At 38.5% G+C, this 130,158-nt stretch overlaps 2 protein-coding genes across 3 annotated transcripts; both read left to right on the top strand.

The window, feature by feature from the left end:
* Window positions 1–19,343: 19,343 nt before the first annotated feature.
* LOC129044127 (putative dimethylaniline monooxygenase [N-oxide-forming] 6) lies at window positions 19,344–44,441 on the top strand. The gene is given in 10 exon segments (XM_054501779.1): window positions 19,344–19,475; window positions 26,143–26,331; window positions 29,330–29,492; window positions 30,602–30,666; window positions 30,668–30,745; window positions 32,529–32,728; window positions 34,877–35,055; window positions 35,058–35,231; window positions 37,183–37,255; window positions 44,099–44,441. Coding segments are annotated over 10 exon segments (1,596 nt in total).
* A 26,064-nt stretch (window positions 44,442–70,505) lies between these two features.
* Window positions 70,506–96,264, top strand: FMO2 (flavin containing dimethylaniline monoxygenase 2). Of its 2 annotated transcripts, none has more exons than XM_054501699.2 (9): window positions 70,506–70,612; window positions 70,959–71,096; window positions 78,568–78,756; window positions 81,878–82,040; window positions 84,546–84,688; window positions 89,065–89,264; window positions 90,481–90,836; window positions 92,919–92,991; window positions 93,996–96,264. In XM_054501699.2, exons 2-9 carry the CDS (start codon window positions 70,965–70,967, stop codon window positions 94,345–94,347), a joined length of 1,608 nt encoding a protein of 535 aa, XP_054357674.1. In that variant the 5' UTR covers window positions 70,506–70,612; window positions 70,959–70,964; the 3' UTR covers window positions 94,348–96,264. The 2 variants fall into 2 exon arrangements, with proteins under 2 accessions (XP_054357674.1, XP_054357684.1); XM_054501709.2 differs by lacking the exon at window positions 70,506–70,612 and adding an exon at window positions 74,161–74,215 and having other exon boundaries at window positions 71,036–71,096.
* Window positions 96,265–130,158: the final 33,894 nt, after the last annotated feature.

The following is a 130,158-nucleotide window of genomic DNA, read 5'->3' as shown; positions in this document are numbered from 1 at the left end:
CTGTGCCCCATAAATTGTACAATTACTATGTGTCCATTCAAAATAATAAAGGCAATAAAAAGATATTATAGGTCAGTGGTTCTCAACACAACATAATTTGGTGCAATGCCCTCTTTTAATAGCTAGAATTTTGTAACACTTTATCTACAGTCCTGAAGTAAAATATACAAATGTGTTAAATGTGTATGTGTGTGTGTGTGTGTGTGTGTGTCACTGTAGCCCCACTTGTAATGTATAGAATATTTTCAAGTTGTGCAACTGTAAGTACACATCCAAGAGGGGCTTGTGTCAAATCATTTTGCAGGACTTCACAGAGCTTCTAATAACTAGAACTCCTCAATCATGCAACAACAAAAACTCACCCTGAAAATTCCAAAAATACCCTAGATCAAGTGAAGTACCCCTAATGAGATTCACTATAAAATGAATGAAAAATCTAAGTCTCAGAGATTATGATCCAAGAACACTAATCTAAAAAGGTTAGAGTTTGAACCCAAAGCCATATCTCATGATATGTAATCTAGTAAATTTGTTTAGAATGTCGCAACTGCCTCCTAATTTAGAGTGGTTTTTCAGGGTGACATTTAAACCTTTGTGTCTGTCCAACGTCTGTTGACTTTTAGAGACACAGAAATCATGCAGCACATAGTTCCATTCACTACAAAGTGATGGACAATCTAACTTGCTGACATTGATATATGATGCTAGCCCCATATAACCAGCCCTTTTGGTTGAAATCCAGAAGGGATTGAGAATAGATGACAGGGTTCAAATTTATTTATTTAAATTATCTGCATAAGAATTTATAAAATTTCCAGATTTGCACATACCATTGCCTCCTTGATATCTTTTCTTGCATGTGCATAGGCATCCCACACATAAACTACTACATTTACCTCTCAGTTTTCCCCACCACCAACATTCCCATATGGATCCCAAACATGTTCTTTCCTCAATCTTACTCATCCTGGTAATGAGACCTCTAAATACCTCATTTCTCAAGCCACAAAACTAGGCATAATCCTCAATTCCTTTAGCTGCCTCCTGTATTCATTAGCCAGGGATGCCATAAGAAAGTACCACAGACTGGGTGGCTTAAACAATAAAAATTTATTTTCTCACAATTCCTGAGTCTAGAAATCCAAGATCAGGGTGTCAACAATATTGGTTTCTTCTGAAGCCTCTCTCGTTGGTTTGTAGATAACTTCTTCTGTGTCTTCACACAGTCTTCTTCTGTACATGCCTGTGACCGAATCTCCTCTTCTCATGAAGAAACCTGTTATATTGGATTAGGGACCACCCTATGACCTCATTTTAACTTAATAGCCTTTTTAAGAATGTTGTCTTCAAATATAGTAACATTCTGAGGTACTAGGGGTTAGAACTTCAATATATAAATTTGAGGGTGACACAAGTCAGTCCATAACATCTCACCATTCCCCTACCTACAGCATCAGCAAATGTTCTCACTTCTGTCTACCTCCACAGCCTCCACTCAGGTCAAAGCCACCATTAACTCTTACCCATTATTCTAAGAGCCTCCTTCTTGATTCTATTCTTGCATCTTAACATTCCATTTTGTATGCAGCAGCAACAGTAAACTTTTTCAAACACAAATAGGATCTTGTCACCCTTCTTGCTATGTCATGTAAGGACATGCTTCCAATTCCTTGCATGCTGCTGGCTAATCTTAAGACATAGGAGGGAAGCACCCATAATCCAGAAACTCAGCTCTCTATTGACAGTTCTCTTGGGTTAAGATAATAGTATTTAACAAAAGAAGTTCTGTCCACCCTCTTATAATTCTGAGATGGTACCTACACTGCTTAAGCCTTTTCCTACAGATATTTATACCTGCTGTATTTAAAACTTCTTTTCATAGGCTTGGTTACCAGATTTAAGTATGAATAAATCCCTGAAAATAGAAAGCTTTCTAAGTTGGGAACATAAGTTTGTTAGGATAATTGCCCATCTCTGATTGCCAAAAGGATTAAGTTGTAATATTAGTCTCCACATGGAAATGTATAGCCTCTTGTTTGTTGTGTAATGGTGTAGTTATCCAACAAGTAGAAATTTCAATTCTCTCTGTTAAGTTCATGCCACAGGTTTGTAGAAAGGCACTTCCTGATGTTGGGAAAAACTATGGAGGCAATGAGATTTACTGTGAAGTTACCAGCTTTCCCTTTCTGCTTTTGTGCCCCTTAGAATATTTTCATGTCACTCAAATAGCCACTGCCTTCACATTTCTTCTGCTTTCACACTAATCTCATTGAAGGATCTGTAATTTGCTCCCACTAATAATGTTTTCCCGTTAAGAAAACAGCTGAAAATGTCACCTTTCTTGAAGGGAGTACATTTCAACATCTCATATAAGTGATTACTACTTTAATTATTGATGTATGAGAATCTGGTACCTCAACTGTAGGCCAGTGTGAAAAGGAACAAAGTCCAAAATCATGCATATCACAGGCTTATGCAACTTATCTGACCATGATAGAAAGGTGGAAAGTGGTCAAAATTCCAGTGTCCAATTTGATTCAATTTATAGCTGGCATCCAAGAGGACAAGATAGTGAGTTTCTTGGTTTCTCAGTCATAGCTACAATGAGGACAAGATGAGTTCCTCAATTGTAACAAGAGTCAAAATCTTACAAATGGTTCCAGAAGACCAATGTCATTCTAGATAGCCCACACATTGGTGGAATAAGACTCCAGCCAGAAGTAAATGACATGAAGAAAAGATTTAGCTCCTAATTACAGGTAAGGGATACTCCTAAGAACCAGACAGAATACCAGAGTCCCAATCAAGTGGCCTGGATATCAGAATAAGGCTCCAATAAGTCAAGTCATAGAGCATGGGTATATTCTCTAAGAACGGTCCTCCAAGGAGCATATGACAACATACGACTAAACATGCAAGGAATTGATCAGGAGAATACCTGTGAAAGATAATAGGAAAGGAGCTGGAAAAGACAGGGAGAGCTGTCAGACAGGGATGCAAGTATGACCCCAAGCAAAGAAGTGAGGAGAAGAGAGTTGGATGAAAACGTTCCAGACTGCCAAGCAGTCTAGGAATGGTTTGGCAAAGCTGTAGGGGAATGCCTGAACAAAGTTGGGCATCAGAAGAGCCCTGTGTCTATAAGGAAGAGGCCTGCCTAGGTATCTGTGCCATACTCAGTCATTGGCTGGGAATAGTCTGAACAAGTACAGCCTCAGTTCAAAGGCAGCATTCAATGAGCAGCTTGGGTCCATTAGTCAATTATGCTCCCTGTAGTTTGGGTCCATTGGTCAATTATGCTCCCTGTAGTTGGAGATCTGCAACTTCTCATGACCACCAGAAGGAGGCAGCCCAGTAGGATTTACCAAAGGATTGGTGAGGGAACAGGTGCAGAGTTTATACTAGATACCAATATTACCAAAGGAAAACTAATTCCAGGCCCTGCAGCTGACCATTGTTCACCTTCCACCTTGGTTTGGATTGGCTTAGTGATCAGGAACAGCAAACTCAGCAGACTGAAATTTCTCTGTGTTTAGGTGAAAATGTGCTTCTGTGTGAAGGCACAACTGGCAATTATTAAACCTCCTCTCAGAAGCTTGAGTAAATTAAAGAGGGGTTCTCAGCTATGAATTTCAGCTCAGAGCCTTCGAAGATAAATGTTAAACTTTTGAAAATTTTCCAGCAAGAAAATGGCAAATGGTTATCTAAATTTCACTGTGTCATTTGCATCCTGTCAGATAACACAACTCCTGTTAGTGTTTTATGTTGTTCCCCCGCCTTTTTTCAAGCAGTTTTCTTCCTGTGGAACATAAAACAGACAGATAATAGTGGGGGTCACATGATCTGCTTATTTTTAGACTGCTGCTCTACTGCAAATAGCTTTCCAGTGCCACTGTGTCTCAGCCCATACGTGCTGCCATAAAGGAATATCTGAGGCTGGATAATTTATAGAGAAAAAAAGGTTTGTTTGGCTCATGGTTCTGCAGGCTGTACAAAAGCATTGCACTAGCATCTGCTTCTGATGAGGGCCTCAGGCTGCTTCCACTCATGGTGGAAGGGAAAGGGGAACTGATGTGTGCAGAAATTATATGGTAAGGCAGGAAGCAGTAGAGAGAGGAGGAGGCATCAGACTCTTTTTAAGAACCAATTCTCACAGAACTAAGAGTGAGAACTCACTCCTGTTAGGATGACACCAAGTAGTTCATGAGAGGTCCACCCTCAAGATCCAAATACCTCCCACCAGGACCCACCTCCAACATTGGGATCAAATGTCAACCTGAGACTTGACAGGGCCAAGAAAAGTATATCCAAATCATAGCACGGTTTTTCAGCTCCAGAATAATTATCATGTTTTCCAGTGCAAAGGTTTCCATAAAAATGATAATAGTAAACGGCAAACAGAATTCATGCATTCTACCAACAGTTTTTGTACTAGTTATGTACTAGGGTATATTCTAGGACCTGGAGATTTAACAGGAAATTATATTAAAATAATCCCACTTTTAAAAAAGTCACATTCTATCAGGGGAGAATAGTCTATATAAAAATACACAGGCCAAACACAGTGGCTCACGCCTATAATCCCAGCACTTTGGGAGGCCGAGACAGGTGAATCACGAGGTCAAGAGAGCAAGACCATCTTGGCCAACATGGTGAAACCTTGTCTCTACTAAAAATACAAAAATTAGCCAAGTGTGGTGGCGGGCGCCCCTAGTCCCAGCTATTCGGTTGGCTGAGGCAGGAGAATTGCTTGAACACGGGAGGCAGAGGTTGCAGTGAGCTGAGATCATGCCACTGCACTCCAGCCTGGCAACAGAGCAAGACTCCATCTCAAAAAAAAAATTAAAATTAAAATTAATAGAGAAGAACATATCATGACATAGAATAATAGAAAACAAATGGCCTTAAAAGTTGTCTAGTCCAGTCCTCTAGTTGTAAACCAAAGCGACCCAGGAAACATGTGAGGCCAATGGTTACCAACTCCCTTTGAGTCCCAGGTATACTTTTTCTTAAGCTACTGAAACTATATTGCTTACAGTGTATCAGCCCCAAACCTGATGGATTTCTAGTCAATTTATCAATATTCTGAAGTTCTATATTTCCCTAATCTCTAGTGCAGAAATCCAGCTGCAATTCCTTCTATTTTATCCCAGTAAGATCTCATTCTAAATCAGCAGAATGCTCCTTTTTGGCATCTTCAATGCTTGTTCCCACCCCACTGTGCCTTCAACCAATTCATTTCATCATTTCTTGTCTCTCTCTCTCATTTTTATGCTATCCGTACCCAGACTCAATATTTCAGCCTCATTCTCTCTTCCCCTGGCTTGAATCCCCACTTGCAATCTAAGGATAGGTTCTATAAAGTCTACTTTCTACATGTCTTTTGCCTCTTTCCATCTTATAGTTCCCACTCTGGCAAATTAGATCTGGCTATCATTATTTTTTTTAATTTTGATATAGTATTATTTGTCTATTTTGCTTTTGCTGCCTGGTTTTTGTTTTTTTTTAAATTTTTTGTTCATGTTTTGTTTTGGTTTTTTTAAAGTCAGGTTTTTGTTACGTTGTCCGGGCTGGCCTGGAACTCCTGGGCTCAAGCAGTCCTCCCATCTGAGCCTCCCGAGTACATGGAACATACCACCCCACTCCCAGCTATCATAATTTCTTAGTCTGTTGGAATAGGCCTCTAACTGGCCAACTAGACTTCAGTTGCCCTGTCATAGTTTAGCCTGTATACTACTGCCAGAATCATCTTCCTGAAGTGAGCCTCTAAAACACGTTACACGTGCATACAATTCTTTACTGGTTCTTCTTTCTCCCCATTTAAATCTCATACAAGCGGCCTCCCAATATGACTAAAGCTACTTTTCCAGTCTTATTTGTATCTATGTTCCAGACAAACTATACTATTTAGAGTTTTCTCCCTGAATAAACCCACCTTCATGTATATATTTATGGTTATACATGAAATATATATATAATCATAGAAAAATGCCTGAAATCCAGGCATTTTTCAGACCCATCTTAAATCTAAATTCTTTCCTTTGGGGTCAGACTTTGTATCTGTTCCCAGGAGCATGCTGAGATCTAACTCTAGTCATGAATCTAATGGCAGCAAAGACTGGATTGGGGTACATCTTGAGAATAGCCATCCTTCTGCAAAGCAATTGCCACCAGTGAGGTTATTACAGGGTTTTTAAACATCCTCAGACTTGGGATGGTGGGCTGCTTCCACTAGAAAGAGAAGCTCAAAGTGATTCAAAGGTTTGAGATTCTCAGGTTCATTAAAAGACTTGCTGACGCTGGGTATTCAGCATAAGTTGTCATTCTGAAACCTGCAAAATTAAAATTTGTTCTGATTTTCAGACAAGTTGAACCTTTGTTGCAAGAAATAAAATATTATTTTAAATCCACCCAGGAGCACTCTGGCTGTCTGGCATGACTTGAGCCGAGAGTTGAAAAACCTGTGCCTGTCATCTTCTTTCTTAAGTGCTCAGTGCACTCAGAAGTTACCATCCCTACCCTTGATCTGTGGTCATTACTGCCATCATGCAGGTAAATGTAGCAGCCACTTGTCGTCTGCCCCACCCCCACCCTGCCCCACCAAGGGACTTGCTTCAGTAGGTACTTCCTCACAATCAAATAGAGGTGATAATGTGGTTAATTGTGATGCCATTGCTTGCATGGATTACTGTATCACAATTCTCAATTTTTGAGGTCAGCACTGCATTCAAGTCCAAGGACATGACCAAACCAATCCTAATATCTTGTTTTTAAGTGTCCATTTTCTTGGACCATTCCTGGCACCAACTTCTGTATCAGTTAGGGTGCTTTCAGGAAAGAGAAACCTTATCAACAGTTTCAACATAGAGAATATTGATATAGTTTTGGGGTGTCCCCACACAAATCTCATCTTGAATTCCCACGTGTTGTGGGCAGGACCCAGTGGGAGGTAATTGAATCATGGAAGCAGGTCTTTCCTGTGCTGTTCTCATGATAGCGAATAAGTCTCATGAGATCTGATGGTTTTAAAGAGGGGAGCTTCCCTGTACAAGCTCTCTTCTCTTGTCTGCTGCCATAAGAGATGTGCCTTTCACCTTCTGCCATGATTTTGAGGCCTTCCCAGACACGTGGAACTATAAGTCCAATAAACCTCTTTCTTTTGTAAATTGCCCAGTCTCTGGTATGTCTTTATCAGCAGTGTGAAAATGGACTAATACAAATATAATATTTAAAAGCATTAGCAAGGTATCAGAGAGTCTTAAAGGCAAAAAGAGAACTCAGAGTATCACACAGATAGTTTCTATAGAAGGAGTTGCCTCTCCTATGCCTGAAGAGAAAACAGAAACAAGTTGGAATTATTAAAACTTAGAGGCTTAGGAGGAACTTGCAGAGCTGGAATCTCATCTCTGAAGAGGGTGCCAGCTGGCTGGTGTTGCTCTCCCTGAAGTCACATGAAGAAACTTGTTCTAGGAGTTTGGGAACGACTATAAATCGGAACTAGCTACAGCACCAGCATGGCTGCAGAGGTGAAGACCTTTTTCTGCAACAATACTAACAGGAACAGGAAGCAACCAGGAAGGAGCGAAGTGGAATGAGGTTTGCAAAGTCCCAGCCCCAGCAACATAAAGCACAGCGTAAAAGAACATGTTTGCAAAAAACCAAACACCGCATGTTCTCACTCATAGGTGGGAATTGAACAGTGAGAACACATGGACACAGGAAGGGAAACATCACACTCTGGGGACTGTTGTGGGGTTGGGGGAGCGGGGAGGGATAGCAGTAGGAGATATACCTAATGCTAAATGGCGAGTTAATGGGTGCAGCACACCAGCATGGCACATGTATACATATGTGACTAACCTGCACAGTGTGCACATGTACCCTAAAACTTAAAGTATAATAAAAAAAAAAGAACACGTTTGAAGTTGAGAGAAAGTAACTTAATCAGGAAGCCTTCTTTAAACCCATCTCAAATGAGTTTAAATCCTCCTCCTTTGAGGCTTTCTTAATTTACTCTCTCTATATGTGTTTTTCTCTCTCCTTAGAATCTCTACAGCAACTTAGATGCTTTTTGGTGTCACTTATATTTTGCCCTGTGCTACAGTTATCCCTATAGCTGTCTTAATCTCTCCCCTCTTCATTGTCATTCTTCTCCATACACAAATACATACATATTAGAAAAAAAATCAATGAATGCTGGAACAGTGTTTCATTTATTTCCATATTGCCTGTGACTTCTCAATAGCTAGTTGTTGAACTTGTTCACTGCTGAATCCCCAGTGCTTAGAACTGGACCTAGAGTATAATACATCATGTATGTATGTGTGTGTGAAAATAAATGATTAGTTAGTGAATAAATGTAACTGAATTGAATGTCAGTCCAGGAAGTCAGACTTGAATGACAGTAGGGGATTCTGCATATGAGAATGCTTTGATTAAACAGTAATGCCATTTGAGGAAATACAATAAAATATCTTCTTTTTACGGTGATTAACCTAATCTCAAACTTGGAAAACTTCTCAGCATCTAATTCACTGCCTTCCTTCACTCCTCCCCTTGACCATGTCAAAAGAAAGACTTAAGTGGATCCAAACCTGAACCTGTTCCCATAACACAACAAATGCAGAGAATGTGTTTTGCAACCAGTAGTAATGACCAAAAAATGTATTTGACATAGTCTTGCTTGAAAAGATAAACATAGCATATTATATTCAGAACAAAGGAAGAATGGCTCTTAGCATTCCTGTGGTAAGAAATAAAGTCTGTTCCAAATCCCAAGGTACCAGAGAGCCTAAAATCCCCTGACAGATGAATTTAATCACTTTTCCGTGTTGTTAATAAGAAAACACTACAGAATATCAGCTGGTGGAATGGGAATTTTCAGTGCTCATTCTCTCACAGCAATATCAATTTTAATAACCATCCACAACAAAAATACCTGCACAAGACCTAAGGAATCCAGGTGAGAGATTACAGCACCTGAATGGGGCACAGAAATAGGAAAAAACACATAGAAGAGGATAGGAGGGACAGTTTCACACTACCTGCATCACCTCTCCCCCAAGCCTAGGCAACACAGTATGGAGACAGATGCCCTCCATTTAAGTAAGGAGAAGAAAATGAGTATGCAACTTTGCTCTGGACCCTATTACCAGGCCTGCCCTACTAAACCCCAGTGCCAGGTGAGTCCTCACAGACCCAGGCTGCAGGCTTAACCAGGTGTCAGGCCATATGAAATGGTCCCAGGCTGCAGGATAACTCCTGCGAACCCAGTTTTCCAGGCCTGCCTGAGATTTAAGGTCAGCAGCCCTCATGGCCCCAGACACCAGACTGACCACTGAGAACCCAGGTTTTAGGCCCACCCCAGTACCAGGCCAGCTCCTGTGGACTTGGGCCTAAGAACTGCCCCAATGCCAGGATAGCTCCTGTAGACATAAGCTTCAAACGCACCCCCATGGACAGTCACTAAGCCCACCCCAGTGGACCACAGAGCCACGCTGGCCCCTGTGGATGCAAGCACCAGGACTGTCCACATGGCTGCAGCTTCAGGCCAAGCCCGATGGACCCAGGCTCCAAGTCTTTCCCATGGACCTATGCATCAAGTTGACCTCTGTGAACCTAGGCATCAGACCTGTTCATCTGCTAACTTAGGCACCAAGCCAGCTCACCTGAGGACTTCAGTAGCAAACTTGTCATGGACCTTGCATGTCAGACTGCCAAGAATCTCTGCCCACTCTGACTGTAAAGGGATCTCCCTGTCAAAACCTGTCTCTAACAACTAGAAGAGGTCCCTACTTTTTAAAATCTGCAGACAGCAGTTCAAGACCACAAGATTACAAATAATCTGGGAAATGTGACACCACCAAAGGAACAGAACAAAGCACCAGTAAACCAACACTAAAGAAATGAAGATCTACAAACTTCCTGAAAAAGAACTGAAAACAATTGCCTTAAAGAAGTCCAGTGAGCTAAAATAGAACACAGACAGGCAACAAAATGAAATCAGGGGAAAAATACACAAACAAAACGATAAATTTAACAAAGAGATAGAAACCATTCAAAAAACACACAAAAAAATTCTGGAGCTGAAAAACACAATTACAGAACTGAAAGATTCAACAGAGAACTTCAACAGCAGACTTGATCAAGCAAAAAAAAATCAGCAAACTTTAAGACAGATCAGTTGAAATTACCCAGTGAGAGAAACAGAAAAAATAATGACAGATAGTAAAGAAAGTCTACAAGACAAATGGGAAACCATCAAGTCAACCAATATATGCATTATGGGAGCCCCACAAAGAACAAAGAAATAGAGGTAGAACGCTTATATAAAGAAATAATGATAGCAGACTTTCCAAATCTAGAAAGGGAGCTAAACATCCAAATCCATAAATCCCAAAGAATTCAGTTAGATTAAACATAAAGAGATCTTCACTGTGACACATAATCAAATTCATAAAAGTCAAAAGACAGAATTTTAAAGGCACCAAGAAAAAAGTGATTCATCACATACAAGAGAACACTTATAAAACGATCAGTACATTTCTCAGTAGAAACTTTGTAGGCAAAAATGGAATGATATACTCAACATGCTGAAAGAAAAATAAAATGCCAATCAAGAATACTATATGTGGTGTGTTAGTCTGTTCTTGCATTCCTATAAAGGAATACCTGATGCTGGGTGATTTATAAAGAAAAGAGGTTTTATTTTTCACTCACAGTTCTTCAGGTTGTATAGGAAGCATAGTGCCAGCATCTGCCTTTGGTAAGGGCCTTGGGAAACTTGCAATTACGGCAGAAACTGAAGGAAAGCAAGCATGTTACACGGCCAGAGGGGGAGCAAGAGAGAAAGAGAGGAGGTGCCACTCAGATCTTGAGTGAACTACCAGAGCAAGAACTTACTCATCACCAAGGGGATGGCAATAAGCCATTCTTGAGCAATATGGCCCCATGATCCAAACATCTCCCACCAGGCCCCACTTCCAATATTGGGGATTACATTTCAACATAAGATTTGGAGGGCACAAACACCCAAACTACATCATTCCACCCCTAGCCCCCAAATCTCATGTCTTTCTCACATTGCAAAATATAATTATCCCTTCCAATAGTCCCCAAAGTCTTAACTCATTCTAGTATTAACTTAAAAGTCCCAAGTTCCAAGTCTCAAGTCCAGCGTCTTATCTGGAAATGAATCCCTTTCACCTATGAGCCCACATTTGTCTCAAGTGCACATAGACTATTCTCCAGGATAGACAATATGTTTGGCCACAAAACAAGTCTTAACAAATTTAAGAATACTGAAATCATATCAAGCATCTTTACTGACCACGTGGTATTAAATCAGAAATCAATGACAGAAAGAATTTTGGAAAATTTACAAATACATGTAAATTAAATAATATTCTCCTGAACAATGACTGGGACAAAGAAGAAATCAAAAAGAACATTTTAAAATATCTTGAGAGAAAAAAAAGTACCAAAACTGAGGGATGCAGCAAAAGCAGTTCTAAGAGCAAAGCTTACAGAGATAAATGCCTACATTTTAAAATAAATGAAAGAAGAGACATTATAACAGATGCCTCAGAAACAAAAAAGATCATAGGGGACTATTATGAACAATTATATACCAACAAATTGAATAACCTAGAGGAAATATATGAATTCCTAGAAACATATAACAAACCAAAATTGAGTCAAGAAGAAATAAAAAGCCTGAACAGATAAACAAAAAAATTTAAGTAGTAATTTCAAATCTTCCAATAAAGAAAAGCCCAGGACCAGGCTGGACAAGGTGGCTCATGCCTGTAATCCCAGCACTTTGGGAGTCTGAGGTAGGTGGATTGCTTGAGCCCAGGAGTTTGAGACCAGCCTGGGAAACATGGTAAAACCCCATCTCTATAAAAAATACAAAATTAGCCAGGTGAGGTGCTGTGCACCAGTAGTCCCAGCTACTCAGGAGGCTGAGGTGGGAGGAATAGCTTGAGCCAGGGATGTGGAGGTTGTGGTGAGCAGAGATAGCCTCACTGCACTGCAGCCTAGGCAATAGAGCTAGACCCAGTCTCAAAAATAAAAAATAAATAAATAAAATAAAGAAAAAAAGCCCAGGAAAAGATGACTTCATAGCTAAATTCTAGAAAACATTCAAATAAATAATATCAATCCTTCTTAAACTCTTCCAAAAAATTGAACCAGAGGAAATCAAACTCATTTTATGAGGCCAGTGTTATCTTCAAAACAGAACCAGACAAGGATACTATAAGAAAAGAAAATTCTAGGCCAATATCCCTAATGAACATAGATGCAAAAATCCGCAACAAAATGCTAGCAAACTGAGTTTACAACACATTAAAATGATTATACATTATGACCAAGTGGGATTTATCCTTGGGATAGAAGGAAGGTTTAACATATGCAAATCAGTAAATGTGATACATCAAATTAACAAAAAGAAAGACAAAAAAGAAGATAATCTCAATCGATGCAGAGAAAGTGTTTGACAATTCAGCATCCTTTCAAGATGAAAATTCTCAACAATTACATATACAACAAATGTACCTCAATATAATAAGACCATATATGATAAGCTTACAGCTAACTTCATGCAAAATAGTAAAAAGCTGAAAGCTTTTCTAAGATCAGAAACAAAACAAGAAAGCTAACTCTCACCCCTTCTATTCAATGTAGAACTGAAAGTCCTAGCCAATCAAGCAAGAGAAAAAAAAATCAAATCAGAAATGAAAATGGTAAATTGCCTTTATTTGCAGTTGACATCATATTTTTATATAGAAAGCCCTAAAGACTTCACCAAAAACTTTTATAACGAATAAACACATTCAGTAAAGTTGCAGGATACAAAATCAACACTAAAAAATTGATTGCATTTCCATATACCAACAACAAACTATCTAAAAAAGAAATTAAGAAAGAAATTCCATTTACAATAGCATCAAAAAGAAAAAATACTTACGAATATAATTAGCCAATAAGGTGAAAAATCTGGACTTTTAAAACTATAGTCTTTAAGGAAATTGAGGAAGACACAAAAGAATGCAAAGATATTTTGTGTTCATTAATTGAATATTGTTAAAATGTCCATATAATCCAAAGCAATTTACATATTTAATGCAATCCCTTTCAAAATATAAATAGCATTTTTCACACAAATATGAAAAAACATTCCTAAAATTTATACGGAACCAAAAATATCCCAGATAGCCAAAGCAATCTTGAGCAAAAAGAACAAAGCTGGAATCATCAGACTACCTGATTTCAAAATATATTACAAAGCTATAGTATTCAAAACAGTAATGTACTGGCACCAAAACAGACACAGACCAATGAAACAGTACAGAGAGCCAAGTAATTACCCACACATATACAACCAACTAATCTTTGACAAAAGTGCCAAGGACACACAATGAGAAAAGGATAGTTTCTTCAATAAATGGTGTTGGAAAAAACTGGATATGCACATGCAAAAGAATGAAATTGGACCCTTAGCTCACACAATATGCAAAAATTAACTCAAAATATATTAAAGACTTAAACTGTTAAGTATAACATGTATATAAAACATGAAACTGTAAAACTACTGAAAAAAAAACATAGAGACAAAGCTTTTTGAGATTTGTCTGGGCAATGATTTTTTCAGCTATAACCCCAAAACCATAGGCAACAAAAGCAAAAAGAGACAAATGTGATTGCTTCAAAATAAAAGGCTTCTATACAGGAAAGGAAACAACATAGTGAAGAGACAACCTATGGAATGACAGAAAAGATTTGCAAACCATACATGTGATAAGGGGTTAATATCAAAATATATAAGAAATGTAAACATGTCAACAGCAAGAAAACAAACAACCTGATTTTAAAATGGGTAAAGGACCTGAATAAATATCTCAAAAAAAAATGGCCATATGAAAAAATGCCCAACATCACTAATCATCAGGAAAATGCTAATCAAAACAACGAGATATCACCTCACACCTATTAGGATGGCTATTATCAAAAAGATGAAAGATAACAAGTGTTGGTGAGGATGCGGAGTAAAGGGAATCCTTGAACGCTGTTGATGGGAATGTAAATTAGAATAGCCATTATGGGAAACAGTATGAAGGTTCCTCAAAAAAGTAGAATAGAACTACCATATGATTCTGCAATCCTACTTCTGGGTATATATCCACAGGACATGAAATCAGTTAAGTCAAAGACATGTCTGCACTCCTAGGTTCACTGCAAAATTATTCACAATGACCAAAATATAGAATCAACCTAAGCATTCATCAACAAATGGATAAAGAAAATGTGGCATGTAACTACAGTGGAATATTATTCAGGCTTAAAAATGGAAAACATCTTGTTGCAACAATATGGATGAACCTGACAGACATTTTGCTATGTGAAATTAACCTAGGCCCAGAAAGACAAATACTGATCATTCTCACTTACGTGCAGAATCTAAAAAAGATAAACTCACAGAAGCAAAGAGTAGTAGGGTGGTTGCCAGGGGCTTGAGGGTGGGGGAAATTGAGTAATCTTGGTCAAATGGTACAAAGTTTCAGTCATGCAGGATGAATATGTTCTGGAGATGTAATGTACAATATGCTGACTATGGTTAAAATACTGTATTGTATGCTTCAAATTTGCTAAAAGAGTAGATCTTAAATGTTCTCACTCAAAAATAATGGTAACTATGTGAGGTGATAAATATGTTAAATAGCTTATCATTTCACAATGAGGAGATAGATAGATAGATAGATAGATAGATAGATAGATAGATACACACCATGTTTTGTGCCTTAAATATATGCAATTTTTATTTGTCATACACCCCACCTCATGGTTTGCATTCTGCACTCTGCCCAACTCTCTGTGTGCACTCTCTTGGGTATGTGCTCTTGCTCCCACGGTCCCTGTAGCTGACAACACTTTCCCCCCATTTCAAACCACACATTTTTCTTCATTCTTCAAGTCCTTTCTCAAACACTGATGCAAATGCAAATCTTCCTCCAGTCCCCTCCCACAGAGTAAATTTCTCACTCTTCTAGGTTTAAATAGCCTCTTTTAAGCCTTTGTTACTATGTGAATCATGGTTAAAACTGTAGCATAGTTAACAATGTATGTGTCTTCCTCCCATCTATCTGGCCTAATTCTGTGACTGATACCTATTAAATATTTGGTACATAATAATTCCTTTTCCTTTTCTTTTCTTTCTCTTAAGGGGAGGCAGCACATCTTCATAGTCCTGCCACATCTTAGTTGTATAATTGTGCCAGGTTAACCTGCTAAGCCCCAGTCTTTCTTCAGAAAAATGGCCACAGTAATACTTGCCTTATAAGGTACTTTTGAAAACAAATAACATAATGTGTCTAAAGTGCTTAGTTTAGTGCCTGGCACCCAGTGAATGCACATTCTAAAGTGATTATTTTTAGTGGTATTTTCCCCCATCATTTCCTGACTGTGAGGCACAGTCTGAAGCATTTTATATACCATGTCCCAGAGTCTGCACTAGACCTTAGCTTCCTAGGAGACAGTACTCTGTCCTTTTTTGTTGTTGCTGTATCTGTAACATTGCAAACAATGCCCGGCATGCAGTAAATGCTTGATTAATACTTGTTGAATAACCCTCTGAAGGTTCCATACTCTCTAAAGTAAGAGTATTTTCTTCATACTCTAAAGTATGTCTTCTCACTATTCCTGTTTATAGGGTATTGGAAAAAACATAGCATCAAGTCATCAATTTTTGCTGGCTTAGCAAATTTGAACAGTTCAGTTTTTCGTTAGTATATTGAGGATAATAATACCTGCCTCACAAGGTTAATGGAAGAAAATAAATGAAAAGCACTTTTAAATACTTGTCAGCATTCTGAAGATGTTCATTAATTTCAATCTATTCTTAATCCTGTTCTTGGAGTGGCTAGTGTGAACCATTGGGGGCTGCAAGCCCAGTGGTATGATCTAGAGAGCCCTGAGCTATAAGGGAAAAGCGTGGAACTTTAAGTACAAGGAGACATGCAAAGGCCACAAAGAGGTAGATTCCCAGCCAAGGGGGAGGTAGAGGAGCTCTGGAAATGATCACCTTTATGCCTGGCCTTAACATATCTCTTCCTCCTGGGTCCTCCATAGTGCTCAGGGCCAGCCCGAAGATGGTTCACCAGTAGAGAACTGCTGGCACTGAGGAAGAAGAACAAGACACTGTGGACAATGTTCTCCCCTTGTTTCATGATCTTGCTCACTTTGGCCTATCAAATAACTCCAGGGACTTCATCTTTTAGTTGATTAAATACCTGGGATACCACCTTCTTATAGCTCTAAAGACACTGCCAAGCTATGAGAATGCAGGGGGAGGCAGGAGATCCACAAGGTCTGATTTTCTTGATCATTTTTGAGTAACAGGCCTTTCTGTGATCTCATTAAATCACAAACACAGTCTCAATCCAGAAAATAGATCCCATCATATGTGATAATCAAAACCTTGGACTTTACTTTCAGCTGTAATCTTTTCGGTATTACCTTCAGCTGAGCCTGCAGCTAGGGGAAGCCTGAGGTCCTGGAAGGCAAGCATGAGGCTTTTCTCCTTTATCGCCTTATGCTTCCACTCCTCCTCTCCATGATGCTGATGGAAAACTTTCTAACCCTTTCAGAAAATTATATCTTCTGTCTTTGAAAAGCTGACATTTTACAAATCTCTTAATTTCTTAATACACTGAGGTGTATGCAGGAAATTAAGAGATTTGTAAAATGCTGAAGGGATATTAGTGATTACTTAATCCAATTTGCTTATCTTACAGGGGAGGGATCTAAATTCCTGCAAGAATTATCCCAAAATATACAGCCAAATAGATGAATCACTGAGTTTTTAACTATAATATTAGATAATAGTATGAATATTTTTTAAATTTATAAGAAGGCAGAACTGGCTTTCATTTAATATCATATGTATTACAAGAATTGGAAAGCTAAAAACCACATTTTAAGACTTTCTTGCAGTTAGAGACTGGATGCAATTAGTTTTGCCAGTGAGATAGACATCTAGGCTCAGAAGGCAAAGGGAAGCAAAAGCTAAATTTTTGTGACAATGTTGATGGGCAAATGTATTCCAACAGGTGTGCTTACATCAGCTGAACTCCATGTTCCACCTTTTTTTTTTTTTTTTTTAATTTTAATTTTTATTTTTTTTTCTTTTATTATTATTATTATTATTATTATTATTATTATACTTTAGGTTTTATGGTACATGTTCCACCTTTTAGCCCCCCAATTTGTATGTTGGAGGCACCTGCAGTGATAGAAGCAGTTTCCTGCTCTCTGGATAGTAGCTCCAATGGTGTGACCTCCCCAATCCTGCAGCAACCTCCTAGTTCCTGCTCTTTCAGCTCTTTGACCTTTTGCAAGCACCGAATTCCCTGTATTATATACCTTTCTTCATGAAATATAGTGTTTTTTATCTCCTGCACTAAATCATGAGCATATGCATATAAATCATAATATGAAATTTTAAAAACAGAAGTACTTTTGCTGAGGCATTAAGCATATAATCAGTCAGCAGGTCCCCAAACATCTAATTCCTGAATATCTCATATACCCTGTCTCTATTATCCATTCCTCTAATGCTACTCTAATTTAAGTCCTCAGTCTCTCTGGCCTAGATTGTTGAAATAACATCCTGGGTTTTTGGTCTCCTTGATTCTAGTCACCATCTGCTCTAGCCTCCGTGTGAATCTGATCTTGTCTGATATTGTCACTTCCTTGTTCAAAATTCTCGAATGGACAACCGTAATCCAGTAGACAGTATCCAAACCTGTGATTGTGGCACTTCAGTATCCTTCATAACCTATGTCCTGCATGTTTAACCCATATTCTGTTATTCCCATCACTTACAGTCCAGCAAAACTGAACTAATTGTAGTTCCCCCGTCACGTGTTCTTACTTTTCTATGCATTTGCACATATTTCTCTCTGCCTGTTTTCTATTTCTTGTCCCTTATCTGACTGGAAAACATCTATTCTTCCTTCAAGACTCAGCTGTCTTCTCACACTCCCTGAAGCCTCTCTTTTTCTTCCTCCGAGTGGACCTAGATTTTTCTCCCTACATGCTAGCACTACACTGAACCATACTTCCACTGTGACATTTATCATCTCTCTCACCACAGACTTCATGGTTCCAGATGGAAAGCGCTGTGTCTTCTCACCTTTGAATCCCCAAAAGACTATTGTAATGCATGACATATAGTAGGTTGTCAGTACAGTGAAAGGAATGGCCAGAGGAAGGAAAGGAGGGAAACAGAAGCAGGAAGGACAGGTATAGAAGCTGGAGGGAGCCAGAGACAAGGTTCAGAGACCACAATTCTGTCTTTTGAGTTCACTAGTTTTACAAGCTCATCTACAAGGGTTAGTTCAGCAACTCAGATCAGGCCCTAAGTTTCCAGAAATTTGAGCTACTTTTCACTGTTGGCACAACAAAACGTTTCGTTATAGTCCAGGTGCATAGCCTTTGTTTATATATTCTATATTTCCAAAGCAAAAATAAATAAAAGAATCATTGTTCCCCTAATCTCCCAGGAGTTTCACCTTACAGCTCCAGTGGCCATGGCAGTCACTGTTCTATATTTTTTCTAACAAGAACCAGAGACTTCATTCTTGCCTTTTTCCTTCCCCTTTCTTTTTACTCCACCCACCCCTCCCCTGTTCTTCTCTTATCCCCACCACACTCAGTACTTCTCTTTCAGATTTTACTATGGCTCTATACCATTAAAAATACAAGAAAAAAAGGAATTTTTACTTTAAGAATAACTCCTCCCCCTTTCCCAATTTTTACATCAAAAGATATTGTTAAATGCCATTCTCTTCCACATTTCGAGAACTGCTGATTCTCTGGGGAGAGAAAGGTGATTGCTTAAGAGGTGAAGCCCCTTAGAGCATTCAAAATGAGGAGTGATTTTGTACAGAGGACATCATGCAGCAGGGCTGGATGTCTAGTTCCAATTCCTTTATTTGTTACCTCTGGGACCTTGAAGAAGTAGTTTCTAGTCTCGGCATACCAAAGCTTCATCTGCAAGTGACAGCATTGGACTGATGATCTTCAAGGTCCTTCCTCCTCTAACATTCACTGAATCTGCTATTTTTGACATATTGAATAATCAGAAGCAGCCAATTTTAGTATCTTATTATAGCAAAAGTGGTAAAAATAATGAGCATATACTATCAATGTGCATCTATGTCTTCTTATGTTTGAGTGAGGATCCTGATATATAAACCTTGGCTGATAATTTCTACTGAAAAAAATCATAAGTATTAAAGACACTCTACTGAAGATGTTCTCTCCAGACTCTCCTACAGGCAATCATGAGCAAGAGGGTTGGCATCATCGGAGCTGGAGTCAGTGGCTTGGCTGCCATACGGTGCTGTCTGGAGGAGGGGTTGGAGCCCACTTGCTTTGAAAGGAGCAATGATGTTGGAGGCCTGTGGAAATTCTTGGTGAGTGGCACATCATTAGAACACCAGTGAAGGAGATGGGTTCCAATGCAAATCAAATCTGATCAGTTCTAATTCAGATTTAGAAGGCAGATCACAAAAGCTCCAAATCTGGAAAGTAAAATCTTACCCTCCAATCATACTAATGCCCAAAAAACTATTTCACACCAGCAAAATTTGTCCTGAAAAGGACATTTTCAGCTCATTAAACATCATCACCTGCATGGTGAAATCCAGATCTCCAAGCTGTAAAGGGCACTAATGTTAGTAATTAGTCAAAAATATACTATGGCCTTCCCAGGTAACTGAAACAATTTTTTTTTTTTAATTATTATACTTTAGGTTTTAGGGTACATGTGTGCAACGTGCAGGTTAGTTACATATGTATACATGTGCCATGCTGGTGCACTGCACCCACTAACTCGTCATCTAGCATTAGGTATATCTCCCAATGCTATCCCTCCCCGCTCCCCCCACCCCACAACAGTCCCCAGAGTGTGATGTTCCCCTTCCTGTGTCCATGTGTTCTCATTGTTCAATTCCCACCTATGAGTGAGAATATGCGGTGTTTGGTTTTTTGTTCTTGCAATAGTTTACTGAGAATGATGATTTCCAATTTCATCCATGTCCCTACAAAGGACATGAACTCATCATTTTTTATGGCTGCATAGTATTCCATGGTGTATATGTGCCACATTTTCTTAATCCAGTCTATCATTGTTGGACATTTGGGTTGGTTCCAAGTCTTTGCTATTGTGAATAATGCCGCAATAAACATATGTGTGCATGTGTCTTTATAGCAGCATGATTTATATTCCTTTGGGTGTATACCTAGTAATGGGATGGCTGGGTCAAATGGTATTTCTAGTTCTAGATCCCTGAGGAATTGCCACACTGACTTCCACAATGGTTGAACTAATTTACAGTCCCACCAACAGTGTAAAAGTGTTCCTGTTTCTCCACATCCTCTCCAGCACCTGTTGTTTTCTGACTTTTTAATGATTTCCATTCTAACTGGTGTGAGATGCTATCTCATTGTGGTTTTGATTTGCATTTCTCTGATGGCCAGTGATGGTGAGCATTTTTTCATGTGTTTTTTGGCTGCATAAATGTCTTCTTTTGAGAAGTGTCTGTTCATGTCCTTTGCCCAATTTTTGATGGGGTTGTTTGTTTTTTCTTGTAAATTTGAGTTCATTGTAGATTCTGGATATTAGCCCTTTGTCAGATGAGTAGGTTGCAAAAATTTTCTCCCATTTTGTAGGTTGCCTGTTCACTCCGATGGCAGTTTCTTTTGCTGTGCAGAAGCTCTTTAGTTTAATTAGATCCCATTTGTCAATTTTGGCTTTTGTTGCCATTGCTTTTGGTGTTCTAGACATGAAGTCCTTGCCCATGCCTATGTCCTGAATGGTAATGCCTAGGTTTTCTTCTAGGGTTTTTATGGTTTTAGGTCTAACATTTAAGTCTTTAATCCATCTTGAATTAATTTTTTATAAGGAGTAAGGAAGGGATCCAGTTTCAGCTTTCTACATATGGCTAGCCAGTTTTCCCAGCACCATTTATTAAATAGGGAATCCTTTCCCCATTGCTTGTTTTTGTCAGGTTTGTCAAAGATCAGATAGTTGTAGATATGCAGCGTTATTTCTGAGGGCTCTATTCTGTTCCATTGATCTATATCTCTGTTTTGGAACCAGTACCATGCTGTTTTTGTTACTGTAGCCTTGTAGTATAGTTTGAAGTCAGGTAGTGTGATGCCTCCAGCTTTGTTCTTTTGGCTTAGGATTGACTTGGCAATGCGGGCTCTTTTTTGGTTCCATATGAACTTTGAAGTAGTTTTTTCCAATTCTGTGAAGAAAGTCATTGGTAGCTTGATGGGGATGGCATTGAATCTGTAAATTACCTTGGGCAATATGGCCATTTTCACGATATTGATTCTTCCTACCCATGAGCATGGAATGTTCTTCCATTTGTTTGTATCCTCTTTCATTTCCTCGAGCAGTGGTTTGTAGTTCTCCTTGAAGAGGTCCTTCACATCCCTTGTAAGTTGGATTCCAAGGTATTTGATTCTCTTTGAAGCAATTGTGAATGGGAGTTCACTCATGATTTGGCTCTCTGTTTGTCTGTTGTTGGTGTATAAGAATGCAATGAAACGATTCTATTCTTTATTGCTCTTAAATGCCAGGAACACGATTAAGAAAAGAGACAAACAAACCTGGACTGAGATCCTGAGGTCAGAAGTCCTGAGTTCTAATTTCAACTTGTAGGTTTTCTAGGCAGACAGATTTCAGGCCAGTTGCTTTTGTTTCCCTGGACCTCAAATGCTCATTTGTCAAATGCAGAGGCTATGATTCTATAATTAACTTATGTCTATTGGGCAGATAGAAATTATTATACATGATGATTGTGTGTGATGTGTGTGAGGCTGTTGAATAGCCTATCAGCTCCAAATCCAGAGAGAAAAATTATGGTCTTTGCATTTGGGCTCATTGTAGAAATAATATAATTGGGAAATAGTCCTTGTAAACACATTTTTTTTTAGTTTCAAAGCCAAGTTTGGAGAAACTTCTAGTTCTTCTGTCCTGAATTTCCCAGCCATTGTAATCAGTTGTCGATGATACATATTTGGCTTGAAAACATATTCACATCATTCATATTGTAACTACTTCCTGTCCTGGTCTCAGTTACTGCTCTGCCTGCACCAATAGCCTCCTCCAATAGAGTATATCAGTGCTAACTTAGAACACATTTTTATTCTCCTCCAAGATTTTTTTTTAAAAAATTTTGGTTTTGTAACTCTGAAAGCACTCCATGAGATATAAGGTCATTAATTTTTATTTCCCAGTAGGGGGTAATCAAGAGTTAATATTTTTCAAGAATTTAATTTTCCTTATTTACATTTGCTCAGGGAAATGTGGACAGCTTAGAGTAAATCATAAAATGGCTTTCTACCATCTCCCTAGTAACAATTAAATGATGCTTGAGCATCTATTCTGGTAGTTTGTGTTAAGTACCGGGATGACAAGTAGGGAATATAATCACTCTTTGTAAATGGTTCCATTTCATAAGATTAAGCAAGCCATAATATAATTCCACAATCCTTTGATAGCAAATGGGCAAAAACTCACTTGATAGCAGAACCTCTTCTGAAATCATAAGGTTAAATACCGTGAATTGGATCGACATGAAGCTAAAGCTCACTTTCTGTTGCACGGCAGAAATTTTATTGCATTTGACAGATTGCTGCCCCAGATCTCACTAGGAGTATTATGGAGCAAAATCCAAAAATGTACACATTCCAAAATATATCTGGCCCTAAGACTTTTAAATAAGAGATTATATAACTACAACAACAAGATAGACCTTGTCACCATCAATTCAATGGACGAGTGCCTCGAGCTTTTAGAAGAGGGTGGACTACAGAAATCTTAGTAGGTCAAAGAAAACCTACCACAGGGATGACACTTAGCCTTGAAGGATAACCCCAGACAAGCAAAATAGAGGACCACCTGTGACACAACTCCTAGAGAGTGCATTTCCCAACAAAGTCTGCGAATGGCACTCCATAGGTCTATGCAGTCATTGGCAGTGTGCCAGCACCAGGTTAAGAGAGACCAAAAATCCGTGAAAGGCACAGAAAAGGCAATGAACATGGTGTGTGCAGAGAGGGATCCATGAGTTAGCCAATATAGCCAGATCAGAAAGTTTACTTAAGGAAGCAATAATATGATACAAAGATCAGTAAGATTCAAAGTTGGATTCTGAGTTATCCACAAGAGGAAATTCTTCTTTTCCATAAGGTCATGTCTGTAAGCAAACTTCTACTCAAAGGCCTGGTGAGAATATGGACCCATACAAATACACAAAACTTTAGCCCCCTCCACATACCCTAACCCTTCCTTCTTTTCTTAGAAAAGTTGCTTGGCACAATATATAATCAGAGAGGGATTTTTTTTATGTGTTACATAAGACTTTATCTTGTAAGCCTTTTTTAGAAGGTGTTCTAGCAGACAGAAACCTGATAATTCTGAACTTTTCACTATTTGCTTTTTCTGAGAAATGAAAACCAAATGGGATTTAAATAGTAGCAGGCTGAATGTGAGTGTGTTTTAAGTTTCATCCATTCCTAAATAGGGCCTCATGTCCTCAAAAGATTTTATTACTGCTGTAATAAGAAGTTGCTTAACAGCCAGGTGTGGTGGCTCATGCCTATAATCCCAGCACTTTGGGAGGCCGAAGCGGGTGGATCACCAGAGGTCAGGAGTTCAAGATCAGCCTGGCCAACACAGAAAAACCCCGTCTCTACTAAAAACACAAAAATTAGCCAGGTGTAATGGTGGGTGCCTGTAATCCCAGCTACTCAGGAGGCTGAGGCAGGAGAATCTCTTGAACCCAGGAGGCAGAGGTTGCAGTGAGCTGAGATCATGCCACTGCACTCCAGCCTGGGCAATAGAGAAAGACTCCATTAAAAAAAAAAATGCTTAACAATAGATTAGTAGCATTTTGATTGCAAAAGCTGAAACCAGGACTATTTGAACTTTTTCCCACTCATTTATTCCTTCGTTCATTAAACAAACGCATACTGTGTACTTTATGTGTAAGGTACTATATTAAGCATAGCTGCAGATAAGAGGCCAGGCAGCACTTTAAAAGCAGTGAGAAAACAAGTATTAGAATAACTATAAGTGACTATATAATTAGGGCAATAAGGATAATAGGAGCTTAGTAAAGCTAAAGATGATTTGGCAATATCTGAGAGGGAAGGTAAAGAAAGGCATGAGAAAGTTGAAGGCAACTTTTGAGCATATTTCAAGGGCATATTTAGACAAGGAGATATGGGACTCATAAGCAGAGCTGGACTAGGAAAGAAGATCAAGGCAGACTGCTTAGATGCATGTACAACATTCTGAAATTAACCTCTGACTTTGCCCTCAAGTTACTTATGTTCTCGTGGGAAAGATGAGAGATGAACACAGTTATCATCCAAGACAGATGGTGCACACAGCTGCTTAGATCTCTGGTTCTAGGGTAAGCTCCCTCAGCTAGAGGCAGAGTTGAAGTTGAATTTCCTCCTTACTGGCTCAAACCACACCTCATATTGATATAATAAAAATGCATGCTCCCTGGAGCAACTGACTTGTTATATAATACATTCGCTTTTTGTGTTTGTTTGGAGAACAGTCTTTTAGGAAAAATTCCAAGGAGCTGTAGTGTACATACTCTTCTCTCCTTGTGTTATAATTGGCTGAGGTCAAGGGGCAAAAAAGCAGAGATTCATTCAAGATGGAAATATTCCAAGGCCTTAGCATCTGTTTCCCAGAACAGTCTTACATTCTTTAACCAGGCTCCATCCCACAGTTCAGCCCTGCCTCCTTTCAATAGGCAGCTGAAAAAACCTCCTTCCCACTTCTTCTTCTCACAACCATCAGTAGAAGGCACTAGCTGTGGGTGAAAGGGAAGCACTCAGCCTGCCAAACTGCTGGAAATGAGCCTTCACCCTTTTTCTGACCTCCACAAAAATTTTAAAAAGTTTAAATTCCTGTGCTTCCATGCTTATGACAAATACAGCAACCATGAATAGAGGAAGATTATGTTTTCAACTTGAGAAAAAATACTGAGGCTTTGGGCAGCCCCCCACTTCCCCACTGGGACACAATCCTCTCAACCCTTTCCAGCACTTTTTGTCTCCCTCTTCCAGAGGTCATCTGGTGTGAGAGGGAGATACACATCTTGAATCCAGCAGCAACGTGACATTCCATCTCTTTCCCCCATTGCACAAGAGTCCCTTCCGGACCTCGGGAAGCAGAAGCTGCCAGCTCTGAAATGTATTTTCAAGGCAGCACATTGTGTGCACTTTTACCCTACCATCACAACTGAGAGGAAATGTTTATTTTCAATTTAGCCTTTGACTGCTTCTAAAAAATAAGCCACTTTTCAATTACACAGAGGCTTTAAAATGAAGCGCCAAGATTTAACACATGTTCTAAGGGCTCTGGTTTCCTGTGTTTCTTTGGTGAGGAGTGAAGGCCAGCAACTGGTGAGCCAAAGAATAGGATTCATTTACAACAGAGCAGTGGTTCTCAAAGTGTGGTTCCTAAACCAGCCACATCAGCATCACCAGGAACTTGTTAGAAATGCAAACCACCCCAGACTCCACCCCAGACAGATTGAATCCGAAATTCTAAGAATAGGGCCCAAGAATCCACGGTCTAAGGAGCCTCCAGGTGATTCTCATTATGTCAAAGTTGGGAAACCACTTCAATATTGGGTTGTTGCCAGTGAAGTTTGCTAAACTCCAAAAGCAAATAAATAGGCTAGAAGTCAGAGCCTCCTCTAGACAGTATTGTTTTTTGTTTGTTTGTTTGTTTGTTTTTAATCTGAGTATAAGATCAGAACCAGTGGTGGCACAGGAGAAAGCAAAAACCACTAAGTGACTATAAAGACAGAGCTAACACTGAGGGTAATTACAGTAAGAGGATTCACGTGGAAAGAGCTCCAGTTCTGTGCCAGGTGCTACGCGAAGGGCTTTCCATTCCATATCTTACTGAGAGCTTTTAATTTTTGTTTACGCTTTTAAACATTAAAAGGGTTTTAGTCAACCAAGAATTGAACCACTGTGTTCACTGAAGGGAACACAATTCTTGGCTTTCTCTTTAAGCTTTCTTATTCTCCCTAGGACCACACAGAAGAAGGCAGAGCCAGCATTTACCAGTCTGTATTCACGAACTCTTTCAAAGAAATGATGTGCTTTCCAGACTTCCCTTACCCGGATGGTTACCCAAACTATATGCACCACAGCAAGCTCCAGGAATATATAAAGACATATGCTCAAAAGAAGGATCTTTTAAGATACATACAGTTTGAGGTAGGGGTCTCATAACTTGTACTGTTGAAATTAAGATATGTGTGGGTTAGAGAAAAAGGAGGCAGCAAACTATTATAAAAATTAGAGCCAAATGTTTGGGCACCTCAGTAATCAAATGTTGGCTCTGATTATAAAGCATTCATGCATTGATTTTTTTTCTCCTAGACTTATTAGTTCACTAGTCTCTGAGAGCTTTCAGACTACCTTAGAAAATGGAGGCAGCTAGCCCATCATTGTCCACTTTCCGCCCTCATGCTCTGATGTTTTGGAAATAATCGAAAATGCTTTAGTATATATTAGGAATTTTGTCAGTTCAATGCCAATGAGTTGTGGTTCAAAAAACCACAGCATTTGGTAGGGATTCTCCCATTACATTATGAAAAGGTTAACAACTTAAATGGGAAATATAGTCATTGCCCCCATCTTTACCCACTCAGTTCGTTAGGTTTTTTTTATTAAAAAGACTTGAGATTTCAGCATTGTTTCTGTGAGAATAATGTTTTACATTTATTTGGGACTCTTTATTGAGCATTTCTGTCTGTATGTTTGGAACTCTTAACCTCAATTAACTGCTGCTAAATGCAGAACACATGCATATAGTGGGAAAAACAATCAGCAAAATTACAAACCATGGTGATATTTACATCATTATTTTACCCGGAGTAGCCCCAAATGTATAGTTAAAATAAAATTTTCCAATAGTCATTTTATTCCATTCATTCATTACATTCATTTGCTTCCATTATGGCGTTAATATCAACAAACATTAATGAAGTTCCTATTGTGTGCTTGCATTGTGCTATGTGCTATATGTAAAAGAAAAAGAGGTCTAAGACTTAGCTCTCAAGAAGTTGTTTCAAAATAAATATATAAAGAGTAAGTAAAAAGATTCCAATAATAATTTCAATCAGAGAAAATTTTTAAAAGCTATCTATGATTTGTTTATATATAAAACAACGCTATGGAGATCATGAAGCAAGAGGCAACACTTTGGGGGAAGGTATTTTCTAGAGGAGGTAAAATTTAGTTGTATTTAGTAGGTGTTTTAGATAAATGAGTGGCATGAGTAAAATTAGAGAGGTGGGAAAATGCCCTGCTCATTTGGAGAACAGTGGGCAAACCAAGTTGGTTAGGAGGGAGATATATACGCTAGGATGAGATATGGCCACATATATCAGTAAACTAGTGTGTACTGTGACTTTGAAAAATAGAGGATTATTTTGCAACCATGTAAAAGAAGTCCAAAGAAGGGACATCCAGAGCTTATGTGATGGCACCAAAGTCATCAAAGATTCAGCTTCACCCTTCTTAGCATAAGGCCTACATCATGAGGTTTGCCTTGTGGTCCAAAACAGTTGCTGAAGCTTGAGCCGTCACATCTGCCTTCTAGGCAAAAAAAAAAAAAAAAGTAAAGAATGAAGGGCAAAGGGATGTTCTCTCAGCTGAATCAGCTCCCCTTCTACAAATTCTCCTGAAAAAACTGTCCAACATTGCTTATATCTCACAGGCCACCCTAGTTGCACAGGAACCTGGAAAATGCATCCCTTTTCTGGGTATGTCATCACTCCAAACAAAATCAGGGTTCTGTTAGTAAGAATGAAGGGAGAATGGACATTAGGGAAGCAATTTGCAGAATATGTTCCAGAAAAGTCTGTGGGAATAACAGAACATAAAACTAAAAGAGTAAATTGGAACAAAATTGTATGGACTTAATAGTAATCGCATTCAAAATGTAGAATAAGTTTTAGAGGCTGTGAAGTAACAGAAATTGAGCAGGAGACATGAAATGAATATGGTCCTTTAGGAAGATTAATCTGACAAGCAGGACAAAGGATGGCTTGTAGGAAATGGGAGGCTGAAGACAGGCTAGTTATAGGTTCTTGCTGTAGTCCATGCAAGGGAGTGATAAGGACTTGAATGAAGGCAGTGTTAATAATCATGGAAAGAAAGCATGAGATTGGGAGAGAAATATTGTTTAAACGTGAGGCAAGGATGGAGAAATAACAAGGAAAACAAGTCATGGATTTGAAGCATAAGTGGCTGGGAGGTTCATGTCATCATTCAAAGAAATAAGAAAGTCAGAAGCCAGTTTCAAAGGAAATTTAAGTAGGTCAATCAAAACCTGCTACATAGGAGGAAGTATTAGGTGGCCCTCCAGATGGAAAGGTCAAGCTAAACTGGATAGAAGAGAGACCAAGGATAGATGTATTTGTATATTCATACCACGAAAGTTGCTAATATTTCTTTTTTTTTTTTTTTTTTTTTGAGACGGAGTCTCGCTCTGTCACCCAGGCTGGAGTGCAGTGGCGCAATCTCGGCTCACTGCAACTTCCGCCTCCCAGGTTCACACCATTCCCCTGCCTCAGCCTCATGAGTAGCTGGGACTACAGGCGCCCGCCACCATGCCCGGCCCGGCTAATTTTTTGTATTTTTAGTAGAGACAGGGTTTCACCATGCTAGCCAGGATGGTCTTGATCTCCTGACCTCGTCATCCACCCACCTCAGCCTCCCAAAGTGCTGGGATTACAGGCATGAGCCACTGCGCCTGGCCGTAAAGTTGCTGTATTTCTAAGATAGAGTATTCACGCAGAGCAAAAGAGACGCCAACGATCAAACCTTGAGATATTCCCATATTTATTGAGTAGATGGAAGATGAGGTCAGAAAAGGAGGAAGCCATGTCAGTAGAGGGTAGCCATAAGAAAATAACACAGATTTGTTATATGACATCATTCACAAAAATATTCAGTGTGATTTACCCCTAAACCAACTAACTTGATGTCAAAAAGTAAATGTACTCCAGTGAGTAATTTTTCTTGTGAGATTCAAAGACTCACTGAAGATTCACTGTGACTCCAATTTTAATATCTTTCTATACATTTCTGAGTGACCAAGAGAGCTCGTAACAATTATTTCCTCCACAGAAACAATGCAAGAAGGAAAAAAACTTTCACATGTAGAATTATAAATAGAAAAATAAATTTTCTGGTTTTCTTAAAGACCTTGGTTTCCAGTATAAAGAAAGGTCCCAGCTTCTTAGTCACGGGCCAATGGGTTGTTGTTACTGAAAAGGATGGGAAACAGGAATCTACTATTTTTGATGCTATAATGATTTGTTCAGGACATCACGTATACCCCAATCTGCCAACTGATTCCTTTCCTGGTAGGTTTGGAAAATATATAATAATCTAGGGACTTATATGCAAACATCAAGAGTTAGAAACATATCTTTCTATAGATATTACATAATGATTATTCTTAGATTTCAAAAGAAAAAAATTAAGTTTAATGATAGGATATAGTAATAAATAGCCTCATAAGTCCTTATATTAAAATAATCAAGGACTGCAAGCCAGAGATCAGACAAACACAAGTTCCTGTTTTACAGACAGTAACTCAAATATAAGTTCTGACAGCACACAGGGTCTCCGAGCACAGTTACATTCAAAAAAAGTAGAGTCCAACTGCCAAATGGTTTAAAGAAAGACACGTTTACTTATGTTATTTATAGGAGACTCCTAAGTTTCTAATTTCATCTTCATCCACAATTTGCAAATAAACTTTAGAAATCTCAGTGATTTGTGTGTGGGTACACACATGGGTGTGTGTATAGCAGCATATTTCATTACCATCCAAAAGTGGCAAACTTCAAATAAATACAATATAGATGGAGCCTTCCTTCCATTTTTCCTTCCTTCCTTCCTTGCCACAGGAACACAATCTACTCAAAGATATTAGAGTTCCCATGTCTAGGTGTGATGTCCATAGGCCAAGGCAAATTAAAGAGTGAAGGTTCAGGAGGAATATAAGATTAAAACTCTTAATGTTAACGGGCAGCACATTTAATGTTTATGAGCATGGGATCAGAACACCTGGCCTCAACTTACTATTCCACTAGTTCCTTACCACTTAACTTCTTTGTCTCAATTTCCTCCTCTTTTAAAATAGGGACAATAGCCCACCATGCAGGGATATTATCAAGATTAAATAGTTAAAACATGTAAAGCATTTATCAGAGGATCTAGCCCACAGAGTTAACTCAATAAATATTAACCATTATTATTATTGAAACATACATTCCCATGCCTTAAGACTTTTTAAGGAACTAAAATAAGTTTTAGGGGGCTTAATGTCAAAAAATGCTAAATGGATAAATGCACTTCAACTAGGGAATTTTTTAATTACAACTGATAATAGGTTTAAAAAGACACAAAGAAAATGTCTTCGTAATTTCTGAAAATCAGTTCAAACCACTCGCCATGTTCCACTTAGGCCTGGACCAGTTTCGAGGCAACTACCTCCATAGCCGGGATTATAAGAATCCAGATGCCTTCATAGGGGAAGAGGGTCCTCGTGATTGGTCTAGGGAATTCGGGATCTGACATTGCTGTTGAGCTCAGCCATCTGGCTACACAGGTACATGACATAAAGGTTTTGGGAAATAAACCTAAGGTAGGGCTGTGCTACTAAATCAGCAGCCAAGGCACTGAGGATGGTACTTCTATGTCACACCGCAAGAGATCCACCTCTTGTATGTGGCCCTTTAAATCAAGGAGGACTTGAGACATCCTCCATGTGAAGCCAGGTAATGTGGCCCATGCTAGTAAGGAAGTACATTCCATTGAATCCAGAAGTAAGTGCATGAGTGTGTGTATGTATAGATGAGTGTGTATGTGTGTATTTCTTGTTTTCATTTTATATTCTGATCACCTCCAAATAGACTAGTTCCTGGTCAGGCTTAATCCTTATTTAACAGTATTTATTATAACCTATCATGCAAAAAGCACTGTGTTTACCACTCTGAAGTTCTGAAAGATATGCATGACTTGGTATTTACAAACATTAATTCACTCAACAGCAGATGCTCAACAAATATTGGGCACTTACCATGCTTACTCTGTGTCAGAACTATGATAAACTAAAAATAAATGCATAAATAAGTTAGACTAGTTCCTGACTTCAAGAAAGAGTCAATGGATGGAGATGGAGTTGACAGGTACACACAGACTATCACCAGAGGAGATGGTGAGTCTTCCAGTAGAATTAGGTGTGGCAATAGCAACACAGGGAAAAGAGAATCTAACTTAGCCTGGATGAGGTCAAGGAAGACTTCCCAGAGGACTCCAAGCTAAATCATGTATCATCGATAGACCCTAAAGAAACAACATATTTTTAAGAAAACAGGTTCTCAATAAATTCTTAAATGGATGTAAATAAAACCTAAATTTTTTAAACTAAAAATTCCCTTCAGTTATCACAAAGTTAAAGTCTATTTTGCAAAGACGGTAAAATAGATAAGCAGCCAGACTCATCTCAGGGCTGAGGCGGTTGCCATGGTTTGGGTTGCTCAGGAGAAGTCCTTGGGGTATGTGTATAGGGAGAACTGGAAAAGACAACAAGAGACAGAGAACAGAATTAAATCCTTGACATCTCGTCAGGCTAATTTCAGCTAGAGATTTAGCTACACTTTTCCCCCACCTAGTCCACTATCACCAGCCACAACCACTGAGGCTCACTGGATCATCTGGTCCCTACCAGACTTGCCATCTTAGTCTATGAGTATGTGAAGATTAAACCATCACAGTTGAACACAGAGCCCTGTTGTTCCTAGAGGTATGGTTCTAATCCTTTCAACAACTACATACCAGCCCTCAGGGGTAGTGAAAGAATCCTGTCTCTACTAGTTTAAATTTTAGACTTTAAAAAAAATTTTTTTTATTTTAAGTTCTGGGATACATGTACAGAACATGCATAGGTGTGCACATGCCATGGTGGTTTGCTGCACCTATCAACCCTTCATCTAGATTTTAAGCCTCACATGCATTAGGTATTTGTCTTAATGTTCTCCCTCCCCTAGCCCTCCACCCCCACAACAGGCCCTGGTGTGTGTTGTTCCCCTTCCTGTGTCCACGTGTTCTCATTATTCAACTCCCGCTTATGAGTGAGAACATGCGGTGTTTGGTTTTCTGTTCCTGTGTTAGTTTGCTGAGGATGATGGTTTCCAGCTTCATCCATGTCCCTGCAAAGGACATGAACTCATTCTTTTTTATGGCTGCTAGACAATTTATTCAGACCCGCCTTTTAAAAGTGTTCCTACTTGGATATTGAGGAAAATGCATGGAAGTGCCCAAAGAAGTGTGTTGTGTTTGCTTATTTCTTACAGAGTAATACTGAAATCTGTGTTGCCTTTCTCCATCAGGTCATTTTCAGTACCAGAAGTGGTTCCTGGGTCATGAGTCGGGTCTGGGATGATGGCTATCCTTGGGATATGATGTATGTTACCCGCTTTGCATCCTTTCTCCGGAATGTCCTTCCTTCATTCGTCTCTGACTGGTTATATGTCCAGAAGATGAATACATGGTTTAAGCATGAGAACTATGGCCTGATGCCTTTAAATGGGTACTTAAAAATGGAAATTTTTTTATTCAAAAAAGGGGGGCACTCATTTAATGAATTTATTCTCTCTAGAACTTACTTTTGTTGTCTCATTGAGCCTAGAAACATTAAACTCAAGGTTTCACAGGTGACAGAATATGCCCAGAGACCACGTATGGCTTGGAAAACTTATTGAAATTAGTCCAGTACAGAAAGGGTATGGAAAAATCTGAAATGGAGATGACGCAGGCGGATAAATCACCCTGACATGCATGATTCATTTGTGGTAGCTACAAGCTATAGCATAGAACTTTGAGGACTGAACAAACTCAAATTGGTTTTTTGGAAGAATATCTTGTCCATGCTTATGGGTATATGAAGACATCAATAATAATACCTGCTTCTCAAGATGGTTGTGGTATTCAATAATATAAAAATATAAAAATTGCTTTATAAATGATAAAGCTTTAAAAAAAATTGGTTCTTCTTAGTCTCAAATTTTCTAATGTGCTTCAAAGGAGCAAATAACAAAATAGTGTTAATCAACATGTCTCAGCAAGTAGGAAGTCTCAAAACAAAAGTGCACACTTCCTCCACCCCTGAAATGTTGACATTTTCGCAGAACCATCAGGAGGCATGGAACACATAAAGTAATGGAGAGTCACAACTAACATGGCCTGTAAGATTAGTCAGATTCATTTATTTACTTCTTTATAGAGACAGGACCCAACACTTACTAATTAGGAAGTCATTCCAGGTAGAAGAATCAGCATATGAATAGAAAAAAAGAATATTTAAGTTGGTAAGAAAAGAAAGAATTGAGAAATTTTATCTCCTGGCCCATGCCAGCCAAAAAGTTTCATTGTGTTTAGAGAAAGAGGGTAAGAAAAAGGAGGAACTATAAATCAAAAGAGCAAATGCCAGATTTAGGAGCTAAACTGTCAGTCTGAAGCACTTATACTACCAAGTCTTGCAGACTGCTATAACCCTTAAAAAAAATGTTGATTTTATGCATTTAAAATTATGTTTAACCCTGGGGCTTGCTTGAGGGTAGAGGGTGGGAGGAGGAAGAGAATCAGAAAAAAATACTTATCAGGTACTATGCTTATTACCCAGGTGATGAAATTATCTATACACCAAACCCGTGACACACAATTTACTTATATAACAAACCATGGACCCCCAAACCTAAAATAAAAGTTTTTTAAAATTATGTTTAATATAATAAGTCACATAGCCTGAGCTGGTTAAGATTTTTTATCTTGTAAGGGTAACTATAAATTATATTTTGGCCTTGCCATTTAGACAATTAAAACATAGTTTTGGAAATTCATTCATTCTAAAAACTAAGCTTCCTTTTGGAAAGGGTTCCAATTACCCTAAGTTTCTGGAGGGAGAAAGGGGGAGGAAAAACAGTTTCATTGCGGTCTATGTTTTGCTACCTTGTAAGGTAAAAGAAGAGGTTGCAGGATTAGATAGACGGAAAATGATGTGGAAGTATAGAGACAAATTTCAGGATTTACAAGGTTTCTTTGTGTCTGAGATACTTGCAGGAAATTCCAGAATCACAAAGGAAACTTAAATCAAAATGAAATATATTGTCCTGAAAAATATTATTCCTAGAATTTTGGCAACTAAAATGCAATATCAAAGTTGTTACACTTTTTTGTGGACACAGCTGATGAAAGAAAACCAAACATGGCAATAAAACTTCCCACCACTGCAAGTCTGATTTCCCCATGTAAGACAAGACTTTAAAGTTATGATAATAGTGCACTTATAACAACAGTGCTTGCATGTGCCAGGAACTGTTTTAAGTGCTTTAAGGATAATTGATCATTTAATTCTCACAACACCTATGAGAAAGATTCCATCATCATCCCTATTTTACACATAAAGAAACAAATACAGAAAAGTAACAATTAGTAAGAGATGGAGCTAGGTTATGAACCTGGGCAATCTGCTTCCAGAGTTGGTGTTCTTAACCACTTTATTATGTCTGTAAATTAGTTTTAGTCTCATTTAGGAAAGGAATTGCCATGAGAGAAGAGAGTCAATGGCACTCATGCTGATGTTTAACTGCTCGATGTCATTTCAATGTTATGGGCTGTTGCAGGTATTTCTTGGAAATGAGCTATTTACAGCAAGGGTGTTTGCCTCTAATTTCTGTAGTTCCCTGAGAAAAGAGCCTGTGTTCAATGATGAGCTCCCATCCCGCATCGTGTGTGGCACTCCGTCCATCAAGCCCAGTGTGAAGGAGTTCACGGAAACCTCAGCTGTGTTTGAGGATGGGACCGTGTTTGAGGCTATCGACTCCGTCATCTTTGCAACAGGCTATGATTATTCCTACCCCGCCTTGATGAGACCATCATGAAAAGCAGAAACAATGAGGTTACCTTGTTTAAAGGCATCTTCCCCCGACTAAGGGAGAAGCCAACCTTGGCTGTGATTGGCTTGGTTCAGTCCCTTGGAGCTGCCATCCCCATAGCAGACCTGCAAGCCCGGTGGGCTGCTAAAGTATTTGCAAGTAGGTGGGCCATTCTGTCTTTCATTCATTTTATCAATGAACATTTACTGAACACCTGCTATATGCAAAGCACTGTGCTAGGGATACAATGAGAACAAGACAAACATGTTCCTTGACCTCTCAAAGCTTAAAATGGGGTGTGGAGAATGCCATAATAGAGGAAATTTGCGGGGGCTCTAGTGAGGGGAGTTGGACTGTTGCACAGAGCAAACAGTATACAGGAAGTCATAAAGGTGAGGAAAAGCATGAAATGTGTAAGGACCCAGAAACATTTTGGTGGAAGGGAATATAAAGCAGAGGCAGGGAGTGGCAAGAAATATAGGTTTATAAGCCACGTTAAAGAGCTTAAACTTCTCATAGGGATTAAGGACTTTGCAAGATTTTAAGCAAGAAAAAAATAGCAGAGGATAACTGCAAGTCAGGCTACATTATGAAGATTGGAAGGGCCCTGGTGAGTGTTGGAGGTGTGCCAGAAACCTCACTGGTGTCAACTTCTGTCAGAATAACAAAGTCAGGCCACTCTGATTTTCATGACAATCTTCTTCTCTCCCTCTACTCTAGACCTCATGGTCTCCAGGGGCTACAAGTATGCTTGTGTGAGGAAATCAAGAACATGAGGACTACATGGAGAAAAGCAATGTCTCAAATATATTGATTTAATTTACTCCAGTCATACTAAATATTATCATTATTATTGAAAAGTGTTCTTTTATTCAAGTATTCTCCAAAATATTGACCAATATAGGTATAACTTACCTAACATAATTAATCCATAAAAACTTAAACTATTGGTAATTAATGAAACATTACAATCACGGAATATATATATATATGTGTATGTATATATATGTGTGTGTATATATATATGTGTGTATATATATGTGTGTATATATGTGTATATATATATATATTCTAAAACTTTGTAGATAAATAAATTTCTATTTCAAATACACCATGAAAGATCATTATTTAAATAAACCCCATCATGAAATCTTTTTAAAGGTGCTCCCCGCAAAATACTTCTATTGCCCTTTTCCTTTGAAAGGGACAACAATGCCAAGAGCCTGAGGTATTACGAGAAGACTGGATATAGTTCAGAAACCTAAGAAATTTACATGAAGCAAATGGTATCATTTATTTATTCAGCAAATACTTATTGAACACCTACTATGTGTCAGGCTCTAACCTGGCACTTAGGACACAACAACAAACGAAGCAGAAAAAAATTCTGGCCTCTTACTTTCTAGCAGGGTGTCCAGCCAATATCAATCATAGGGTACTACCAGGCTGACATAAGACCCTAACGATGACTGGGAAATATTCATGCACTGCAAATTTTAGAGCAACTTTATTCCACTGTTACAAAGGCAAATAAGCTACCATCACCAGTTAAAAGAAGTTGCATTGATGTAGTGAAATTTGCCAAAAGTTAAAACTTGTCTGCTGCCCCTTAAAACACCTTACATAGCTGCAGAAGATGTTTAAAATCCTATGCTTCCTTCCATTACCTCCTTTAAAATGCCAGAAACCTTAAAGGGAACTGTTTTACCAGATTCTTTCTTCAGAGAAGTTTTAGGAAGAGGATACAGAATAAAAAAGGAAGAAATTATTAAGCTATTATATGCATGAAGTGTACTGAGCACATATGTTGAGGATTAGGTCCTCCATAATGTTACAGAAATAAGAGACTGAGTGATTTGAAGCTACAAATGTCTCTGCTGTCACTATCTCACTACAGGCCAGCTTTGCCATTCCCAAAGGTTCATTAACTTTTCAGGTCTTTATTTCTATGAACTGGTATTTTGCTAAAGATATCAAAGACACCTCCAGCTCCTCTTAATACAAAAGTTTTCAGGAATACAGTTTATAAAAACCAAATGATTTCCATCATATGTCATTATATATTTCTGATTTGTGTTTTTCAATATTTTTCTCTTCATTTATTTTCTAGACTCATGTACCCTGCCAACCATGAATGAAATGATGGATTACATTGATGAGAAAATGGGGAAAAAATTCAAGTGGTAACCAACTGTACTTGCTAATAGAGCAAGTCCTAAAATGTGCCTTTATATGTAGAAAGACATTAATATGCTCTAAATATTGTCATTAGTCAGAGTTTACATTTTCCGAACACTTGCAATAATCAAAAAATATTTAGATAGTAAACAGTCATTACACTTCTCTTGTGTAACTCAAGAATAGAGGTTTTCTATCAGGGATAATTTTGCCCTCCAGGGGACATATGGCAAAATCTGGAGACACTTTTGGTCATTGTGAGTGGAGAGGGCATGCTACCAGCATCTTATGGGAAGAGAACAGGGATTCTGCTAACCATCCAACAATGCAGAGCACAGTCCCCCAAAACAAATCATTATCTGGCTCAAAATGTCAATAGTGCTGAGGTTAAGAAACAACTCTATAAATGACTACAGTTGACCTTTGAACAACACAGGTTTGAATTATATGGGCCCACTTATACATGGATTTTTTTCAATTAACATAATGCAGACTGGGCACGGCGGCTCACGCCTGTAATCCCAGCACTTTGTGGGGCTGAGGCGGGAGGATTACCTGAAGTCAGGAGTTCAAGACCAGTCTGGCCAACATGGTAAAACCCTGTCTCTACTAAAAATACAAAAAAATTAGTCGGGCGTGGTGGTGTGCACCTGTAATCCCAGCTACTCGGGAGGCTGAGGCAGGGGAATTGCTTGAATCAGGGAGATGGAGGTTGCAGTGAGCCGAGATCGCGCCACTGCACTCTAGCCTAGGTGACAGAATGAGACTCCGTCTCACAAAAAAAAAAAAAAAAAAAAATGAAATTTTTTGGAGATCTGCAGCAATTTAAAAAACTCAAGGCTGGGCGCAGTGGCTCACGCCTGTAATCCCAGCACTTTGAGAGGCCGAGGTGGGTGGATCATGAGGTCAGGAGATCAAGACCATCCTGGCTAACATGGTGAAACCCCGTCTCTACTAAAAATACACCAAAATTAGCCGGGCGTGGTGGCGGGCTCCTGTAGTCCCAGCTACTTGGGACGCTGAGGCAGGAGAATGGCGTGAACCCAGGAGGCGGAGCTTGCAGTGAGCCCAGATTATGCCGCTGCACTCCAGTCTGGGCAACAGAGTGAGACTCTGTCTCAAAAAAAAAAAAAAAAAAAAAAACTCAAAGATGAATTGCGTAGCCTAGAAATATTGAAAAAAATTAAGAAAAAGACGCCATGTATAAAATATTTGTAGATACTAGTCTATTTTATCATTTACTACCATAAAAAATACACAAATCTATAATAAAAATTAAAATTTATCAAAACTAAATGCATACAAACTCTTACAGACTATACATGGCACCATTCATAGTCAAGAGAAATGTAAGCAAACATAAAGATGCAATATTGTCATAACTGCATAAAATGTAGTACATAATGTACTAGTATAATAATTTTGCAGTCACCTCTTGTTGGTATTGCAGTGAGCTCAAGTGTTTTGAGTATCTACTTAAAATGCTGTGTGACATTAGTCATTTTCACCTGAGCAGCTCATATCTCCAGTAAATTCTGCATCACAGTAAAAAGTGATCTCTCAAGGTTCTCACATATTTTTATCATGTTTAGTGCAATACCTTAAGCCTTTAATAACACCATGGGCTCCATATGAAGTGTCATTAATGATGTTGGAAGTGCTCCCAAGAAGCAGAGAAAAGTTACGACATTATAATTAAAAAATTGAGTTGCTTAATATATACTATACATTGAGGTCTGCAGCTATAGTTGCCCACCATTTCAAGATAAATGAATCCAGTGCAGCTATGCCAGCAGGCACCAAATCTTGCACTTTTTGTAAAATATCTTTTTATTTTGGATTGAAAATGCAGCTTTTTATGTGGGTGCAGGATTGCTATAAGAAAGTATACATATAGACTCTAGTATAATTTGAGAAAAAGTAAAGTCATTATATGACAAAGCAAAAGGAAGGTGAAGGATTTAAAGCTGGAAAATTTAATGCCAGCAAAGGATGACTTGATTATATCAGAAAGAGCTTTGGCTTAAAAAATGTCAAGATAACAGGAGACATGCATGCTGCCAATCAAGAAGAAGGAGATGAATTCCCAGATGTCATTATGAAAATCATTGAGGAGGAAGGATACCTGCCTGAACAGATTTTTAATGCAGACAAAAGTGCCCTATTCTGGAAAAAAAAAAAAGCCACAAAGGCCATTTATTAATAAGGAGCAGAAGTGAGCACCAAGATTAGGCAGGAAAGAATAAGCTAACTACTGTTTTGTGCAAATGCAGTCAGATTTATGATCAGGATGGCCCCTATCTATGAAGCTACCCCCTCAAGCCTCGAAGGGAAAAGATGAATATCAGCTTCGTATCTTTTGGTTATACAAGACCCTTTTTCTGGATTAGCTCTGTCAATGCTTTGTCCCTGAAGTCAGAAAGTCCTTGCCAATAAGAGATTGCCTTTTAAAGTTTTTTTGATATAGACAATGCCCCTGACCACCCAGAACCCCATGAGTTCAACATTGAAGGCGTCGAAGTGGTCTAATTTCCCCCAAACACAACATTCTAATTCAGCCTTTATATCGGGGAGTCATAAGGACCTTTAAGACTCATCACGTACCATACTCTATGGAAAAGATATTCAATGCTGTGGAAGATAACCCAATAGAGAGAACATCATGAAAGTCTGGAAGGATTATACCATTGAAGATACCCTAATTGTTACAGAAAAAGCCATGAAAGCCATCAATCCTAAAACAACATATTTCTCCTGGAGAAAACCATGTCCAGATGTTATATATGACTTCAGAGGATTTACAACAGAGCCAGTCACAGAAATCACGAAAAAGATTGTGGATATGGCAAAATAAAAAGGCGACAGTGAAGGGTTTCAAGATATGGATCATGGAGAAATTCAACAGCTAATAGACACCACTAATAGACACTTTCAATTCCACACTAGAGGAACTAAAAGATGACTTGATGGAGTTGAGTCCTTCCAAAGCAGTGCCATATGAGAACGAAGACATAGAAAAAGCCATGCCAGAAATAAATTGACATTAGATAACCTGGCAGACAGATTCCAGTTATTTGAGACGTCTTTTGACTTCTTTTATATAACATGGACCCTTCTACAATACAGGCACTGAAACTAAAGCAAATGATAGAGGAAGGATTACTACTATATAGAAAATTTTTAGAGAAATAAAAAAGCAAAAGTCAGACAGAAATTATAATGTATTTCCATAATTACACCAATGGGCCTGCCTCTCCTGCCCCCAATTCTACCTCCTCCATCTCTTCCGCTTCTGCCACCCCTGAAACAGCAAGACCAACCCCTTCTGTTTCTCCTCCTCCTCCTCAGCCTACTCAACATAAAGATGATGAGGCTGAAGACGTTTATGATAAACCACTTCCACTTAATGAATAGTAAACATATTTTTTCTTCCTCATAATTTTCTTAGTAACATTTTCTTTTCTCCAGCTTACTTTATTGTAAGAATAGTATTTAATACATATGACATACAAAATATGTGTTAATCAACTGTTTGCATTATTGGTAAGGCTTCCAGTCAACAGGTTATTAAGAGTTAAGTATTTGGGGAGTCAAAAGTTATACATGGATTTTTGACTGCAAGAGAGCTCAATGCTCCTAACCCCTGAGTTCTTCCAAAGTCAACTGATATAGGAAGTTTCTTTACTTTTTCAAACATTTAACATGGCATTGATATGTCAACCTAAAGGAAAACACTGAGGCAAATTTAATATAAAAAGAGAATTGATTTGGGCCAAGTTTGAGGACTGCAACCCAGGAGCACAGAGTCAAATTGCCCTGAATATACACTTCGTTGGCAGCAGTTACAAGTAGGTTTTTAAAGGAAAAACAAAAGAGTCAACTTCTAAGTTGTTTACCAAGAACTTACGTTAAAAGTATATAAGCTATTGATTGGCTATATACTGTTCTTCATATCACAAATTCTAGGAACATAAAGATGATGAGTGAGACAGCTAGTCAGGAATAAAAATGCCTTTTAACAATTGCCCTCAGGCATTAGTAGAGGGCAGCATGCCAAGTCCCATACGCATGGCTCTCTGAGCTTGATAAATTTTGCATACCTCACATAGCGCAGACTACTCTGAGCTATTTTTCTTCTCTCACATTGAATGTCACAATGTAGTCACCCATTCAGGGCCTAGAGAAGAAAAGAAATGGAACCCTCATATTCAGCAAAACCTCCTCTGCACAACTTCATCCAGTTCATGAACAACTTTCAGAGTTGGGCACTTTTATGTGCTAACAATTCATGCAGCTTGATACCCTTTCCTTTAGAGCCCAATAGGAATAATGATGAGGAAATAGAGAGGTCAAAATGTTCATCTTATTGCTTAAATGATAAGCTGCTCTTCAGAGTTTCAAAAAGCAAATTAGGCCACATTCCAACTAAAAGAACTATAGAGGCAGAAAGGGGGTGATCTCTTTTCTCTGTCATAAAAGGTAATGGCCAACACCCCTATAACAAAAGACAGGTTAACAAGAGAAAACATAACAGATTTATTATGTGCACATGTGTGCATGAAAGCCTTACAAAACATGAACTCAAAGGAGGGCCAGTTCGTTCATGTTTAAATATTCTCTTCACTGGGGTTAGGGGAGATGGAAGTGTAAAAGTAAATGGTTTTTCAGAGGAAATTAATGAGTCCAAAGAACAGCAGCCCAGACCAACTTTCTCTGGGCTTTGCGGGGAGGTGTAATCACCCAACAGATTCATCTTGCTCACTGCCCAGAAAAGGTGATGCCCTGAGAACAGCAGGTTTTTCCAATAGGGAGAGTTTAATAAACACACAGCTGTCAGAGGCATTTGAACCAGAGTGACTCCATCTTGAATAGGGGCTGGGTAAAATGAGGCTGAGACCCACTAGGCTGTATTCCCAGGAGGTTAGGCATTCTTAGTCACAGGAAGAGAAAAGAGGCCAGCACAAGATTCAGGTCACAAAGACCTGGCTGATAAAACAGGATTGAGTAACAAAGCTGGCCAAAACCCACCAAAACCAAGTTGATGAAAAAAGTGACCTCTGGTCATCCTCACTACTCATTATATGCTGATTATAATGAATTAGCATGCTAGAAGACACTCCCACCAGCACCATGATAGTTTACAAATGCCATGGCAATATCAGGAAGCTATCCTATATAGTCTAAAAAGGGAAGGAACCCTTAGTTCTGGGAACTGCCCATTTCTTTCCTGGAAAACTTATGAATAATCCACCCCTTGTTTAACATGTAATCAAGAAGTAACTATAAGTATACTCAGTTGAGCAGCCCATGCCACTGCTCTGCCTGTGAAGTAGCCATTTTTTTATTCCTTTACTTTCTTAATAAACTTGCTTTCACTTTATGGACTGGCCCTGAATTCTTTCTTGTGAGAGGTCCAAGAACCCTCTTTTGGAGTCTGGCCAGCTAAACAGAAGGACAGGAGTTTATTACTACTCAAATCAGCCTCCATGAAAATTCAGAGGCTAGGTTTTTTTTAAGGATAGTTTGGTAGTCAGGGGCCAGGGAATGGGGAATGCTGATTGGTTGGGTCAGGGATGAAACCACAGGGAGTCAAAACTTGTCTTCTGGTCTTCCTGGGAGGAGACCATATGACAAGATGAACCAGTTTACCAGTCTGGGTAGTGCCAGCTGGCCCATCAGAATGCAGGGTCTGCAAAATATCTTGAGCACCAATGTTAGGTTTAATAATGGTGATGTTATCCATACGAGCAATTGGGGACTTCTGACTGCATGACTCCTGAGCCCTAATTTCTTATCTTGTGGCTAATTTGTTAGTTCTACAAAAGCAGTCTGATCTCCAAGCAAAGAGGGGGTTTGTTTTGGGAAAGGGCTGTTACCATCTTTGTTTCAAAGTTAAACTGTAAACTAAATTTCTCCCATAGTTAGCTTGGCCTATGCTCAGGAATGAATAACGGCAGCTTGGAGATTAGAAGAAAGATGGAGTGATTACATTTTTTTTTCACATTTTTTTCACTGTCATAATTTTTTTAAAGGTGATTTCAGAGGTAACATCACAGGACATGGGAGACTAAAGGGAAGAAAGTATGTCAAACAAAGGCTGTCCTGTTCTGCAGACGAAACCTCACAGAGAGCATCTCTCAGAGTCAGTAGCCTACGATGAAAGTTTCTCTGTCAGACATTCAGCGGTGCCTGACTCTCAGTCTCTCTCTCCTGCAAGTTAATCTTTCCTAGAGTGGGCAAAGGAGTCCTCCGAGAAAGCCTAGTTTCCATCTTCTGTTTACTTCCCTTTATTTTCTCCACAGATAAAAACCTCCTTCACAAAAGGCAGCTTTTCAGGGTTGTTTCTGTCTGCAGGCCCTCTGAATAGCCATCTCAAAATCTGTCAATAAAGTATATATTTTGCAGTAAAATATTTTTTGTTTTGTTTAGTATGAAACAATTTATATTATTAGATTACAGGAGTATTAAAACCATCCATGATCCCACTTTTAAACAAACCAATCTAAAAGTCTAACATTGGGGCAGATTCTAAGCAATGTCTTATAAAGAATAATTATGTGTTAATGAGTAAACTAAGTCAATTAGTCTCCTTAAACCAGAGGGTCAGTTTACTCCAGGCCACATGGCCAAAGGCAAAAGTCCAACATTACATCAAACTCAAATAGAGATTAGGAAGGAGGAGAAAAGCAGCTCATTTAGCCAAAGAAAAAACAATAAATTCAATTTTGTGGAAAAGGAGGGCATAAATGGAGGTGCCATCTAAAATGTTATTTTTCTGAAAGAAAAAATAAGAAATTAATGCTCCTATTTGCAACTATAACACTTATTCCAGTATGTTCTTTCTTCAGGTTTGGCCAGAGCCAGACTTTGCAGACAGATTACATCACATATATGGATGAGCTGGGCTCTTTCATAGGGGCCAAGCCTAACATACCATGGCTCTTCCTGACAGATCCCCACCTGGCCCTGGAGGTGTACTTTGGCCCTTGCAGCCCATACCAGTTTCGACTGATGGGACCAGGGAAGTGGGATGGGGCCAGAAATGCCATCCTGACCCAATGGAAATGGACAGTGAAGCCAACCAGGACAAGAGTTGTCAGTGAAGCTCAGCGACCCCATCCCTTTTACAATTTGCTTAAAATGCTTTCATTCCCATTACTCCTTCTGGCTGTTACACTTACATTTTATTAATGAGAAAGTCTTTGAGGTCTCAAAGTTCAGCGTACAAGTGTAATCACATAATACAACACACACACACACACACAATCACAACATAGTTCCTCTCTCCTTTCCTGAAGATATGAAAATCAGTCTTGGCCCATTTGAATTAAAGTATAAGTAAAATGGAAAATACTCAGCCTCTCTCTCTCTGTTGGGAATCTGTTCTCTAAAAGGCTTTTCACATGCTGAATTGGCAAATTTGGGGATGCTTAAGACAAAACAGGAAGTCGAATAAACATGAGCACAGATTTTCAGGCTGAACAGAGTTTAACAAAATGTAAAGGCATTTTATTTTGTCCATTATAGTATATCAACCAATGTATTTTTCATATTAACTGAAGTTCTTGACATTAAATCAACATAGATAAGTTTATACCAATACAACAACAAGATAAAATGAACACATTGCTCGAAAGATAGATACTGCCAAAGCTCTCCCAAGAAGAAACATATAACCTGAATAAACCTAAATCTATTAAAGTACTTGAATTTGTAGTTTAAAAACTCTTCCACAAAGAACAGGCCAAGAACCAGGTCTTCACTGGTTAATTCTGTCAAACATTTGAGAAAGCAGTATACCAATTATATGCAAAATTTTCCAGAAGATTAAAGAGGACAGAATAATCCTCAGCTCATCGTAGCCCTGACACCTAAACAAGACAAACACATTCTAAAAAAATAAAATATAGATCAATATCCTTCATGAAGATATATGCAAAAATTCTTAACAAATGTTAATATAATCGAACAGTTTATAAAATGAATAGCATAACCAAGTAAGAATTATTCTGGGAAAGCAATGTTGGTTTAACGGTCAATATAATTCACCACATTTGTAAACTAAAAATGAAAAACCATATGATCATCTCAATAGATGCATAAAAAGCATCTGACAAAAGCCAACATCCATTCCTGAAGAAAATTCTCAACAAAGTGATAGAAGGAAACTTCCTCAACATGAAAAAGGGCACCTATGAAAAACCTGCAGCTAATATCATACGCAATGGTGAAAAACTAAATGCTGTATTTCTAAGATCAAGAACAATATAAAGGCCTTGGTTCTCACCACTTCTAGTCAACATCCTACTGGAGTTTCTAGCCAGTGCAATAAGGAAAAAAAAAAGAGGAATAAAAGATATCAAAAGTGGAATGGGAGAAGTAGAACTTTCTTTATTCTTAGACCACATGATTGTTTATGCAGAAATTATTTTGAAATCTACATAAAAATTACTAGAACAAATAATTATATTTCTATATACTAACAGTAAACAGTAGAAAATTAGAAAATTGTAAACTATTATTTATAACATCCAAAAATATGAAATATTTAGGATAAGCCAGCATAAGAAAGGTAAAAACTATACCTTGAAAGCTAAAAAACATAGCTGAGAGTAATTAAAGGTCTAAATAAATGGAGAGATATACTATATCCTGGGTTGAACCACCGATATTGTGGTGATGTCAATTATCCTCAAGTTGATCCATAATTTCAATGCAATACTAATCAACCCCCTAACATGCTTTTTTATAGAAATTGAAAACTGATTCTAAAATTTATGAGGTATTTAAAGGACCTAGAATTGTTAAAAAATAACTTTGAAAAGGCCGGGCACGATGGCTCACTCCGGTAATCCCAGTATTTCAGGAGGCTGAGGCAGGCGGATCACCTGAGGTCAGGAGTTCGAGACCAGCCTGGCCAACATGGAGAAATCCCTTCTCTACTAAAAATACAAAATTAGTCGGACGTGGTGGTGCATGCCTGTAATCCCAGCTACTTGGGAGGCTGAGACAGGAGAATCGCTTGAGGCGGAGGTTGCAGTGAGCCGAGATCGTGCCATTGCTCTCCAGTCTGGGCAACAAGAGCCAAACTCTGTTTCAAAAGAAAAAACAAATGTGGAGCGCTAACACTACCTGACTTCTGATTTCAAAATTTCTTATTTTATGAAGCTACAGTAATCAAGTCAGTATGTTATGGTGTGAAGATAAACAATAGGTCAATAAAAAAGAATGGAATGTCTGGAAATAGAACCACACAATATGGACAAAGGTGAAAATTCAGTAAAGACAGGAGAGTCTTTTCAACAAATGATGTTGGAACCATTGGATATCATGCAATATGGGGAAAAAAATACCTTCAGTCAATACTTTGCACTATATATAAAAAGTAACTGAAAGAGGATTATAGAACTAAAACTCTAAAACTTCTAGCAGAAAATGAAAAAGAAAATCTTTGGGTTAGGCAAAAATGTCTTAGATACAATACTAAATGCACAATATTCATTTTAAAAAATTGTGTAAATTGGACTTCATCAAAATTAAGAACAGTTCTAATATTCCTTTAGGAAAGAATATAGTAAGTACATTGATGCTTATGACATCCACATTATTTGTATCTAATAAAAGCGGGATGAATATTCTAACTCAATTTGTCTAATTGGAGAGATGGATAGGACATAGTAGAAAAAGTTCAGACTTGAAAAGAAAAATGTATACCAAACTATCTCAATTTGTTTTTAGAATATATATAATTTATCCTAGTAATCAAAATTGGTTCAAACCAGATGTGTCTCCAAAGTATTCTCATGTACATGTGTGTATGTGTACACACATGCTAGTGTTGTGTTGTGTTTAGTATGATGCTAGATTGTGTAACAGAAAGAGTCTGTAAGAATTATAAGCTGATTTTCCAAATATCCTATGCACCTATTTCTGAGTCCTCTGTTCAATCTGGGGACTACCAGTGAAGACTAATCTGGAATCTTGGAGAGAGATACTTGGGAAGAACAAGAAAAATAATATTTTGAGTGGGGTTCTCTTTTCTGGAACATGTTTCAGGGTGTGAGAGTCTCATTCCCTCCTCAGACCTAGTACTAGAAGGATGTTCTCCTCAACAAAGTCTGTGGTGAAAGTTGGCTAAGTGGACTGCTGAGCCCTTCAGACTTAGTTTATTTGAGCCAACTAAAAACTTTTTTGTAATTCAGACTTCTTGATATTTTATTCAATCATATGGATAATATTAGTGTGCACTAAATTAAATTTGATGGAATGCTGCTTATAACCTCTGTGTATTTGGTCCTGTGTAGTAAGTAGACATAAGTATGATCCTTCCCATCATCTTCACCAACTATGCAAAATAAAGTGAGAACAAAGAGCCGTTAAGGAGTGACAAAAGGCGAGGGAGCGTGCTAACTCAAAGCTAACTCATGCACCACATTCTACTGATTGGGTAGCCTGCTCATCTGTGAAATCTATGTTTGTGTGTATATACAATCTGTAATTGAATCTAATGTAAGGACTATACCAGACAAACTCATCAATAAACTAAATAAAACCCTTTTACCAGTTGATTCCCAAAGACAATCAGCTTTTCAGTCAGATTGATAGCAAATCTCAGTTAAGAAACTACTCTGTTTTGCATCATCAGACACAGAAGAAACCATATTTTTAATGTTTTACTTTGCCTCTAAAATCCTAGCATAAATTAACATTTTTAAAATAGGGTTAAGAGTAGTGGTTTATGCCTGGAATCCCAGCATTTTAGGAGGCCCAGGCACAAAGATCGCTTAAGCACAGGAGTTTGAGACCAGCCTAAGCAACATAGCAAAACCTTGTCCTACAAAAAAATTAAAATTAAAAAATTAGCCAGGTGCTATGACTCAGATGTGTGTCCCCTCCAAATCTCATGTTGAAATGTGATCCCCAGTGTTGGAAGTGGGGCCTTGTGGGAAGTGATTCTCTCATAAGTGGCTTGGTGCTCTCCCCAGGGTAATGAGTGAGTTCTCATTCTATTCGTTCACATGAGAGCTATTATAGTTGTTTAAAAGAGACTGGCACCTCCTCTCCTCTCTCTTGCTCCAATTCTTGTGCTCCCTTTCACACTATGTGACATGCCTGCTCCCCCTTCACCTTCTGCCATGATTGCAAGCGTCTTGAGGCCTCACCAGAAGCAGATGTGGGCACCATGCTTCTTGTACTGTCCGCACAATGATGAACCAAAATAAACCTCTTTTCTTTATAAATTACCAAGTCTCAGGTATTTCTTTACAGCAACACAAAATGTGTAACTGGCAAAAGGGTCCTGCTGCTTGCCGCTTGTAGAAAGATACCAACATAACAAGAGTGAGATGTGACAGAGAAAGAGTGAGTTTTATCATCCGTGTTAGCAAGGAAAAGAGTGGGCAGAATTCCTTCCCAAAATTTCCACTCTTCAATTTGTGGGAGGAACACAGGTTTTTTTTTAAGAGACAGGGGTTTGGAATGCAGGAGAAGAAAAGAGCTTAGAGGTGTCAAGTGGCATGATGTGCTCCAATGGCTTATCTTGAATTATTGTTCCATTTGGTGAAGGGGCCAGTGCCATCCTGGGCCCAACCAGGTTACAGATTAATTGCAGTCCATTTTGCAATTAATTTCTAGCCAGGGGTGAGTTTTGGCCTTGACTGGGAAGAGAATTCCAGAAGTATCTGGTCCCTGTCAGGATCTGGCTCCCGAAGCTTCTAAGGAAATATATGACCAGATAAGTGAGCTTGGTGAGCACTTAACAAGCATCTGAGTTAATAAATATGCATAAGACATGGGAGCATAGAATGGGAAAAGAAAAGGAATGGAGGTCCACAGCACATTCTGAGGCTGGATTTCTCCAAGTTATATCTTGAAATTGGGGAGAAGGGAGGAAAGAAAAAATTTTAAAACACAGTTTGAACCCAAGCTGCTTGGTTACAAATGGACTGATACAGTAGGTGTGGTGGCATGCACCTGTAGTCCTAGCTACTTGGGAGGCTAAGGTGGGAGGATTGCTTGAGCCCAGGAGTTCAAGGTTATAGTGAGCTATGATCATGCCAATGTACACTAGAGCCTGGGTAACAGCAAGACTCTGTCTCTAAAAAACAAAAAAAAAATTAAAAAACTGAAATAAAAATAATAGATACAACATTGTAGTCATAGGAATTTATTAATGTTGATTCTCTTCTCTCTATTTGTATAGTGTCACATCTGAATCTTTTACAAACATTTATCTATTAACTTATATGGCATTTCCTCTGTTAATGTCACTCTTTCCTATTTCATAATGGGGAAATGGAAACTTTGAGGTAGTATAGAGGCAGAGCTAAACCTCTTGCTTTCCAATCCAAGGTTCTTTCCAAGAACTATTTGGATATTATTTTCTCTAAACAGCACATGAGAGAATTGAGAGCCAAAAGGACATACTTATATCACTACTTATACAACATTTTTCATATATGAAGCAGGCAGTACTCTTCATAAATATGATTAAATGCATTGTGCCTATTTTATTGATCTATATGTGTATCTAATACATGCAAATATGCATGTATGTATATAAAATGGGCACAATATATATTTATGTGTATACTGTACACGCATATGCATATAAAATGGGCACAATGCATTTAATCATATCTACAAAGAGTATTACCCACTTCATAATGAGTAATATTACGTGTGTGTGTGTGTGTGTGTGTAAAAATTTGACCAAAATCATAAAGGAGATGTAAAGGGACTAATGTAGAGAGCAGAGAAATTTGTCCTGGCATCTCAAGAAAGGCTTCCCAGAGGAGGTGCCATTTGATCTGGACTATGAATATGCAGGAGAAGATGAAAAAGAGTATTCCAAGCAGAAAGAACACATTCTTCAAAGCCATGGTAAAACAAGTTCAGTGCTAAGAGTAAAGAATGTAAACCAACAAGTGGTAGAAAATAAGGATGAAGAGGAAGCCTAGGTCAGACGATAAAGAGTCTTACATGTCATGCTGAGTTTGTAAGTAATGATGTCTACCACAGAGATCTTAAGGAAATGGCAATGATATGACCTGAATTTTGTAGGACGAGAACTCTGGCAGTAGTGTGGAGGATGGACAAGTGTCTACCTGAATGTACAGGGTAATGGAATGGTAGAATCAAGGAAAACATTACTGTTTCCATTGGGAAACTGAGTAGATCATAACTCTTCCATCTGAACTAAGTAATCCCAAAGGACTAGGTCTTGAGTACAAAATAGTGATGAAAATAGGATGAGCTAAATTTGAGATGCCTGTGAAGATGCCCCCAAGGAAAGTGGAAATCTGAATCTGGAAGGCAGAAAAGAGAGATTTCAGATTAGTATGGTTAAAAATAGCCACTGGAGCCATAGACAGGGATGAAACCAGCCAGGGAGAGGGTGTAGAACCAAATAGGAAAAGAAAGAAGTAAAAGAAAGAAAGAACTGTACAAGAAAATAGGAAAAGAATCCTAGTTGGGAAAGGGAAAAGAGAATTAAGAAGGAATAATTAGAAACGTAGAAGAGGAAATCAGGACAAAGTAATGTGCAGGTGTATAGAAAAAGGAGTTTCAAGGAGTTAGTAAACCCAACAAATTGCCCATCAACAAGACAATTCCAAAATCCATCTGAAAGAATTATGAAAAAGAGGAGATAGGAGAAAAATGACAAAGGATTAAAACAAAAAATTGTCACAGGAAGAAAAAAACATGAAACACAAACATATTTTTGAAATTTCAATCTCAATTAACATAAAAAATGCAAATTCAAATAATAAAATGCCATTTTAACCCATAAGATTAGGAAAACAGATTTAATAGAAAACTAGCAAAGTTGGCAGGGTATGATAAAAAGTAGTCTTTCTCGAATGGTGATGAGTAAAAGAGAGCCAAATGGAAGGGGAAGGGGCAGGAGGAGTGCTCCCTACTGAGAGGCCCCTATCCACAAAGTTCTGGAGATAAGAGAAAGCATGGCACATTTGAAGAAATGGAGAAAATCCTTTAGGGTTTCAAACAGAGTTGGGAGGGAAAAAGCTAAAAATGAGGCTGGAGAGGAAGGCAATGCCTCTAGTGATAAGGGAGATTCTTATACCAAATACTCAGCAGGGGTCTGGGCCTTACTGGGCAGCTAGACAGATCAAAAGGCAGTCCCTTAGACATGGCACCTTGCTCTGTACCTACCAATCTCTTTAAGGATATAAACCACAATCTGGTTTATACATTACGTTGATGATTATAATACTTTGATAATTAACAAAGGTATATCTGGATGCAGTGTTATAATACGGCTTTTAGTAAAAAGTACTTGAAGGCAAAATGAATAATTAGATTAAAAAATGAAGCCACAAGGAAATGATAGCTGAAATTTAAGCCACAAGGAAATGATAGCTGAAATTTCTGTGCATATATTTAAAATTTACATCTTACATTGAACTGCAGTGATCTAGGTGCCTTCAGCTGCCCTCTCCTTAGATTTAATAAGGTGTAGATAGCTTCACAGATCACCTTATATTATAATAAAGGAAGTATAACCAGAGCATTTTTGACTACATTTGTTAATTTCTCCTCTCTGAAATAAGACAATGTAATCTTCAGGTATTTGGTTTACTAATATATCACAGATTCATCACCACCCCACCCAACTAATCATCAAATGAGTTTCGTAGCTAAGAACTGACTCATGTTCTATACCTGCCTTCTTAATGTATTGAGAAAATCCTTAAGCTCCATTAGGCTTTGGCCACATATGAGACATCCAAATCCAGATACTTTTGGGGACTAGACTGAAAAAATAAGTGAGTAAAGCAGACAGACTGCATATTAATCATTCTGTTGGCACATTAAACATAGAGAAATCATCCTTTACTTCCACAAAGATATTTGCAGGCCCAGGACAACCAGATTTTCTAAACCTTTTAGAGAAGGCTTGTACTGATATTTCCGTCTGTTATTTTCTGGATTTTTAATGTTTAGCAACAACTTTTAAAAAAAGATTTGTAAGTCTTAGATTGGCTGGAGAAAAATCAGTAAGGGCAGATTTCAGCCGAAGAACCTCCACTTCTCTTTACCTTCTCTGGAAACAATATATATTGCCATCTTCCAGCCACCATTCTCAAGGTTCAGAGGGAGTTTAAAGATCTCCTAATTTAACTGTTGGTTGATATTTGTGTTCTTTCTACAATATCCAGCCTCCTCTTGAACACCTCTTTGGACACAAAATTCATTCATTACTCTCTGGAGCAGCCTTCAGATAACTGACTGCCTCTGGCATTTACCTAGTACAGCCACCATTCATTCGCAGTGGCGAACACCAGCCCTGTGAGATAGAAAGAGGTTCAAATGCAGGAGTCACAGCTACCTGCTCAAAAACTCAAAGCAAAACACTGAACTGATTCCAAACTAGAGTCTTCATAACTTAATAGAATATTTAAAAAGGAATAATTATTTCCAGGAATCTGTTATATGGATATTTTTGCATTAATGCGCAAAGATGGATGAACAAGGAAAATCAGTGCAGCTCATTTGTAATCATGAAAACCTGGAAACAATTCAAATATCTATAATAGTATAAAATAACATACAGTAAAATATATGAGATCAACCTATATATACTGACATGGAACTCTTTTCAAAATATATTGTTTAATGAAAAAAGCAAGTAACAAAGTAAACAGTATTTCTTCATTTATGTAAAGTCCATGTATCTATGTGTATATAAACATTATTTATACACAGAAGGAAATGTCTGAAAGCCAATTGTCATCAGTTGTTTTCTCTGAAGATTAGACTGGGGCTGGAAATGGGAGGAAGGAGTAAGAACTGCACTTTTGTTTCTACATACTTTTGCATTGTTTGAGTTTTTTCAATGAAGACATTTTCATACGTGACTTGTTTTATATGTAAGAAAATAATTTTTTAAATAGGTACCATTTAGTCTAGAAAGCACCTACAAGATGCCTGATTGGTAAACCTTGTGAAGACAAGAGAAAAATGAAAGATTTTGTGTATGAACTTTAGTTTCAACTGCAAACTATTTTTCTGCTTTCTCAATGACACTATTTTGTCCTGTGTGTCATGTTACCACTCCCTGTGTTCAGATGACTGTGTTTGTGAATTATATAACAATATTAATTGTGCTATTGCCAGAGAGGGCTGTGACTAATGAGGTATATACTCATTAGAATGCACTTTACCAGAACACACAGTTGTGGATAAGCCAACAAAAGGTTGAGCGCAAGTTGTGAACTTCTCCTTACCTTTCCTGAAAACAACATGAATTGTCATCTTCCAGTCGCCATTCTCAAAGTTCAAAGGGAGTTCAAAGATCTCAGCCTCTTTGCCCTGTACTTGAGAAAGGGAAGAATAATGGAATCACGAAAGTCCCCAGGTAATGTATGTAATTTTTTCATAATGCATCACCCAGATCAATGCTGAGATCTAGAAAGAGATGACCATAGGTTGTGATAATGCCCTGCCACCTCCACATCTATCCTCAACTCTGCTGCAAGTCTGGCCATAGCACGCCCTGCTCAAAACCCTTCAAAGGCTTCTTATCGCCTTTTGGATAATGCCCAAGCTCAAGAGCAAATGAGGCCCTCTACGATCTGGCTCTACTCTTTCACATTTTTACCTCTTCCTTGCTCCCTCTTAATACTCTGGTGGTATTGGACTGGTGATATTTCCTAAACTCATACCATAATGATCCTCACCTCTTTTCTCCAATTCCTGTTGTTGCCCTGGTCACAGATACCTTCCATCACCCCAAACATATCTCTACCACCATAGCCTTGGACAACTCCTGCTCTTTGTTATTTGTCTTTATTCTTTCTGCACAGTGGCTTTTCCTGGGGATCATTGTCTTCATTCCTCTTTGCCCATACCTATCCGTACATACACATGTTGAAATGATTACTACAGTCAAGGCAATTAACATATCCATCATCTCACCCTTCCCTAATTGGTGTGTGGGTATATGGTAAGAGTACCAAAAATCTACTCTCTTAGCAAATTTCTAGTATACAATGATATCCGCAAGAGGCAGGCAAATGCCTAGACAGACGGGGGCAGGTCCCTGGTGAAACCCCACCTTCAAGCCAAAGACAGTTTAAAGCCTGAAAGCCAAGCTACAAGTCAAATCCACAGCCTGGATTGAGAACCTCTCTTCCCATTTGGTGCACTTTCCTCTGAATGATCCCTACCCTTCACCTATTTTACATATACCTGCCCTTCCCTAATTGGTTTTTTACACTGCCATGCCCACTGAGTTGTGCCTTTGTTTTAACCTTTTTTCCATACTCACAAACCAATCACCACTCCCCCATTCTGAGCCCATAAAAGCCCCAGACCCAGCCACACCAAAGGGGAGACCACCTGACTTCATGTGGTGGACCACCCTCATGGCCCCTCTTTGCTGAGAGCTGTTCTGTCACTTAATAAAGTTCTTCTCTGCCCTTCTCATCCTTCAATTGTCAATGTAACCTCACTTCTCTTGGATGCAGGACAAGAACACAAGAATTGCTGAACACAGGTATGAGCTGTAACACAGGTGGGCTGGGGCACTCCTGGGCCAGTCATGGGGTGAGCTAGTGTGCAAATGGGCAGAGTACCTCCTGCAGTAGGCCTGGGGCCAAGTGAAGCCCAGTTTGGGGCATCGCCAGCCAGACACTTCCAGCTGGCAAAAGTGAGAGGACAATCCTGTATCAGCAATACTATTAACTATAGTCCACATGCTGTACGTCAGACCTTTAGATTTATTCATCTGACAAAACTGCAACTTTGTTTCTTTTTATCTACATCTCCTAATCTCCCCCTACCTCTGGTAACCACCTTTCTACTCTGTTTGTGTGTATTCAGCATTTTTAAAGATGCTGCATATAAGAAAGATGTGGAGTACTTTTTTTTCTGTGGCTTATTTCACTTAGCATAATGTCCTCTAGGATCATCATGTTGCAAATGGCAAGATCTCCTTCCTTTCTAAGGCTGAATAATATTCGTGTGTGTGTGTGTGTGTGTGTGTGTAGAAACCAGCCCTTTCGAAAGATTCCATGCCTGATTTCAACCAACTGCCTGACTGATAAGAGATCACTGATGACCACGGAGTGGTTCTGGCCAGTCTGCAGAGAATGCAGAGTGAGGATTTTGTGTCCTCTGCTTCACCTTTTGACATCAGAGGGCCAAAAATGCCACCCTTGGGTCATGCTAATCCTACCATTTTTTGAACATGGGTCCCATGAAGGAAGATGAAGCTCAGTTGTGCACATAAATGTTTCTCATTTCATGAATACTCGTGATTCCTCCTATAGCATATTGAATTTGCCAATTTAGCCACCCTGCTCAACATAAATTCATGTTCCCTTTGCCCCACCTCCACACTCCCTCCCCCCAAAAGTGCCTGCTTCTAGCTTCTGGCCAGAGGCCATGCTTCCCAGCTCGTCAGAAGGGCCACCCTTCAGGCTATAATCATTTATGAGAAATAAAGCTCTCCTTCACAAATTTATGAACCTTGCCATTCTTCAACTGACACTAGTATATCACGATCCACCAAGCTTAAAATCTTACAAATAACCTTTATTGTCTCTGTCTCCTTAGCTATTTGTAGTTATTAGGTCACCAAGATCTGAAAATAGACACATCTATGGGAATAGAAGAGGCAAGGTCAAACCACAAGATATCTATATTCTTCCTGAATTCCTCCCTATGTGAGCATGTAAGCACACGCACTCGTGCACATGCATGCACACACACACTCAGATTTGAACATGAAATACATTGGGCTTAAAGTAAGTTACTCCTGTTGGCAACTTGTTCTTGTTCCCACTTTAAAGTAAGACTCGGCTATTCCCTAAAAGTACATCCGATTCTATGAAATGTTAGCAAATCATTCCAATTTTTCTATAGGAAGACAAAGGAATACACCTGACACCAAAAGACAACAAAAACATTAATAAAAAATCCTCATTAGATCTCTGTTTCCTCTCAAAGTTCTTCTCAGATGACTTGTCACCCTCACCCTTTTATCAACCCTTCCTCCCCAGAGCTTCTCCATCCTTGGTTCCAAACTAACTGCCTATTCAGAGCAAGGTCAAAGAATTATTTTATGGCCTATTTCAGGGAAGAAAGACAGCAAGAAAGTCAAGGAGTACTTTCTGCTTGTGCTGTTTTCTCAAATGCCAAGCTGTCATATTTTGAAGCAATGTATCCTCAATCCCATCACCACCAAGCTTCCACTCTTTTCTCATTAGAACAATTCAGTTACCTCTGGCTTTTCCAACTCAGTACCCTAACATCTATTATCTCAGTTAACAAAGGATTATCCTTTGAAAACATCTGGGAATGGTCCACACAACTACTTTTCCTCGTGTGTTATAATTGTTTGTCCTGTGACAGGTACATCCAGTACAGGCTTGAAAGGTAAAAGAAGCCATAAAGAAGCATCTGCAATCAGAAAGAGGTTGTAGAAAAGAAGAAAAAGTCAGTTATTTTGCTTTCTCTACAGTTAGAGCCAAGAAAACTATATTTAGAAAATTGGATTTTATTCTAAAATTTGGAGATTTTTCCATCTCTTCTCTGGATAGATTATAATTCTATACCCCTATCTCAAAACTTTTAACATATGCAGAATAACAGGTATTTGCATTCCTTTTAAATATCTGGTTGTGACAAAGGTTGTTGTTGATCAGACTCCCTGTTTCACTCTTACATATTATAATGGTTTTGTTTTATAAATGTGTTACACACAACAAAAATGTGATCGCTTCAAAATATTTATAAAATATTGAGGAAATTCAGGACGTACCACCCCAATATAACTGTAGGAGACCAGAATATGCTACCTTAAGAATGCCTCTTTGGCACAAAAATTATTTAAAGTTGATTATTTTGAGAAACAGCAGACACAAGAGAAGCTTTGAAAACGGAAGTTATTCTTTTGTAAGGAAAATTTATATCTATAAAGGAAATCTTCATTTGTAAGGGTATCTCTCTCTCTGTACCAGGAAGAGAAGGATTACTTAATCATTAGAAATTCTTATCAGTGGAAAAGTCATCAGCAAAAATCTGCATAATAAACCTTGTTCTTGTTTAACAGGCTTTTCCTGGCATAATTTTTTTCTTGTCATAACTGAGTCTCTCTCACATACTTCTTTGTATCAGGGAACCATGGTATTTAAGCTCAAAGTCAAAGCCACCTGTTTCAGATCTACTCCAGAGAACTGCTCATTTTTCCCTGAAAATGTATAGATAAGATATACATGCGATTAAACTTCTGTTTGTTTTTCTCTTATTAATCTGTCTTTTATTACAAAGGTCTGTCCCAACTAAGAACTCATGCAGGGTAGAGAGAAAATCATGTTTCTTCACCTACAGCTCATTAAATGACTCAAAACAATGTTTAAATAGGAAACCAATGGGGTGCGTAAGCAGGGAAGTAGCAAAAATTGATTTAACAGTATAGGAAAATACTTTTACCTTCAAGGCAGAGAATTTATTATAAATGGGAAAGACTACAAACAAGAACACCAGTTGAAAAGCCACTGCAACAATCTAGGCCTGATTTCAATAATTCAGAATTTATGACAATTTTGACAAGAACATGGCTGAAGTGTCCCTTTATTTTATCTATAAAAGGGATATTTCATGAACACTTAGCACTATAAACAAAATTGTAAGAGAAAGCTTAAACTATTATACAACACAAAATATTTTAAATACCGTGGAAGCAATCACATTCCAATTAATGTACTAGTTATAAACAACTATTACTTGCTTTTGAAAGTATGTTCTTGAAAGACTTTCACTGGGCAGGAACTTGTTCAGTAGTTCAAGTATGTGCAATACCTGGCACACAATATGTACTCAATAAATATTTACTAAATAAATCCATACACTCATCATTTCTTTAAAAATAGCACCCCATTCAGATATCACACCAATTTACTGGCTTTACCACCTCCACCTAGCACCCTGCCTCCAGTTACCATGGAAAAAAAGTCTTTTATCCATAACATATTCTCATAGAATATGAGCTACAATCCTAGTATATAAATATTTTAAAATAGACCAGAAATTATCTTTGACTTATAAAATTAAACAACATAATTTTAAATCACACAAAATATAGTAGGATTAAAAGTTATGAATGTATCTGCAGAGAAGCAAGCCAGCAAAAATTCAAGTTGTTTGTTTTCCTAAACATTAGTCATATTGGAAATGTGTTGTGTTAAAAGACAAAATTACAACAAATCTAGTTTTACAGACGTTAATTGGCCTTTATTTGTGACTTTAGAATTGAGCAGCAGTTCAGTCCAAAAATGGCTCAGAATGTTCCACCCCACCAAATGTGTAGGTTATATTTATAACTAGAGAAAAGGAAGTGACATACAGAAAACTACACTGAGGTACAGAGATAGCCCAATTGGTTATAGCTCACATCTGTCTTTTTTGAACAAGGTTTGAAGAATTGGCCGTCTGTGATTGGCTGAGATTCTGTTCCGAAGTTAGGTTTTCAGTTTGTTTAAGTGCTGAGTTGGGCTGCATTTAGGAACTCACACATAGGCCTCCTTGGGCCCACTTTTAGTTTGTTTTAACAGTTGTTCATGTGATTTAAAGGATTTGATTAAACACAGTAAAGAACTTCCTGGTGGTGAGGACAGCTAAAAGAATGAGTGATAAAGAGAAATTCAGCATCTCCCTAAGAAGCTTTATAAACATACTAACTGCTTATAAGTCTCAGTAAATTTCTGTGTAAAATTCATAATGTCATGGGTATAGTTTAAGCTAAAATTTACTTCTGCTAACTATAACTTCTGTTTTTAAGTTTGCAGAGTAAATAAATTAAGTGAACAATATTTCAATGGGGGAACTTAGACTACTGAAGAAAATAAAATGCAATCGGGTACTATTTTAACATAAAATCCATACAATTAAGAAATATAACAATTATAAATAATTACTTCTTTGCAAAGAAAGTGCTCCCGAAGGTCCTCACCACACCTGAAAGTAATCATACTGCATTTATTTTTAAATAAATCATTATTCAAAGCTTTCACTAATTTTCACTGACATCCTAAAAGGTAAATACTAGTCAGTCTCTTTACATTTTGTTTGTTTGTTTGAGATGGACTCTTGCTCAGTTGCCTAGGCTGGAGTGTAGTGGTGTAATCTCAGGTCACTGCAACTTCCACCTCCCAGGTTCAAAAGAGTCTCCTGCCTCAGCCTCCCAAGTAGCTAGGACTACAGGCGCACACCACCACACTGGGCAAAATTTTATATTTTTAGTAGAGACAGTGTTTCACCATGCAGGCCAGGCTGATCTTGAACTCCTGGCCTCAAGTGATCCTCCCACCTCGGCCTCCCAAAGTGCTGGGATTATAGGCATGAGCCACCACACCTGGATAATTTTTGTATTTTTAGTAGAAACAGGGTTTCTCTATGTTGGCCATACTGGAGTCTCTTTACAGTAAATTCAAAAAGTATCATAAAATAAAACTAGTTTACATTAGAAACTGTAAAAAAGCATGTAAGCAAGTCAGACTACCGGCTACTAGAAAGTAATTTCAAATACTAGCTATTTAAAGTACCAGGCACCATTGAAAAGGATTGATGCAATATAAAGAGACAGGTGAGATTTAAAAGGATAGACTACATTTTAAAAGTTGATCTTTGAAATGCATAGCTCTGAGTGAGAAAAGAAAAGGCAAAAAGAAGGAAGACAAGCCCTGTGGCAATTTGGCAGTGAAGGGAGAAAGAAGAAAAAAAGGAAGAAAAAAATTAGGGTCCTATAAGACAAAAAAAAGAACCATAAAATTGGAGGATTCAAAACCCTTCCCCAATCATCATCATTAAAACAAACAAAAGGAAAACTGTTAAATGTCTGAACTTTTCTACTTTTTCAGAAGAGGGCACCACTAAATAAGGAAACTAGTAAAATATCCTAATTTCATAAAAACAAATAAGATAAAGATAAGCTATGTCCAGAGAGATAGGAGAGAGAGACGAAAACAAGAAAAGAAGGAAGGAAGGAAGCAAGGAAGGAAGGAAGCAAGGAAGGAAGGAAGAAGGAGGAAGGAAGAAGGAGGGAGGGAGGGAGGGAGGGAGGGAGGGAGGGAGGGGAGGGGAAGGGATGGGAGGGGAGGGAGGAAGGAATCAAAAAGTTTTCTAGAGATCCACTGGGAGAATTCTGTTTATACCTCATTGGTCAAAATGGAGATTGCATGGTGACTTCTAAGTACAAGGGCATCTGAAATAATGATAAATAATTTTTCCCAGCCTATAGTGGAAGGTAAAAAGAGAAAACTGAACTTGGCAACTTTTGGGTAACCAATAAACAGTATGTGTCATACCTCTTCTGTAACTGAAATATATTACTTCCATGATCACACTTTATTAGTAATTCAGCTAAATGTAAAAGTATAAGCTGAAAATGATACTACCTTAGACTTTTAAAGTCATTGCCCCATTGCCTTTGAGCTTCGGTATTGTTAAAAGCCCATTGTTCATTCTACTTCCTGTCCTTTATATGTGACTTGTATTTCCTTTTCTGAAAGGTTGTGGAATCTCTATCTCTGGGGTTCTGAAATTTCATGGTGAAGTGCCCTGGTTTTGAGTCCTTTTTATATTATCAGGTCTGGAACTTTACCAGTTCAATTTCCACAAAGATCAAACCTCCAGTCTCCATCCAGGATGAAAGAAGGTCAGTCTCATAGTTGTTTGCAGAATGGGAATGAGAAATATCCATTTCATAAACAGACTTTCAACGAATTCCTCTGTTATGTCCTATTACCAACATCTTCGCAGTTCCTGATGCCTCCAATCACCCACTAAGCTATCTTAAAATCATCTGGCATGCATTCACTTTTTTCATGTTAGCATCCCATTTGCAAGCCCTTGGTGTTAGCGTTCTCTTTTCTGATAATTCGTCAACTCACTTCTCATCTTCAAATAGTGTGTTGACATTTCTTCTCACTGTAATCTCAATCTCTTACCTCATTTATCCTCTAAGTTTATGCCTTTTAAAATACTCTTTCGTGAGGTTTCAAGAGGAAGCAGAGGAAAATGTGTGCTCAGTCCACCATATTTAATCTGAAGTTCTCTCAATTTCAGCTGTAAAGAATGAATTGATAGGGGCAAAGCTAGAAGTGGTTGGAGTGGGAAGGTGGTGGTGGGTCAAGACTGAGGAGGAGACAATCAAGACTTTTAGTAGAAGTGGTGAGTATCTGAACCGTGATAGTAGCAGGAAAAAGAGAGATAAGAGGACAAATTTGAGACAAACTAAATTGATAGAAGCAACTGGAGTTGATAAGTGTTGTAAAGAAGTCCAAGAGGTACAGCACATAAGAGGAATTTCTGTAGGTTGCATTTCAATAGTAGCAACAGTGAGCTTTAACTCCTTGCTGGGGTAATCAGAAAAAAATGGGTGAAATTTGATAGATGGAGATGGAGGCAGGGCATTCTAAGTTAGATGATTAATCATGAGCATTTATTTGTAACAAGTGTTTTGTGAAGACTAGAATTTAGAATGTTCTGAAATTGAAAAACTTTTATTTTGACAAGCACAAGTAGTGTGTGTCTTCCTGAGTGGGGAACTGTGATTTGCCTTTTGGGCATATCTTCCCTTTGTTCCCTTTGTTCGTTCCTCTATCATTTCAGTAATGACCATGTAAGACAAGTGCTCAGACATTTTACTTAGGCAAGCCTGAAATCAGAGAATCAACCCAAATGTCGATGCTTTATTGATCATGGGCTAACAACAAGTGTTGTGTTTGTGCTATTGTTTTAACAGTTATATGTTCTCATGATTCAAAAAAAATTTCAGTGAAAAAATCTTACTTTCACTTCCAGCCTCTATCTGCCTAAACACTGCCCTCTTCTTTTCAGTTCCCACCCCCTGATCCTCTCAAGTGTCCAGTCTTACTAATTTCTTGAATATTTTTCAGAATTTATGCAGATATGAGAAAAATAAATTGTATTTTCCTTTTTACACAAAGCATAGCATTGTGTATAAGCCGTTCTGTATCTTACTTATTTAATAATATACCTTGACAACTAATATTTAGAGAGCTGTGTCATTCTTTTCAAAGCTACATGTTATTCAATCATAGAGATGTACCATAAGATATGGAACCAATATTCTACTGATGGACATTTTGTTAGTTTTTGGAGGGTTGATGGAAAATTCCCCTCTGCTCTCTGAAGATTTACTAAAAATCTACTGACAAAAGGCATATTAATAGAAGAAAATGTACACAAATTTATTAACTTCCACAGGAGTTGGGGTAAAAATCATATAATGATTATCCCAGCATGCAATGGGGTACAGATGCTTATATACCCCTTCCTTAGGTGACAGGGAGATGAGAAAGTGTGGATGATTTTGGGGTGACTATGAAATGATCTCTAGGGGACCCAATGGGCTTGAAGAACATACAATGGCCTGGAATAAAGTATGTCGGGCCCGCAGCACAATGGCTTATGACAAATCTGTCTAGGTGTGTTGACAGAATTCTTTCTTCCTGCAGTATGAGTTCAGTTAATGAAAACTCAGGGAAGGTACCAAAGGTAATTGATTTCTTCTTTGGCAAGTCTAGACTTTAGGCAAATAAGGGAACTGCAGAGAACAACTTCACCCTGTTTTTTGGGAGAGGTTTGGGGGATACATAGGATTGAGATACAGGAAGGTCAGAGAGATCCTGAGTCATCTTCTTCAGTTCAGCATGTTAAAGTGCCATATTTGGGGGTATTGGTTTCTAAGTCCCAACATTTTCAATCTTATTATTTTGCTTCAGTGAATAACCTTACACATGAACCAGTTCACACAACATTCAACTGTATTTGTAAAAAGCAAATATTTTGTTAAGAAATAAAAATTGAGTGTTTTAGCAAAACTATAATCATGCAGACCCAGTAAAATGTTTAGCCTTGTTTTTCTGTTTCTTCATAAATCTGGAGCTAGACCAATGTATGCTTAAAACCAGTTTTTGAGTAATTTCTGTGAGTTTGTGTTTACTTATAATTTAACTTCCAGGATACTAAAGTAGAATTGAGAACACAGCTAAAGAAATATGCAGGAAGTCCTCTGAGAGAAGAATGGGGTAGAATGATATTGGCCTCAGCAGCACAATATGCCCCAGCTGTTGGAGTCACCCACATGGTGTTGAGGCTTTCTAACTCCAACTTTGGGATATCTCTACTGTCATTCTAACAGTCTACCAGTTTTTTGTTTTGCTTCACTTTGTTTTGTAGAGATGGGGTCTCACTATGTTGCCCAGGGTGGTCTCAAACTCCTGAACTCAAGCAATCCTCCTGCTTAAGCCTCCCAAACTGCTAGAATTACAGGCATGAGCCACTGTGCCTGGTGTACTGTCATTCTATTATATTCTCATCCTATTAACCTATTATGTTCTGCCCTGACCACAGAGACCAAAGATATTCTTCTTTATAAGAATGGATTTTCCTTGAAGAATATTAAATTCTCATTATCAGCTGAATGGAGAATGGGATAATCCTCAGGCAGCACATGAGGTGGACATTGGTGAACTTGGTCTCTGCGTTTTGCAGGCAATTTGGCCTTCACTTCAAGGTTAGTGCCTCCTAGAAGCTAAGCAAAAAGTTGGTGAGAGACTCTAAGGTCTAATTTAAGTATATGGGCTATAAGAGAAGCCAGTTCTGGGCTGGGCACCGTGGCTCATGCCTGTAATCCCAGCACTTTGGGAGACCGAGGCAGGTGGATCACCTGAGGTCAGGAGTTTGAGACCAGCCTGGCCTACATGGTGAAACCTGCCTCTACTAAAAATACAAAAATTAGCTGGGAGTGGTGGCATGTGCCTGTAATTCCAGCTACTCAGGAGGCTGAGGCAGGAGAATCACTTGAACCTGGGAGGCCAAGGTTGCAGTGAGCTGAGTTCATGCCTTTGCACTCCAGCCTGGGTGACAGAGAAAGACTCCAACTCAAAAAAAAAAAAAAAAAAAAGCAGCTCTGGCCAGGCACAGTGACTCACGCCTGTAATCCCAACACTGAAGCAGAAGGGTTGCTTGAGACCAGGAGTTCAAGACCAGCCTGGGCAACATGGGGAGACCTTGTATCTACAAATAATTTTTTTTTAATTAGCCAGGCAGGGTGGCATGTGCCTGTGGTCCCAGCTACTGAGGAAGCTGAGGTTGGAGGATCACTTGAGCCTAGGAGGTCGAGGCTGCAATAAGTTGTGATGGCTCCACTGTACTCCAGCCTAGGCGACAGAATGAGTCTTGTCTCCAAAATAAAAAAAAAGAGAGAGAGAGAAGCCATTCTACCAATTATTGTATCAACTGTAAGTTACTCTCTGATTGTACTGCTATCTCCAAGTTTTTCTTGATTCATAGCATTGACTAGTAATCAAGGAAATGCAACTTAAAACCACAATAAAATATATTTTCACATCTTAAAATCAGCAAATAAATTATAAAAGCCTGACAATATCATGTATCAGATAGAATGAGGAACAAAAAGAATCCTTCACTGTTGCAGGGAGCATAAATTGGTACTAACATTTTAGAAAACAATTTATCACCATCTAGTAATGTTGAAAATATGCATATTCAACAATCTAGCCATTCCACAGCTGGGCATGTACTCTGGAGAAACTCTTGAATGGGTGTACAAGTAAACAAGCACAAGAATGTTTTTGTATTGTTTGTATTAGAAAAAATGGAAAGAATATAAATATCAATGGGAAAGAGCTAAATGAATTATATCTATGTAAGAGAGTTTTTCACATAATAAGAATAAAATAAAGTTGCTTAAATTAGAAAATAGATCTCACAAAAACAACAATGAGCAAAAAAGCAAGCTGAACAATACATATGCCTCAATAAATTGTTGTAATAATATAATGTCTTGATTCATACATAGGACTTTGAATTTTCCTCTGTTAATTAGAACTAATTCTGGAGGCAAATACTCCTGCTCCCTATCCCCATGCTGGGAGGTGATGGGTGGAAGCATGAAGGAAGAAAAATAATCCCGGCTGTTACATAAGCTCTCATTTATTTAATTACTTGGATTAACATCCCACAACCTACTTGTCTTCCAACAGTGATTAAGAGCATGTAGTGCATAGATGGCCTAGATTTAAAACCCTCCTCCTTGTGTTTTCAGCATTTTACTTAATTATTCTGGGTATCAACTTTCTCCCTCAAAAAATGCAGCTAACAAGATTTACTTTTCATAAGATTGTGATAACAAGCAACTTAATCTACGTAAAACTTAGTGCCTGGTAAATAATAAGTACTACATAAATGGTAGAGGTTATGGAGCCTCTCACAGTTTCTACTGATAAGAATACCTCCCATCTCTGCTCCAGGCTTCTCTCATCCGTTCTAGGGTACGGTTTCTCCTCTGGTTTGTCAAGATGCCCCCATGCAAATTCCATGTTTCAGAAACGTTGTTGATATCTAGTCCACGGGTTGGTGAAGACATCTTAGATATGATACCAAAAGCACAAAGAAAATAAAAACAATAAAATGTACTTTATCAAAATTAAAACTTTTGTACTTCAGAGGAAACCATCAAGAAAGTTAAAAGACAATTTCTCAAAAAACAGAAAATATTTGCAAATCATTTATCTGATAAGAGAATTGTATCTAGAATATATAAAGAATTCTCACAGCACAACAGGAAGATGAAATGGACAAAGGATCTAAATAGACATTTCTCCAAAGAAGATATACAAATGGCCAACAGGTATATTAAAAGATGGTCAGTATCATTAGCCAGATGGTAAATAATAGGAAAATGTAAACAAAACCACAATGAGACACCACCTCACATCCACTAGAAGGGATATAACTGAAAAGAAGAGTTGGAGAGGATATGAGGAAATTGGATCACTCCTACATTGCTGGTGAGAATAAAAAATGTTAAATGTGCTTTATAAACAGTTTGGCAGTTACTCAAAATGCCAAAGATAGAATTACCATATGACCCAGCAATCCCACTAAACATATACCCAAGATAAATGAAAACATATGTCCATACAAAAACTTCATATGAATTTAGATAGAATTTAGATAAAAGCATTATTCATGACAGCCAGAAAGTAGAAACAACCCAAATGTCTATCAACCGGTGACTGGATGAATAAAATATGATATTCATACAATAAAATACTATTGAACAATAAAAACAGAAGGAACCACTGATACATGCTGTACTATGTGTAAACCTTGGAAACATTACACTGAGAGAATCCAGTCTTAAAAAATCCTATGATTTCATTTATATACAATTTCAGAATAGGCAAATCTATAGAAATGGAAAGTAAATTGGTGGTTGCCAAGGGCTGGGAGTGAGGGGAGCTTGAAGCAAAATGGAGAGAGACTGCTGACAGATACAGGAGTTTTTTTGGGGGAGGGGGAGGGGGTGGTGATGAAAATGTTCTAATGTTGATTGTGGTGATAATTGTACAACCTGTGAATATACTCCAAACCATTGAATTTTACATTTCAAATTGATGTAGTTTATAGTATATGAATTCCATCACAAAACTGCTTTTTAAAAATCTGATGCGCAGAACACTTCCCTTTATCAGGGCTGTCATGGATTTAGTTCTTTTGTATAACTTTCTTACCATTTTAATGAGATCTTTGAAAGGGGTAGCAAATGTGCTTGCTCAGTCCACTCTTGATTCAGAAGCTTTGGAGGGATTATTTTTAAAAAGAACTGCCCCCAAAAATATAGACGACACACAGAGTTATGGAACTATATATGTCACACAGGAAATGCAGATGAGTTCATACCAAAAAAAAAAAGTTGAATCATAGGTGAGGGAAAAGAAAACCAGTTTGGTTTGTTATTTCTCTAAGGTATAAGGCAACTTAATGAGAGAACTTGTTGGTTTGTTATTTCTTTAAGGTGTAAGGCAACTTAATGAAAGAACTTCTCCTCACAACTCTGTGCTTCTCAAAAAGTACAACGTGGTTTTAAGGAGTTTTCTGTTGAAATATGTAACAGAAAGTTAAAAACAAAGGAGGAGATACCAGGGCTGATATGTATATTGTTCTTATGATAATATACACAATTAAGGGAGCTTGGACTCATCCAAGAATGGTTCAGGGGGGTGACTATGGGACCTCTAACCATGTAGAGGGCTGAATGGGGCCAACACCCTCTTATTCTCCTATAGTAACCGGAGTACTTTCAAATCCAAATACTTCTCAGCATTTTTATGCCTATCTTAAAACTTTAATTGATGATAAGATTTCACATCTCAGACCCTAGGCTCTTGCAGTTAGTGACATTACTCCTCTTTCATGTGCTGCCTGAATTCCTCTCTTATCCACTAACAAGTGGTCATCTAACCTCTGTTTGATATTTACAGTGATAGGGAGTTCACTACTTTACAAAACAACTCACTCTATATTTCTACAGCACAGTTGGCTAGAAAGTTCTTTCTCATATTGAGACAAACTCAGTTTTTCTGTATCAGACATATGTAATCCTAGAAAGACTTTTGTTTCTACCCAAAATAGGCTTGTATGACCTTTTCCGTATAGGAACCTTCTTGAAGGCAATTATCATGGATTTTTCAATATCTCCTCTAGGCTAAGCATCAGAAGTTTCTTCAGTGGCCCCTTATGTAACATGGCTTTAAGAAGTTCATTGCCATCTTGGTTATTCTTAAATTCTCTGGTAGCTAAGCCAGGCTTATTTCCACAGGCATGAAAGATGGATGGGTGGTAAGGCCTATGGTCCTGAACTAGTAAATGAATTAACATATGTGAAAGTATTTTTACAACTTAAAACACTTTGTAAACATAAGATACTATTAAAACATATCTACTTCATAGACGGCAACTTGGCAAAGCATATTAGAAACTTGCAACTCAAAATATGATCTAAGGATATACCTGGCATCACTTGGAAGCTTGCAAGAAACAATTTCAGGCCCACCTCATATCCATTAAATCCCACCTGCATTTTGACAAGATCTGCAAGTGTTTCATTTGCACATTAAAGTCTGAGGAGCTCTGTAAACTTAAAAATATGCAAACACTTTCACTAAGCAATCCTTGTTTTCAGGTATTTATACTGAGAAAATGATTAGGTTAAGTACACAGCATTTTTATAACAGCAAAAGCTTACAAAGAACTTAAAGTTCCGCTAATAGAAAACTGGCCAAGGTGCTTTACGGTTCATCCATGGATACACAATTCGCCAGCCAAGGCTAACTCTATAAAGCAAGCTGGTTCTTCTCTGCTGGTACTGGTACCTAGAAGATGCCTGCTCCTCAGCTGATGCATGCCGCTGTGAACACAGATGTATGTTTAGTTGACGCAAAAGGGCATTAATATCCCCACATCAGTTATCCCTGGAGGATAACTAAGCCATCTGCCTCGATCATCTTTTAAGGGTTCAGTCAGTTTAAAAATTTGCTTCTATACCTAGGTATTCTCTTTTCTCTCTATGTTGGTCAGGTACAATTATTTTTAACAGAGCTTCCATCAATATCATAACTAGAGAAGACACTGCAAAGATAAAATTGGAGAATTGTTAACAGGCTGTTTACAAAATGTATACCCGACTATCAATGAAGTGGCTTGATTTTTTTTTTTAATTTTTCTTTTGTATCCTTTTATTTACTTATTTTTTAGAGACAGGGTCTCACTGTTACCCAGGCTGGTGTACAATGGCACAATCATAGCTCACTGTAGTCTCGACCTCCAAGGCCTCAAGCAATCCCCCCACCTCAGCCTTCCAAGTAGCTGAGACTACAAGTGCATGCTGCCATGCCTGGCTGATTTTTTGTTTTTTGTGGAGATGAGGTCTCACTATGTTGCCCAGGCTGACCTTGAACTCCTAGGCTCAAGCAATACCCTACCCTGGCCTCCAAAGTGCTGGGATTACAGGCATGAGCCACTGTGCCTGGCCTTTTTTAACTGAGAAATGTGTTCAGCTCTTTTGTTTCTTAGTCATTGATCATCACTTTTGCTGTATCTGTTGTTAGTCTTGTCATAGAGTTGCTGCACTTATTACACAGAGAAGGCCTTTTATCACGACCAATTTATTTTAGGAAATTTCAGGGAAAATGTTTTTCTAGAACACCTTATTTGACATTATAGAACAACTCTTCGCTCTTGCAATCCAGACCTCCCTTTCCAGTTTTCTTTTTCTCCATAGTGGTCATCACCACTTATTTTATTGATGGGCTGTCTGGCTCCCTCAACTACAAAGTAAACTCCACAAGGGCAGAGAGTTTTGTCTCTTTTATTCATTGTTGCACCTGCATCACTTAGAAAGTTTCTGGCACCTAAGAAGTGTTCAGTAAATATTTATTGAATAAGTTTATGTAAAATGTCTCAGAGTCCTTAGAGAAACTGGTCTTTTGGGGTTGGAGAATAAAATTCTTTACCTCATCAGACTCTATCTAAAGTACACAAGGGCTTGCTAGTCTCCTAAGTTAGTCTGCTAATAAATGTTAACCCTAATAACTGAAATTGTTAGCAGAGGTAATTATCCAGTTCTATATCAAGGCAAAAAGAGAGCAGTGGATGGAAAGATCTTAGAAGTCCCACTAGGTTCATCCAAGCCACCATACACATAGGCAGAAAAATCAAAATAAGATATGAGTCTGGACAGTGTGAGCAATCTAGGAAAAGATGAACACAGTATGCTAGGACCCAGAAATCATCAACTGTATGAAAACTAAGCCAGAACACAAATGTGAATTTCTTAAGATCAGGGACATAATCTGTCTTGTTCATCTAGGCATGGTAATCTGCCAGAAATAGTGCTTAACTGTAAGAACTGAATATTTGTTAGATAATTAAACCATCAACTAAATGAGATTCATGCAACCATGAAAAATGCTGCTATAGGTATACAATATTGATCTACTAGAAAGTTAAAAAATCAAGTTGGAATTTAGACTGCTATTCCACTTTTGTTTGTATGTATGTATCTATAAAGAGGTGGAAGGATATGCCAAAATGTCAACAGCAGTTACCTCTGGGTGGTGAGATTAGGAGTAATCTTAACCTTCTTGTTATTTATCCCTATATGTTCATTTGTGAATGAATATTATATCATTATAAAAAGGATTTTTAAACTATCTGTATGTGTAAGAGTATATGTTGCTACTATGTAAGAGTATATGCTGTTACTGTAAAGACATTGCATTACTACTGTTGACCTCAGAGCACACGCCTCTTGCCTAATTCTAGGCCTCCTAGCTAAGTCTTTGGAGTTTCAGCTGGAAGAATGCTGGAGGAATACGGAGCTCCTCCCATTTCTCACAGCCACCTCCAACTCTTAAAAACGCTTCCAACTGCCTCCCAGCACACAACCAAAGGAGAAAACTATTCTGTCAAAGAGACGGTGCCAAAAGGCAAAAACAAAGGTAAGGATGATCGCTGGGGAAAGAAGCTGAAAAGGAAAAGCTCAGAACTCTAGCTGGAAATTTGGCTCACATCCCTAGTATGTTACTACATAGTCTGGCTTTGTTGAATGGGTCGCTTTTAAATATTAAAGCTAGATGTAAGCAAGGTTTGCAACAAAGTCCGTAAGACAGCTCAGCTTTTCTCAAAGGCAAGAAGAGAGCAGGATTTTTGACTGGCTCTTTATTCAGTAGTGCTAATTAAATTACCACTGCTACAATGTTTAAAGTCAATTACCTGACCACATCATAAGGATTCTCTTACCAGTTGTCCCAGTTAAGTAATGTTGATTGATCAACTCCTTGACAGGAGCTGATGGCAAAGAAGGTAGCTGTGATCGGAGCTGGGGTCAGTGGCCTGATTTCTCTGAAGTGCTGCGTGGATGAGGGACTTGAGCCCACTTGCTTTGAGAGAACTGAAGATATTGGAGGAGTGTGGAGGTTCAAAGTAAGTGAGATTTTCTTGAGTCTTGAACAGGTTGTGTTGTTATTTCAGGGTGAATCATAGTTACTGATGGGTCATGTTGAGAAATTTATTAAACAACTTTGATCAGATTTTATTTCTATTTATTGATGTGGCCATAATGGAACTGAAGTCATAGACTGGCATCTCTCCCCCGGTCAATACTAACCTAACCCAGGTAGCTGACCCAGGCATGTAAAAGATCTCCTCTTTTGGATTCAGCAATTGTCTTACAGCCCATACTTTTGTCATTCTTTAATACGCTAATATTAGAGAACATTTTACAAAAATAGAAGTAACAGGGATTCTTCTCAACATATCACTTCTGTTTCAATTATTGAACCAAATGCTTCTTTAGAGACCATGTTCTTATCATTACTATTTTTCTCTGACAAATGAACCATGTTTGTTTACTGAGCTTTATCAATGGCATTCCAGTATAACTGCTGTGCAACTCTTGGTTAAATATGTTTTATTAATTAAATTTATTCTATTAATCAAACCAAATATTGATAATGCTAGTTGTCTGTATTAGTCCATTCTCATGCTGCTATGAAGAAATACTGAGACTGGGTGATTTATAAAGGAAAGAGGTTTAATTGACTCCCAGTTCCACATGGCTGGGGAGGACTCAGGAAATTTACAATCACGGCAGTGGGAAAGAGAGGTGCTGAGCAAAGGGGGAAAAGCCCCTTATAAAACCGTCAGATCTCATTAGAACGCACTCACTATCATGAGAAGAGCATGAGGGTAGCTGCCCCCTTGATTCAATTACCTCCCCTCAGGTCCTTCCCACGACATGTGGGGATTGTGGGAACTACAATTCAAGATGAGATTTAGATGGGGACACAAAGCCAAACCATGTCACTGTCCTTCACAATTTGCATAAAAATTAGAAAGTTGCATAGATAGCTATAAGGATTTACAATTATTCCTTCCCACAACCTCTCAATAGGTAGTAGCTTACCACCTTCTAGCTGTGAGATCTTGAGCAAGTTATTTACATCCTGTGTTTCAATTTACTCAGTTATAAATGGATATAATAACAGGAAAGTGCGATTATCTCATAGTGCTATTTTGAAGATTAAGGGAGATAATTCATATAAAGAACTTAGATAAGTTCTGGACTCATAATAGAGTGCAATAAATGTTAGCTACTAATAATAGCTATATATTTTATAGATGAGCAAACTGAAAGTGAGGGAGGTTAAGTGAGGTGGCCAGGGCCACACAACTGGAGGAACTGGCCTTCAAACCAGGGCCTACATGACTTCTAAACAGATAAGCCCTGACTTACAACCATGCCCTAACTTGCATTCTTTCTCAAAAAGATTAAACAAAAGTTTAAGTTCAGAACCCAAAAGCAATGACTTTAGAATTATGTAATCAGGTATCTCTGAGATATTAAAACACATAATATTCCAGATGGGAGCAAAAGATTTGAATACATGAAAATCAAACTCATATCAGCAGAGACCATACAAAGGGCTCTCACTGCAGGCTGACTAGTTAGGACGATAGCAAGGTGATCCAGAACCTGCGCGTGCTTTGTCAGTTCAAATTGAATCTCATGCCAACAGGGATCTTTTTTAACATGTAACATTAGGCTTCTCAAGTACATATGACCATAAACCACACCTGGAGGGTTTTTCTTTTCTTTTTAATATTTTTCTGAGACAGGGTCCTACTCTGTCGCCCAGGCTACCATGCCCAGCCATGGAGAGTTTCTTAAAGATACTGATTCCTTTGGTTAAACCTGCCACCAAAAAAAAAAAAAAAAAAAAAAAAAAAAAAAAAAATACTGATTTGTGGGCACCATCCCAAATCTACTGAATCAAAATCTTCTGGGATTTTTTAATAAACATCTCAAATGAATCCTATGATAAGACAAATTTGGTAATTGTTACACAAACACCTAATTTAAAAATCTGATCATTCTACTATCTAAACCTACTCAGAGTTAATGAGGGAGAAGGGAGAAATTGATTCTTCTGTAAGACAGGTAGCTTTGCAAAAAGGAAAACAGCTTAAATCACATTCATTTCTTATTAAAAGCTGATGATTAACATCATTTTAGTTTTTCCTGGGATGGTGATATAATATGGTGGTCATTCCTGTCTTAACCAAAGATATTTTTGTCCACTCTAGGTTCACATGTAGATTTCCAGCTGGAATTTTTTTTTTTTTTTTTTTTGCTCCCAGGTAGATTCTTAACCTAAACAAGAAATGTAGAAATTACAGTTGGTCCTTGGTATATGCAGGAGATTGGCTCCACAACCTCCCTCCCCCAGTATACCAAAATCCTTGCATACTCACATCCCACTGACTTATTGTCAGCAAGAGAGATGAGAGTTAGTTTGAATAGTCTGCCAACAATATGATTTGATGAATTCTAGGAAGGTATTTTCTGCGGTAAAATATTTCTCCAACTATCCTTTTGCCAGTATCTAAAATTTCAGATTAGAGATACCTTCCTATTCACTAGAAAAACTGGATTAAAACCTGATTAATTAGGCTTTATTGAATATTAAAGGTTAAGTATATAACTGTGGAACTTGTAACAGTATCACATTTCAAATTTCTCTTATAACTATATCCAATAGAGGAATGTAAACTATTGTCTCCACTCAACGAAGTCAGAGTCCAAAGAGTCTCCCTGCAGAGTGAAACATAAAATAAGCAAAATTTCACAGGCTGCCTGCACTAGGGCTATGTGAGGGTTTTGGTTACCAGGTGACTGGGAGTTTCCAAGAAGGATGCTGGGAGCCCCATGCTCTTCCCTGGGAAACTTTGCCTTTTCACTACTCTACCATCCAGAAGCAATTTTTTAAATGGGTTATTAATTTTTGTATTTACACAAATCCTACTGAGATTACTTAACATATTTGGTGGTGACAAGTTAACAATAAATAAGTAAATTTAAGAATCCCTGTCCTATACCCAACCCAGACAATACAGAATTCTTCCAAACTCTCCAGCACCCCTTAGTGGCAATTATGGGCCATGGGACAGGTAGGTAATTAGCATATATTTTTCGTTCTGTTTCCAGCAACGGGAAGCACTTGGCAAGCATCACCTTTTTTTCTTCGCAATACTGCTAGGAAGTATGTATTATGATTATCTTTATTTACATTATTAAGAAGAAACAAATAAAGAATTTGCTCAGGGGAACATAGGTGGCGGGAAAAAAAAAATAAGGGTTTACAATTTCGGAGCTCTCACACTTAAGAACCTTGCTGAAGTATTGATAGAGGAAAACATGATCTTCTTTCAGCTGCTAACCTTCTCTGTTTCCTTTATTGTTCCTAATACCTTGTATTCACGTGGGAGTTACCATGTACATTTTTTTTCCTGTGGGTTTTCTTTTAATATTTGGGTTTGGATCTCCTCCTTTTCCAGATGTATATGTTTAGTTATTTTAATTTTCATGTAATACTCTCTAGACATATCTCAATCTTGATTTTCTTCCTCTGAGTTCAATCTGAAATATCACTTTCTCTCTTAAAATATGGCTCCCCCAAGATCCAATATTCCAAACATATTGCCAATGAGTGTATACCCTTTACCTTGAAAGCAGCAGAAAAAAAAGTGGTAAATACCTGAGCCAGGGAGCTTAATTAGGGGGCTCTATCAGTGATCAAGGCCAGTGATCAAGGGAGACACCAGCCTAATGAAAGATGACAGAAGATAGCAATACTGTAATAGAGATGTGGTTCACAAAGTGCATTGTGCAGAAGCAGCTGGGGAGAGCTTCTAAAATACAGAAATCTGAGCCCGTTTTTTTTTTTTTTTTTTTTGAGATGGTGTCTCACTCTGTTGCCCAGGCTGGAGGGCAGTGGCACAATCTCAGCTCACTGCAACCTCCACCCCCGGGGTTCAAGCGATTTAGCTGGGATTACAGCCTTGTGCCACCACACATCTGGACCCATCTTCTAATGCAACTGGTCCACTGACTGGCATTTGGGAATTGCAATTTTGCCTCTAATTGTAGGACAAGGAAGTAAGAAGAGTTTCAATCATACTCAAGTAACGGAGCAGATAGATGTAAGGTCCATCTGAAAGAGTAAAATGATAGAATCACAGAATATTCTTAAAGAAAGTCAATTTTATTCTTTCTAACTGCTTATGGTAACTACCCATGAAAGCAAAAATATTGATTGGTAAGGGTCAATATAATGATGTTTCACAAAGAAAAAGTTTAATTTGTAAGTTTTTGTAATTCACATTTATAATAAGTAAATCTGTTTCTGCTTTATAAATTTCCTCACTTGAGTAGACTAAATATTACCCTTATAATCTTCTTTAAACTTAGTGTTTACAACCTTTTTATTGTCATGAAGTCAAACATAAACTTCAATTCAGCTCGTGATCGAAAGATCATAAATTCTAAATAAGTGCTATCTGAATTAACTTGGTTTGCTAGAGTTTTCTGACATTCTGAAAATTCTATATTAGAAGAATTCTTTATTATATGATAATTTATGTTAAACAAATTATAGCAAATTCTATACAAGAATATATAAGGAAATTCAGACTATATTTATGCTTAATTATCCAGGCAGTACTAGTATTTAAGTAAATATGTGAGTTAAATTTATCTGTTTTGAAAACTGTGTCTTTGTCCTCCTCTTGATTGACAATAAACCCTCTGTCTCCACTTTCACATCTCCAAAGTTCAAGTGCATTTTAATACAATATAACAATAAGCTCCATAAAGATATAAACTATGTTTGTACTGTTAGCATCTTATCCCTAACTCCAAGCTCAGGCCCTGGTCAGGACAAGCATTTGATACATACTTGTCTATTAAATCAATGTTAATCATCTCTTCATAACTAGGAAAACTAGGCCAATTTTACCCAGATTTGTCTAAATGCACAGATGCCTACTTCAGCAAACAATGTAGAAGGAAGCACATATAAAGACAAGGGGGTCTTTTTTAGCTGCTATTTACCAATTAACCCAACAATAAAAGTTTATCACTTGGCTGGGCGCAGTGGCTCATGCCTGTAATCCCAGCACTTTGGGAGGCTGAGGCGGGCGGATCACCTGAGGTCAGGAGTTTGAGACCAGCCTGACCAAAATGGAGAAACCCCGCCTCTACTAAAAATACAAAATTAGCCGGGCATGGTGGCGCATACCTGTAATCTCAGCTACTCAGGAGGCTGAGGCAGGAGAATCACTTGAACCCAAGAGGGGGAGGTTGCAGTGAGCTGAGATCATGCCATTGCACTCCAGCCTGGGCAACAAGAGCAAAATTCTGTCTCAAAAAAAAAAAAAAAAAAGGGATTATCACTTGATCTTCAGAAAAATAGTGAGGTCATTATTGTTTGCTGACAGACTACACAAGTAAAATCTTCCAAAGGCGAGTTTTGCCCTGGCCCTAAGATTACTATAGGGCCTCAGACATCAAATCAGTTCTTCCCATCACTCAAAATTCCCTTAAAATTGACCTGATAGAGGAGCCAACCACATTTTTAAGCCAAATTGTTGGGTCTTTTAAAAACTAGCATTTTGGCTGTAGTAGAACAGTCTTAGTTTAACTGATTCAAAACTATGACTGGCTTAGCAAATTTAACTCTAGTGGCCAATAATAACAGAAAAGAGATAAATATTCTTAAGTATGTATTTTGAGCCAGGGATTCTGCTAAGTACTTTATTCACTCTCATTAAAGCCTTGAAACAATTGTTGCATGTTTAAGTTATTAATGAGCCCCATTTTACAGAGGAAAATGAGGAAACTGACCTATGTAACTTGCTCATGGTCACAAAGCCATTAAAGGTGGCAGAATTAGGACATCAACCCAGTCAGTGTGACTCCAGAACCCTCCTATTTACTCTATACTACTCATAAAATTATTTGGTCTTGGGGCTGGGCTCAGTGGCTCATACCTGTAATCCCAGCACTTTAGGGGGTTGAGGTGGGTGGATTGCTTGAGCTCAGGAGTTTTAGACCTGCCTGGGCAACATGATAAGACCTCATCTCTACAAAAAAAAAAAAAATTACAAAATATTAGCCAGTGTAGTGGCACGCGCCCGTAGTCCCAGCTACTTGGGAGGTTGAGGTGGGAAGATCACCTGAGCCCAGGAGGTTGATGCTGCCATGAGCCATAATCACGTCACTACATTCCAGCTTGGGCCAGAGTGAGACCCTGTCTCAAAAATAATAATAATAATAATCTGGTTTTGAAAAAAAATAGTATTTTTTTGCTTCATATTTCCCATTTTGAGAACTTGATTAAGAAACTCATTGTCTTGCCAATGACATTACATTCAATCATGCTGAAACACCCAGAAATAGTTTACACATCAGTTTGACATCAGTATTATGCAATTTGAAGCCAGTGTTTGAAAATAAAAACACTGTACCATGATTTGTTTATCCAGAGTTCAGATTATTATATCCTTGTATATGAGACAGAAACCCCCTTGTATTCTAGTGCAAACTCTCTTTGGATCTTAATATGTATAGTTAACAATAACACCATACTAAATTCTAACTACCTAGAAAGCTAGCATACTTTAACCTGATTAGCTTTTACCAAATTACTTGAAATTATAGCGAAGTTACCATTTAAATCTTGATTCTGGCCAGGTGCAGTGGATGAACCAAGCATGGTGGTGCCTGTAATCCCAGCACTTTGGGAGGCTGAGGTGGGTAGATCATGAGGTCAGGAGATCGAGACCATTCTGATTAACACAGTGAAACCCCGTCTCTACTAAAAAATACAAAAAAAAAAAAAATAGCCGGGCGTGGTAGCAGGCACCTGTAGTCCCAGCTACTCTGGAGGCTGAGGCAGGAGAATGCCGTGAACCTGGGAGGTGGAGCTTGCAGTGAGCCGAGATCATGCCACTGCACTCCAGCCTGGGTGACAGAGCGAGACTCTGTCTCAAAAAAAAAAAAAAAAGATTTGATTGTATCAGTGCTACTCACCTTCATCGCTTGACAATGATTGATTTGTGTAAAAGGATTCAAATCAAAATTTGCGAAGTCCCTTCCTCCAAAAGTACTCATTTTATAATACTGAAATTCTCTATTATGTTCTCTGCCCAGTGTCCCAGGGTTTATTGGTTTCTAAAGAGGTAGTGGGTATATACAGCCTCCCCAAGGGGAATTTAGGAAGTAAGCTGGTTGTCACAAAGACTGGCATTAAATATGTAGAGACCTAGGATGCTAATATCTTGCAATGTGCCAAAATAAATGTCCCTGTCCCCAACCTCACCATTGCCAATATTACCCCTACCCCTCACAGTGAGCGTCACAGGCAGGCAACAAACTGGTGTTGTCACAGAATGATTGATGGAACACACAGACTGCACTCATTACCTAAACATTGTCGTCACACTGCAGCAACCAAAGACAATCGCATTACTCAGGGGTTAGATGTAGGAAGAGTAAAAAACAAAAAATTTTTGAATGCGTAATTATCACTAATTATTTTATTTGATCCTTCAGGAGAATGTGGAAGATGGCCGAGCAAGTATCTATCAATCTGTCGTTACCAACACCAGCAAAGAAATGTCCTGTTTTAGTGACTTTCCAATGCCTGAAGATTTTCCAAACTTCCTGCATAATTCTAAACTTCTGGAATATTTCAGAATTTTTGCTAAAAAATTTGATCTGTTAAAATATATTCAGTTCCAGGTATTGTATTTTTGGGGAAATGGGTTTCTCTATGTTAGTTCAGCTCATATTTAAACAGAAAAGTTACTCTGATAATGAAAGCAATTATGAATGAAGTATCCCATTCTAAGTATTTGTTGAAATATAACAGCCTCATATAAAACCCAAAAAGTAGTGTCATTACCCTTGATATTATAGATTATATACATTAATTGAAGAAGAAAATCATCTGTTAAAATTAAAGGTTTGAATGATAATATATTGATGTCAAAACTTTTTTTTTTTTTTCTCCCTGAGAGAGTCTCACTCTGTTGCCCAGGCTGGAGTGCAGTGGCATGATCTCAGCTCACTGCAACCTCTGCCTTCCAGGCTCAAGTGATTCTCCTGCCTCGGCCTCCAGAGTAGCTGGGATTACAGGCACACATCACCATGCCTGGTTCATTTTTGTATTTTTGGTAGAGACGAGGTTTCACCATTTAGGCCAGGCTGGTCTCGAACTCCTGACCTCAAGTGATCCACCCGCCTCGGCCCCCCAAAGCACTGGGATTACAGGTGTGAACCACCGCACCCAGCCTTAAAAATTCATTTAAACTAATATCTGTTATCATTGAATACACCTAGCTTCATTTGCCTTGAAATGGCATATACCAAAATTAAATCGCTGTTTCGTTTTCTTAGCTTCTTCATAGAAATGGGATTTCTTAGATGTGTAATAAATAAACTCATTGGTCTCTGTTCATACTAGAAGGCTGTGGGAAGTATTTTTGCTTATCATTTTTTTCTGAATGCAATCTCTTGCAACCTAAAGATGGCCAGATCATTTTGAAAAACACTTGGAATTACCTTTTCCTGTGCTTCCTTAAAATCAACAAAAAACAATATTTTCATTAAGCATGCTGAATTTTTATCAATGGTCTATACTTTGAGAAATAGCTACTATGCTTAGAAAATAAAATATAAATCACATTTCTTGGCCAGGTGTGGTGATTCATGTTTGCAATCCCAGCACTTTGGGAGGCTGAGGCAGGAAGATCACTTGAACCCAGGAGTTTGAGACCAACCTGGGCAATACAGTGAAAATCTGTCTCTACAAAAAATTTTTAAAAGATTATTCAGGCATGTTGATACCCACCTGTGGTCCCAGCTATTTTAGAGACTGAGAAGGGAGGATCGCTTGAGCCTGGGAGGTCAAGGCTGCAATAAGTGGTGATTGTGCCATTGCACTCCAGCCTGGGCAACAGTGTGAGAGCCTGTCTCAAAGTAAATAACTAACATTTCTGGATAAATAACTGTTAGTGCAGCTTATTTTTTAATACATCTCATTTTCTTAGTAATTCTAATACTAGGCTTATATAATATCAACTTACAATAGTAAATTTTGATGAAAATTTGTATTTATAAATTCCATTAAAATGTCCAGTTCTACCTAATGTAGTTTTTCACCAATTCCTGGTAGATCTAACTTGTGAATAACAGATTATGTATACCAGAAGGTTTTGTAACTTTGTGCACTTAACTATCAATCTACTTAACAAATATATTGCCTTCTTATGATATATAACTTCTATTCCATTCTTTTAGAGATCATGTTAGAGTTGCAAAGGAGTCATTTCTCTTGGTGATTGTGTTACTGCTACTTTTGTTTCTTGGAGAATGAAGAGGGGTTGGGAAGACAGGTTTCTGTTTATTGGTCTCTGAGTTGGTGTAAGTCATAGGTGTTAGAGCTCAACTCGAGAAGCAGGCAAACTGTAACAAGCCCTGTTGCTTATGATTGTCAATGTAATCTACATCAGTGCTTCTCAAACTTTAATGTGGACATGAATCACCTGGATATCTTGTTAAAAATGTAGGTTCTAATTTAATAGGTATGGGGTAAGTTCTGAAATTCTGCATTTCTGACAAGCTTCCAAGTGATATTGAAGATCCTGGTCCTCAAATCACGTTTTGAATAGCAAGGATCTACAGCACTTAGTTAATATACTACTTTGAACTACCATCTGAAATCTTTTCTTTCATCTGAAAACTGCCCAGATATTTAAAGCCCTTTTACAAGATTTCTACTAATAGTCCATATACATTTTTAAATTGAGACAGCTTAAAAATTACCAACCCAGCAGTTGGAAAAATATCTGAATATTTGAGATATATAAAAGACTAAAATACTTGCAAATGAGAAGCATGCCATTCCTCTAGCATTATAAACTTTGCTTCCACTTGACATTGTTTCTTAATCCAGCAAACATGAAACATTTATGTACAATTTTAAAAATTAACAGAACTCCAGTGAGCTACATTTAAAAAAAATCAATGAACCAATAAATCATTTTATTCAAATGAGATCATGAACTGTCTTGCTCACATGATGTACTCTGTTTTAAAAATAGTAAATGTTAAAAACTATCATTCAGTGGAATGCTGACCATGTGTCAGGCACTCTGCAAAGTGTTTTGCGTGAAATATCTTCTCTAATACAAAGTCCACAAAGAAGCGGCTACATAAAACGTTCCTGACATACGCAAATTGCCATGATCACTTGAATTATTGGTTTCCTTGTTCAGACTATCAAATAACAGAGAGAAGTTCTTTAAAAGAAAAGATATTTATTTGGTAATAGAACATTGCAATGAGAATGTACATGCCATGGTAAACTACTTGTGTATTCAGGGAGTTAAAGGAAGACAAAGGTTTTTAAATGGGGAAAAAATACAATTACATAATTGTTTTGAAATAATTATATAAAGAGCAATAACAAGGGTGATGCCAGTCTAAGATTGGACAGTTACTGAGCAGATGTTCTTGTAGAAGTCATTTTTGTGTAAGATTATGATGGTCTTTGTGCAAGGTGGTGGTTTTTTTAGTCTTTTTTATCAGGCACACACCATGAGAACCTGCTCTTTCTGGCCTTTCCCACTTCTATTTGTCGGGTTTCTTAACATTAGTGACTCCATCTGGATCCTGACAGTTTTCATAAGAACTTGCTTTTCTTTCCTCTCTCAAGTCCTTATTCAGTATTCAACACCCTTAACATACTAGTCCTACTGCTGAGTCAGGCCTCTTGCACGAAGCAGCAATGAGAAGGGCACACTGGGCCCATGTTATCCTGGAGTAATTCTCAATGATGCCTTCTCTGTGTTTCTTCAAGACAACTGTCCTTAGTGTGAGAAAATGTCCAGATTTCGCATCCTCTGGCCAATGGAAGGTTGTCACTCAGAGCAACGGCAAGGAGCAGAGTGCTGTCTTTGACGCAGTTATGGTTTGCAGTGGCCACCACATTCTACCTCATATCCCACTGAAGTCATTTCCAGGTGAGACCCACTGGGATTCCCAGCTTTTTGGAGTAGGTTTCCAGGTACTTTATAGGTAGTTTGGATTGACAAGCAGGATTCATTGCTGCAACTGGGCACAACTTGGCTCAATAAGATTGAGACAGAGCTAGAAAGATGAAAGACACCAAACACCATCTTTGTTTCTATTAGTCTGAGTCTTCATCACACATAGATCTCAGAGCCAACTTCCTTGGAAGTCACTAAGTCCTCGGCATAATTTTAGAGAATTCACATCAAACTGGTTCTCTGTTGCAGAGGCCCTTTTAGCCATGTGCCTGCGTTGGCCTTTTTCTACCCTGCCAAACACCGAGCCTTTTTCACAGGGCCATGCTCACACACAAGGGGAGAGCTCCTAGAAAGAAATGCTTTGCAAGTTAGTGATGGGGAGAGAAGTGCAGGAATAGAACCCTGCATCCAGCTGTTCTGGTCCACCCAAGTCTCTCCTCAGAGAACACACTTCTCTCCCAAGGCCCTTAGGAAAATATGTAATATAGTGGTTCATAGTCCAGGCCTCATATTAGAATCACCTGGGGAGCTTCTAAAGCCCTGATGGCCCGGGGACCTACCCCCAAAGATTCAAACACTATGGAGTAGGGTTAGAGCAATGCTCAGGTGATTTTAATATATAGTCAGGATTAAGGCCTGCTCATCTAAAGCAATTGTTCTCAAATAGAGTCACCTGGAGGGCTTTTTAAAGCACAAATTGCTAGGCCCCACCCTCCATATTTCTGATTCAATAGGTGCTATGGCTTGAATGTCCTGTCCAAAACTCATATTGAGATTAATCCCCAATGGGGCAGTATGAAGAGGTGGGGCCTTTAAGAGGTGATTGAGTCGTAAGAGCTCTGCCCTCATGAATGGATTAAGCCATTTGTGGATAAATGGGTTAATGGATTATTGGGTTACACAGGAGTGGAACTGGTGGCTTTATAAGAAGAGGAATATAGACCTGAGCTAGCATGTTAGCATGCTTGGCTCCCTCACCATACAATGCCCTATGCTGCCTTGGGACTGTTCAGAGCCCAAACCAGCAAGAAGGCTCTCAGCAGACGCAGCCCTTCAACCTTGACTTCTCAGCCTCCACAATTGTGTGCCAGAAGAAATAACTTCCTTCCCTTATAAAATATTCGGTTTCAGATATTTTGTTAAAAACAATAGAAGACAAATTAAGACAGTAGCTCTGGCATGAGGCTGAGAATTTTCATTTCTAACACCAGGCAATGCTGATATTGCTGGCCATGTGACCACACTTTGAGAACCAATAATCTAAAGATTCTTTCAAGCAACCCCACTGTCAATGGCAAATACTTTATAAAGTCATGTGTTTCTGGGAAGTGTAAAAGTAACTAGGAAAGGACACAGAGAAACTTGTCTGTGATTAACCACCAGCAAGTCACTGATTTACACAATATGGAAACCAACTCCTATGTGCCTGGTTTTTAGTTTTCGTTTTCGTTTACTTTTCAAAAATAAGATTGATAAATTGCATTCTAACTATTACACAATTATAATAATAGCACTTCATAATGTGCTTAAGAAATATTTAAGAGTATCTGATAAGTGATTTTTTTTTTTTGAGATGGAGTCTCACTGTCAGCCAGACTGGAGTGCAGTGGCACGATCTCAGCTCACTGCAACCTCCACAACCTCCGTCTTCCAGGTTCAAGTGATTCTCCTGCCTCAGCCTCCCAAGTAGCTGGGATTACAAGTGCACGACCACCCCTGGCTAATTTTTGTATTTTTAGTAGAGAGAGCTTCATCATGTTGGCCAGGCTGATTTCAAATTCCTGACCTCAGTTGATCCGCCCACCTCGGCCTCCCAAAGTGCTGGGATTACAGGCATGAGCCACCATACCCTGCCTAATATGTGATATTAAAGGGTCAAATGTCATTACATAGTCCAAAATAGTATATAATAGGCAGCCAGAAGACAGTATCTGGTCCTGCTGTGTTCATCACCATTTGTCTCTGATAGAGACAAACTGCAGCCGTAAGCTGCAACCTCTGAAATAAAAAATCAACCCCTTTGGTCCTGTTTGTTTTTTGTTTTGTTTTGATGTTGTGACAGTCTCACTCTGTCACCCAGACTGGAGTGCAGTGATGTAATCAGGGGTCACTGCATTCTTTACTTCCCAAGCTCAAGCAATCTTCCCACCTCAGTCACCCGAGTAGCTGGGACCACAGGCATGCACCACCATGCCCAGCTAATTTTTGTATTTTTTGTAGAGACAGGGTTTCAGTATGCTGCTCAGGCTGGTCTCAAACTCCTGGGCTCAATCAACCTGCCTAGGCCTCCCAAAGTGCTGGGATTACAGGCCCCACCTGGTCTGGTACCTAAACTTTCTTATGTGCTTTACTCCTATAGAAAAGAGGCAAAACAAATTATTGACTCCAGAAAGGAAAAGCTGGCAATGCAGTTTTATTGAAATTAGCTTAACATAGTTGCTCTGGAGCTCACAGACTTCTCTCTTCTTCCCCCTGAAGGTATTGAGAGGTTCAAAGGCCAATATTTCCATAGCCGCCAATACAAGCATCCAGATGGATTTGAGGGAAAACGCATCCTGGTGATTGGAATGGGAAACTCGGGCTCAGATATTGCTGTTGAGCTGAGTAAGAATGCTGCTCAGGTGTGATGCTCTCTGCTTACCATGCACCTGGAGGGGAGGAAGTGGGGATGCCATACTGGAGAACCCCAGCCATATAATCGCGGCTCCAATCCTCATTAACTAGTTGGTTGGTAGCCCATTGTGGCATCATAGAAAATCTGGAAGTCAAGAAACCAGTTTACCTCCTAGCTCTGTCACTAACCAGCCATGAATCCTAGAGTGATTCATTTCACTTCTCTGGGCAATGGCTCCCTCATTTTTAAAATGGGAACTTTTGACCAGATGATTTTCCATATAAGAGGCCTTTCGTCAGCATGGCTCACTGCAGCCTTGACGTCCTGGGCTCCAATCTTCCTGTCATCTCAGCCTCCTGAGTAGCTGGGACTACAGGCACATGCCACACCACACCCAGCTAACTTTCATATATTTGTAGAGACGAGGGTCTTGCCATGTTGCCCAGGGTGGTCTCAAACTCCTGAACTCAAGCAATCTGCCCGCCTCAGCCTCCCAAAGTGCTGGGATTACAGGCATGCACAACCACACCCAGCCAAGAGGCCTTGTTTCTACCTGGATGTTTAATAAGAGGTTAATCTGTTCATATTCTGGAGGGTGGCTTTTAGAAATTTAGTGCATATTTGAATTATATTTGAAATATAGATAACCTTCAGTTACCCAAATATTATGAAAAGAAAGATTAAATAGATAGTAGGTCTCTCAACTAAAATCATAGATATTTAGGTGCTTCCTGAGGCCTTCTAACCACTGTCATCTTTGCACCTGCTCAGGAATGACACCAGCTGAGCTGCCAAAGAGTCAAACATTCATTACACGATGATACTGCTGACAGTGGTGGTCAGGAATAGCAAAAAATAAACTTCTTCTGCAAGGACAGACAGACCTAGGCAAAGAAGGGAAAATCACTAAACGTCCTCTCCCAAAGTATCCCCTCTCAAGAAGGCCTGAACCAGATGCCCAATCACTCTTACCCTAGCTCTTTCAGCCTGATGTCTCTGGCCACCCAGGGCTTACCATGGCCCTGTGCACAATCAACAAATCACTTCCATCCTGAGTCTTACACTTTCAGGACTCTAGATATCCAGTGGCAAAAGTTATAAGCAAACATGACACCTGCCCAGCAGGTTAATGAAGGGGTTATATTGGGACCTGTCAGAGTCATCTATCAGTCAGTTAGTGCCAGCCTGGGAACAGAGCAGGTCACTAACACCAGAAAGAGACTTACTAGACCCAATAAGTCTTCACTTTGTGAAAATAAACCTCTTGTCACTTATCACCTCAGTGTGAAGAACAAGTGAGGAGGCAGGAACTGTGACAGCCTGGAGCAAAGCAGAGCCGGAAAGTGAGTACCAGCTCTAGGCTGTTTCGTGCTAGGAATACCCGCAAAGCCTTAGGAACAGTGTGTAATGGGGCAGTATGTGAGGAGCTAATATAGCAGTCAGCCAAGTGAAGATCCACCCTAGACTACTGCATGTTGTCAGACCAGTGATTTGGACTTAGATCTCTTCACTCCAAAGATATCAAATCTTAGATAGCAAGAACCAGTTCCTTGTGTGGGTCTTGCCCTACAGAAAGACTTATGGTGCGAGATTCAATATTTAGAAACTACCTTGGCTCTATTTGCATGCCTTATAGCTTCTTAAACAATCTTTTGCACAGAGTGCAAAAGACTTTGTTGCCATCTCCCTCTATCAGTGTAAATGCCACCAGGTGCCCCCTTTTTAGGAGGTACTTCACTTTGAGGTCAATCATCTTTAAAACAGAGCCTCAGTAAATTCTGGGACTATGCATGTGATACATCACCTACATAGTAGATTCCTCCTAAATATAATGTTATAATCACACATTTCCAGGATTATAATCATTCATCTGCATTAATTTCTTCAATATTTATTAGAGTAACAACATAAATCTATAACTATGATAAAACCTTTTACACAGAGTAATATACTCTCAAGCCTTCTGTGAAAAGACTAACCAGAGACTTTACAGGAGCTATACATTCTAGGAACGGAACTAGGTGCATCTGCAAAACTCGAAATTACAACCTGAACTCACCAAAATTCTGAGTGTGCACTGCTCTGTTAAAAGAAATTCACCTTCATAAGGATATAGCACCCTCTACCACAATCCAAAAGCACCACTCAAGATCATATGGGATGGTGCTGCATCGTTGTATTAGTCCATTCTCAACGTTGCTATGAAGACATATCCGAGACTGGGTAATTTATAAAGAAAAGAGATTTAATTGACTTACAGTTTGGCATGGCTGGGGAAGCCTCAGGAAACTAACAATCATGACGGAACGCACCTCTTTACGAGGGTGGCAGGAGAGAGAATGAGAGTGAAGGGGGAGCCCCTTATAAAACCATCAGATCTCGTGAGAACTTACTCCCAATTAGGAGAACAGCATGGCAGAAACCTCCCCCATTATTGAATTATCTCCACCTGGTCCTGCCCTTGACACGTGGGGATTATTACAATTTAAGGTGAGATGTGGGTGGGGACACACAGCCAAACCATATTAGTCATTTACATACTTCTGACCAAAAACCAAATCTCTGGCCTTTGACTTAAAGCATGCGTCTCAGAGAAAGCAACCTGAGCCTAAATCCTCATGTTTCTCTCACTGTTGCAGCTAGTGTCACTAAGGCAGGTTAGACTCCCCTGCTGTAGGGAGGGTCACAACAGAAAAAGAGTGAATCAAACAGGCAGAGCATTCCATTTGAAACATGGTTTGCTCCTGAGAAAGAAGAGGGGACAGTAAGTAATGGAAAGAGACACTAATGAAAATATTTTCGTATCTAATATCTAATCAAAGTATTGCCAAGTCAGCCTATAAGGGCAACGGCAGGAGAAATTCAGAACATGGGTATATACCACACACAGACCAGCAATACAGGAATGCTTGGTATAGGTGCTACTTCACAAGATAGGAATGTAAGGCCCATCCCCACAAAATTTGTCTCCAAATTCTGGTTCACTCTAGACATAAGGCACTGTATGAAACTCCTCTCTTCCAGCCTAACTTTACAAAATAACAGCTAGCAGTGCTTATCACTTGCCAGGCAATATTTCAAGTACTTTATATATACCACCTCATTTAATCTACACAAGAATGCCATGAGGTAGGTACTGTTAATACCCCCATTTTACAGACAGAGAAACTGAGGCACAGAGAGATTGAAATAATTCAGCCATGGCAACACAGATTGAAATAGTTCACCCACAGTAGTGTGATTGAGATTCAAACCCAAGCAGTCTGTACCCAAACCTCTTAAGTAAATTGGTTACCTTGAAAGTGAATCTTATGTGTTTATCAAGTATAGCCTTAAACAAAAACTTATTGGATGGTATGTAAAAATTTAAGAAGCAGTTCAAGTATGCATTTGGCCAATGGGAGAGTAACAGTGAACACAGCAAAATATACATTTGAAAAGAGATTAAATGTACATTTTGGAAACAAGGGAAATCTTAGTAAACAAGGTAAAGAATACATCTGAAAGAGGATTCAGATGTGCACTTTAAGAGAAAGAGAATCACAGTATAAATTCAGAGTTTTTAACTTTTAAAATATATTACAGACACTGTGTCTCATGCCTGTAATCCCAGCACTTTGGGAGGCTGCGGCAGGAGGATTGCTTAAGCCCAGAAATTTGAGACCGACCTGGGCAACATAGTGAAACCGTCTCTACAAAAAAAATTGTTTGAATTAGCTGGATGTGGTGGTACATGTCTGATACTGAGGTGGGAGGATCACTTGAGTCTGGGAGGTCGAGACTGCAATGAGCTATGACTGCACAACTACAGTTCAGCCTAAGTGACAGAGCAAGACCCTGTCACACACACACACACACACACACACACACACACACACACAATAATAAAGTCTTTTAAGTATGGAAGGAAGATTATTTCCCTTGTTATTCTCCATCCAGGGATATTCAGATGCATACACTTATACTTGTGTAGTCAGTAGGCTATAATCACACATTTCCAAGGATTATAATCATTCTACCTGCACTATAGAAGAAACTTAGGTGAGTGGAAAACATGAGAGGAGGGAGGAAGGAACTTTCTCTTAAGGAGCAGCAAACCACAACTAAACATGGGAAAGACTTGTGGATTTTGTCATCAGAGTTAGCCCAAAGACTTTCTCATGACTCTATGAAGTTCTCAAGACTTTGTTGCAGTCTTCCTGCATCAGTGTAAATGCCACTGGGTATCCCTACTTAGGAGGTACTTTACATTGAGGTCAATCATCTTTAAAACAGAACCTCTGTAAATTCTGGGGCTACACATGTGATACATGACCTTCATAGTAGATTCCTCCTAAATGGGACAATGCCCTAATTTAAACTGCATTTCTTTTTGCTTGCCAGGTTTTTATCAGCACCAGGCATGGCACCTGGGTCTTGAGCCGTATCTCTGAAGATGGCTATCCTTGGGACTCAGTGTTCCACACCCGGTTTCGTTCTATGCTCCGCAGAGTACTGCCACGAACAGCTGTAAAATGGATGATAGAACAACAGATGAATCGGTGGTTCAACCATGAAAATTATGGCCTTGAGCCTCAAAACAAGTAGAGTTATTTTGCTTTTTTATGGTATACTCATTGGTGAGCAAAGTTGTCTGAAGGTGTCTACCTTAACAAAGATTCAAACTGCTAACACAGTAGTTAAAACTACAATCTAACAATATGAGTATCTTCTAGGTCCTGGAGTTTGGATTCTAAATTTGTTCTGTATGTCTTTAAAAAATACTTAAGAAGATGAAGCAGAAGTGTTATAAGCTGCTCCAGAAAGCAAAACTAGGGGAGAACTTTCTAATACCCAGAGTTATCTAACATTGGAGAAAACTGTTTCAAGAGACTACGACCTGCCTTTCAGAGGGGTGTGGTGGGAAACATGTAATTCTCCATCTAATAATTTATGCTTTGCTAACCCTATAGCATGAAGGTTCTTCCCATGGGAAACCTTTGAAAACACATTCTTTTTTCTTTGCTAAAAGACAAATGTCTGTTGACGTCAAAGTTATATGTCAGTGATTTAAGCACAAGAAAATGTTATGAATGGTTCTTTTGCTTTAGTTGTTACAGTCTTCTTCCCTTAAAAAAACAGAAGAGCTTTAGAATCTTTTAACAAATGCCTGCCATGTAACTACCATATTCTAAGATCTGACATAAGTGCCATGTATTGTCTATTAAAAAAAGAAAAAGAAAATGTTCTCAAATCTACAAAAAAATAAGAAGACTTTGCATCAACATCCATGCTATTACTAACAGAGACTCCATGGATATTTGGGATTAACAAATATCACCAAACCTAATTTTATACATTAATTTTCACATTGATCCCTTCATAGATTTCAAAACTAGTGGAAATTTAGCAAATTTTTTCTTTCTTATGATCAAATAGGGGTTAAATAAAACAACAAAATAATAAAAGCTATATAGCATGAAAAAGGTTAAAAACAGAAATGATATAATAACCACCATAATACCTGGGGATTGACCATAGGCACAGGCATTTTGTCTAAGCCCTTGGGGATGCTTCCTTCCTTAAAATCTCTTTCACTCATGTTGCCTACATGTTTTCCCTTATTTATTGATGGGAGATATTTGTGACATGAGAATTAAGTCAGAAAATAAGGATTTGCACAGACAACCAGTTAAGTTACAGTTTTACAGATATTTGAAAAGCCCTTTTATTTTCGGAGCCATACCCCAAAAATATCAAGAGGGTTCAAGATTCCTCAGCAAATGATCCTTCAGAATGTTTTTCTTCTGTATGTCTCAGATACTTTATGAAGGAACCTGTACTAAATGATGATGTCCCAAGTCGTCTACTCTGTGGAGCCATCAAGGTGAAATCTACAGTGAAAGAGCTCACAGAAACTTCTGCCATCTTTGAGGATGGAACAGTGGAGGAGAACATTGATGTCATCATTTTTGCAACAGGATATAGTTTCTCTTTTCCCTTCCTTGAAGATTCACTTGTTAAAGTAGAGAATAATATGGTCTCACTGTATAAATACATATTCCCCGCTCACCTGGAGAAGTCAACCCTTGCATGCATTGGTCTCATCCAGCCCCTAGGTTCCATTTTCCCAACTGCTGAACTTCAAGCTCGTTGGGTGACAAGAGTTTTCAAAGGTAAGTGTGTAGGCAGGTGAGTGGCTAAGCATTTCAGATCTGGTGAAGTTTATCAATAATGATAAGAAGGTTGCCTGAGATAAAAAGGTTGCCAAGAAAAAGTTTGACAACCTTGGCTGCTCTCACAAGACTAACATTCTAAAAAGTTACTGGAGAATTCAAAGAATAACAGATACAGGAATTTAGTAATAATAAGTACCTGCAATCATCCTTTTAAAATATTAGACAGTCAAGAGAATTTCAACTGGCATAAAGCTCAGTGCATATTAACTTTTCTTTGAATCATGAGAGATAAGTTTAAGAAAAAGATCTGTGTCTCCTGGTTTTACCTATGTGTTGTTTAAAAATTCCTCAGCATATCTGCAAATCAATTTAACTCTTAATACCTGAGCAGCTCAACCTCACAAATCCCTACAAGTTATAAAATTATTAAAAGGTTTCTTTCTGAGTGTCTGTGTAGCACTTCATACTCCTCAGAACAGTGTTACCTCCCTGCCTCCAGGGTTCAATTCTGTTCAGCAAAAGCTTACTGAATACCTAGCCCTGTGCTGGGAACTGGTGGGACAGAGAGAAATTTAAACAGATCATTTCAACATAACATGACAAATGCTTTGATTGAGTAATATATGGAGTGCTCAGGGAAGGAGAGAAAGGGCACTTATCATGGTAGAATAAGGGAAGGGCACATGATAAAGGAAAACGTCCTGGATAACTGCATTTCTCAGGGGCAGAAAAGGGGATTGCCTGAACAAAAGCATAGAGGCAATGATGCATATGGAAAGGCACATGCTATTTGACATTGCTAGAGCATGACGTATGAGGCAGAGAGAGATGAGCGATTACTCTTGAAGAAGAAGGAGACAGGACACAGGAATTTTGTAAGACATGCTGTGTAGCTTAGATTATAAATTATAGATCAGTTCTTCCCCAATATGGCCACATGAAAATCACCTGATGGATCCTTAGGGACCCTGGTTAAGTAAGACTGGCCAAGGGACATGGAATCTGCATTTTAGAAAGCTCTTCAGCCCTTCACCAATGAAGGGTTATAAGCAAGGAACAGGCATTAGCAGATTTACACTTTAGACAGATTGTTTCAGCAGTAGTGTGGAATATAGATTTGAAAGTGGGGAAAGACTACAGCCTCAGGGATGAAAGAGAAAGCTACTGAAATAGCCTATGCTAAAATATGACACATCCTGGGCCAGGGCAGAGATACAAAGTGGAAAGGAAGCCATAAATGTGAGAAATCATTAAGGGAAAAATCAGCATGACATTATGATTCGTTCAATGTGGGAAAGTCAGAGAAATAGAGAGGAATCAAGGAGGACTTACAGATCTCTGGCATTGGAAACCAGGTGGACAGTAGTGCTGTGAATAAAGAGGGGGTGTGCAGAAAATGATGCAAGTCTGGACAGGAGGGCTTCAGTGAGGAGCTCAGGTCTGGACTACTTGAATATGAGATGTCTGATGACTCTAGGCAAGGGGACTTGACCATATTTCAACACATCCAAAGCTCAGGGGACACTTGTGGGCAGACGATGGAGTCATGAGCACACAATAATAACTCCTGCATCAATCTTTCCCTATCTCTACTGCCCTACTCTCATCTCTTACCAGGTTTATTTCAACAGCCTCTTTACTGGTCTCCCCAGCTTTGGGCTTGCCTCCCTGGAGTCCATTTTCCTAAATTCAGCAGCCAGACAGATCTTTCCAAAAAATAAATCCAATCTTCTCACTTCATTCCGAATACTCTTCCACTGATTTGATTTGGGACCTCCTGTCACCTTCAGGATAGAGCCCAAACCACTAGTCATGGCTACCAGGCTCCCAGACACACTTCCCTTTTCCAGCCTCTTCTCTTGGCCCTCTCCATCTTGTAGTCCGTGCTGTAGACTGTGCTCCCTGGACAGCGTCACATAGAGTGCTATGGGAGTGGCACCCCCTGAAGTTCAACAGCACAGAAGCCCTGACTGGTATGACATGGTTCAATGTCCAGAGTTTAATTTTAAGAATCAACAACTAGATAAAGTAATGATATTGACTCAAACTTACTATTCAAACCAACCTTTTATTCCTTAGGCTTGTGTAGCCTGCCCTCAGAGAGAACTATGATGATGGACATTATCAAAAGGAATGAAAAAAGAATTGAGCTGTAAGAATTTTTTTTAATTCTTTACATGAAGCAGTGTTTCTCAAAGTACAGTGATCTAACTACTTACAAGAACCGCCTAGCTGCCTGATAAAATGCAAATTTCTGGGCTATAGCCCAGATGATTGAATCAGAATCTCTGTGTGTGAGGCTAAAAATTTGCATTTTTATCTTCTTCCTAAGCGATTCTTATACATACTAGGTTAAGAACCAAATACTTAAAGATAAGAATTGTACCAAATCAGAGCACTTCTCCTTGGCTTCATTTCATTTCAGTTTTATATGACGCCCATGTCAGATTCCATAACTTCTCAAGCCACCTACACTCTGTGGTTAGAGAGGGAATGGGATGAGACAGTGGTGGTGATAGTAGCTTGAATAGCTGTGAAAAGTTAGAGAATCCCCATCAAAATAAATTAGGAAGGGGTTGGTGTGAAGGTTCAAGGATTTGTACTTTGTGATGAGGTAAAATGAGGTTCAACAGTGATCGAGTACCCTTGGAAAGTTTATTTGGGGCTTACATCAGGTGTAAGGAGTTTTCTCATGTTCAAATTCAAATTTACCTAAGATTGATTGAGTATCTACTATATGCCATCCAGACTGCCAGGTACTTTAGTAATTTAACAAGCAAATATTAAGCATCTCCTCTGAGCAAGACACCAAGCTATGCTTTCATATGCGTTATCTCATGAATTCCTGCAGCCATCCTGGCTAGCATGTACTTGCCTGGAGATTTGCCACTGCTTAAAAAATGCCAAACAATGGTTACCAATCTTGTCACATTTCTAGAGCATCCACGAATTCATGGCTCTTTATTTGAGGGCGTATTCTCAATCTGAGATATGAGCCTCCTGGTATGATAAAACTCAAACTTTCCACCAGAGATTCATTCAAAACTCATTCACATATTCACTCATTCCTTCATTCCTTTAGCAGTTTTGAATGCCTAATATTCTAGAAAACTTAGAACATTCTGTGAATATTCCCTTTTTACTTTCTTCACTAAGGTTTGGAGAAAGCCAGAGCCAGACGTTGCAGACCAATTATGTTGACTACTTGGACGAGCTCGCCTTAGAGATAGGTGCGAAGCCAGATTTCTGCTCTCTCTTGTTCAAAGATCCTAAACTGGCTGTGAGACTCTATTTTGGACCCTGCAACTCCTATCAGTATCGCCTGGTTGGGCCTGGACAGTGGGAAGGAGCCAGGAGTGCCATCTTCACCCAGAAACAAAGAATACTGAAGCCACTCAAGACTCGGGCCCTGAAGGATTCATCTAATTTCTCAGTTTCTTTTCTGTTGAAAATCCTGGGCCTTCTTGCTGCTGTTGCGGCCTTTTTTTGCCAACTTCAATGGTCCTAGTCAGCATAATGCTTTGGGCTTTATTATCTTGTCAGTCACTACCTCCTAAAGAAAAGAAAAAAAGGCTAGAAGAAAAAACATTAAATTCATGTTCTAATTATAGATTTTAGAGTTAGGTAGTACAGGTGAGGGGGAAATTGTAAAGAATTAGCAGAATTAGGCATATGTACAAAACCAAAATTTTGTCATGAAATTTTGCCATTCCACGCTTCCCTCAGTTCACCAAAGTTACCAAAATGTAAAATAAAATAAGACTGGCTCAGGTAAGTAGTGCTGCCAACCCTGATATAGGGGAATTGTGTGGAAAAATAGTAGAATTACACAGCATGAAAAGCAGCCCATGGTTTAAATTATTGGACAATTTAAATTGTGGGTAAATATTTAAAACTCCTGAACAATGTTTCTGATGGTCTTCTATCCACCCTACTTGGTAACAAAGTTCTCAGATGTTAGGACATGTTTCATTTGCTCAGTCAGGGATCACTCAAAACTATTAGACAAAAAAGTGAGAGGATAGATTTAGAAAACATCAGTGATGCTCAGATGAACTTTTAGGACCTCATATTAAGAGCTAAGCAAATGGCCACATTTCGTATGTTTTGACAGAGATACTGCTGGAAAAATTAAAATTAAAATGCCATAATAGCTACCTAACAAATATATATGTTTAATGCTTATCATGGGCCAGACATTGTGCTATGTGCACATCATATGTATTATTTCATTTAATTCTCACAACAATTCTGTGAGATGGTTACAGCTATTATAGTCATTTCACAGATGATGAAACTAAGATTCAGAGCAGCTGATCTTGTGAGGCAGCTGGAATTGGAACCCAGGTTTGTTGAACTCTAGAACTAAAGATCATAATGTTGTCTTGTAATATATTTATTTACAAAACACTTCATTATTTATAAATAATTTACTAACAGTTTATCTTATTTATACTCATATATCTGCTACTTTGGGAGGCCCTTTACATAGAAAACAGCATTCTTTTTGCCAAATATGACCAAATTACTTTTATTTATAATTTTTGATTTATATTTCAGCTAGATCTAAAAAGCATCTGAAGGAATTTACAATGAAAGATAACTATGCAATAACATTTAGGATAATCTTTGACATTTTGGAAAAATAAGAATTGAGGAAAAAAAACGTATCTCCCAAGCAGATGCAAAGCATTATAATGATTGACACTTGTATCTAACTCCAGTCTTACAGATAACCAAGGCAAAAAGCTAAATAAACAATATGTAACCTCTAATATTTGGTAAAAGGAAGTATACTGGTCTGTTAGGAGAGACAAACTTTTTTTTAGAATTGAAGTCTGAAACAAACAAAACAATTCAATGTCAATAGACATTGAGCAACATAATAGACAAACATCTCCTAAGGGAACATTTGTTACAGCTGCTCCTTCCCTGAACCGTGCTTTGGAAGATAAGCTCTGTCCTGAGTCCAAACCAAGCCCTTCCAAGAGAGAACAAAGGTCGGAGATGTTGAAGATTTCAGCAAATTTCTCCTCTTATTTCTACCAAGACTTTGTGAACATTGCTCTTCATTTTGGCCTGTATTTCTCCTTCAGAGACGTAGAACAATGGAATGTCAGTCTCTGTAGTTAAAACTTTTTCTTTAAAATTCAATTAAGTTACACCAGGATTTACAGGCAAGATTTTTTTTTCATTGCTCCCATAAGCAAATTTGTTTTAAAATAATTGTAAATGAGGTATATACTTAGTTCTTGGTTAAAAAATATATTGCTTTGTTAAGTATTAAAGACTATTTGTAAGTCATTGTATTAATAATACTAATAAAATTTATCAAGCCTTTATAGCAAGGGTCAGTGAATTACCACTGCCTGTGGGCCAAATCTAGCTCACTATCTGTTTTTGTAAATAAAATTTTATAATAGTATACAGCCACACTCATTCATTTATTTTCTGTGGTTGCTTTCAAGCTACAATTGTAGAGTTGGGTAGTCGCAACAGAACCTGTGTGGCCCACAAGGCTAAAATATTTACATTCTCACCCGTTACAGAAAAAGTTTGACAATTCCTGCTTTATAATATGTAAGGCATTGTCCCGTTTTGCATAACTTGCCTTATTTCATCATTATCACTACCCATTTAGTAGCTATGGTTGTTATCTTACTTCTACAGTGGAAGAGATTGAAAAGCATTTGTCAGGTTAATGCTAAATCAGTGCAGAAATATAGCTCCACTAGGAAAATATTATTAAATTTATATCCCTAAAATTTTTAGAAATCTCTTGAAATCTTTCCAAATGTTCTGGTATCTTTGAAAAATGTAAATAGTTTATTTATAGAGAATCCTGCCTCTGAGGTTGACTCAAAGGTTAAAGAAAGCTCATCAGTCTATCCTTCTGCCTCCACATATCCTGAACATCAAACTATCCCAGGAAAACCATCTAGAATAGTTTGTTTCAAAATATTAGCCACAGACCACCTACATCACAATAACTCAGAGAGCTTATAGAAGTAAAGATTCCTGAATATAAATATAGTAATAATTCAACCTACTGAATAGAAATCTCTGCTGAAATCCACACTTTTCATAAGCTCCCCAGATGATTCCTGTGTACATTAAATCTAGAAACCATTAGTTTGAGATCTCTCAAAAATAAAAACAAAAACTGCTTTCAGAGAGTAGCCCATGAAATTTCCCGTTCTTCAAGGACAAATTCCTCCTTCTGTTCAGCCTTGGTGCTCCAACTGAAGTTTACAATTTTTGTTCTTCTCCTGTAAAGAATGTCAACTGGTTATCACCTTCAATAGTTTCAATATGTCCCCCAAAGTCATGTGTTTGAAACTTGCAATAGTATTGGGAGGTGGGGCCTAATGAGGTGATTAGGTGAAGTCTCTGCCCTCATGAAAAGATTAATCCCATTATCTCAGGAATGTGTTGGTTATAAAAGCAAGTTTGGTTCCCTCTTTTCCCCACACACTCTTTTTCCCTTCTGCCTTCACCTTTGCCGTGGGTGGACAGAGCAAGAAGGCCCTCATCAGATGCTGGCCCCTTGGTCTTCAATTTCCTAGCCTCTACAACTAAGCCAAATAAATTTCTGTTTATTATAAATAACCCAGTCTCAGATATTCTGTTATAGAAACACAAAATGGACTAAGACACCACCCTTTTCCAAAATCTCTCCTTGTGATGGCTCCCTTTACTAACCTTTCTTTTAACTATTCTCTTTATGATAGTTTCTTAATTTTTTCTATCAAAAGCTAAATATGGCACACTTGTTCTTTACAGAAAAATAAAGATATTTTAAATAAAATACTAGGGCCATGGTATGTAATAAAATTTGAAACAATACCTTCAAATAATAAAGATTGAAAATGCTTAACCCAGAAAGAATCCAGCATCCACATTATAATGAGGATAAAAAGGGAAGCCTCTTTCATACCATCAGTCTTTCATCCTGGAAGCTGCTGCTACTGACCTGCAACTTTGGCTGTTTCCAAGCAGGCAGAATGTGTTAACGGGACTCACTTTCTTGCCCATTATGCCCTGTGACTAAATGGATTAATGAAGCTAAGTAAAAGGCTTCTAAGACTAGATTCTACTTAATCCAGGTCAGATGTCAAAATGAGACTAAATATGCAAGGATTTTATTAAGGAAAATACCCATATGAAGGAAAATAAGGAAAGAGTATGCTAAGGTTTGAGTGTGTCCCCCAAAAGTCCATGAGTTGGAACCTTAATTCCTCCATGCAGCAGTGTTGGGAGGTAGAGCCTAGTGAGAGGTGTTTGGGTCAGGGAGGTTCCAGCATCACGAAGGAATTCAGGCAGCCATCTCTTTCCTTTTCCACATGTCCACTTCCGCTTTCACTTTTCTGCCATGTTATAGTGCAGATCAAGACATTCACCAGAGGCCAATTAAATGACAGTTCCTTAATCTTAAACTTCCCAGCCTTCAGAACTATATGAAATACATTTCTTTTCTTTGTAAAAGAAAATAAATTTATTTTGCTTTATATATTCTGCTATAGTAGCTGAAAGAAGACTAAAATAAAGGAGTGAAAAGCTGGAAGAGTCATCAGATTGCAATACAAGTCTGATACTGAGTGAAAAAGAGAGGGGAGAAAGGTTGGGTAGAAACATCTTAGACTGCTGTGCAGTCTAAGGAAGATTCATCAGGGCCATTGAGAAGTCTTCAAGCCACCAAAGGTGTCCCAAGTCTCTCTAACATACTTAGCCACTGGCTGAAAACAGCTCATAGGAAAGCGAGACAGCACAAGCACAGAAATGTATCTCAAGTACAGCAGCTAAAGAGCTTGGTCAATTATACTGCCTATACTAACTATATTAGAGATCCATGAGGCACGTTCTCATGGCTGCCACAGGTTTATCACCTCCTTTGTCATTCAAAACTCTCTAATTGATTGTAACCTATCTTCCTAGCCTTACCTCCCACTGCTATGCCCACCATGCTTGCTTTCCGGCCAAACCACATGACTTACTATTCTACAGAGATGGCTGCACTTGGTCTTGCTTTGTGCTGTTGCAGGATTTTTCCTTAGTTCAACTAAAGTCGGGGTTCTTTGTCCCACAACCATGAAAGTTCAGGCTCACAGACAATTTCAACGGTGAGTAAGATAGGGCTTTATTGAGTAAAAAGGAAGAATTAAAAGGAAACAGGGATTCTCCGCAAGGCCAGAGTCCCTTGCTAGAGTGCTTCCTGCCCTGGAGTTCAAACTCCAGTTTCCACACGAGAAGAGGAGGGGCCAGGCTCATCCCCACTACAAATGGTGCAAATTTTTGAGGCTCCACCCCAGTGCGCAGGCCGGTTGGAGTTTTTCCAGGGACCTTCTCCCACTTGGCTGTCTCATTCCCCCCCTCTAAAGAAGTACATCTAACTGCCCTTAGAATAAGGATAAGGACAAAGACCAATCTTAACTGCTTCCCGCTGACAGGTGGCACTGTTTTGGGGAAATGGCAGTCAGAGCTTCCTCAGAGGCCTATTTAAGGGTTCCTCGCAAAAGGGGCCATTGTCAGAGGCTCTGGTTGCATGACCATTTGGGGTTTGATGGCCTGAAGGCAAGGACAAACAAACCAGGTTATTAGAAAACATATATCAAAGCAAAACAAAGGGAGGGACAAAGACAGCTAAAAAAATTCCAAGGTCTTTTACCAGTTTGCACAGGGAGAGGGAGGCCAAAAGCCCGAGTGGTTAAAAAAAAAAATGTTTTTTAAGTAAAAAACTTCACCTTTTTGCTGGAATGTTGGGCTTCTGGGTTTCCTTCCCCTGAGCCCAATCCTAAGCCAACCAGTTTACGGTTTGGGAAATTAACTCTTTCCAGTTTGGAGGATGCATCTGATGTGAGTGTCTCATAGTATGGAGATGCAACTACCTATTTGTGAAGAGAGAACTGAGGAGGAAAAAGGAAAAAAGAAGGCATTTTTTAAAGGAGTCCCAGGGGTTCAGGATGCATTCAAAAGGGGTACAGACTGAAGATGAATCGCTACCCATCTAGAAAGAGGAGAGCAGTCATCCCTGGTTCCCTTCTTTTCCTAGCAGATACAAGGGATACGTGAGGCAGAGAGGGAAGAGTGTCCTCTTTTCATCTTCCATCCTTGCATCCCCAAGTTCTAGTGACCTTGGCAGGTGCTGTCATGGGTTTTAAAGTGGCTTGCACCCATGAAGCAGAGGGAGTCAGCAGGGGAGTCATCCACTCTTACCCATGTATGCCATTTCCCCTGCTGTCAGTAGCCTTGGAGTTCCCTAGATTGCATTTATGCTAAGGATATTAATACAGCCTTTATCCATGAAACAGGAAGCTTGGGCTTGGCTTAATCAGCAGGAATGAGCCACACTCACCTGTGCTGTGCCTTTTAACCTCTGTTGCTATCTGCCTCTGGATTCCTCAGATCCAGTTTTCTTCCTAGGGCTTTGACCCAACACTTGGAACTGAGTCTGGGACAAGAATGTATCTTGGGGGGTTGCATGGACTCCTTATCATAAGCCAAATGCTAAAGTGAGGTGGTGGAATTAAGTCCTCCTCCAACAAGGGAGAGGAAAGGATGTCTTGTGACACACCCAGATAACTGGTAGCTGTAGTTACGCTTGCTGGGATTTGGGTGCATGATGCTTGGCTTTGGTTAGCTCCCTTGGTCTTACTTTCCCCAAAAGAAAACCTCCAAGTCTGGGGCATCCTATTTATTCCCATCACCTGGCAGGATTTGCAGGGTAATTGCTCGGAACTAGACTATTGATCCAGATTTCTATGTTACCCATCCCTTTTGTTCTTTCTTAGCTGCAGCCAGGGATTGCTGGTTGGTTCACAGGAGTGAGCAGGGTTAGTCTAAAATATAGGCAAAAACTCAAAAACGACTATTGAGTTTAGAATTTAGTGACAAATGTATGATAAGTTTTGGAACATAATTTCTGTTTCTCCAGTCCTCATTTTTGTTAAGAAACAAATAATCATAGGAATTATTTGTTTAAATAGACTTTAGTCTTATACTTGGCCTGACTATTTGCATAAAGTGCAGCAAGAATAATTATTTTTACATAGGGCTTTTAGATTGGCTTTGATGGAAGTCTGTTCCACAAGGAGTCTCAGATAAGACCTTTTAAAACTGAGCCCATCCATGGGTTTGTATCCTTAAACACCTGTGAGTTGGGTGATCCTCTCCTCTTAAGGTCCCAAGATAAACTTGGAGCTCCTAGACCTGTTAGAAAGTGACATTCTTTGCTGACCACAGGTCAGGAACCCTGTACAGGGACTGTGTAGACAAGGGTATGAGGCCAGTTTCCCCACTGGGCTTTTATTGGCTCTGTCAGTTGAGATTAATTCCTTAAAAGGAAGCATACCCTTCCAGTCAAAGCCTTGGTAAAATAACCACTTTCTCCAATTGTGTTCTATTACAAAAGAAAAATGGATTCTTATTGCACAGATGCAAACAACTATATTGCCATAAGTTAAGAATACTCACAGATAGGTTCTAAATTCTGGAGGAACTGGGCAGAGAGAGAGAAACAAACATGCTCCAAATTTTGATAATAGGAGTACACCTTGCTTAATTATTAAAGGCCATAAATAGCTCAAAATAAGTTTCCTTGACTGAAAAACAAAACAAGGGTCATCAATATTCCAAGCAAAAGTCAAAAAGTTTGCTTCAGCTTTCTCAGTTCAGTCCATTTAGTTAACTCTTGTTTTGCTTGATAGTTGTGAACATTTCAGCTCTTTATGAGTCCTGTATATTTTCTTTTATTCCAGTGTTACGATCTCTAAAGTTATCAGAAATCTGTTTTTGAGAGCACCTGTTAAAGTTCTATAGCTTGTTATAAACAATCTTCTGAAAAGGATTAAAACAAGACAACAATTGTCTGTGAATAACAAAATGTCCAGGGTAGTTACAGTTAGAAACAAAATTGACAAAGAAGTTTGGTTATCTCCATGGTTTACAATAACATCACAACCTTAATATGACTGATAGCATACGTTTAGACATTAGAATTTTAGAAATCCCATACAATATTGGAACATAAGTTAGCACTATTTACCAAGATATAACTTAAAGAAGACTGAACATCATTTTGGCAATACCATGTACCTAAATATGTCAAATAATCCTGTTTACTTCTCTTTTCTGGACATTCTAGGGGCCCTCTGGACTATCCAAAGAGTTAGGTGTCAGGAAAGACCATTTTGAAACCGAAGTTTGATTTTGGGAAGCCTATTAAATATGTTTATAGCACTTGATATTATGAAATAGAATTCCAGGTTACCATAAATTATTTATTTTGCCAAAATGATACTGAGAAATTTTAAAGAAACAAAAACTTTTATAACCCTTTGAATTTAGTCAATTTGTTCACATAGAGAACCTCTTCTGCAAGATTAACTTCCACAATGCTTCTACCACTTGTTTGAACGTTCAACTTTTCCTACCTAACTCAAAACAATCCTTTAACCCACAGCAAAAGTTTACATTTCCTTGCCTTCTTATAACCTTTTACTAAAAAACACATTTTACTGTTCTTACGCATCTTGCATGTAAATCTATTTTTAGATTACATGATATAATGGTAACTCCTGGCAATTTTTAACTTTAATGTAAAACCTGCTAAATTGCTTTAATTGTGTGGTAAGTGCTGCCAAGGTTTGCCTTCTTAATCTAGGGTGTGTTTAGTTCCATATATTCCCAGGCCCTACCAATTGTGAAGCAGGCAAGACAGACAGGTCTCAAAACCCAAAAAACAGTTGTAACCTCAAAAAACTTAGCAAACCTTGCATCTCACCTGCATTTTACCATAGTCTTTAGGGCTGTTTTTATTTCTTAAAGATTAAAGTCAAGTGAACTGAAAGGTACCAGAAATTTTATCTTTCCTTTAAAAAATATTAGATTCAAGTGTTTGTCCTTTTTGGGCCGGATTAATTACAGCCCTTTTTACAGACATCACACACAGTACACAAGCAGACAAGCAGAAGAAAACCCAGTCACTGGGTGGGTACCTTTAAGAGACAAGGCTAGGAAAACATGCAGACATCAAACCAGGGAGGGCTCATCCCCTAAGGCAGGATTGCTAAGCAAAGCCTTGCCAAGCGGTGGTTACCAGCCATGCCCTCAGGATGTAAAACAAAATGGAGGCTTGATTTCACAACAAAAGCTTTGCAGAAAACATAAACAGTGATAGGTGTGGGGTCTGGCCTAGTAAAAAACGTCTTCTAAAAGAAAAAAAAAATTAAAGGTTAACTGCTGATGGGATGGGGAAGAGAAAAGAAAAAAAGTTTTAAAATGCCTGGGAAAGACCCTCTTATTCTTATACAACTGGTTCCTCCACCAGGAGAAAAGCTTAATTACTGTCCAATGGAGTAAAGCCCCTTAGCAGGGGAAGGTGAAGGCTTTGGTGGTGCATGGTGGAAAACAATAGCCAGCTGGCTGTACAGGACACTTGGGCCATGCGTTCCAGCCCCAGAAGGGAGGGGAGAGCAGCGGGGAGCTGCTGCTTGCTGGTCAGTCCCAAAAAAGGAAGGAAAAGGCCTGGGAGCAATAGAGGATTGGGGAATGGTTTCCCCTACCCTCAGACATTTGAGGATGAAAAGGCTTAGAACCAACGTTGAGAGGTTTTGAGTCCCCAGTTCACTTGCCACTTCTCAAGCCCCACGTTGGGTGCCAAAAATGTTGTAGGACTTTTCCTTAGTTCAGCTAAAGATGGGGTTCTTTGTCCCACAGCCACAAAAGTTCAGGCTCTCAAACAATTTGAATGGTGAGTAAGACAGGGTTTTATTGGGTGAAAAGGAAGAAAAAAAGGAAACAGGGACTCTACAAGGCCAGAGTCCCCTGCTAGAGTGCTTCCCACCTGGCCATTCGAATTCCAGGCTCCACACAGGAAGAGGAGGGGCCGGGCTCCTCCCCACTGCAAATGGTGCACATTTTTGAGGCTCCATCCCTGTGTGCATGCTGGTTGCAGTTTTTCTGGGGACCTCCTCCCACCTGGCTGTCTCAATGCTACTCCACTATTGCCTCCCCAGCCTCTAATAGTTAAAATTCCATCCTTCCTACAATGCCTAGGTCAAATGTTGTTCTCCCTCAGGCTTTCCTGAGTCCCTCCAGCCAAAAATAGTCTCCTCTGCTTCTGTATTACCAAACCATTTTGTTTTAACTCTGCAATAATGTTTACCCTCTTGCCTTCTACACTTAGGTTACTTTTGTAGTCTCTAGAAAAGTTACCTCACCTTTCTGGGACTGAGTTTTCTCATCTCAGCATAAAATAGAGGGCAGATAATGACTAAAGTCTATCAAATCCAATATTCTATAATCCTAATTCATCCACTGTCAATGCTTTTATGATGGTTAAATTGAATGTCATTTTATCATGGTAACTGACACTAATGGCAAGATGACAATTTTGTACCTAATAGCCACATTGCCACTCTTTAGTATTGTAAAAAGTAAAGTAGAAGTTCCTCTTCAAAGACTTTCCTCCTTATCTAATTAGGAATAAATAGTAACTTCCCTTAAAAGCAAAGTTCATTCAAAGATCTATACTAACATTCTTAAATATCTGCTAGCCATAATAAAGAAATCAATGTACTTTATGTTCTTAGCTCTTACAATTTAGCCTAAATATTTGCCTTGGCATGCTTATCCTATTCCAAGCAAGCATTATGTCATAGCCTGTTTCTCTTCCTTATTTGAAGGTGTTTTTACTTTTCTCAGCATTCTACAAGTTACTTCCCCCTTCCTTTGTTCTCCTCTGCCTTTGCCTCTTTTAAAAAGTTCTAAGTTGCTAGCCAACCGGGACAAATACAGAATGTGAGCTCCCATTCCAGCCAATAGAAACCAGACACAGCAGTAAGGTGGACACGTCAAGTTATAAACGACCCTGTCTCCTTTGTTCAGTGTACTGTCATGGCAAAACTGCTGGCAAGTGTACCCTTTCTGCAGAAAGTATAAAAATGGCCTTGCTGAGGAAATTAAATTTATGTTCAAGTGCTATTTCTTTACAGCACCAAGGAACAAGCATTTCAAATAATTTGGTGGCCTGTACGGGGATACATTCTCATCTGGAGGCAGTCTCCAGTCCTCTCTCACGAAGAAGCATGGTCCTCTGCCTCTCTGCAGTGGCCTCAAGGATAAGGACTTGAGACCCACCCAATGTGATGAATAAACCCAGACTCTCAGCAACACACACACACACACACACACACACACACACACACACACACAAAGAAAAGAAAAAAGAAAGACAACAACAACAACAACAATAAAAACTGGCTGGCAACCTGGAGTAAATGATCCTCACATATCACATGAACCAAGAAACTCTGTACACAGGCAAGAAAAAAAAAAAAAACCCAGAAAAGCCAGTAAAGTATTTCCTTAGTAGTCAAAACTAAAGAAAAAGCCGCAAGGCAGTAAAGCACTCCTTATTTAAGACATTCCAAAAAAAGAGAAACCACAATGGGGGTAAAGCATTCCTTAGTCAGGACTAAGGAAAGAAAGCCTTGGGGGTTGGGGGGAGTGGGTGGTGAAGTATTCCTTAGTCAAGATGTCTTAGAAGTTAAAAAGAAGTAAGAAATCTCCATTAAGAAAGAAGTTGAACCTCAGAAAGAAGTGAAAAATCCCCATGGGGGTTGAACCTCAAAAAGAAGTAAGAAATTCCCACTGAGAGGAGGTTGAACCTCAAAAAAAGTAAGAAATCCCCATTGATAAGAAGTTGAATCTCAAAAAGAAGTGAGAAATCACCATTGGTGGGGGGACTGAACCTCACAAAAACCTCTGGTAGTAAAAAAAATTATATATATATATATTCAAAATTCTCCTTTTCCCTCTTCTCCGGGAAAGAAAAGGCTAAGCTCCACTCCCACCGGTTGCTCCCCTAGGGGAAGGGAAAGGAGAAAGAGAGCAAAAACAGCAAGTGAGACACCAGACAGCCAAGCACACCAAGAGTTAAGCCCCTCTCCCCAGCCAGGCTCTATGTGAAAAAGAGGGCAGGGACTGGCGCCAGGAGGAGAGTGTGGGGCACTGCCTGGGGCCAGGACTGCAGCTGTGCAAATCCCACCCAGCCCAAGAAACTAAGTGTAGGAAGAAAGGGGAAAAAAAGCTAAAAAGGGAAATCGGAAAACAAACAAACAAAAACAAGAAAAACGGCAGCGTGTGTGCAGGGGTGGGGCCCGTGCCGTGGCCTGGCCCTGCCGGTGGTGGGAGCCAGAGAACTCAGGAGGGGAAAGGGAAACAGGGGATGACAGAGAGAGAGAGGACAATAGAGTGCAAATGAGAGAGAGATAAATAGATGGAAAGAGTAAGTAAGAGAGAAACTGGAAGAGACAGAAGTCAAAGAAAGACACAGAAGGTGAAACTACGAAAAGAAATAGTGTAAAAGGAAGGCAGAAAGTTAAGGCATGTTGAAGACTGTGAAAGTCGTAAGAAAAGTTATGAAAAGGAATTTATGCAAGAAATATTGTATAATTTAAAAAGTAAGTAGGCTTCCTGAATGTAAAATTATTTAAAAAACAGTTTATTTACAAGGTATGTAAGAAAAATAAAATATACTTTTAATAAAAGGATTATAAGGAGGCATAAAATATAGATTTTTACGTACATTAAAAAGTTAAAAATATATATTTTGTTTTAAAAGTTTAAGCAAGTTTTAAAATGTTAATTGTAAAGCAAATTCAGTGTGTAAACATAATGGCTAAAGTTAAAGAGGTATCCTCCAGTTTTTCTGTGAACTGGATTTTCTGTGCATTAAAATAAAAGCACAATAGATTTTTCTTAAAGCACTAACCTGCTCTTTAACAAAAATTATAAAAAGTTAAAAAGAGTCTATAAAAGTCTTACCTTATAGTCAGACATTAAAAATAGATTAAATAATATCTAAAAGATTTTATTAAAATTAAGCTTAACATTAATAGCACATTAATATAAAAGTTAAATTTAACTTATCTGTATAAAATCATACAAAAAACACTGTCAAATATAAAATGGTGTTTAGCTTTCTTAAGGCCCAAAGGCAGCTGGGTAAGTCACAAGGCTCCTCATCCCCAAGGCCACAGCACACAGGGGCAGAGAAGGCTACAAGAAAGCCAAGACCTTAAGAGACGGCAAGGCCACAGCATCCCCTGAGCGGTGCTGAGCAGGGATGGAGCAGGAGGTGTCACCATGAGGCCTCAAGCCCCAGGATATGCAGCAGAAATTACATACTTAATTTATCTTCCACTTTCCCTTCCCTCAGAACTGAAAGTATTTTAGCCCAAGTACCATTCCTAGAATTTCCAGTACACCAGCACCAGCCTGAAAACCACGTTCTCATCAAAAGACAGAAAGAAGAAAACTCAAGCCAGCCTGGGAAGGACCCTATTTTATGCTGTTAACCACTGAGATTGCTGTCCACACAGCTGAGAAAGAATGGACCCACCATACTGGAGTCAAGAAAACATCTTCCTCTCCAGAATCATGTTACTGTACTAAGATCATGCCCTACTAAGTTAAAGTTAAAGAAAGCTTAATTTTCATATACCTTCTATATTGCTTCCTTTCCTTTCCTTATTCTGTTACTAGCTTCTTTGTTATTAATGTAACTAAGTCTGACTCACCTCAGACCATCACCTTTAATGCTTGCTCTGTCATACCTTGTGGAAATGTAAAAGATCAACGACAGCTAGCCTTTTCACACAAGTATTTATGACCCAGCTCTCTACTGGACACAGTTACCCCTAGCACTCATCATTGTGATCAGCTGCAGCCAAGACACTGATTTTCTGCTCCTGCAGCCTGGCAACCTTGTAGTAAATAAGACTACGTCCTTTAAACTACTTAGGAGCAAAGTTGGACTTCCACAAAAAAGATTTGTGCAGATCTAAAACCCCTCATCTATTTCACTAAAAGGACTACCCCTTCTAACTGGCAGCCTTATCTATGTAACCCTGTCCTTCCCTTTATCACCACCTCCACCTTGACTAACTCGAGACCAGCCCTTAGTTGCTTCTATGGTATGAAGATTGACATAAATGGAAAAGACCCCTAAGTATTTTTAAAGTATGCATTATTCTCCCATCTTCCCCTTCTTCAGTAGCCTCAGTTCTAGATCCCACAATGGTTGCTCCTACATCTAATAATAAAACTAAGGTGTCTGTTGTAAAAATAAGAGATCTAAGACAGACATTAGCCATCAAGAGAAAAATATCAAGATGCAAATGCCTGGCTGGAATGAATTAAATATTCCATTCGCACTTTAAATAAAAGCGATTATTATGCTTGTACGCATGGTAGGCCACAGGCCCAGATTGTCCCCTTTCCACTCGGATGGTCTCCTTGTCAACCAGACATGGACTGTATGGTGGCTCACTTTTAGAATCCCATGGCTTAGGATAATACAACATGCCGAGCTCTCTATCTGCTATTTCCTGAAATTCAACACTCTATGGGTCAGCCCCCAAGGGCAATCCAGCTTCCATCTCAGAAGGCCAAGTTTACTTCATGCCTCTCACAACAAGAGGAAAATTTGATGTTCCTTGGAAGCATAAAAAAAATGCAAGGAGCGTAAGTCTTTCCAAGAGCTTGCCTATCAGTCTATGCTTAGCCATCCCCAAGCAAATGTATAGTAGTACTGTAGAAGACCTTTATTAGACACTCTGCCAAATAATTAGAACAGTATTTGTGCTCTAATCCAATTAGCTATCCCTTTCACCCTAGCAATTCATCAATCTAAAAAGGTAAAAACAAAACACCGCAGGCCAAAGGAAACTCCTTATGAGTCCTTTAATCCTCAGGTTTACATAAATGCTATTAAAGTCCTGTGAGAAGTGCCAAATAAGTTTAAAGCACAAAATCAATTAGCTGCAGAATTTAAATCCACATTGTTCTAGTAAGTAACTATAAAAAAAAATAGGCTAAATAAACTATATCTATTACAATCAGCAACGATTCATAAATTACACTGAGGACACCATCAAAGAGATACCTAAGCAATTAGGACCTACCAGCCAGATGGCCTAGAAAAATAAAATAACTTTAAATATAATATTAGCAGAAAAAGATGTTTGTGTCATAATTAAAACTTAATGTTATACCTTTGTTCCTAAAATTACTGCCCCTGACAGAATTATAACAAAAGTGCTACAAGAATTAAAAGCCCTATCCAATAAACTTGCCAAAAATAATAAAATAAATCACTCTTTTTCTAAAATAATAAAACATTTGTTCAGTAGATAAAAAGAAATTTTAACTTCAATTCTCACCTCATTTGCTGTTGTTATTGGTGTACTTATTCTTGTAGGCTGTTATATTATTCCCTACCTTCAAAGTTTTATACAAAAACTTGTCTCTGCCATGCTTACAGAGTTAACTCGTAACTCTCCTCCACCCTATTCAGAAAAATTACTTCTCTTAAAAGGACAAACAAAGCAATTAAGTCAAAACATATTAAACAAGTTTGAAGAAGAATTATGAAATAAGATGAGGAATTGTAAAAAGTAAAGTAGAGGTTCCTCTGGAAAGACTTGTCTCCCCACCTAATTAGGAATAAATAGTAACTTCCCTTAAAAGCAAAATTTATTCAAAGACCTATACTAACATTCTTAAATATCTGCTACCCATAATAAAGAAATCAATGTACTTTATGTTCTTAGCTCTTACAATTTAGCCTAAATATTTGCCTTGGCATGCTTATACTAGTCCAAGCAAGCATTAGGTCATAGCCTGTTTCTCTTCCTTATTTGAAGGTGTTTTTACTTTTCTCAGCATTCTACAAGTTACTTCCTCCTTCCTTTGTTCTCCTCTGCCTTTGCCTCTTTTAAAAAGTTCTAAGTTGCTAGCCAATCAGGACAAATACAGAATGTGAGGTCCTGTTCTAGCCAATGGAAACCGGACACAGCAGTAAGGTGGTAAGGTGGATGCATCAAGTTATAAATGACCCTGTCTCCTTTGTTCAGTGTACTCTCATGGCAAAACTGCTGGCGAGTGTACCCTTTCTGCAGAAAGTATAGAAATGGCCTTGCTGAGGAAACTGAATTTATGTTCAAGTGCTATTTCTTTACAGCACCAAGGAACAAGTATTTCAAAGAGTATGGTGCTATTAAAATAAAAACTTTAGACAAGTTAAGTTTAACATAATTTATTTGAGCAAACAAATGATTCATGAATTGGGCATTACTTCTGAAAGGTTCAGAAGACTCTACCTGGCAATGTGGGCAGTCCATACTTATAGATAGAAAAAGGAAGTGACATACCAAAATAGCCTGATTTGTTACAGCTTAGCACTTGCCTTATTTGGACATGTCTGAGCAGTTTGCAGCCTGTCATTGGCCAAAAGCTCAGCTGCTACAGTTAACTAAGACTCAGTTGCTTGTTACAAGAATGTAGTCTCAAGGTAGGTTTATATATATAGGTTATATATATAGTTTGCTTCATTTAGAGACAGCTTTAGGCCAAAGTTTACTTTAACAATTCCCTTCTTTTATCAGCCTTTGAATTTTGAGAAATTGACCATAACCTAGCCAATTTTTTTCACCATCGTAGTGGACTTGTTTGGTCTCAGTATAAAATTCACAATTCACAATGTCGAATTTGTTGGATTATTCTTTAAGCTTTCCTGATATTTTTGTTTTTCTAACTATAATGAGATTAGTTGATGTACAACGGATGGCTCCATATGAGCATTTGAGACTCTTAAGGGACCAGGCATGGTGGCTTAAGCCTGTAATCCCAACACTTTGGGAGGCCAAGGTGGGTGGATTGCTTGAGCCCAGGAGTTCAAGACCAGCCTGGGTAACATGGCAAAACCCCTTCTCTACAAAAATATACAAAAATTAGCTGGGCATGGTGGTGCACACCTATAGTCCCAGCTACTCTGGAGGGTGAGGTGAAAGGATAGCTTGGGTCCAGGAGGTGGAGGTTGCAGTGAATGGAGATCATACCACTGCACTCCAGCTTAGGTGATACAGCCAGACCCTGTCAAAAGAAAAGAAAAGAGAGAGAAAGACTCTTAAGTTATACAATACATTAGGAAGAATATTATAGTGGTTATCAGGAGGAAAAATACAAAAAATTAAAGAAAAAATTAAAGTACACTACTTAACAGGAGTCTCTACAAACCAAATAATCTAAATTAAGCAATTTAAAGTTCAAGCAATAATAAAGACAATCCAACAGTATTCAAGTCTTATTGGTTATAGTCTTTGTTCAGGGCATGACGGTGATTAAGGATCATAGTTAGTAGTAAAATGGCCTCCTTTAAAGAGGTGACTGTTTCTGTAGTTAGCCTGGTAACACAAGTCATACTAGTCTGAAGACCTACTAAAAGACACATAAAGATTTTAAAACCTTGGAATATTAGCCCCAAATGATTAGGCTAAAAATAAAAAATAAAAAACCTTCCAATAGCCAAGCCTGCCATCCACCATTCCACCATTCAGGATACCTGCAAGTCAACTGTTAGCTGCTCCTGTAAACACATCATGTGTTCCTTTCCCTTGAGAAATTTCCTTGATGTATTTGGTGGCAGTGTCTAGAGAAACATCAGTATTAGCCACATTTTAAATTAAGCTTTTCGTAGTAGTAAAATCAGGAGAAAGGTAAGTACAATATTCAGTTTTGTTTAGCACCATACACAAGTCCTCAATGTAGGCAAAGAGGAGATCTGCGTGATGCTCCATTAAGTGTTTTTGTTGAACATGAATGTTTTCATACACCTTTCTAAGAGCAGCTTCTATGCATCTGAACTTTTGGGAGGTCACATTGGCTATAAAATCTAAGATTTTTCCTAATTTACAGATTATCTTCAAATTCTGTACAACCAGCACCCCAATACTGCCAAGAGTGTGCCCCCAATAACCCCACAGGAACATTTCCTCCAAGGAAACTAACTTATCTCCATCTATTTCAAGGTTTGTGCTAATTTTGGTTATTGATTGCTTTGGCCTCTGGTTATGAAAGATACAATGGGAACTTTCAGGAAAAGCTATTCAGAAGGTAGGAGGGAGCCAGGCCATATAGCAAAATCTGAACCAGTGAGGAAGAGGTAAGTAAATTCTCTGCAGTCCCAATGTAGGCCCTCAGGGGCTAGGAAAGATGGCCACCTAGTGGTGTTTGAGCAGAAGTCAGTTAAATTTGTCCACAAGTTCACATAGCTCCTGAGTAAGGTACAGCGAGAAACTTACTCAAAGGGTATGCTGTAAGGGTGCATAACCACATTTAGTAGAAAAGGAGCTTCCAGATTTAATTCAGTGACATCATACAAGCAATTACTCATACCTGCATTGGTAGTCCCCAGGTCTTGAATATGTGTTATACATTTTACAGACATCACTCAGATATGTTTTCTATATTTGGTAATAATTAGGTTATTAATTGGAAAGTTCATGGTACTATTTCTAGTGAGTGTAAAAAAGTAAGTAGCGGTAATGTCTAGAATTTTAAGGAAAGCTTTCCACTATTCCTCTAGGGCTTCATGATGACTCTCAATGGGAACACAGACATTGGCATAAGAGAAATTGTTTTCTGATATGGTGGCATTAGCCTACAAACCCAACAATTGCTCTCATTTCTTTCTAGGGCATAAGCTTTTGATAAAGCCACACACAGATTATGGTCCCATGGATTTTCCTTTAAGGAAAAGGAAGGGATTCAGACAGCAGAAAACTAGGGGGAAAGGAGAGAAATAAAGCTTTTATGATGACAGAGAAATCTTATTCCATGGTCTTAGCGTCTATGTCTAGGATACCATCTGCTTCTGGGGAAAAACTTCCCTGGTCATCTTTACCTTAAGGCCTCCAACAAATGTATACCAGGAGTCTGGAGGAGCCCTTCTTAGTAAAAAGATGTGAACACAAGACTCAAGACCCTGAGGTTTTGCTGCAAAGAAGAACTTGGTATAGTCCCTATCCAGGGCAGTCTTCCTCTGGTGTCATTTCCAAAAGACCCAACCTCATTATTCTAAATCATGAAAGGTCTACTTGTCATCAATTTGTGAGTCACAAAGGGCTTTTCTTACCTGGTGAAAATATGCTTTGGCATAATGCATCAAAGCATGACACTATTGAGCATTGTCAGAGTTTACAAAAGCAAAAGATCCATAGGTTTTATTATTAACGGAACAAGCCTTGAAGTAACTATTTCATAATTTCAAATATTTAATTTCATAAGCAGTCAACCTAGATTTCTAGTGAGGATGAGTGTGATTGCCATCAGTTGACTCTGACTAAGGCAATCAAATCAATGTAGTTATCTTCGCCTAATGCCATTGTATTTATAATATCTTATTTAACTGTTTTACAACTTGTCCAGTGAAATTCAGAGGTGAAGCCGGCTAGGCTTCTGGGGTGGGTGGGGACTTGGAGAACTTTTCTGTCTAGCTAAAGGATTGTAAACACACCAATCAGTGCTCTGTGTCTAGCTAATGGTTTGTAAATGCACCAATCAGCACTCTGTAAAAAAGGACCAATCAGCACTCTGTAAAATGGACCAATCAGCAGGACGTGAGTGGAGCCAAATAAGGGAATAAAAGCTGGCTACCCAAGCCAGCAGCGACAACCCGCTTGGGGTCCCCTTCCACGCTGTGGAAGCTTTGTTCTTTCACTCTTCCCAATAAATCTTACTGCTGCTCACTCTTTGGATCAGCACTACCTTTATGAGCTGTAACCCTCACCATGAGGGTCTGCAGCTTCATTCCTGAAGTCAGCGAGACTACCAACCCACTGGGAGGAACAAATAACTCTGGACACACCATCTTTAAGAGCTGTAACACTCACTGCAAGTGTCCGTGGCTTCATTCTTGAAGCCAGTGAGACCAAGAACCCACCGGAAGGAACCAATTTCGGATACAAAATGAGTACCTCTATCACTGAAGATTTCTCCAGGGACGAATGATAAGGGAAACGCATTTTCTTTTTTCCTTTTTTTTTTTTTTTTTTTTTTTTGAGACGGAGTCTCACTCTGTCACCAGGCTGGAGTGCAATGGTGCGATCTCGATTCACTGCAACCTCTGACTCCCTGGTTCAAGCAATTCTCCTGCCTCAGCCCACCCAGTAGCTGGGATTACAGGCACGCACCACAACGCCCAGCTAATTTTTGTATTTTTAGTAGAGACGGGGTTTCACCATGTTGGCCAGGATGATCTCGATCTCCTGACATGATCCACCCGCCTCGGCCTCCCAAAGTGCTGGGATTACAGGTGTGAGCCTCTGTGCCCAGCCAAGGGAAACACATTTTCTAATAAACTTTAGCTATTATTGTGGCATCAGCCTTCCTGCGTGGGAAAGCTTCTATACAACCAGAAAACATATATTTAATGTGTCACTTGAAGGAACTCCATTTTTAAGTGTTCAAATAATCCAGCAGGTGTGTATCACCTGAAGTTTTTATTTTCTTATCAGAACTATGAGTTTGACAATTTATAACCAAAATTGGTTATAAATTTTAGCAATTTAAAAGTCATCCCATCAATATTTTTTCATAATTTGAATCATTTTATCTCTGTCATGATGAATATGGAATTCAGAGCTCTTAATAATGGAAGCTTTAAGGACTCAGGAAGGACAAAGCAGCTGTCCAGACTCTTCATTGAGTTAATGCTTAATATTGCATTTACATCTTTTTAAATACCAATTTTGTTTCTCCAATTCAGGTGAATAGTACCGTTCATTAAATAGGTTACCATAGGTAATTTGACAGTGATCAATCTTTTAAAGTTTATTCAAATTGCATATCTTAACAATTTCAGTACTGGCTGACTTAGCATAAAAGTCTGTCAAATCATTTCACTGATATCTAATTAATTATTGTCCTGACATATACTGGGTTCACAGTTTTATGAACCAGCCAATTTTTTCATTGTAGAATTCTTACCCAGTCCAATGGTATGATCTTAAAGTTATCAGAAAACTATATTTGTCAGTGTCCTTTTCATGAATCTTCTTGAAGATGAAACACTTCAGGCTTATAGTTGCCCAGGAAAGTACCATAGTAAACAATTAACCATCTGTGAATGACAAGACTTAAAATTGCCATGGTTAAAAATCTGATGAGACCAGGCATGGTGGTACATGACTCTAATCCCAGCACCTTGGAAGGCTGAGGCAGGATGATTGCTTGAGCCTAGGAGTTCAAGACCAGCCTGAGCAACATAGTGAGACCCTGTCTCTATGAAGAATAAAATAATTAGCCAGGTGTTGTTGTGCATAGTAGTCCAGCTACTTGGGAGACTGAAGTGGGAGGATTGCTTGAGCCCAAGAGCCCAAGGCTTCAGTGAGACATGACCATACTACTGCACTCCAGTCTGTGTGACAGAGTGAGACTCTGCCTCTGAAAAAAGAAAAAAGAAAAGAAAAGGAAAGAAGAAAAGATAAGAAAAGGCAAGAAAAGACAGACAAGAAAAGAAAAATAAAAAGACCTAATGAAAATTCACTACAATAATGATGGAATTGATAAGGAAATGAAGTTACTTCTGTTTCATACAACATTTTAAGATAATAACTAGAATTATGAATACCAGCATTATATGAGGACGACTTGATGTCTATGAATTTCATACAATTTCCAAACCATATAGTAATAACACATACACACAAAAATAACCCAAAGAAGGTTAAGCATTACTTAATTTTGACAGTACTATTCATATAATTTAATGTATCAAATAAGCCCAAATACTTATTATCTATCTTTGTAAGGATGGATATCCTTTTGCTGTGTTCCAAGGGCCCATGTGGAAAATCTCAAAGTTAATTCAAGGTCAAGAAAAACGTTTAATTTTACATTTTATATTTGGGAAGTCTGTCCAAAATATCAAAGGTTTGAAACACTTGAGCAAAATATTTAATAGGATCACAGGTCACTGTGAATAGTAGTAATTTATTTAACCAAAGTGATAATTAAAAGACTTCAAAGGCAAATATAGAAAGTTACATAGTTGTAGAAAAACTTTAGCTCTCTTAATAGAGAAGACTCAGTTCTCTTATGAAATCAAAAACCTAATAAAGACAGCATGAAGCACTGGACATTATCTTAGTAAAATACAGAATATTTATCTCCTACACCAATTATCTAAAATGGAAAGAAAAACCTTTCACAATTTCCTGTTAAGAGTAGACCAAGAAAATGTTGTTTTAACAGAAACACAAAATTCTACTTTTGTATCAGTGTACTTCTCATACTAATACTGAATTTTTAAAAATACTTGTAAATAGTTCTTTCTAATCCTAGCTAACCTGGTCACACATAAAATTTATTCCACATGATTCATCTTCTACATTGAAAGAACATACAAGAAAAAAAAGATTTATCTTCCACAAACTCTCCCCAACTTTTTCATCATTCAGTTTTTGTCCTGTACTTTACCTCTTCTCATTTTGGAAAAACCAGTCATTCTACTTTAGTACAAAAATTATTCTTTTTTCCTTAACAAAACATAACATTCTCATATCTTATAGCTTTTCCTTATCAAAAGTAAATCTTACTTTCCTTGTATTCTTGCATATAGAGTTGTTTCCACTATTAGTTCTAGTGATTTTACTTACATGTATTAATTAGAATTCTTAATCTCTAGTGACTTTTAATTTCCAGTGAACATTAGGAAGCAAGCAGCTGTGAACTGTCTGTCACACCAGCAATCTGTAAATTGGCAAATGTATGATCGTAGTTTCTAGAAGCACATCCTTTCTCATAGTAGAATTTGTCAGTGTGGCATAGAAGATATTTACTAACATTCCCAAATATCCTTAGTCTCTCTGCAATAAGAAACTGTAGAGGAGGCAAAATTGCATGTCTATCCTCCTAAGGGTTTGTTTTTGTTTGTTTGTATGTTTGTTTGTTTGCTAGGCCTGAGAATTAAATTGTTGTTATTACAGATTACCCTCAGCCTCAACTTTCCTTTCTTGATAAGAATGTCAAAACTTTCTGGTACAGAAAGAATTTTTTTACATGAGAACTTTATCTTACATCCATTTAACTCACTTTTTTAACAATTTCACTTGGATTGCTTGTAAAGGTTAAATATTAAGCAGCTAGTCATCATTTTAAGTTATTTTTCTTGCTGACAAGTTTTGTAATATAGACATAAAATAAATTTATTTTATTGGTAACTCTAGGTAGGAAAAGTCATGCATCTGTATTGTATTTAGTACTGAAAAATCTGAAGACATGCCTGTTTTAATTTAACCAACAGTATCCTAATTTATCAAAGATTACCCAGATCACGTGAACTTGAAAACTACTTGGGTTAGTTCTTATTTTTCTAAACAAATACTTCATTTATGTAAACACTTAGTTTTCTTAAAGCCAATTAGAGTTCTTTTACCACTTAATTTAGCAATATCATAAGTAGATAGAAAAATATCACACATATATATCATATATAGAGACATATATAAACATATAGACAGAAACAGATCTTACAGCTTTCATTCTAAAATTTTAGCCGTGTGCCAGTGCAATAATACAAGCTCACTAATTTATTAAAGAATATCTGGATCTAGGCTTGGAACAGCAGCTCATGCACGTAATCCCAGCACTTTGGGAGGTTGAGGTGGGAGGATCACTTGAGACCAGGCGTTCAAAACCAGCCTGGGTAACATGGCAAGACCCTATCTCTACAAATGAATTTTTTAAATTACACAATTTTTTTTTAAAGAACATCTGAATCCAAATATTTTCTGGTCATTAGAACTAGGATTTTTTGCCCAATGGCTAAAGATTTTGACTAGCATTTTTGAAAAATACTTTTAAGATGCTTTTCATTTGCCTTCTGTAAAGAACCTTTTAAAGAGAGAATCTTTGATTCATTTAATCTTTTAGATGCCTCTTTGTACCACTTACAGAATGCATTCCTTTTTTTTTTTTCTTTGGCTTTTTGCATTTGTTTTCTAATGCACTTTGCAAGTGAACAATTTTATCTAGGTTAAAACATCCCCACTGTAGTCAGTAGTAAAGTTAACCCATTTTCCCCAAAACATACAGGTTCTGGGCCCAGAATTTGTGCACATAAAGGTAGCCAGTGTTGCAGAAAGTGGAGTCTCCTAGAGTCCCAGACTCTTTTTTGATTTGAAAGGTACCTACATGAAGCCTTTTTAAATTGTCCTACATGAGGACTTATTAAGTCCAATTTGATCCTAGACCCAGTCAACTAAAAAGTGCTCAAGTAAAGTTAGAGTTTATAACACAAATCCACGGAGCTCAAATTCAAGACAGAATTCACCCATGACTCCAGTTGTTACAAGAGATCAATGGGCACAATGAGCCCTGGTGAGTACTTTTACTTTGTCACTCAGTGCTCCTGGGGGTCCCTGAAGGTCTACTCCAAATCCAACTTCTGACACCAATTGTTCAAAGAAAAGCTGTAGACAAATTAAATTAAGCAGAGTTTATTTTAACAAAGAAAAAAATGTATTAATCAGGCAGCTGCCTGAACCACTAAAGGTCCAGAATGCTTCACCCAACAAGATGGGCAGGCAGTATTTACAAACGGAAAAAGGAAGTTATATACAGAAAGAGCCTGATTGGTCACAGCACAGCATTTGCCTTATTTGGACATGTCTGAGAAGTTTTCACCTGTGATTGGCTGAAAGCTCAGCTACTATAATTGGCCAAAACTCAATTACAAAAATGCACTCTCAAGTTAGGTCAGAGTTTGTTTACATTTTAAGTTAGAATATAGTTTCCTACAGAGGCATCTTTAGGCCAATTTAATTAACTAAATTTATTGATTAAATTAATTTATTAGATAAATAATTTATTAATTTCAACAATACAGTAATAGCAATTATACTTTGCAATCAAAGCATTACTACAAGTCATTGGATCATTTTAGGTGTGAAAGGGACTGAACAGAATGCTCTTAGATAAGAAAACAGGCTGAAAGAAATCAAGGCACTGCCTAGGGTCACATGACAAGTCAAGTCTTCTGAATATCATCTATTGCTTCTTCTACTACCAGTCCAAACAAACCATTGTAATAATTGGCTACTCAAATCACGTAGATAACAGTTGTATATCTGAAACTTGTGCTTTAATACTTAGGTTTCCATCTATATGCTCCACATATTCTGGGACAAGGATTTTAATTATAACTAATAAAAAGAGTTTTATTGTTAGACATCCCTACACTTTGAGCTGCTGGCTAATAGAGTAATTGATTATTAAAGAGCATCAATTTCTCTAGATGTTGAGCTATTTCAAGTTTTAGCAACCTAAGTAACCTGGATAAAATACTAAAAGCCACTACACGTTATAAACAATTCAATTTTATTTAATTATATTTAATTCTGACAACCTCTTTTGTGCATCAGGAAACTCAGAAAGTCAGAGTGATATGGTTTGGCTGTGTCCCCACCAAAATCTCATCTCAGATTGTGACCCAAATTGTAATCTCCACATGTTGAGGGAGGCACCTGATGGGAGGTGATTGGATCATGGGGATGGTTCCCCCATGTTGTTTTTGAGAGAGTGAATGAGTTCTCACAAGATCTGGTTGTTTGATAGGTGTCTGGTGCTTACCCCTTCTCTCTCTTTCCTGCCACCATGTATCCTGCCACCATGTAAGATGTGCCTTGCTTCCCCTTCACCCTCTGCCTGGATTACAGGTTTCCTGAGGTTTCCCCGGCCACATAGAACTGTGAGTTAATTAAACCTCCTGTCTTTATAAATTACCCAGTCTTAGGTAGTATCTTTACAGCAGTGTGAAAATGGACCAATACACAGAGTAAACAACTTTCCCAAATTATATGGCCTACAAGTGGGCCCAGATGGGGTTTACTACCAGGACTGTCTGACTCTCGGCCCTGTGCTAAATGCTGTCATATAGGATGATTAAACTATTTTTTAAATCATGTTTTATCTCTGCATTCTTCAGTGTGCATCTTATATCCCAGATGGAATATTATGTTAATGTTTTGTTCCCTCTTTATATACAAAAATTACAAGTGATCCTCAACAGTATTGAAAAGTTGACAAACTAAAAGTTGTCAAAGAAATTTCAGAAATTATTTTAAGATAGGTGTGGTAGTGCACGCCTGTAATCACAGCTAGTTGTGAGGCTGAGGTAAGAGGATCACCTGAGCCCAGGGAGGCTGAGGCTGCAGTAAGCCATGCTTGTGCCACTGCACTCCAGCATGCGCAAGAGAGTGAGACCCTGTTTCCCCCCTCAAAGAATGGCTTTAATTTGTTTGTGTCCACATTCATAAATATTGTAATGATTTAGGTATTAAGGTATCTGTATAAAAAAGGGAACTGCATTTGTTCAGTAAAAATATCCTCATAAGTGCCTGAAGAAAAAAGTAGATACTTTGAAGGACCTTGTTTTGGGCAGAACTGCATTTCTCAGGATAACAGAAAGAACTTTCAAACAATTTAGAAGAGGAATGAAGGAAAGAAATTAAGAACAAAAAGAAAGAATAGAGACAGTGGGATAACAGAATGCTGTGTAGGTTCAAAGTGACGTCTCCCCGTGGCCCTTTGAATATTCAGTAAAGTTATTAAACACAAAAAATATGTAGTAGAGGTGGATTTTTTGTGAAATTGAAAAGGAGCTAAGCTTTATATATAGATTGATAAGAGGCAAAAAAATAACAGCACAATATGAGGCCAATGCAGACATGGAGAAAGCCATGAAGCAGTAAGCAGAAGTCATGGAGAGAGCTGTGAAATTGATGGCATGTGCCTGGGTACAGGGAGACCCCAGCTGCTATCCAAGTTACATGAATCTCAAAAAAGTCCTCAGGTTGCCTAAGCCTTAGAAAAGTTGCTAAAAACTCTGTGTGTCACATAAGAGACCAGCTTGGAGTTGCTACTTTTATAAGACTCATAGTATCATAGAAAGACCTAAATATCCTCTTCAAGCAAGGACATATGGCTTACAGTTTATTCATTTATTAAACATTTATAAAGCACCTACTACATGCCAGGCACTGTGCTATTTCTGGGAATACCAAGAGGCACAAGAAAAAAACAAATGCAAACTTTTGAGCTTTAGTTAATTGAGTTCTGCAACTATTTACAAAGAACTTCTATAAATATTATCCTACCCGATCCCCACCACAACACTGTCAGTTAGGCAAAGCAAAAATGATTAACCCCTCTACAGATAAGGATGTTAAGGAACTTTGATGCCTCACTAGTATCCTTTCTGCTTCACTCCACTATACTATACTATTCTAAATATAACAAGGGTGTGGGACCAAGATGGACAACAAGAAACAGTGGCATTCGAAGGCTCCCATTGAAAAAACCATAATATGTATTGGGGGAACCTGCCCCCAATATTTCAACGTAGGTTCTTTCTATTTTCCGTAAGTGTCAGTCAGCTGAGAAATAAAGAGAGACAGTACAAAGAGAGGAATTTTACAGCTGGGCCACAGAGGGTGACATCACATATCGGTAGGACCATGATGCCCACCTGAGTCTCAGACCAGCAAGTTTTGATTAAGGGTTTCAAAAGGGGGAGGGAGTATAAGAACAGGGAATAGGTACAAAGATCATATGCTTCAAAGGGCAAAAAGCAGAACTACTAATAAGGGTCTAACAAAGATCACATGCTTCTGAGGGAACAGGACAAAGGGAAAAAGCAGAACCACTGATAAGGGTCTATGTTCAGTGGTGCATGTATTGTCTTGATAAACATCTTAAACAACAGAAAACAGGGTTCAAGAGCAGAGAACCGGTCTGACCACAGATTTACCATGGCGGAGTTTTTCCTCACCCTAGTGAGCCTGAGGGTACTGCAGGAGACCAGGGTGTATCTCAATCCTTATCTCAACCACATAAGTTAGACATTCCCCTGGCGGCCATTTATAGACCTTCCCCCAGGAATGCATTCCTTTCCCAGGGTATTAATATTAATATTCCTTGCTAGGAAAAGAATTTAGTGATATCTCTCCTACCTGCACGTCTGTTTATAGCCTCTCTGCAAGAAGAAAAATATGGCTCTTTTTGCCTGACCCCACAGGCGGTCAGACCTTATGGGTGTCTTCCCTTGTTCCATAAAAATCACTATTATCCTATTCTTTTTCAAGGTGCACTGATTTCATATTGTTCAAACACACATGTTTGACTATCAATTTGTACAGGTAACACAATTATCACGGTGGTCCTGAGGTGATGTACATCCTCAGCTTATGAAGATATAAGAGATTAAAGTAAACACAGGCATAAGAAATTATAAAAGTATTATTTGGGAACTGATAAATGTCCATGAAATCTTCACAAATTTTGTTCCTCTGCTGCGGCTCCAGCCGGTCCCTCCATTTGGGGTCCCTGACTTCACGCAACAAATATGCATGTGAATCCTTCACTGGCAACCAAGGTATCCAGGTTCTCACACCAGAACTGATTAGGACGCTGGTTTGACACACTGAGAGAAGGAAGAACAGTGTAGTATGGCAGCCCACCTGAGAGCCACATGGGGCTGGGGAGCCCCCTCTGCCCAGCCAAGGGGGGTGGTGAGCATATTACCCAGCTGGGGAGGCTGTGCTTTTCCTATGGAACCGTGCAACCCATGGATCAAAAAATTTCACTCATGAATCCACATCACCTGGGCCTAGCATCCCAACCCCACAACATGCAGACTCTTAACAGCCTTGCAGCTGGAATCTGCTTAAGCCTATGGAGCTCCCGGGGGAGGGCCGATCAGCATCATGGCTGCATCTGCCTGCTGTCTAAGCCATTTGAGCTCTTTGCGGGAGGGGCAGCAGCCAGCACTGGGAATTACAACTGCCTAACACGTTGAGCTCCCTGGCAGAGGGAAGGGCAGCACCCATCTCTATAGCCCCAGGCTGTGCTTTTCCCCTGCTGGAGCCAGGGAGGCTGGACAGCTTGTTCCCAAGACTTGTCCCCCACAGCCCAACACACCAGCTGCGGCAGTCTGCAGGCAGAGTGCCTCTTCAGGCCTGACCCTGACCCATCCTTCTTCAATGGGTGGGGCTTCCTTGCAGGAACTCCAATAACTCCAGCCAGAGGCTCAGGGACAGAACGCAGATTCCCCAGGGCCTTAGCCACTAGGGGAAGATGTGGCCACAGTCTCTGCAGACCAGAAGACAGCCTTTCTTCCTGGTAGTTCTGAGGAATCCGTGCAATCCAGATGAGTGAGTTTCCCCCAGTGAGGCACACCCCTCCACCAAGGGACAAAGTGCTCCATTAAAGGCGTCCTGTTCCCCATGCCACCCACATGAGTGAGACTGTCTAACAGCAGTTGTCAGACACCCTATACAGGAGCAATCCTACTGGCATCAGGTTGGTGCCCCTAGAGATCAGAGGTCCCAGATGAAGGAGCAGGCACCCATCTTTGCTGTTTTCCAGCCTCCTTGAGTGACATCTCCAGGCACAGGAGTGAGTCTGATGAATAAGACCTGAAGTGAACCCCCAGCAAACTGCAGCAGCCCTACAGAAGAGGAACCTGACCATTGAAAGAAAAACAAACAAGCAGAAAGCAACAACAACCAAATCACAACAACAACAAAAAGCCCCCAAAAAACCCTATTCAGGGGTCAGCGGCCTCAAAGACCAAAACTAGACAAACTCACAAAGATGAGAAATAATCAACAAAAACATGCTGAAAACCCAAAAGGCCACAGTGCCTCTTCTCCTCCAAATAATCACAACATCTCTCCATCAAGGGCACAGAACTGGACGGAAGATAAGATGAATGAATTGACAGAATTAGGCTTCAGAAGATGGGTAATAAAAAACTACACTGAGCTAAAGGAGCATGTTCTAACCCAATGCAAAGAAGCTAAGAACCTTGATAAAAGGTTAGAGGAATTGCTAACTAGAATAATCAGTTTAGAGAGGAACATGAACAATCTGATGGAGCTGAAAAACATAGGATGAGAACTTCATGAAGCATACACAAGTATCAATAGCTGAATCGATGAAGCAGAAGAAAGGATATCAGAGTTTGAAGACCACCTTGCTGAAATCAGGCATGCAGACAAGACTAGAGAAAAAAGAATGAAAATGAATAAATGAAGCCTAAAAAAAATGGGACTTTGTAAAAAGAGCAAAGCTACAATTGATTGGAGTACCAGAGGGAGACGAGGAGAATGGAAACAAGCTGGAAAACACACTTCAAGATATTATCCAGAAGAACTTACCAAATCTAGCAAGACAGGACAACATGCAAATTCAGGAAATACAGAGAACACCACAAAGATACTCCATGAGAACATCAACCCCAAGACACACAATCTTCAGATTCTCCAAGGTCAAAATGAAGGAAAAACTGTTAAGGGCAGCCAGAGAAAAAGGCCAGGTCACCTACAAAGAGAAGCCCATCAGACTAACAGTGGACCTCTCAGCAGAAACTCTACAAGCCAGAAGAGATTGGGGGCCAATATTTAACATTCTTAAATAAAATAATTTTCAATCGAGAATGTCATATCCAGCCAAACTAAGTTTCATAAGTAAAGGAGAAATAAAATCCTTTCCAGACAAACAAATGCTGAGGGATTTTGTTACCACCAGGCCTGCCCTGCAAGAGTTCCTGAAAGAAGCACTAAATATGGAAAGGAGAAACCAGTACCAGCCAATGCAAAAAGAAACCAAAATATAAAAACCAATGACACTATGAAGAAACTGCATCAATTAGTGTGCAAAATAACCAAATAGCAGCATAATGACAGAATCAAATTCACACATAACAATACAAGCCTTAAATGTAAATGGCCTGATGCCCCAATTGAAAGACACAGACTGGCAAATTGGATAAAGAGTCAAGACCCATTTGTGTACTATATTCAGGAGACTCATCTCACATGTAAAGACACACACAGGCTCAAAATAAAGGGATGGAGGAAAATTTACCAAGCAAATGAAAAGCGAAAAAAAGCAAGGATTGCAGTCCTAGTCTCTAACAAAACAGACTTTAAGCCAATAAAGATCAAAAAAGATAAAGAAGGGCATTACATAATGGTAAAGGGAATAATTCAATGAGAAGAGCTAACTATTCTAAATATATATGCACCCAATACAGGAGCACCCAGATTCATAAAACAAGTTCTTAAAGACCTACAAAGAACCATACCATAATAGTGGGAGATTTTAACATCCCACTGTCGGTATTAGACATATCAACAAGACAGAAAATTAACAAGGATATCCAGGACTTGAACTCAGCTCTGGATCAAGTGGACCTAGTAGATGTCTAAAGAATTCTCTACCCCAAATCAATGGAATATACATTCTTCTCAGTGCCACATGGCACTTATTCTAAAATCAACCACATAATTGGAAGTAAAACACTCCTCAGCAAATGCAAAAGAATTGAAATCATAACAGTCTCTCAAACCAAAGTGCAATCAAATTAGAACTCAGAATTAAGAAACTCACTCAACTACACAGTTACATGGAAATTCAACAACGTGCTCCTGAAGGACTCCTGGATAAATAATGAAATTAAGGCAGAATCAAGAAGCTCTTTGAAACCAATAAGCACAAACAGAAAATGTATCAGAATCTCTGGGACACAGCTAAAGCAGTGTTAAGAGGAAAATTTATAGCACTAAATGCCCACATCAGAAAGTTGAAAGATCTCAAAAAAGCACCCTAACACCACACTTAGAAGAGCTAGAAAGGCAAGAACAAACTAATCCAAAAGCTAGCAGAAGACAAGAAATAACTAAGATCAGAGAAGAACTGAAGGAGATACAGATACAAAAAAACCTTCAAAAAAATCAGTGAATCCAGGAGCTGGTTTTTTGAAAAGATTAATGAAGTAAATAGACCGCTAGCTAGACCAATAAAGAAGAAAAGAGAGAAAAATCAAATAGACACAATAAAAAATGATAAAGGGGATATCACCACTGACCCCACAGAAATACAAACTACCATCAGAGAATACTATAAACACCTCTATGCAAAAACACTAGAAAATCTAGAAGAAATGGGTAAATTCCTGGGCACATACACCCTCCTAAAAATAAACCAGGAAGAAGTTGAATCCTTGAATAGTCTAATAACAAGTTCTGAAATTGAGGCAGTAATTAATAGCCTGCTAACCAAAAAAAGCCCAGGACAAGATAGATTCACAGCTGAGTTCTACCAGAAACACAAAGAGGAGCTGATACCATTCCTTTTGAAACTATTCTAAACAATTGAAAAGGAAGGACTCCTCCCTAACCCATATTTTGAAGCCAGCATCATCCTGATACCAAGCCTGGCAGAGACACAACAAAAAGAGAAAACTTCAGGCCAATATCCCTGATGAACATCAATGCAAAAATCCTCAATAAAATACTGGCAAGCTGAATCCAGCAATACATCAAAAAACTTATCCACCACGATCAAGCCAGCTTCATTCCTGGGAGGCAGTGCTGGTTCAACATGTGCAAATCAATAAAGGTAATCCATCACATAAACAGAACCAAAGACAAAACCACATGATTGTCTCAATAGATGCAGAAAAAGCCTTTGATGAAATTCAACATCCCTTCATGTTAAAACTCTCAATAAACTAGGTATTGATGGAATATATTTCAAAATAAGAGCTATTTATGACAAACCCACAGTCAATATCATATTGAATGGGTAAAAGATGGAACCATTCCCTTTGAAAACTGGTACGAGACAAGAGTGCCCTCTCTCACCACTTCTATTCAACAGAGTATTGGAAGTTCTGGCCAGGGCAATCAGGAAAGAGAAAGAAATAGAGTGTATTCAGATAGGAAGAGAAGAAGTCAAATTGTCTCTGTTTGCAGATGACATCGTTGTACATTTAGAAAACTCATCATCTCAACCCCAAAACTCTTTAAACTGATAAGCAACTTCAGCAATCTCAGGATACAAAATCAATGTGCAAAAATCACAAGCATGCCTTTACACCAACAATCGACAAGCAGGGAGCCAAATCATGAATGAACTCCCATTCACAATTGCTACAAAGAGAATAAAATACCTAGGAATACAGCTAAAAATGGATGTAAAGGACCTCTTCAAGGAGAAATACAAACTACTGCTCAAGGAAATAAGAGAGGACACAAACAAATGGAAAAACGTTCCATCCTTATGGATAGGAGGAATCACTATCGTGAAAATGGCCATACTGCCCAAAATAACTTACAGATTCAATGCTATTCCCATTGATATTCTTCACAGAATTAAAAAAATTATTTTAAATTTTATGTGGAATCAAAGAAGACCCAGTATAGCCAAGACAATCCTAAGCAAAAACAACAAAGCTAGAAGAAACACACTACCTGACTTCAAACTATACTACAAGGCTACAGTAACCGAAATAGCATGGTATTGGTACCAAAACAGGCATATAGACCAATGGAGTAGAACAGAGACCTCAGAAATAACACCACACATCTACAACCATCTAATCTTCGACAAACCTGCCAACAACAAGCAATGGGGAAAGGGTCTCCTATTCAGTAAACGGTGCTGGGAAAACTGGTTAGCCATATGCAGAAGACAGAAAGTGGACACTTCTTAAGCCTTATACAAAAATTAACTCAAGTTGCATTAAATACTTAAATGTAAAACCACAAACCTCAAAAACCCTAGAAGAAAACCTAGGCAATACCATACAGGACATAGGCATGGGCAAAGACTTCATGACTAACACGCTAAAAGCAATTGCAACAAAAGCCAAAATTGATAAATCGGATCTAATTAAACTAAAGAGTTTCTACACAACAAAAGAAACTATTATCAGAGTGAACAGGCAACCTACAGAATGGGAAAAAATTTCTGCAATCTATCCATCTGACAAAGATCTAACATCCAGAATCTACAAGAAACTTAAACAAAATTACAAGAAAAAAAACAACCCCATCAAAAAGTGGGCAAAGGATATGAACAGACACTTCTCAAAAGAAGACATTTATGAAGCCAACAAACATGAAAACAATCTCCACATCACTGATCATTAGAGAAATACAAATCAAAACCACAAAGAGATACCATCTCACACTAGTCAGAATGGCAATTATTAAAAAGTCAAGAAATAGATACTGGTGAGGCTGTGGAGAAATAGGAATGCTTTTACATTGTTGGTGAGAATGTAAATTGTTGGTGAGAATGTAAATTCTTTCATTGTGGAAGACAGTATGGTGATTCCTCAAGGATCTAGGACCAGAAATAACATTTGACCTAGAATTCCAATACTGGATATATACCCAAAGGAATATAAATTATTCTACTGTAAAGACACATGCACACATTTATTGCAGCATTTATTTATGCATGCACATTTATTGCATGCATTTACAATAGCAAAGACATGGAACCAACCCAAATGCCCATCAATGATAGACTGGATAATGAAAATGTGGCATGTATACACCATGGGATACTATAAAAGGAATGAGATCATATCCTTTGCAGGGACATGGATGATGCTGAAAGCCATCATCCTCAGCAAACTAACACAGGAAAAGAAAACCAGATACCATTTGTTTTCTCTCATAAGTGGGAGTTGAACAATAAGAATACATGGACACAGAGAGGGGAACAACAGACACCAGGGTCTGTTGGGGGTGAGGAGTGAGGGAAGGGAACTTAGACGATGAGTCAATCGATGCAGCAAACCACCATGGCACATGTATACCTATGTAACCCACGCGTTCTGCACGTGTACCCATTTTTTTAGAAAAAATTTTAAAAAATGATACCATGTAATACCTTTTGTATTAATTACAAACCCTTTAGGCAGACTCAAGATAGAATTCTAAGTGATATGATAGATATGATAGTTTCTAATGTACAGTTGCAGGCTTTGTTACAAATGTTTATCAAGCCATAAAGATGTTTAAAGAAATTCTAAAAAAGAAAAACATAAAAGTGGCTATTTCCTCCAATTTTCAGATGGTAGATATGTGAGTCACTGAATCACCACTACTGACACTAGTAAACTCATTTCAAGCATAATAATTGGCCTTAAGTAGGCTTGGTTCTCCCTCCAACTCCACTTTCAGTGCTTTCATTCTAAAGGTGGGTTCTCAGAAAAAGAAAAATAATAACCTCGAGGTGTAAGGAACAGAGGGAATTACTTCCTTTAATATGTGGCATTAAAAAACAAACACACTCACATTTTAGAGTGACAGGCATCTGTGGAGAAGATCTGTGTAGGTAGGGGACCTTTGATGCTTTGAGTGTAGCGGGAAGTTGTGAGTTAGGGAATTGTGTTTGTCTTAACTTTGTTTTTTGTAGAGAGAAAAACAATTGCATGGGGTGGGTCTAATTTTCAGACTAAGTAAATTCTATGCTCTCTTTCAGCTCTAAAATTCTATGGCTCTAAATGTGAATCAGAGAAGTGAAATAGAGTAAGGGAAGTGAGACTGAAGAAGATGGTTGACAACTCAAGATGAATGAAAGACAAATCTAACACCTGAAACCATAAAAATACTAGACAATAACATCAGAAAAACTCTTCTAGACATTGACTTAAGCAAAGACTTCATGACCAAGAAGCCAAAAGCAAATGCAACAAAAACAAAGATAAATAGATAGGACTTAATTAAATTAAAAAGCTTCTGCACAATAAATGAAATAATTAGCAGAGTTAACGGACAACCCACAGAGTGGGAGAAAATCTTTGCAATCTATACATACAACAAAAGACTAATTCCAGAATCCACAAGGAACTCAAACAAATCAGCAAGAAAAAAACAAACAATCTCATCAAAACGTGGTCTAAAGACATGAATAGACAATTCTCAAAAGAAGATATACAAATGGCCAACGAGTATATGGAAAAATGTTCAACATCACTAATGATCAGGGAAATGCAAATCAAAACCACAATGCAATACCACCTTACTCCTGCAATAATGTCCATAATTAAAAAAATATAAAATTATAGATGTTGGCATGGATGTGTGAAAAGGGAAAACTTTTACGCTGCTGGTGTGAATTTAAACTAGTACAACTACTATGGAAAACAGTGTGGAGATTCCTTAAAGAATTGAAAGTAGTTCTACCATTTGATTCAGCAATCCCACTACTGGGTATCTAACCAGAGGAAAAGAAGTCATTACACAAGAAAGATACTTGCACAAGCATGTTTACAGCACCACAATTTGCAATTGCAAAAATATAGAACCAGCTCAAATGCCCATCAATCAATGAGTGGATAAATAATTTGTGATATATATATATATATATATATATATACACACACACACCATGGAACACTACTCAACCATAAAAAGGAACAAAATAATGGCATTTGCAGCAACCTGGATGGAGTTGGAGACCATTATTCTAAGTAAAGTAACCCAGGAATGGAAAACCAAACATTGTATGTTCTCACTCATAAGTGGGAGCTAAGCTATGAGAATGCAAAGGCATAAGAATGATACAATGGACTTTGGGGACTTAGGGGAAAGGGCAGGAGGGAGGTGAGGCA

This window comes from Pongo pygmaeus, chromosome 1 (assembly GCF_028885625.2).
Source record: "Pongo pygmaeus isolate AG05252 chromosome 1, NHGRI_mPonPyg2-v2.0_pri, whole genome shotgun sequence".
NCBI classification, from domain to species: Eukaryota; Metazoa; Chordata; class Mammalia; order Primates; family Hominidae; genus Pongo; species Pongo pygmaeus.
This window is presented reverse-complemented; position numbering and strand designations above follow the sequence as displayed.

What these genes read in the sequence shown, in the direction of transcription:
- FMO2 (XM_054501699.2), top strand. Translation starts at nt 70,965, where the DNA reads ATGGCAAAGAAGGTAGCTGTGATCGGAGCTGGGGTCAGTGGCCTGATT. An exon ending in GGTGACAAGAGTTTTCAAAG is followed by an intron (nt 90,837 to 92,918) that starts GTAAGTGTGTAG and finishes TTTATTCCTTAG; the next exon opens with GCTTGTGTAGCCTGCCCTCA. An exon ending in AATGAAAAAAGAATTGAGCT is followed by an intron (nt 92,992 to 93,995) that starts GTAAGAATTTTT and finishes TTCTTCACTAAG; the next exon opens with GTTTGGAGAAAGCCAGAGCC.